Source organism: Adiantum capillus-veneris, chromosome 16 (genome assembly GCF_014529385.1).
Source record: "Adiantum capillus-veneris isolate H3 chromosome 16, ASM1452938v2, whole genome shotgun sequence".
Lineage (NCBI taxonomy): Eukaryota > Viridiplantae > Streptophyta > Polypodiopsida > Polypodiales > Pteridaceae > Adiantum > Adiantum capillus-veneris.
In genome coordinates, this window is record NC_140946.1 from 146,167,048 (window position 1) to 146,311,226 (window position 144,179).

Here is a 144,179-nt window from a genome sequence, read left to right on the forward strand (position 1 = left end):
CCACCTGCTGACTCTACTTCGCATTCAGAAAGCTCACATAGTGATGAGAGAATTCATACACCACCCAGTGAAGAAGAAGAAGAAGACGAAGAAGAAGAAAGAACAGATGGTCACCCAAACACTGGAACCATATCACAAAGTGATAAAGGCAAGCAAAAGGTAGTGGAACAGACAAAAGATAAAGCTTCCTCCTCTCAAGAAATTGAGCTGGAAGCTACTATAGATGAAGATTTGCAGTCAATGGAGACAATACTAAACCGAACAAGACTGCACAGTCAATGGCTAGCTGATCAGAACAGGTCCAACAAAATGAGGCTACAAAAAACCCATGGAGAAGTTCAAAGAATGCAGGAGCAAAGGGAGGAAACTCTAAAGCTGATCAGCATCAGAGATGCTGGGATAGATGAAGAAAAGAGAGAGGAGAGAAGTGGAGGTGATAGGACTTTTCATACTAGGTTAGTGTTAGTAAATTAGTAGAGTTAGTATTTTTATTGATTTACAAATGGAATTGGATATTTACAATGGGAGTATCCATGTAGGATACAAATAAGGAAGAAAAAACCCTTAATAGGTAAGAAAACATGGATTTCTTACAATGTTGATGCTCCAAGTGTCTTGAGTAGGGTCAATTTTGACGCTTGTTGACGGTCCATTAGCTTTGATGGTACGTTTTTTCTCCACTCTTGACCTTCCTTGAGAGCCAAGGTAATTGAATATGAGTAATCAATCAACATGGTGCTGTCTTTCATGAGAGTAGGCTGAATTTTGTGGTTTTTTTTATAGATATGAGTAATATAGAAGAGGAAAAATGAGACTAGGTGGTCAATTTTGGAATGGAAGTGTGTGTAGGAGACATGAGTTCACCATGGTTTCTCTTATTCTTCAAGGTTGAGAAGAAGGTGAGTAGGGTGCAGAGAGGAGTGGTGAGAGAGGTGGGGATGATGAGTGGAGAAGTGTGTGAAAGAGGGAAATGATAAAGTGGAAGAGGGAGTGTGGCAGCATGGCATGGGCAAACTGGGGTCCACCAATAAAATCATAGCTCACAGCTCGTAGCTCCAAAAAATATGAAAAAATTTGAGGCAAAATTTCAGCCCACCAGCTACAACTTTTGTTTGTATTACCTTTTCAAATTTGGAGAGCAAGTGACCTTTAAAAATTCAGCAAAACCGACTGTCTTTTCCCACTGCACAAAGTCCTTGTGGGGTCCTTCTTTGGATAATTCTTTTGAATGCCTCCAAGAGTGAGCCCTCCATGGTGCATGCATGCATGCCACATAACCTTGACCTTATTTGGTAGGTCTATAATTGAAGATATTGTTGAGATCATGATATAAATGAATAGTACAACTAAGGAAATCAAATATTGAGGGGTCTAAAAAAATATGTACATGTCAAACATGAATAATATAGGTGGAAAAAATATAAAGGGGTCAAAATAAATCTCTCTCATTATAAGTCTACCATAAAAAGATGAATATTTTTGGTGTTCTAATTTATGAGAGTAATAGAGAATAGATGTAGGAAGGAAAAAAATCACAATAGTGAAAAAATATACACATAAATAAAACTAGTTTTTTTTGGGTTTTTGTTGGGATGGAGTTACACCAAAAATAAGAGAAGCTTGCATGAAATTATTTCTTTATGGAATATAGAGTATGGTAATAAAAATTGTGGTAATGGTGAGTCAATGTACATAGCATAAATAACACACACCTAAGTATAAATATTTAAATAAATACCAAAATACTTATGAAAAATCCTTATATTTAGGCCCTATATACAATGAAATATTTACACACAAAGAGGCCATAATATACATTTATTTAATTTTTTTTGGCTCAACTAGCCCAGTGACTAGCTAATTGAGGGTTTTTAAGAAAATATGGAGAAAGTCCCCTAACTCACACACGCCTATGTACAGTGAAATGGTAGGGATAACCAAAATGTTTGATTTATTTGATAGGGTGAGGTAGCTTACTATGGCAATTATGGAAAGCCAAAAAACGGCTATCAATAGCATGGACTGACACTCAAATCACTCATTACATGGTAAATTCAAAGCATGGATTGGTTGCAGGATAATCTTAGCAAGTTTAAATAGAACATTCAGCTATACTGAAAAAATCCTTCAAGATAGCATGGACTGACACTCAAATCACTCATTACATGGTAAATTCAAAGCACCTTAGATAGTCTTAGTACTAAGCTTGTGGTTAAATTTCTAAATGAATTTCTTGTTTTGTAGCACATTATTTTTAATCATTTTCCATACTTCATCCAAAAGTATGGGAATCTAGGTATATAGAACACCCAGGGCTTGGAGAAGTCTCATTACATGGCTAGGAATGCCTACTTCACTCACACACAGCAAGGAGGCTCTCAAAATAAGGCAAACAGTCTGAAGAAGTTATTTCATTGGTTTTATCGCAGAATTATTCATCGCATGCAACAAAAGCAAGTATTGGCCTCTTCTGCAACCGTACAAGCAATCAGACATTTGCAACTTCAGAAAAGAAGGTGAGCAGATGCATTCAACAACTCAAGTGCTCTTGAAAGTCAAATGAGGTGGAGGGAGACAATGCAATATGCCAATCATCGGTGGAACAAAAGAATTAGAGTTGAAATGATCGGATGTACCACAAAATGCCTTTTGAATCAAATTCAATATGTACCACAACTATTTCCAACTTTTGATGATTTGCAAATATCATTTGGAACCTCGCCCTTGTATCTGATCATTAAATGTTTGCCATACTCTAAGAGTTCAGTAGGGTTTTCTTTCCCTAAAGATAATGACATTGCTGTGCATGCGTAGTAATATGCTGCACGGGCCCCAATATATCTTGGTGAGTAACCAAAACATTCTCTCCCAAAAACCTTGTCGACGAGGATAACTTTGTCTACATTTTGTGGTAGCATTGGACCACCTAAGAAGCGAGATAATGTCTTGAAATCATAGGTTGCAATATTCCCCTCTTGTGACTTTCTATTGTGGAAGATTAGGATGGGTGCCTCACATAGACTAGGAAGATATTGTCTTAGAGCTGCATCCCTCCCACGGAATTGTCTTCTTCGACGACGAAGAAAGTTGTCCTTTTCAGCAATCCATGACTGTAAACAAAACAATGTGTGTGTGTGTGTGAGAGAGAGAGACAAAGATTGGGGGGGGGGGGGGGGGGGGCGGGGGCGGGGAATGTTATACCATGAAACTATCATCTTGCAAAAAAATCTCATTCTTCCATAGGTTGACTGATGTGGTTTACTCCTGTGCTGGTCGCTTAACCAATCCTCCATATCTTGATTACTATTTGATGTCTTGCGATTATTTCGAATAGTTTGAAATGTGGCTTCATAAGGAAGGCTTTCTTTATACTTTTTTGCCTTTTCAAAGTAGAGTTTAAGGCAGTCCAGTGGGTTATTGGAGATCTCCATTTCCAAGTCAGCACTACTGTCATTTGAAACAAATCCATTCCTCTCCTCCTGATACTTAGAGATAGTGGCCAGTGCAAAGTCCTCCCGCAAACAAGAAATACTTTGTATATCATGAAGGAAAATGTATGACCTATCTCTAATTTTAAACGCTGGCACTCCCGATAGCATTAAGGTGGCTTGTCGCTCATTGAAACCTGACACATCTAGAGGTAGCTTGATATATGAGGTTTTCACTAAGAGAAGATTGCTTCGTTTCACCTCTTTTGCTTCTTCTTCAAAATCAATGGACTCCTCTATCTTCGTCACTTCAATATATTCCTCATCCATTTCCTCTTTTTCATATGCTGGTAAATCATGTTCCTCCATGACCTCCTTAGGATCTTTCATAAGACTTGTAAATGATCCAATTTAAAAATATTAGAAATCCAAAGGATTCTTAAACTAGCTTGCACTCCCATTCATGTAAGCTGCACTAATGGGGTCTGTACATAAGAGGCAGCTGATTGTACTTCTTGTAAGACTGTCTTTTAGGATCACAGTCTTTTAATTGAACTACCACCATTTCACCAACATTAACCCTGCCCTCTTGAGTGTGAAGCTCAATGTCAGACGGGTGTCAAACCTCACTCCTATCTTATTGCAGATTTAGCAAGAACCACGATTAAATTGTCAATCCATGGGACGAAGCTGACTCGAGTAGTGCATAAAGGCTACAAGAGGTTTTCAATATCTTGAAAAACAACACACAACTCGCATCTAACTCAGGCTACACTCAAGTGATTGAAATCACCAAAAGCCAATCGCTCATCGGCAAACAAATCACATCCGTTACAACATCAAATGACATCCAAACATAACAAAACTTCTAGGAAATGTTTATAAGATGTAAGCACACATGCTTATGGTCTCAAATCCTCCTTTAGGTCAAGTGCCAAAATATTTGACCTAGTTGTTTTCGACCCAGAATGCACCTAAATGCTTAGCAATGATGCCCCAATATCCCACCTATGCTTAACTTTTGATTTTGAAGTGTAAATTCCTACTTATGATGAAATTAGGCCACGGGTTAGCGATGCCAAAAGCTACAATATACTGTGATGTATTTATGTCAATGCGTAGATCTCTTACCTGCGGTTGCAATGCAACAAACACGACTATAATGTGACAATCGGAGAGGGAGTATGAGGCGTGAGAAGGAGAGAAGTGAGCATCGTTAGCTCACACTTTGTATTTCATTATCCAAAACCTCCTAATAACGTACAAAAATTGGCTTTTATATCTTAGCCAATGTTTTTGGTGGTCAAAACTAATAATCTAGGAGCTCTAACTAAAGATAGATACTAACAAGTTGATAGAATTTGGAAGCTTGTAGCCCCGACTCATCTATTACAAAGATTTATCCGTAAAATAGGAGTTGCAATATTCCCAATTTATCGAAATAATAAGTGCTTTTACAATGAGAGCTTTGAAAAATGGTATCTGAGTTAGCTTGCTGCTTACATTTCCCCCCTCTTTGCCTGTGTTGTCCCTTGACATAGCTTTATGGGCTGAAATAGTCCTTCGGGTTGACGGTTGGCGAGGTGGTCTTTAAGCGCATTTAGGTCCTTTTCATATCTAATATTTATCTCTTTATCTGGCACGTGCAAAAACTGCATACTCTATTTTAAAGCTCCACTATTGAGTAGCCTACAAATCTCGAAGTCAGGTTGCTAATCACTGGCCCAAATATCTTCGTTCGCCAACTGAAGAACCCTGTGTAGAATGCTTCCTCAAACGCCAACATATTATGTGATGGTAATAACATGCACCGGGCGTAGAAGCCATAGAGGACTTCCTTGGAAGGGTGACCATTGAGATCATAGCATAATCCTTTATCACCCTCGAGGAATGACATCCACGGGGCGCCTGCTTGCTCTGGCTCATGGAAAACTTTGACATAGGTGAGCAACATTCGGCAGATTTTATATAGCCTTGCACATGATAGATCTGGTAGACGTTTCACCATGTATTCTTCTGTTGGCGGTCCCTTTTCTGGAGCAGGCAATCTTGGGTAGTTCAACCAGGCTGGCTGCTTCTTTGTTATTGCCACATGTGCTTGCCAGGTCCTTACTCTTGGTACATGACAGAAAGTAGGATCCTTCTGAAGTGCTGCAGATGCTCTTATGAACAGAATTAAATACCTTGGATTCTTGTTTAACCAGCTCAGTCTCCACTTTGGGTGGTCTTGATCTGCACCTTTTGCATGCATGTCTTTGTAAAGACTCTCTTTGACTTGGGGCAACTCCACCTTTATCAAAGGATATGGCAGGGATTGTTGATGCCATTGAGCATTGATTTGATTGGGAGTGAGTTGTGTAACGTTGACGGAGTGAAGGACTCTCAACTCCCAATTTATTGCTGCTTTCCACCATTGCTCATCCACTCTAGTGTAATCTTTTCTTTTAGTGCATCTTCCTCAGCTTTTGAAAGCTGGACCATTGGCATTGTATCAGTTTCTGTTATTTGTACCTGGAATTCATCCTTGCCACCTAGACCTTCTATTGGCTGTGTCTCCATCTCAACGAAAGAAACTGAGGGGATATCTATCTGTGGTTGTTCCAAAGTTCCTACTTCTTCTTGAGTTTCTGGCAGGACATCTCTCAGTAGTTGGTTGACTCTTTTAAGCTCAGCTATTTCTTTTAGCAGCTCTTCTTCTCGTTGCACCCGCATTAAATCCAGGTCTGTGCATTGAGACAACTCTCGTTTAAGCTTTAGCTTGAGGTCCTTGTTCTTTTTCTCTAATGCTTTGTAGACCTCGTCTATTCCTATGATCGAGGCTACTGCGGGATTTTCTCATATTTGCTGCAAGAAAGTTGCCTGATTATTTATTCTCTGCTTTGAGTATTGCAAGGAGGCGTTCACTATGTCTAACTGTACCTGAATCTTTTGAATTGACAAGGTTGTAGTTAGAATTTTGTTGATAACTTCTGTTAGCTGTTCATCTTTTGCTTTGCAAGCATCTGACAACTTCGTAAGTAGGTCATCGAGCTCCTCCATTTCTTTTGCTGTTTATCCCTTGCTAGCTGATGTTGTTCAGCTTCAGTTTTCAATTCTTTCTCTTGCCTTTGTAGATCAATGATGATGACATTTAATCTGTCTTTTAACTCTGCTTGGAGAGAGTCAATCACCATATCTAGTTCTTTAGCCTTTGCGCTGCGGCTAAGTGCTGCTGATCGGAGTCTTTTCATCATGTCCTGCATTTGCTTTGCATATTAATTGACTTGCAGGATTACCTCATCATTTGATTGCCAATCTTCATTTCTTGCTAGCTGCCTAGATGTCTCGGCAGTCTCTTGTGTCTCTCTCGACTGTGTCATGGTGGCTGGTTGTCCTTCCCTTGAAGATGTGGCTAATCTTCTTCCGCTTTGTTATCCTGAGACTTTGTGGATGCCTTGGCCTTTTCTTGCTGTGTAGAGGTAGAAGGTGTTTCCTCGGAATCTTGTTGTCTTATTTGTTCAAACTTTGTTGTGTCCTCCTCTGGTGCAGGACTTGCTGCCCTTTCCGGCTCTGGCTCTTGCTCTTGCTCTTTGTGTTGCTCTTGTGTTAGCTGCTTGTTGTGCAGATTCAACTGCTTCTCTTTGTTCATGCTCCGTCTCCTTTGTGGGCTCAGTTTTTGTGGCTTTATCTGTTGGTGATGGTGGTGGATTGGCATGGGGTGATCATGCTGTTTTGAAGTAGGTGAAGAAGGTCGGGGAGACATGTCACCTCATTCATGCTATGATTCTCCTTATCAGCCGCTTCCTCTGCTTTCTTTTGCTGCTCCATCGCCTCTTTAGCTTTTCGGTCCGCTTCTTGGGCTTCTTTCAGCTTCAAAGCTTTTGATTCGTGATACATTTTTTCCAGTAACTTGGTGGAATCTTTTTCCTTTTTCCTGGCATGGTGCTTTGTTCTTGGTCCTTTCAATTTAATGGGTACCCACTTTGCCGGGTCCTTGCCTTGTGCTTCGCAGCTGCATTTGTAGGAGTGCTTTTCTCTTTCAAACCTGGCTTGTTTTTGTTGCAGCTCCTCCTGATGTGTTTCCACGGCTTTTCTTTTCATCTCTTTCCTTCGTGCTCTTTTTTCCTCATTATTGGAGCTTTCACTACTATGCCGTTCAAGCAAGCTCTCAACAGACTCTTCATCAGACTTTTATGTTCTCTTGGTAGATCTTGTGGCTCGAGGGGAAGGTTGTGCTGACACTATCCAAGTGTTATGATCTGGGGTAGGCGGCAATTTGTCGGCCATGCTGATAGCATGGTAGGCAATTCTGGTTAGAACCTCTGGTGTTCCCAGATATGTTATTTTTGCCTCTTTCTTTGTCCCTTTCAATATGGACAACACATACTATGCATGGTCAATTGGTTGCCTGGTTGTTGATTTGAGAACTTGTGTAAAGGTTGTGGCAACCGCATGATTGGGTGTTGTATACCTTGGCGGTCTCTTGGCAAGGAAGTGAAAGTGTTGATGATACAATATTGCAGGTTCCTCCACCTATTTCTCAATGAGATTGGCAAATGTGGCAGCGGCGGTTTCCTTGGTGAAAGTTCATGTCGTCTTTCTATCTCTTGCCCTCATTGTCATTCCTTCTTTTGGCAGTTTTAGAGCTTCTACCACTATCTCTTTTGTTATCACCACTTCGACTTTGTTCCCTTGCTGGTCAGAGATTTGAGGCGTTCCATCTTCTTTGATCGTGGAAAAGAGCTCATAAGCCTTTTGGAAATCCAATCCACAGGGCTCTTGTTCGTAAAAATCTCTCAGCCCCAGCGTTCTGTTGGCTTCCTTAATCTCAGGCTTTGCTGCGACATCATATACTTCTTTTGCCGTAGAAGTTGCACTTCTACCTGATGTCCATCTTCGCTTTTAGATCTACATGTGAACACTGTGGTGTTATTCTCTTCCAACTATTCTCTTGATAGATAGGTAGCTTTGGCAGTTTTAATTGAACTGGGGTCCAGTTGATATGGTGGTAGCTCTTGCAGCTTCTCCTTTTGCGAGCGCTTCTTTTCGACTTTCTTTGCAACTTGCATGGCTCCTGTTAAGTGAATAGAGTGTCAAAGTTAGCAAATTTGGTAGATTTTTCTCTGAAATGTCCTTCAGTCTGAAATGCTGACAAATTGAGTCCAATTTTCTTTAAATAAATTTTTGAACATGCATAGTTGCATAAAAACATGTAAAGATCAAAATTATGAAGTCAAAACAAAAATTTGCAACAAAAGTAAATAATTGCAATTATTTACAACAACTGAGTAATTTTTTCAACTTTTTGCAATTTTGACATTATAGGCTTGAAGTATATATTAAATACATACTCTGAGTAAAATATAGGCTCATTTGAGTGCATAGGATGAAAATGGTGCCAGATTTAGGCTTTGGGTCTCTGAAACAGCAGATGTAAAGGAATTTTGAGATTTTGAGCTCCAAATTTGTTCAAACTTGGCTTGTGGGCTTATGACATCAGGTATAGACATTGTGTTTATGATATGAGGTGATTTGGATCAAAAACTGTAGCTCATAACTCAGAAATTGGCTTGCAAGGACTTCTTTGCGTTTTTGGACACTTTCCCAAGTTATAGTTGATCATTTTGGCTCATACTTGAAATTTGGCATGTAATAGGTGTGCACAAGTGATAGGTGAGGTGATGATTCAATTTTCAAGCCAAAATATTACAAAAGTAAATAATCGCTATTATTTACAACAGTCAACATTTTCTTGCAAAACTTGAAAATTTTGACCTAAACACATTCTATACACCTAAAACAAGTCCTAAATTGAATTTGATAAAGATTGGTCTTGCCAGCATCACTTTGTGCTTTGTCGACTCTCTGAAATCACTGATTTTTGTGACTACATGGCCTATAGGGTTGGTTAGTCACTATTGAGGCTATGAACTTGTCCGCAACATAATCGAGAAGCAACTCATCCACTTTTGGTCCATTTGGAGTCAGTTTGACCTCGTATGTTGATTTTGATGCTTTGTAGCCTTCGAACTGTTTTTTGCTTTTCGAGGGCTTTGCTTGATTGATTTTATGAAACCAATCATACACATTGTGTATAGACCTTGTATGCAAGTTTCCTGTGGAGTCAGAATGCAATTCTGGCATCTGTCAAAAACCTAGCTTTTCTACTTGGGACCCCCTCGGCCCTTGCCGAATGGCCAACTGGTGATATAGAAGTGTTCTATTATGTTGGGACATGCTACAGTTCAAATCTCATCCAATTTGGTTGAGCTGACAGGCCGCTATGGTCAATTTTTGGTCGTAGGTCTTCGTGCACTGCTCGGATTCTAGGGTTTTTCCCACGGGTTTAGACTAGCTACCGGCCGTACAAAATGGATCATTGATAAGTATAGAACTTACCCCTTATGTCTCGTGTGAGACGGCGCTGAAAACATGTGACTGTGGACTCCGGAAAATACGCGCGAAGACGGTTGAAAGCTCTCTCTCCAAAGGCAACAAGTGGAAATGAGGTGATTTTAGTTTACTTTGGATATCTATACCCAGACTTCCCGAACCATTTTTACCCAGATTCCCTGGTTAGTCCTACTAGACCATGAAATCTATGTTATACTCAGAAATTTCCCCAATCAGATTCTTGTCGCTCATTTTGCAAAAGTAGGTCTGACCACCTAATTTAGGCTTCCCGCTTTCATCTGCCGATTTGATTGAAATTTTTTGTGCTTGTCCGCCTTGTCTTTTTTTATCACCATTGTGTCTTCAGTATTTCCATCTAAGCTCCTTTGCTATTTTTTAATTAATTTTTGATATGTTTATTGAAAAAATCAAAGAAAATAATAAAATGCACTAAAAAAGCAAAGTGAAAATCCAATAATTAAGGCAATCCATTAAAAATACAGCTTTATTGTTTTTTGTTGGACTTCTCCATTTTTAAGTCTCAATATCAAGAAAAATGATGAAAAATAACCAAAAGACCTATTTTTTGACGATTTTATGATAGTATATACACTATTCACACTCGTTGGGGAGATATCATCAGTTAAATTTCCCTTGTTGATGAATTATAAGGGAATTATTAGGTAATTTTGTAAAAAATCACACATTAGCATCAAACTTTTTCCAAACATTGCCCTTAATTACTTAGTACTCTTCCACTCCTCCTAGATGGCGTACTCTGGGACGACTGTGTGCATGGGTTGAACAATCGTGTCTATGCATAGCCTTGGTTGGCTCTACCATGCTTTGAAGATCAATGCAGTTCAAACCATTATGATGTGCAAGAGTTGGGTCTTGAGTAATTAACTCAAGGGTTTTTGATGTCGGGGATTTCAGATGCTGTCTTTCAAAGAGCAAATTTTGTAGCTTGTGTGCTCTTTGCTTGATTGTGCCATCAGGATGCTTTAGCATGCTGATTTCCTGAGATTTTGGTATCAACAATGACTATTGTTGAGCTTTTACCCACCATTGATATCTTGGTTTGTCTTGGTCAGAATGGTGTGGTTGAAGTTTCTAAGACTTAACTCTCCATTGCTTGATTGGTTTTCCAGATTACGGAGAAGATAAGTGCTCTTTTTTATTCCAAATCCATTTCGTATTAGGTTCCTTTCTCGGAGATTCTCGTCTCTCTGTCTTGACCTTTGGAACCGTCTTTGGTATTGTCGATGATGTTTTGGGCACCCAGATTTGAATCGGCTTGTCCTTAAGCTATGCTTTCGATACCCAAATTTGCCTGACTCCTTGCATGCTACTTGTAGAATTTTTTTGTTTGTCGATAGGATGGAGAGGATTGATTACTTTGTGGTTTGTTCTATTGATTTCTTTTCCACTCCTCCTTGCTGGTCGCAATTGGAACAATGAGTTGTCCCCCTTTAGGTGATAGATTGAGATGATTTGTATCCCAATCTAGTACTGCTTTGTACGTCCGCATCCATGGAATTCCATGAATCATTGTCTCATTCATGTGTTCATCTGGTAAGCATACAAATTGATGAGGACATGAACATACATGTACTATCACATTCAAGTTGACTACTCTCAATGTTGGTGTTGGGTTCTTTTTGCATCCTTTGATAGTGCTATTCCTACTGTCAAAGAATGACTTGTTGCTTTCTTGTACATGGAATAACTGACTGCATTTACTCGAGCTCTTGTGTCGACCAATGCATTTGTGCTATGATAATTGAGATGTACTTTGATGCGAAGGTCCATTCCATCTAACCATTGTTACGGCAGAAGCCACACATTGCGGTCCTGTGGTCTTGCGGATGTCTAGACATTGCGGACTAGGAGTCATGCGGCTTTGGGACAGTTCTTCATGGGATATCATGAGACAGGACAGGGTTTTGCACCGTTCTCGATCTGCGCTGGAGTAGAGGTTGTATATGGGGGGCATACCAGTATTTGAGGATATCTCTATCTCATGTCATCAATATATTTCTCTCTTGTAATTCTGTGTTCTGTTACATATCAATGAAGAAGATGGTGTTCTGTTTTTGTGACTTGTCTTCTATTCTGCCTTCATGTGTTTTAATGTTCATATAATGTAAGGCAGTGTGAGAGTATTTATTCCCGTAATGCTTATTGCTCCTCTACGGGAAATAGACATTAATCCTAGTGACCACGATGCGTGATGGGTGACCTGCTGTGAACATGCATGCGCACTAGGTCGCAGGGTCCTCCTGACCCTATGGTGCCAATTGTGGGGAGACGACGAAGGAGAGGTGGTTTGGATGGATTCATTTTTTCTACACCGCAGGCTAAGGAACATGTGTCTCCGTCGCCAAGTCCGATGCGTGGTAGGCGTATTCGGCATGCGCGGCGTACTCCACATAGTCAGTCATGTCCTTGTGCCATGCGTTCACCCTCACCCACTCATGTTGCTCCACCACCATCTCCGGTAAGCATGCTGTCCTGGATTTTCACCGCCATTGTCCCCACCTCCTAGTGTTCGAGAACTTTTTCTAGGAGGGGGTACAGTTGGGCAAGGGACTATGGCACAACCAGTGGCCGGTGGTTAGATTAAGTATAGCCACTTTCGAGGTCTTTCAAAGGAAGACCCTGATGCACATTTGCACAATTTAATAAAGTGTATGGATTGAATCATCTTGGAGTGGTGATTCCTCTTCATCAACAATCAGTGTTTGAATCTACACTTTCAGGGAAAGCTTCCAAATGGCTGCCAAAATACCATGATGATCACTTTCAGACGTATGTCAAAGGGTCCAGAGCGTTCTTGCAACAATTTAGAATGAAAAAGACGGTCCCTCAACATTTGTAAAAGCTTCGGACGCTACGCCAAAAGTCATTGCCAGTGGAGGATTATGCTGCGAAATTCCGGATGCTTTTGTAGTGGGTACCTCAGGCACAACAACTAGCATCTGAGGTTGTGAATGATTATTTTCTACGAGGACTCAATAAGGATCTCATAACTGCTATGGAAATAGTGGATAAGGTAACTACTCCACTGGATAATGTAATTGCAAGGGCTGTTGTAGCAGGAGAAGCTTTAGAGGATACGGAATCCCCAAAGAAGTCAAAGAAAAAAGATCAAAAGAAAAAAGAAGTCAAAGAAAAAAGATCAAAAGAAATCTCATCGTAAGTCTCAGGGAAGTGGTAGTGATAGTTTGGAGTCGGAGACTGCAAACTCAGATTCCTCAGACTCAGGCAGCAACGATTCGGGGAAAGAATCGGAGGAGGCAGGCTGGAGAAAATCCCAGCATCAAGGGAAAGGTGTTCCATCCGGATCATTAGAATCTTCTGTGGTGGTTAAAAGTCTGAAGGACCGTGGTGTACAGTGCCGAAATACTGGGACATGCCGCTCAAGAGTGTGCAATGAATCAGAAATGGTGTGCGATTTGCACGGCCAACACTCATAATACAGTGGAATGTTATTTCAATGGTCGGGGTCGTAGGAGTCGGGATTCTTCTACATGGCACTCACCACAATCAGGGCAGGGACAAGAGCCTGCAGTGTTGATGGTTCACGCTCATACAACAGAGGTGCCCTTTCAAGGACAAGCAGGTGGACGGAGTCAAGGAGGGGGTTACGGTCGAGGAAGAGGTGACCGAGATCCTAATCAACCCAAGACCTGCCTTTTATGTTTAGGGGATGGGCACTGGCGGTCCGAGTGTTGAGAGGCTATGGAATATGATCGAAAGAAATGGGGACGTGCTGTTGGAAAGCAGCCGAGTGTGGCTATGGTTTAGATTGAAGGGTTGGAGGAATCAGACCTGGTGGTTTTGCTCATTATGCGTTCTGGTAAAAATGTGGTTCCAACAGCCGATGTTAAGCTTCCAATTGGGTGACTCAAGAAGATGTATGAAACAAGACTGTGGTTACATCAAGCCAGGGTAAAGCATAATTGGGAGGCAAATATGCTTACAATTAAAAAGGGGTTGCAAGAAAGTTCGGGTGATGTTGGGAACATGCAGGCAACCAGTTCAGGCAACATGGCATGTGATAGCTGAGACAATAAATATGGTGGAAGTATTAGAAGAGGATGAAGAGGAGCAATTCCTGAAGGCTAACCCGGATTTAGTTTCTTTGTATTTTGAAAACATTTCTATGATTTCTAAGGGGAAATCTTTAGGGGTTTCAGGAATTTCACCAGAATAGGAGGAACAACAACCGGAACCTATGACACGGAGGGGCTAGAGCTGTGGGTTCGCGCAATCCACCGTGCATGCCAGGTGTTACGACATAAGCCGTACATTGCAATCCTGCGGTCTTGTAGATGTCTGGACATTGAGGAGTAGGAGTCATGCGGCTTTGGGACAGTTCTTCATGGGATATCATGAGACAGGACGGGGTTTTGCACCATTCTTGATCTGTGCTGGAGCAGCGGTTGTATATGGGGGGCATATCAATCTTTGGGGATATCTCTATCTCATGTCATCAATTTATTTCTCTCTTGTGAGTCTGTGTTCTGTTACATAGCAATGAAGAAGACGGTGTTCTGTTTTTGTGACGTCTTCTATTTTGCCTTCATGTGTTTTAATGTTCATATAATGTAAGGCAGTGTGAGGGTATTCATTCCGGTAATGCTTATTGCTCCTCTATGGGCAATAGACATTACAACCATTTATCATCTCTTGACACTGCATCTTTCTGCAATTCCCATTGTCGGTCATCTATTTCCAGGGTGTTGATGGGAATTAGGTATTTGTTGATTCTTGAGAGCAGCTTTTCTTTTGAGTACCCAAAGCCGAATATTTGGTTAGTGGAAAATTGTACTTCTTTAAACAACATCCATTGATCCAATTAGCCATTGGTTCACCATCTAGGGTGGACAACTTAACTGTTCCACTTGGAGATACATCTTCAATGATAAACGGTCCATTTTCTTTTTTTCTTAAACTTGGTTATGTGTTGCTTAAGGGAATAGACTAGAACTAAGTCCCCTTTTTTGAAGATTTTTGTAATTAAATGGGAATCAAAAAATTGTTTTTGTTGCCGCTTTGTGCATATATGTGAGCGACAGCTGTTAGCCTTTGCTCATCCAGCTTCTCTAAATCTTCATGTCTTTCTGACAATTCATGTCAAGTCCACTCAAGATCCTTTGCTACCCTTAGTGTCGGAAATAGAAATTCTATTGGTAGTATGGCATCAAGACCATAAACAAGGTTAAAGGGTGTGACATTTTAAGCTATTTTGAATGAAACTCGATAAACCCATAGAGCAGCATGGAGATTCCTTTCCTAGTTTGTCCTTCCTGAACTAACCACTTTAGTCAATACCGAGCTAAGAATTTTATTCGTATGCTCAGCTTGTCCATTTGCTTGTGGATGATAGGGAGCTGATTTCTTATGGATGACCATAAATTTATTAAGCACATACTCAATTACCTCATTGAGGAAACGAGTTCCCCTATCTTTGACAATTTCCATCGGTAGTCCATATCTTGTGAATACATACTCATATAAGAATGCGGCAGTGGTTCTGGCATCGTTCTTTTGAGTTGTTTTATCCTTGGCCCACTTAGTCAAATAGTCCATAGCTACAATGATATATTGATCTTGGGTTCTATAAGCAGGTGGCTGTATTGGCCCAACAAAGTCTATACCCCATTTTGCGAAAGCTCTAGCTCCCATCATTGGTCTTAAGGGCATGCTATCTACACGTGTTGGCATTTTTTCTCATTGACAAGCATCACACCTTCAAACATATTCTTTGTCATTTGCAAAAAGTGTTGGCCACCATATGCCTGCCATTAAGATTGCTTTTGTGGTGGTCTCACTAGAAAAGTGACCTCCAGCTAATCCAACATATGCTTGTTCTATAATTGGAATATAATCATCTTCATTTGCACAGAGACACAAATGTTGATCCTTACCTCTCCGATACAATTGGTTTCCAATAAGAGCATAGTATCTTGATTCAGTTTCAATTTCTCTTTGACGGTGTTTACTCACATCCTTAGGAAATGTTCGGCTCGATAAGTAAGTAACGAGATAGTTACTCCAGTTAGGAACAGGTGACATTTGGAACAATGTTACATGAGGTATGTGTGCTTGTTTTTGACATTGAGGACAATCCTTTACAAGAGAGAAAACATCACTCCTCATAGTTGGCCGAAATAATCCAAGTCTCAAGATCCTTTGCATAGTTTGGTCTTCCGCAAAGTGAAGTCCTACTATGGTAATATGTGCTTGACTTAGGTATTCAATTTTTTCTTCAGGATTAATGAATAAGAGCAATATTCCATCTCGATTTCTTTTGTATAGCTTGCCAACTAGTAATTGATACATAGCCGATTGCTCAATTAATCCGATTATAATAGGAAGTGGTAATTTGCGAACCCACTTGAGCTATGGTCATCAATGATACCATATTTTTTGACCATCGAGGTTCATTTCCACGGAGAACAAATAGGCTTTTGGTACATCATCGTCTACTCCTTTAAGTGATTCTCCTGAAAGAATCCTTGACAAATGATCTGCTCTTTGATGAGTAGTGCCCTTTTTTACAACCACAATGAAACCAAATTCTAGAAGAATGATGACCTATCTCACTATTCTTCCTGTGCTGCATGGCTTGTTGACCACCATGAATGTGCACTTTTCAGGATTTAAGCAAATCCTATAAAGTCTACATTTTTTGAATACCTTTTTGAGATGTTCAAAATTATCAGCCCGGATTGATGAATGTACGCATAGATCATCCATATATACTTCCAAGATATTATTTGAAAGCATGGCTCATCAATCTTTGAAAGGTGGCATGAGCATTAGTTAACCCAAAAGACATAACAGGATAGGCAAAAATATCCCATTCCGTTGCAAAAGCAGTTTTATGATGATCTTTTGGGTCAACCAAAAGTTGATTGTATCCCGAAAAGCCATCTAAGAAGCTGTAGGCTTCTTTTCTTGCAACTCATTCTAACACATGCTCACTGATTGGAAGAGAAAAGTTGTCTCTAATGGTAGCTGCATTTACTTTCTTGAGATTGACACACACTCGTAGTTTTCCATTCTTCTTGGGTACTACCACAATTGGAGACACCCAATCTGTGTGTTCAATTTTATAAATGAATTCGGCTTCCTTTAGTTTTTCAATCTCTTCTTTAATCTTCTGAGAAAATGTTTCATTGTATGTGTATGGCCTTTGTCTACTTGGTTTTGCATCATCTCTTATGGGTATAGTATGTTGATAGATTTCTGGATCAACACCCTTGAGATCCTTGTAAGACCAAGCAAAGATATATCGGTATTCTTTTAGTAAGCTTATCAAAATCTCTTCTTCTTCTTTTGTTGGGTCATTTGCAATGTAGGCAGGCCTATGCTCTTCTCCTCGTTCAACCAAATCTATCTTTTTTGTGTTTTCATGCCCTTCGTAGGACTTGCCCTGTTTTTGTAGTTCTTTAACAGTTTGTTCGACTATGATTTTTTGATCTTGGAGAGTATATATTTCTTGTAATGGGATGGAACACTCATTACATCTTTACTATCCTCTTTTGTGGTTTCCTCTTCGGTCGTATATATCTTCTTTAGATCTTTTTTCAACTCTTGATACTTCTTTTTCCGCTCAACCATGTCATGGTTGACTCCTTTTCCTGTTTTTTGGTTTTGCTTGAGTATCCTTCCTCAATTCTCTCGATGTTTTCCACATTTTTGGATTCCCAAAGTCTACTATGTCAAAAGTGTGTTGATATTCAATCCCACAGGAATTAACTATCACTTTTTCAAGCAATCCTAATGGTCTTTCAATGTGTCCATTAGTCAATTGCAATTTCATTCGAGTTAGTCTTATGGCTGACTGTCCCCAGGATTCCCATATTGCTTGCATGGCTATGGCTATGCCTACCCCACTATCCAGTATTGCCATGGTTTCAATGTCATTATATTTCACTCGAAGGGTTGTGTTTCCTTCTTCCCCTTCGTAATTGTTAACCCTCACGGCTCACGGACACCCATCATCTACGATGGACGCGTCTTATGTATTTGGTAGAGTCAGGTACCGGGCTTGTCGGACCAATAGGGAAAGGTAGAGTGATCGCCGATGAGAGGCGCACTTTAACTTGGACATTCAAGGGATTAGTTGGCTAAGCATGAGCGCCCAAGTGTGAATGGGGTGAGCTCCTATAAAAGCCAACTAAACCTAATTTTTACTCATTCTCTCATTTGTGCAATTGAAGAGTGCTCTTGCTCCATCTCCATCTTCTTCTTCTTCACCTCCTTGTGTGTGTGTGTGAGAGAGAGAGAGAGAGGGAGAGTGTGTGTGCGATCGAGCATTACGAAGGCACGGCGGCGGCGAGGCGGTTGAGCGCGGCACGACTGCAGCTTCTTCTTCATCGTGGCGAGGAATCGACCACGAAGGCGAGCGTAGAGCGGTGAGTGACACACCCTTTGTTTCCTTGAGCTTGCTAGTTTAGGCTTGTTGTGTGCTTGGAGCCGTTTGTGGCTCGCACACGGTGTATTGGCAAGTCCCTTGCTTCGACAGTGCGGCAAGGAGCGCACATTTTTGGCGCCGCTGCCGGGGATATGCCCTACACTAAGCTCGGTTAGCACTTTACGCTTCCTTGTGGTGCAATTTCTATCATAGGAAAGGCAGGGAAGGAGTGTGTGGAGATTTCTGTTTTTTGCGTTTTCTGCATTTGCTGTCAAGTTTCAATTTCTGTTATTGTCTGCGTTTTTTCAATTTCTGCAATTTTTGCATTTTCAAGTTCGGCGTTTTCAATTTCTGCAATTTTCTGCATTTCTGCGTTTTTTTAGTTTTCTGCAATTTCTGCAATTTCTGCATTTCTGCAATTTTCTGCAATTTCTGCATTTTTCTGCAATTTCTGCAATTTCTGCATTTTTCAATTTTCTGCATATCTGCGTTTTCAATTTCTGTATTTCCTGCACCGAAAAGGGGAAAAAAATTAATTCTGGAAAAAAAAAATATCTTCAAAAAAAAAGAAAAAATCGGAAATTAAAAACACGAGTGAGCGGGCGGGCGAAATTTTTCGAAAATAAAAAACGTGACTCTTAAAACGGACGGGTTGGTTTGTATAAAAGATAGATCGGAATCATTTTCCCAAGCCCAGGCCCAGGCCCAGGCCCAGGCCCAGGCCCAGGCCCAGGCCTCAGTCCTCAGTCTTATGATATATACTAGACTCACTCTTATATATATACCCTACTCCTCAAGAGAGAATGAGAGCATGTGGGACAAGTCCTCCACTCTCCTCCTTTCTCTTCCCACTTGCACCCTTAGACTTTCTAGTTTGGGCCTACTTCCCTACTGGAAATTGACAGTTTTAGGGATTCCGAGGGCATAGAGTGACCAAACGGAGGGCTGTAAAGCACGGCACGACCCTCTGACCGATACGCTCGTTTTGAGCTATCACACGGCCCATTCCACGACACGCTCTAAAAAATCTAGCAAAAAAACAAACAAAAAACACGCTAAAAACTAGTCACAAGGCCTCCTAGAGCAGCTTTTTGACACCTTAGGGTATCAAAAGCACATGCACTTACGCTTTGGGCGAGTGTTAGAACACGAGCATATTGAGGGTGCCTCTGTTCATACGGACACCCATTACCCATCCACGATAAGCTCTAGACCCTCAGTGGGGACACAAGGTAGCACCACCCAAGACCCTAAAATAGCCGCTAGTGATTCCTCCTCCGACTCAAAAATCATGGAAGCATACCCTACCCAAAACACTGAGAGAGAAGGCCATGCACCTCCCGAAGCTCCACAGCCTAGTACTAGTATGTTTAGCCGTTTCATGGAAACATTAGGTAGAGCTACTCGCTCGGAACCTGATGCAAATGAAGCACACGAAGGGGGTGGGAAGTGGACTCTCCTTTCACATCGCACGTGGACCCCACACCCCCAAAGAGTGTCCATGTGGATATCCTGCCAACTTCTTACCAAGAAGGCCCTGTTGAGCTGCCTCCTTCAGAAGTTCCCTCTAGAGTACCGTTGGTGACAAGTAAAACCACGGGGAGCAACATTGCTTCTACCTCACAAGAAACCATTAACACGTCGACTCTAGAAGGATTGTTCATTAATGATCATTGGACATACGACCTCCACACTGAGGTGTTGACGGATCTACACTCTGGCCACGCCTACCATGTAGGATGGATAGAGATTGTACAATCCACCTCTAGTGCCACGAGCATCGAAGATCAACAGAAAATGATGTGTAATGTTATCCATGGCATTATTCAATTAGAAAGGCAAAACCGAGGGGTAAATATACTCTCAACTGGCCCCATGAGATTTCTGGATACGAGCAAGGCTCAACAGCCTACTCTATCACAAATGGAGACTCCTCTAATGAGCCCCATGGACCCATCTTACGTCATTTCACCTGGGGTCTCTATGCAATCTGAGCCTCCGAGCGAAAACTTTAGCTTCCCTAACTTGGCTCAACCCTCTATTAAGGAAAACACAGTGCTCACTCCAGGGATAAGCCTAACAGAGAATGTACCGATGACATCTACGGTTAGCGCAGTGCCACTACCTAGTGTTGTAGTACCTAATATGGGGCCTCGACCCTATGTGCCTCTAGCCCCTTATGCACACATGGCCCCCACACCTCCAATTGTACCACTTGCTTATGCTCCTCGAGTGCCGCTCCCTAGCTCTTATCCGAGTGGACCTATGCCCGGTTATGTTCCATATCCTGCATCATCTACACATATGCCAAGACCGGTACCCGTTCCTCTCCCACATATGATTCCAAGAGTACCTCCACCGGCCCTACCTCCTCACATAGGTGACTTGGCAGCGTTTGCTCAAACCATAGGTCGATCTATCGCGGAAAATATGCATCACGCATCTGATAGAGAGCCTAGAAGTAAGGCAGTACAAATTGCCAAACTCACGCAAAAATTCAATGGGGACGAAGATGCTAGAAAACACATTGAAGTGTTTGAACAAGTATGTGATTCCTTAGGGGAACGCAACGAACTACATAAGTGCAATGCCTTAAGCTTGACATTAAGTGGAAAGGCTGGAGATTGGTATAGGACCCTAAGGGTGGATGAGAAAACAATCTACCCTACCCTTCGAAGGTTGTTTCTAAAGGAGTACATACGAGAAGGTGTGCTTTGGGGTGTAGCATCTCAGCTACAGAAGGCCGAACGTAAGGAAGGAGAGTCAGTAAGGGACTTCATTAGTCGTCTAAAGCACTTCAACTCTCGTTGCCCTGTAAATGAGCGCTTCAACAATAACCAACTGCTTGATCGATTCATTCGAGGGTTGAGGAATGAAGGAATCTATAATGGACTAGTGATTAGAGGTATCACAACCTGGGAAGATGTCACTGCCAATGCAATCCAATTAGAGGACAACTTGATGATAGCAGGCATGAGGGTGTCTACCGACACGAGATCCACCAGCTCACAAGCCATTGAGTATGAACCCATGACTGCAAAGCCCATTGCCAATGAGCCAAAGGTATTTGAGACATTCTTGACAGACCTCACCAAGGCAATCCAAGAGTCTCTTAAGGATAATCGACCCCCTCAAAATAGTCACATGTATCCAAGAAGGGAGCAACAATGGTGTTCCATTTGCTTAGGTCCACATAGCACTAGTGAGTGCCCTACGTTTAGAGTAAAATTTAATGGAACTTGCAACGCATGTGGTAGGTATGGTCACCAAGCTAAGGATTGTTTAATGATCAAACGTATGATGGCAAATAGACCACCTGTAGCCTGGACGGATGCACCTCGAGCTCCTGTATTGATGCCTACTCCACCTGTTGAGCAACTACCGCAACACATGGTCCCTAGATCTCAAAATGTTGTACAAGCTACACCGCTACCACCTCCTGTGCTAGGACCGCAGCCCCCGCATCCAAGAGTCGCCCCTATGAACCAAGTGGGTTGCGAGCCATCAAATGCTTATGCAGATGGCTGTGAGGAGGAAATAGACACTAGTATTGCCTACGGACTTGATACATTGGAAGAGTGTCCTATATACTACATGGAAGATTGTTGGGGGCATGTCAAGCCGGTTTATCAAGCTGCTGCTCTCGCATCCAGAGGTCAAAATATCAACACCCAGGCTAGGAGGCCACCTCTTCAATGCTACGAGTGTGGTGGACCACATCGAGTAGCGGAGTGCCCTATTAGGCTGCAAAAGAATGCTGCACAGATGCAAGTGAATCAAGGGAGCACGTCTGCAATGCCAATACTCACATGTAATCGTTGTGGCATAGATCACTTGATTGCCCAATGCCCCTATAACCCAAATGCGCCTAAAATCACACCCCTAAATTTGGTCAAAATTGCTAGTGTGACATCGCCAATACCACCCGTCGCACCCGCTTATGCGATTACACGGTCCATGCTTCAAGGGCCAGGACATATCCTCGAAGAGAGAGATACCGCGTCAGTTATCCAAGCAAAGAAAAAGAAGACACGAAGGAAGAAGTCGCAGAATACGGAAAATTCAAAGCCAAGTTCCAAAACAAACATAGGAACAGGAGATGACCCCGTGTATATGAATGACCTCGAGGATGATTCAGATTCAGTCGAGACAATGGAGACTAGAACCAATACCACAAAGGGAAAGACCGACAAGGAAAACCGTAACATGGGACCAAATGAAAACCGAATGAGAGAAAACCATAAAGAGCCTCTGAAAACACCACAAGTGTTTCCAAATCCAATCCAAGACCCCCAAGAAAAACCGCAGGGGCAAAAAGGGAAGAATCGTAAAAAGAATATTGGGACGTACCCAAACCCTGTAGACGAGATTGAGCAGGTGAAACATCTAAGAGGTTTAGTGGAGGAGACTCAAAGGAAACTAGAACCAGAACCCATGCAGGTCAAAATTCATGACACAGTGTTTCCCACGCAAGTTCATCCACCCCACATGAACCATAGACCGTTAGCCATATCTAGTATCATCCAAGAAGGGAGTGAGGACAGGACATCAGAAAGTGAGCATACACCCTTCTTGTTGGAAAGGATGTTTAACAAAGGAATACCTGATCCCATTGAGGAATATGAGATTCCATCCTCACCAGTTCCTAGTCAAGGACCTACACCCTGCAAAACACCAATGAATGTTGCCAAACTAGTGGACTTCATGTCTTCTGAGGTCCGAACCACGATCATAGCAAAGCTGTATGGAGATCCTGAGTTATTCCTTGCACTTCGAGCATTCCTTAATGGAGAGCTACGAACGGGATTACCGCAGTTTGCGCAACCAAATAGGCCTGAATCGATTATGATTGATGAGGAAAATCATGTGCAATCACTTGACTTAGATGGACACGAGTCTGTGATCGAGGTACCCATTAACGAATTAGGGCAATATTTTGAAGGCGACGAGTCTAATGCGACCCTACCCATCACTACCAAGGGATTAACTATAAAGGGAATTCTTGATGGTGGTGCGGGAGTTAGCATCGTTACAAAGGATTGTTGGGAATCCATGGGAAAACCCCTCCTCAGTGTTACTAACATTGTGGTAAAGATGGCAAATGGTACCATAGCCAAACCTATGGGGATGCTCAAGGATCTTAAGATAAAAGTTCTAGGACACAAGGTACGACATACGTTCATTGTAATGGATTTCTCTAAACACCTTATGTCATATGAAATGATTTTAGGACGACCATTCATGAGGGAAGCACAAATGGTTCACGATTGGTCTAAAAATCATGTCTATTTGCAATTCCAAGACTCTGTCCTTAGAGTGGATTTGGTGACTGGTAAGGTACACCCCTTAGGGAGTAAAACCATTATTGATCATCGCTCTGACACCACAGTTCACTCGACCCCACTACAATATTGTTACACTTGTAAGAAGGATACAAACATTGGCCAAGATTCTCCTTACATGGATGTGTTACCGGGTATGACGGAATCAGACAATGTGGATTGGGTCCACCTAGCATCAACCATAGACACTTGGGGAAATGAGGGGACGACCTGGGTAACACCTGAGGGGGATGAAATGCCTATACCCTTAAATATACTACAAGCAATGCATATCGCTTCCGACAAGACTCATCCTAATGTAACGAAGAAAACATACAAGTGGGTCCCTAAAACTTCTTTAGTGACCATAGCTAGTGCTAAAAAACAGAAGCCTTGTAAGAAACGTACCACTCGCTCCAAGAAAAATAAGAAAATGTTGCGATGGATCCCTAAACAACTATTGGAAGCCCAAGGCTACTATCAAGGAAATGATCAAATCTGGGTGCCAAAACGTAGATTGTACTCTTACCTATCACCTGACCCAAGTGAGCCCAATCCCGTAGCTCCAAAACGAATCAATGATCGTGGAAAGGAAAAAATCACAGAATGCTACACACCCGCTCCCGAGCTAGTTTGGGTACCAAAGAAAGAACGATTTGTTCCACCTAGCTCAGGAAGGGGGGAGTCCCATGAAGATTCTAGCTCCTCATGTAATACATCCATAGAGGTAAAAGCTTCTACACAGCCTCCATCTATAGTAGTGGACCTCCATGAAGCTACAAAAGAATCCACACCTCCCAGTGTTCAAGAATCACCTAATGAACCACTTCAAGTTCGATCCTGGGAGAGTACCTTACCACCGTTGCAACTTGACAAGGCACCTAGGGTAGTAGAAAACTACTGGCAAAAATCCTCACCTATTACCAACTGGAACAATTGGTTTCAAAGGGTGACAAGCTCATTTCAAACGGTATGATGTACCCAAGGAAGGGGGGAGTGTTTGTGGACATCCATCATTCACTTGCTTCCCTCTCAACCTTTTTCCCTGACCTCTTAATCTCCGATCTTAGGGAATGTATATATATAGCCTTATACTCACAAAAAAACAAAAATAGTAAAGAGCAAGAGCGCCTAGCAATGAGAGAGCACCCTATCAGATCTTACATATAAGTCCAAATTCACCGTGTCAATTCAAGCAACACACAAAAACAACTCTTATGTTTTAAAGGCCTAACCAAATCTATCTGTCTTGTCAGAAATGGCTACTTCACCAGAGGCATGCACTTCTATTTTTGATGAAAGGTACCCCTTGTCTTTTCAACAAGTGTTCTACGTATGCTACCCTATACTTTCTTGCGAATGGGATTTGATAGAGAGCCTTGCATGTGAGAGAAATTTTGAGGAGTTAGAATGGCGTCTATGGCTAACTAGTGATCCCTACCCAGTAGCGAATGTGTCTCCAATGGCACATGCTTATTCTTTTGCACAAGATGAGTATCCACGCATCACGAGGTTCTTGATTAGCATGCTTGCACAAGAGGATGATGAAGAGGAACTAATAGAGACCGAGGAAGACTATGGCCTCACGGACAACGATTTTATTTATCTAGATGATGAGGATAGAGGCCTAGCCTTAGGGTGGCCACCCGCTTTATATAATATCCTCTTTCCTTGATTCTAAAAGGGGTGACAGATAGGTAGGTTAGGGGTCTAGATTGTGTTTTGAGTTTGTTTTTTAGGAGTTTTAATTTTTCCCACTGATGTGCCTCCTGGAGGTATTCCTTTTGTTTCCTAGTGTGTACAGGAGCGTGTTGCTATTGATAGGATTTGGACCTTCATGGAATCTTTATCTCGACTCACTCTTCAAATCAAGCGCGACCATCAACACAAACAGGTGTTTCTTGTCCATTAGCATTGCCCTTATCTTTTTTGCATCTATGTTTGTCTGCTTTGATTGTGATTGGTAGCATAATATTCAGCGCATTGGCTTAGTATCAAACATTTAATTCAATGTAATGTTTTGTCATAATCACTTGTTTAGGTGTAAAAATCAAGCAGTCCGACTAAGCTAGTTTTACCAAGCTAGGTATTAGAAATCTTCTCTTAATACCATGGGAAATGCCTTCCTAATAAGCAATGGTTACTTAGGTTCTTAATCCGATTTAGGCAGCATTGTATGAAATGTACTAGGGCTTTCTAGTGGGCTTAACCCTATCGACCTTTAGCTTAAGTATTATAAAGGGAGTTTACTAATGTGATGAGCCTGGGGAGGATAACAGTGTTATATGACCCCCCAAAGTTACAAAATTTAAATGCTGAAAATGAACAAGCAAAAAATCAAAGTGCCACAATGTAAAATTTTAAGCTGGAAGAGAAATCTCGGCTTGATTTGGTACTTCACTCACATGTATCGCCTATGGTACTAGAGCCCTAGAGGTTCCCAGTGTGGGCGCTTTTCCTTGAAAAGCAGAAAACCCAAGGCATACAAAATAAGCACACACAACAAAACTGAATCAATGTGAAAAGACTTTGGGGGGTCAAAGAAAAAGTAATCAGTCAGGTGATGATTTCATGAGAAATTCCTTTTATGGTAGCTTAACTACAAGGTTTTCTAGATATAGCCTCTAGTCAGCCCTTGAACATGAATACTTGGCTCTCGCGATTAAACAACTTAATTGACCATAGAAAGTTAAGAAGCTTACCCATGGTATTAATATTCGATCTCTAGTGCTTTTCGACCGTCAAATTAGCGACCCCAGACTTGTTTAATTTTTTGCCTTTACATCTGTTTATGCATTTGATTACATTGCAATTTAATGTTCATTGCTACCAAATTGTTTGAAATTCTTTTACCAATCAATTTGTCTACCTAAAACTGCATATGCTTTTTAAGAGAATGCAATTACTGTGGCAATGTTGTTTGATTTTGCAGTGACTGAAGAAGGCTAAGGACATTCATCTCAAATGCTCTTCCACCTCGACGCACCAGCTTCAACTCAATAGCTTCCGAGGACGGAATCTACATCAGGAAGGGGGGCATGTTAACCCTCACGGCTCACGGACACCCATCACCTACGATGGACGCTTCTTATGTATTTGGTAGAGTCAGGTACCGGGCTTGTCGGACCAATAGGGAAAGGTAGAGTGATCGCCGATGAGAGGCGCACTTTAACTTGGACATTCAAGGGATTAGTTGGCTAAGCATGGGCGCCCAAGTGTGAATGGGGTGAGCTCCTATAAAAGCCAACTAAACCTAATTTTTACTCATTCTCTCATTTGTGCAATTGAAGAGTGCTCTTGCTCCATCTCCATCTTCTTCTTCTTCACCTCCTTGTGTGTGTGTGTGTGAGAGAGAGAGAGAGAGAGAGGGAGAGTGTGTGTGCGATCGAGCATTACGAAGGCACGGCGGCGGCGAGGCGGTTGAGCGCGGCACGACTGCAGCTTCTTCTTCATCGCGGCGAGGAATCCACCACGAAGGCGAGCGTAGAGCGGTGAGTGACACACCCTTTGTTTCCTTGAGCTTGCTAGTTTAGGCTTGTTGTGTGCTTGGAGCCGTTTGTGGCTCGCACACGGTGTATTGGCAAGTCCCTTGCTTTGACAGTGCGGCAAGGAGCGCACAATAATATTCTTCGAACTTGTTCATTGAATCAGATTGAATCTCTTTGTTATCCATTTTTGTTTCAATTTTCCCAAATTTTGTACGATAAGCCCTATTATCCCCACCTTCTCTAGGGTTTTATGTAGATAATTCCATAAATATGGTCCGAGTTTAAACAATTCTCCCAAAGTAAGAGTGCCTTAGATGGGTGTAGACATGATTGAATGAATGTTGTCTACTTCTAGGTTCTGTTCCTCTCTTTTGATCTGAGTGGTCTTACACACTATGGATTCATCTTCCTTATCTCCCAAATAAGAGGGTAATCTTCTCAAGGTCAATGATTTAGACATTCCTTAAGCTTCAGATCCGCAATCCCCATACAAGGATGGTACATCCATGTTTATATCAGGAGGTAGGTTGCGTGACCAAACTTCCTCTATAGGAAATAATTTTAGAGTTACGCTCCCATCATTGATCTCTCTAACTTTTTTCCATCAGTGTCCTGGCCAATTTTCCTCTACTAATGGAATTTCATCTAAGGCATCTTTGTTGTCCGGCACTATAAGTTTTGGCTCTTTTGGTTCAATGTGGGGTTCTACCACCACTTTGGGTTTTTCTTAATTGTCTCTTACCACAAGCTCTTCAGGTTTTGCCATACTTTCGAGCTTGGTTTTTATTTTTCCAGCATTTCTTGCGTGATTCTTACCAAATTTTGATAAGCTTCAAGCTTAGCTGCTTCCATGTCTGGAGAAGGATATTTTTTCCATTTGTTTTCCATGTTTTGTCTTGCTTTAAGTTGCACTTGGTAAGCTTCTAAAGCTGCATTAATAGGCTCAAAAATTTTATCAACCAAAATTGATCCTCTAGATTTCACGGTTGTTTCTTTGACTTTTCTTCCAGTTTCTTTCACATTTTCCTGAAATAGCTTCTTTGCTTTCTCCTTGATTTCAGCCTTTTGTTTCTGCCTTCTCATCTCATACCTCTTACTTCTGCTTCTTTTGGTCTTTTGAGAGGCAAGTTTTGTATTCTCCAAATCATCAGAGGAGTTATGTTTCTTTTTTTCGGCCTGGTCTCTGGTGATTACCTTGATTGGAACAATCGGTTCACTCTCAGATAAGCTTCTATGTATCACTTGGACTACGTTTACTATTGTTTTACCCTTGTTTAAAGGATCTTTTGGAAAATCTTCCGAGAAGTGTCCCCCCTTTTTGCAACATTGTATGCAATAAGATTCAACTAGCTTGAGGTTCTTGTCACACTCTGGGCATACATTTTTCCAATGATCATCTGCACCATAGTTATGACAGTTTTTCGTTCTTGGCTTAATCATGGGTCTTACCATAGGAGGTCTAACACCTTGATTAGCCACATAATACATTGGTTCAAGCTCTGGTGGAGCATAAGTCACAGGTTCTTCCATTGGTGGTGGATGTGAATTATACCAATCTCCTTCTACCATTACTATAGATGGACTACGATCAGCATAGGGTATAACACGTACTAGTGCTTGTTCATCTATGACTCCTTCTGAATGCATGTACTTTATAGGCACTGCATTATATCTTGGATATGGAGGTTGTTGAACCAGCACGGGTTGAGATCTTTCCATACCCATCGATGGTCTTTGAGCTGGAGCCATGTTAGGCTGATATTTGTACATGGGTTGTCCTTGTGGCCTCATGGGTACAAATTGAACATTCCCATCATACTTTGGTCGATAGTAGCACTCATTGGTCTCCTGGTTGATCCATTTACCCTCAATTGCACACCATTTCTACGGTCTAATTGGTTGTCCTTATTGAGGTATCCCTTGCCCTGGTCCCCCCATAGGTGTTTTTTTCATGTTATTCATCATGTCATTCATCCTTTTGAGCATGTCTTCTATGGCTGAAAGTGGTGCTGCAGCAACCATTCCCACTTGTGCTGGTTTAGTGGATGCCGTTTTCTCACTTTGGTTATCCTTAGGGACATCTTCTTTGTTGAAAATATCGCAATTGTCTCCTAAGTCAATAGCATCTGACACACTCTCTTCTAGGGTTGTATGCTTCTTGCTATAGAGTATAACATGAAGTTCTTTGTTTAGCAGTCCCTCTAGAAATAATGATACTAGTCGTTCTTCTGCAGGTATCTCTAGCCCTATGCATCTGGCAATGTATTGTGTCATTTGAGTTGCACAATCCCTAACAGACTCACTATGTTTCTGTTTAAAGCTGTAGATTTGAGCTATCGTATTGTGTTTGATCCCCGTTTTGGAACAAGCAGCTACAAATCCTTGAGCTAATGTGTTCAAGTTCATGATTGACCTTGGTGGAATGTTTTGGAACCATGTAATTGCTTTCCCTTCTAATGTCAGTCCAAACCAAATTGAATTGAGTATGAAAATCAAATATGCGTTCTACTCTTAGCACTTGCTTAAAGCTGCTAAGTGGTCATATGGATCCCCTGATCCAGTGTATTTTCTGACACATTTTTGAAAATCAACTGGTCTCACACGTCTATTTGGTTCAACTCCCGGTCTCCTGGCAGTTGGTCTTCTTCCAAGTCCTTCAAACCAGTCTGTTGAAAATAGTGACTCATGTAGCCTTGGACTGGCTTTAGTGTCACCCGGTTTTCTTCGTGGTGATGAGGTTTCTTAACATTACTCTCAGAAGATCTCTCATGGTGATCCCTACTGTGGCCGGTCTGCTAGCTTAACCAATATTTTAGCTTTTTCTCCCCTGGCACTTCCCCATATTAAATGATTAGTTTAACATGAGAAAATCATTTAGGAGAATTAGATATTGATTATTATGACATTACCTCTCTCTTGAAATCATAGTCGTCCTCGACTATGGTGTAGAGAAGATAAAGCATATTCATGAGTCCTTTTCTTAGCGGGTAGAGGATCCCTATGTTACCCTACAACATCATTCCACAATGGATGACTGGTCCATTTGGCGCTTGAGAGCCTGACGCTGCCGCAAGCATGTCTGCACATTAGTCCTATCAATCTTCCTTAGTAGAGTGACAATCTCTACTTGGTGTTTGGAAGACGTCGTCTCCACAAACTTGATTTAATCGTGCATACTACTTTATTTTTGTGCACAATAAAGAAAAAGAGAGTCTTATAAGACAAACTTTGTTCATTTTTAACATTTTGTACATTTGCTTACTCTTTGGAAGCATTGACAAGGTTTTGGTTATCCTTTAATTGTATGCCTTGCATCCATCTAACATCTTCAAAAGGATAATCTTACACTTAATAAGATATCGTCGGATAGTCTTACCGCCTCTTAGTACCTTGTCTTCATGTCAGAGAATGGACTCGGGCTGCAGTACCTCTTCTTGGTCCTCGACCTTCGGTGGGTCTTCAGTAGTTGGTTCTTGAGGTGGGTCTCCTTTGTAAGGCTTTAATAGGCTCACATGGAAAGCATTGTGTATGAGCCAATGATTGGGCAACTTGAGTTGATAGGCCATCTCATTGATTGGTCTAAGAATCTGGAAGGGACCATAGTACCTTTTTGCTAGTTACTTTTGGTGTCCCGTAGGATTCTTGCCCGTGGTGTGCCTTAATCGAGCCTTGGGAAATTTTAATAAGACCCAATCATTTTCTTTAAAGGCTTGGCCTCTTTTGTGCTTGTCAGTAGCAGCCTTTTTCCTTTGTTGTGAGATAGAGATAGCGTCCTTAATCTTTTGAAAAGATTCTTGTAGGTCTCGGCTATACTCATCTGTAGCGAAGATCTTCCCATGTACCTTAAGTAGCAAGGTACTTTTTGATCTTCCCTCAATTACCTCGAAAGGTGCTTTTCCCATGGAAGTATGTACAGTGTTATTGTAAGCATACTCCACTAAGGTTAAGTACTTCTCCCATTGGGATCTTTGATCTACTTCCGTTACATAGGCTTTTAGAAGATCGAGAATTGTTAGGTTAGCTATTTCACTTTGGCCATCTGTTTGTGGATGATAGGCCAAAGAGAAGTTTAGCCTTGTCCCTAAATTCTCAAAGAGACCCTTCCAAAAATTACTGGTCATTCTAGGATCTCTATCCGACACTATGGACATTGGCAAGCCATGGTACTTGAAAATTTGTGAAATGAAGAGGGTTTCCATTTGATGGGATTTGATAGTATTTTTGACAGGTATAAAATGAGCTTGTTTACTGAACCTATCTACTATCGTCCATATTCCTGTATTCCCATGGATAGACTTAGAAAATCCAAAGATAAAATCCATGTATATGCTCTCCCATGGTGAATTAGGGATTGGCAAGGGTTGAAGCAATCCAGGTTGCTTCCCTCTATCAAATTTTGTCTTTTCGCATACCACACATTTAGAAACATACTCTTGTATGTTCACTTGTAGGCGAATAGAAATATGTTTCAATTCCCTTTAGGGTAGACTGAATCCCTCTATGCCCCGCGTAAGGAGGAGAATGAGATTCATACATCACTTTCTCATGTAGTGAGTTAGTAACGCATAGTCTATTGCCATAGAGAAGATAACCATCTTGTAAAGTATATGATTCTTCTTTGTTCCCTAATGCAAGGGATAAAATCACATCTCTAAAATCGGGATCAATAGCATACTCATCTATCATTGAAGATAGATCATTGTGAGTTGCTATGGAAACCTCATTCACTCTCGACTGCCTTGAGAGTGCATCTGCTACTTGATTATGCTTGCGAGCAATGTGAGCAATATGAAAATGAAATTGCAAAAGGAAATTTTCCCACCTCATTTGTTTGTCGGAGAGCTTGGTCTGCGTCATGAAGTACTTAAGACTTTGGTGATCTGTTCGCAGAATGAAAGGAGTCCCCAATAATAGTGCTTCCATGAGTCTAAGGCATGTAGAACTGCAAGGATTTCCTTTTCATATATGCCTAGAACTTGCTCAAACAGGGTCGAGCCTTCGACTTTCATAACCTATGGTGTGCCCTTCTTGAAGCAAAACAGCTCCAAGGAAATCACCACAAGCATCACATTGGACCTCAAATGGTTTTGAGAGATTCGGTAGTGTAAGCACACGTTGAGAGATAAGATTTTCTTTAAGCTTTTCAAAAGCATTGTTCTCCTTAGCAGACCATGTATACCTAACGCTTTTCTTTGTTAGGGCATGTAATGGTCCCGCAATTTGTGAGAACTTTTCTATGAAGCGTCTATAGTATGCACACATACCTATAAAGCTTCTTAGTTCATGAAGATTCTGTGGTTTAGGCCATCCTTTTATTACCTCCAACTTTGGTGGATCCATTTGGATGCCATCCTGAGAGATATTGTGACCTAAATACTGAATCTCTTGCAAGAAAAATTCACTTTTCTTTCGATTAACATAAAGTTTATTCTCTCTTATAACTTGAAATATTACCTCGAGGTGTTGCTTGTGTTCGTCTAATGAATTAGAGTAGATGATAATATCATCAAAGAACACTCCAGTGAAGGTTCGATGAGGCTTGAACAGCTTCTCCATCAAGCGGTTGAATGTGGCTGGTGCATTGGTCAAGCCAAAAGGCATGACAATGTATTCCTAAAGACCAAATGTGGTGCGAAATGTGGTCTTTACAATGTCTTGATCAACTATCCTTATTTGATGATAGCCACTTTTTAGGTCAATCCTACTGAAGTAGGTGGATCCTTGTAGCTTATCAAATAGGTCTCTACCCGTGGAACGGGAAACCTATTCTTGATAGTGATCCTAATTAGTGCTCTATAGTCGACACACATACGATATGTGCCGTCTTTCTTTTGCACTAATAGCACATGTGAGCAAAATGGAGATGAGCTAGGCCTAACCATGCCCTTCTCGACTAACTCATGCACTTTTGCTGCATAATCTCCTCTTGTTGAGCTTGAGAAACTCTATAAGGAGGTTTGTTAGGCGGTGAACTTCCTGGAAGAAGTTCAATTGCATGGCCATCATTACCTCGTTTAGGAGGTAGCTCACAAGGGATGTCGTCAATAAAAACATCTTGAAACCCCTTGAGAAAATTGGATAACTCTAATTCCTTTTGGTTGCTTTTATTTTCTTTTGCTAAAGCATTAGGTTCATTTTGAAAATCTTTAACAAAAATCATGTACATGGAAATAGAGCTCTTTATTGACTTGTTGAAAGCTGGTGTATGTACGATGGGGATAGTGTTACCCATTTCCTTAGCATCTATATACATGTATTTTTCCTTGAACTTAAAGGAGATTCTCCTTTCAGGGAATTTAACATTGGCAGCCAGGCGATCAAACCATGGTGCCCCTAGGATTACACCCTCATGCTTGATAGGAGAGATAAATAAGTCCTCTTTGTCCACATAGCTTTGGACATGGAGCCTCAATTTCCGGATTAAGGGAGTGACTGAAGCTTCTTGTCCCTTGAAAGCATTGTCTGCGGGTAGAACATCTCCCATCTCTTAGGCTTGTATGCCTAGCTTGGTGGCCAACTCTATAGATATAAAATTGTGAGTAGAACCAGGGTCAAAGAGAATAAAAGCATCATGTTCTCTTACCTTTCCCCAAGCATGGCATAGAGGAGATCCTTTGTGGTGAGTTTGGTGATTTCTCCTCCTCTTGGATTTCAACCAAGGTAGCTTTAGGAGGATCATGGCGGATGTTCTTTTGGGGACAAGCGCGGTACGCATGCCCTTGTTCGCCACATTTGAAACACCGGTTATCCTTGTGATAATGCTCAAGCTCTTCAAGAGCGAGTTTGTTTTTACCTTTGTAAACTCCCTTCTCTTTAGCTTTGTGGGAGTTGCCCTTAGGAGAATTTTGGACATTGTCCTTCCCCTTAGGCTCATTGGAAACCTTGTTTTCCATGGGCTTATTATTTCTTTAGCCCCCATTTGGAAATTGATTCGAGAGGCCACCATAGTATGGTGTATTACCGCCGATATGGTACGTGGCCTTTGGGAGTTGACATACTCCGCCATTTCTTCGGTTAAGCTTGCACAAAATTGTTGCTTTTGCTCTCAAAAATCCAACTTTTTGAAGATAGTGTCTTTGAGTTGTAGGTCCCAAAACTTGTCTACATATTTGTGGATGGATTCATAGGGAGAGAGCTTTAAGCTTCGCCATTCGGTGAGTACTTTGTCTTTGGCATCGGTGGCCAAAAACTACTTCATAATGGAAGCTCTTAAAGCTTTCTAGGTTCATGGAGCTTCACCGTTGGCTCGTAGGCTAGACCACCATTGCTTGACGGAGTTTTGAAAGTGCATAGCTACATGGCATAGCTTAGAGGACTCTGTGAAGCCCTCATCTCCGAACGCCGCATCAAATTGTTGGATAAAGACCAAGACTTTGTCCGTAGCACCAAAGGTGCCATCATAGGTAAGGAAAGATATTCTCTTCCCTCCCTCTTTGAACTTCTTCAGCTTGGACGACCTCTTCCATGCGGCATAGGATTTCATATGGCCTCTTCTTTTTGATGGTTCAAAGGTTGCACCATCACTTTCTTCAGAAGGTGAAGAATTTGAGGAAGGTGGAGAAGAGGGTGACCTCTTTCTCGCCTTTTTCTTGTCTTGATCTTCATCGTCTTCACCATCACTTTCATAAGAGGAAGAGGATGAAGAATATGGAGAAGACGGTGTCCTCTTTCTCGCCTTTTTCTTCTCTTGCTTCTTGTCATCCCTCTTTGAATTATGGTGTGGAGAAGGGTGCGATGGCCTTCTCCGTTTTGGAGGTGATGGAGAGTGTTTAGCTTGCCGTCTTCGCGGAGTCATCTCCACCGAGGTGGCGGGAGAATCACTTCTTTCTCGTTCCTTCGGTGGAGGCTCTTGAGTTCTCCTTTGGGAAGGAGATGCATCATCAAGAAGTAAATTCTTGAGCCCTTCGTATGGATTCTCTTCTTCTTCCCGAATCGGAGAGAGACCTCTTTTGGCAGTCTCACAAGGAGGCTTCCTAGGTGTTCTCTCGTCATGGTGGTGAGCTTGGAGAATCCCATGAGCACAGAGATGCCATTGCACTTCACTTTGGAGAGATGGATTTCCCATGGCTTGTTGAATCCTAGAAACAAGATAGTTAACAAGCATCAGGGCATCATTAGTAGCTTGCTCATCAGCAAAATCAAAGTTATCAACATTAATTTCACTCTCTTTACTATTGTTAGCCATTCTAACAACTTTTAGGTGTACACCTTTTTAGGTGTACTTTGGCACTTCAAGCCCTAGTTGCTACTCCTCTTTACCCCTTTGGGTGAAAGCATGTTAACCTGTCGCGCTTTTTGTGCTAGTTAGCAGTTTCAAGTTAGCACATCTTCAAAAAGTTGGGCGTCCGGTAAATTGTTTACAAATAATATCAAAATTTGTCGGAGGTTGTACATTTGGATTCCTTGTTTCAAGTGCTTTCTATTGATATATCATATGTCATAGATCTTGGAGATGTAGCTCAAGTTATTGTACTAGTTAGAATATGTCAAAATTGTGCTAGTTAGCATTTTCCGGGACATGAAAAAGCATGATAGGTTAACATGCTTTCACCCCTTTAGAAAAAGCACTCAAGCTACAGTACCCGTGACTCGAATACCATTAATTGCAAGGAATAGAAGAGAGGGTCATTCAACACCAAAACAACACCAGCTCCTGTCAAGCTTCTAATAGCTCAATAGTGGTTAAGCCGTAGGCAAGCCCCGTAGGACTCCACTATTAAGACCATAGCTCTCGATGGTGATGCCCCGTTAGCTGCACGAAGGTAGGCGCACTGCAAGGCTGAAAAATCCCTATTCTACTTACTCACAGGCAATTAATAATACCAACCATTTATAGCTGGCTTGAGGACCTCCCTTCTTGAGCAAGAAAAGAGAAACCTTGTGCTCTGATACCAATGTAACATTTAAGGGCCTAAAAACTTGTGTGTAGCGGAAATTAGCATGAACATAGTGGGCATTTCATTATAATAGATTCCTAATGAGAATTACAAGAGTGCTTGGGTGGAGAGAGCAACAAAAAGCATAACACCTAGTTAGATAGCATGAATAATACTTTCAAAAGAGAGAGAAATGAAGCTATTGACAATAGTTGAGGACCGGATTTACATGGAGCCGGTCCCCCCTCCAAAAGGCTTTGTATTATGGTTTCTCCCATCAAGAGAGACATTGTACAATACAATTCTTTGTGTTCCTTCAAGACTAGCTAGTGAAATGAAGATGAAAGCTTCATGCACTAAGCAAAACACTTATCAAACACACATCAATTCTCTCCGGTCTCAGACCCAAGACCTCACACACCTTCAAAGATGGCGAGAGCTAGCGGGGTATGAGAGTAGATTGAGAGGAAGAAGGAGTAGTCTTACGAGAAAGATGTACATCTCCTCACATAATCACTCATGTTAGCATAGCTTAGCTTAGTAATTAGCATGGTAGAGGAGATGAGCAGGCATTGAAGCTTGGCTCTTGGTTGGATTTGCATCACAAAGCCAAGAGTTGTTGGTGTAGGCCTCCCTTCTCACAAGCTTGGAGTAGGTGGTAAGCTTTCCATTAAAGCTTGAGAAGGAGAGAGAGTTTTATTTACTTCACACATGAGATTGTGTGAGTGTGTGTGTGATAATGCCTTGCAAAAATAAGCCCCCTCTCTCTCTCTCTCTTGGTCGACCCCTCTTGCTATTTGCTCATGCTCCACTCTCATCGAACCTCCCTAGGGCTAACCAATGATAATTAAGCAGTATATGTGATAGCCTTCTGACATGTGTCCCCCTTTCCCCTTTTGTGAGAGCTTTATGTAATCAATAAATGCAACTAAACTCTTATTGGACCCCTTTTCCTTATGGCCAAAAGGAATCAGGCAAGCCAGTGGGCTGCTGAATGCTCATCGGACCCCTTGGGAATGTGTCCAATAGTCTTCTAGAGAGCTTAATTCTCATTGGTTCTTTTATTAAGTATTTTTAAATTAAATTAAACTAGATTTACTCTAGCCTAATTCTCATTGGTCCACCTCCAAGGCCATCCAATAGGAATTGGGTACACCTTGTGGGCATCTGCGCTAGGGAGCTGACATGTGTCCCTCATTCCCTTTGTGTAAAGGGAGCTTGTGTGTGTGTGTGAGTTAGTTTCTCTCTCATCCCCTAATCCCAAGGCTCGCCCCCTCCTATATAGGGATTGATAAAGACTTTTGGGACACACACAAAGCATCCAATTCCCCCCATGCTTGACCTTTGGACACAACCTTTGCATTTTGGAACCTTAGAATTTTGGAAGTCTTAATGGACTGAACCTTAGGGTCTTTTAAGCCCATTTTTGCACATGGCTCTTTTGCAGATGGCCCCCCCTTTGGATCCCTACTGTGGCCGGTCTGCTAGCTTAACCAATATTCTAGCTTTTTCTCCCCTGGCACTTCCCCATATTAAATGCTCAGTTTAACATCATAAAATCATTTAGGAGAATTAGTTATTGATTATTATGACGTTTCCTCTTTTTCAACCCACTTTTAGGTGTTGATTTTTGTGAGTATAGTGGTACAAATAGGTCTATAGTCACATGCCCTAGGAGTTAGTCATGTTACAATGTAATATTGTGAAGAAGCCCAAATATTCTGATTTTTGGTACTACAAACATTGGTAGAACAACTCTTTCTCTCATCAACTCCTTATGGCCGTTAGTATAGCCCATGGGAATGGATTTTTATGAGCACGCCTTGAACTAGAAGAGAGCGAGAGGAGGCACTCACAATATACAAGAGCTTGATACTTGATTGCAACACTTAATCTTGATTACAAGACTTAATACTTGATTACAAAACTTGGATAACAAATCTTGACTTACAAGATAAGAATTGATCACAAGAACAAGACTCAATATAAAGATAAGAACTAGAAGAGGACTTTACAACTAGTGTTGGCAAGACTAAGGGGCTTGTATCCGAATACCTCTATTTATACTCAAGATTAAGGAGGTTAAGAACCTTCTAGGTGCTTCCTCAAGATTAAGGAGGCTAAGAACCTTCTAGGTGCTTCCTCAAGCTTAAGGACTTTAGGAAGCTTCCAAGTTGTTCCTCAATCTTAAGAGGCTAAGAACCTTCTAGGTGCTTGCTCAAGCTTAAGGAGGTTAAGAACCTTATAGGTTCTTCCTCAAGCCTCTAGAACTTCCTAGGACCTTCTATTTCTTCAAGATTCTATAACTTTCTAGGATTATCTAGATTCTTCTAGAACTTTCTAGGACTTTTTGAGAGCTCACTTCCATGACAATTCCCCCTGCTCTAGCGACAAGTTCCACAAGGAGCAATTGTTCTTCTTGATGTACGGGCAAGATTCGATGGATATTGTTGATGAAACTCACGAACTTTGGTTGTTGCATGATGGAGGTTATAAGCAAGTTCCGATATTTGTTCTCTTGCATCATAGCCTTTCCAATGTACAAGGTACTGAAGTCTTCCACGAGAGATTCTAGAGTCAAGGATTTTCTCGGCCTCAGATTCTTCATGACCATCAATATCTAAGGGCAATGGTGGTTGTGAGAATCTACTAGGAATCTGGCATTGATGAAAAGGCTCCAATACTGAAACATGGAAGACTGGATGAATATTCATGGAATGTGGGAAGTGGAGACAATATGTGATTGAATTATCTTGGCCAATTATCTTAAATGGACCAAGCCTTTGATAGTCCAATTTTTGCGAAGGGCGAGATGAATGTAGATCATGGCGGAGAAGCCACACTTGATCCCCAATCTCATATGGTGGATGTTGCATTCGTTGTTTGTCCACGTTGGCTTTGTACCTCTATTGAGCTCTTCTAATATTCATTGTCAATTCTTTGTGAATGCTTTGTAGATGTGTGGCTAAATCTGTGGCCCTCAGATTCTTCACTCGATGATTTATGTGGAGATCCATTCTTGGGTGCCCACAATTGGCAAACAATGGGGTATGTCAAGTGAAAGCATGAATAGTGTTGTTGTAGGTAAACTCAACATGGCTAGCAATTCTACCCAGTTGTCTTGATGGTAGTTGATTGTGCATTGGAGATCCACTAAGAAATATGTAAGATAGCATGCACAAACAAAATAAGGGATTTATAATTAGGTACATTTACAAAAAAATGTACTTATGCAAAGGGTTTTTTAATTGAGAAGGTGAAAGTTTCCATATACAAGGGCTAGTTGTTTTTACAAAAAATGCATACATAAGGAATACATATAATACTTGAAAATATACAAGTAAGGGATTATTTAAATACCTCTTGTTTGCACATGTTATATGCAATTTTTACATAGTGGACTCCCCGGGGAGTTTCCCACTGAGGAGAATAGACTTAACCTTGTTTGGATCCATTAAAATTCCATTCTCAGAGATGAGATAGCATGAAAAATCCACCTCCGATTGGTGGAAAAAGAATTTCTCTAATTTTTCATATAGGCTTGCCTCTCGTAATTTTTGAAGAATAGTGCAAACATGATTCTCGTGCGTCTTGATTTTTGAAAATATCAAGATATCATCTAGAAATTTTACCATAAATTCATCTAGATAAGTACAAAAAATAGCATTCATCAAGTGATGAGAAAGACTATTGAAGCATTTGTAAGTCCAAATGACATGACAATATACTTGAAGCGGTCATACCTCAAAGGATGCACTATATAATCATGTTAATGTACCACATGAGTTCAACACGAGGCGTTTTAAAATGCAAAAAAGGCAATTTAACGGAGATACATTAAAATAAGGGGTTTTTATATTAAATTTTGGGGAAAAAACCTAAAATAAGGGGTCATTTTATTCATTCAAATATGTTAAAATAGGGGTTTTTAATTACCACACGAATGTATGTTATATGCCCCACATACTTGGTTTGGAAGGCTGTCTTCCATTTGTCTCCTTCCTTTATTCATACAAGGTTATAAGCACCGCAAAGATCAATCTTGGCAAATACCTTAGCTTTTCCAATTGTTCTTTTCAAATACATCCGTGTAATCATGATACTAAGGTGGAAACACTTCCACGTTCCTTTCTATGTGGGAGTCAGCTGGTATTGCATAAATCAAGAATGATGGGTTTCTTTTGGTTGCACGCATGAAGACCCTAGCTCCAACATACAGTGGTTTGACATACTTAGTTTTGTCATGTTGTGACCATATTTTCTCAACCCTTGGTTTTGTCATGCTGTGGCCATCTTTTTTGAACCCTTTAAGACTTCTAATCAACATCTGGATTGTGTAACTCGAGCTAGGATTGGCCAATAAGGATTGGATTTGATGGGCATCATATGACATTAAAAGATATCTTAGACATCTTCTCATTTATTGTCACCTCCAATGGTTGGGTTTCATACCCGACGTTTCTTGAAGCAAGTGGGCGGCCATTAATCACCTCCAATGGTTGGGTTTCATACTTGATGTCTCTTGAATCAAGTGGGTGGCCATCAATCACCTCTACAGATACTGCAATTGTTTTTTTCACAAGTATTTTTGTTTAGAAAATTATTCATTGATGAAGCAAGGGGTGACGCCACTATCCAATAGAGCTTTTACCTCCATTTTTTCTTCTATTATGCAAATCCTTATTGTCTGTTGATATGGTGAAACTGAATGTTGCATCAATAGGTATGAAGAGACCTTGTTGAGGCTCGGTGTGCACATGGTCCAACTGCACGGATGTAATTTTTTAGCGAGCATTTTCCTATGAGCGCATTTTTGGAATCTGACGAGTAGATTCCAAAACTATTCTCTCTCTCTCTCTCTCTCTCTCTCTCTCTCTCTCTCTCTCTCTTAGGTGTGTGTGTGCTATGTCGGTGGGTGTATGTGAGCTAAAAGAAAGAGAAAAATGGTATAACTGTTGGGAGAAAGGGGAGACCGGTTGCTTGGAAAATTCAACAATTCATCACAGACTTCACCAAAAACATGTCACCTTCTCTCCCAAATCCAGTACACACACAAGACGTAGACTAGAAAACACACACACACACACACACACACACACACACACACACACACACACACACACACTTTGTTACTTGTTTTTATGTTTTCAACACATTAATAAGCTATACTACCCCCTAATGATGTCATCCCAGCTATGTATCTCCACTATAGCCTTACATCTTTCCTAGCTACACTAAGTTGATATCCACCGTGGGATGGAACCCCTATAGGGTTATGATGGTTGTAAGACCTTAGCTGGAAACTAATAACATGGTTTCTTACTGGGCCTCACCTACTCTGCCTTGAGGCACAATGGTGGCTCTGCTCTACTGTGCTAGACCACATGAGAGGTGGCTACACGTTTTGGATTCCCCAGATGGAATAGCATGCTCTACTCGGTGCTTGGAATGTTAACGATTCTGCGTGCTACACGCCATGAGTGATGGTGGTCTACCTTCTTCTATTTAAAGAGGTGAGGACGCATTCTGCCCCTCACTTAGCCTTGTGTGTGTTTTACTTGCATAAAGAGTTAGGACTGTGTGTGTTTGTTTACTCTCTGATGTACCAAACATGGAGCTTGCAACTCAACGGATACAGGTTGGACATTGATTACCGAGCTTGATATTATGGTTTTCTTTCCTTTTTGCTTGTCTTAGGATAATGTAAACAACAGGGCGATGGTATCTTGATCACTGTTGCTTAAGCCTGGTAAGGCCCACTGTATGGGCTGGCTATACTTGACAGTATGTGACAAAAGGTTGAATGGTTTAACACTTGTTAGCAAGCTATGGCCCTGAAACTAGGTTTTGGTTCTGAGTAGCTCTACGTAATACGGTTCATTGGTTTGATTAAAGGTGCTCCTTAAATATTGGGGTGTGGCATAATGGTTGTTGCCGCTTGACTTGATAAAAATCTGATTTTTGATTGCTCTACATAAACTGCTCATTGGTTTAAACTAAAACTATTGGCTTATGTTATAGTGATTGCTGCCACTTGGCTTGACAATACAATACTCTGTTGATGGTCACCTCTGACGTAATAATGGTGCATACTGTTCAAAAAAAAATCTTTTGGGATGGGGGGGTATACCCTGGGTGTTTACTGGTTTTGGACTTGTTACTGGTAGTAGTTACAGGTCTCACAAAATACTGGCTAATTGAATATTGGGGTTTGGCCTGGTTGCGTACTAATGTTGGATTTTTTTTAATATAGTTGTTGGGTTTTTTTTTTGGGGTATACCCCGGCTGCATACTGATGTTGGACTTGTTTGTTATTGGTTGTTTTGATGAGATGATACAATACATTTTTTTGCATTCACATGGTTGGGTATAGTTGGAAAAAAAACCCATAATGGCATCTACTCTTTTTACTTCATGGTTTGACATTTGGTCCGGCTGGATACCGCAAGGGTTCTCTGCCACTTGGTTTGCTAAGAGATGTATAATTAATGTATGCGACATATAAACTTGGGAAGGATTGGATTCCATGAACTCTAATGGGCATAAACTATATCTGTCCTAAATAAACAAAAACAAGTTTTTTATTCTTGAACTATTAATGGAATTTTGTTTTGGCTTCATGTGATGGAGTTAGCAAAGAAAAAAAAACTGATAAAGAGTTGATAGGGGGATAAGACACTTGGATTAGAAGGGGTTATGGCCTTCTAATCAGAATAATATTTATGCTAAAATATAAACTTTGGGGTAATAAAACAATTTTTAATATATATGGAACACATAAATACTTTGGACTAAGCTTGTAAGTTAAAAAATTTGTAAGATGGACATGGATAACAAATGGTAGAGTCCATTGATACTTGTAAAACAAATTCAAGGCTAACGTATCTATTGTCTTGTTTGGATGGATGCACACAAGGACTCTATCTTTTTTTTAATAGCAAAACTCACAATTGTGAGTGAATTATATTGAACAGCCCAAAAAAATACAAGGTCTTGTCATGCTCTTGTTGAGCCATGACATCATCCAAGGACTATAATTACATCGGCTATCAGGGCAGCCACCCCCACCACCCCGACGCCTACTCCTCGATACACAACGTCAAAAAACTTGTCCTTATGAAATCTTTTATTTACCGATGGCCAATATTTTCCCCTGTCCTAGGCATTCCATCTGCTGGCTGACAGCAAGGCACAAGTAGTCCTAGACCAATCCTCCGAGTGTTTCTTGCTCCCGAGCGTCCATATTAGCACTTTGATTTCTTGAATAATTTCTGCGAAGCTTGCCACCTCCAAACCTCTTTCAAACACACGGCGGTTCCTTGTCTGCCATACATTATGTAAGGAGAAGTATATGATTTGAATGCTGACGAGGAGGGTAGGAATTCCTGTATTCTTGCCTCCAAGGAACAGGTCAGTCTTAAAGAAACTAATTTTCCATGTTCTTTTGACCCACTTGCATATTTTCCCTGCGAGGCCTTTGATAGTTGGGAAGTCCATGAATAGGTGGGCCAGATCTTCACTAGCCATCCTGCACCAAGCATCGATATGATCCAATCCCTCTCTCCAGAATATTCACTCTCGTCGGTAGAGCACCCCAAATTACCTTCCGGAGAAAGACCTTCATGTGCTATGGAACCTTTGGCTTCCATATGTTCTCCATTATTTTCTCCCACCTTTCCTCTGGCCATTGCTTTTTCCACAGCTTGTTAAGGGCGCTAGACCAATTCTTCTCATGCATCATCGCCTCATATATGCTTTTAGGATGGGGTCTCCATAAGAGACTGCTTCCGGGACATTTTAGGCATTCCAATCAAACTCCGAATCACAGATTGGCATCACTAAATTGTCAAGCTCCTTCATCACTTTGTGGACAAGAAAGACCTCCAAACTATTGAGATGGTACTGGGTAACCAAAAGGTCGATGGTTTTCCAACTCTTGTTGCCACTGTCCTAGAAGTGCCCAAGTCGCTTCAGACCCTTGTTATTCATTTTCTTGGCTGTCTCAATCCAATAGGGAGTTTGTGGCAGATCTACAACTTTGGACAACCAGGGGGACCAATGCAAAATGGAGTTCTTGAAGTATTTGACTTCTTCCCCCCACTTTAGGACTCTATCTTATCTTGGAAGTTTTTTTGGCTTAAAGCATTGTCTACACATGATTACACTTACAACTACTGCGAGGGAAGTACTTCTAATATCTGTATAGAGAAATGAGGCTTCATTCTTATAAACATTGTACAAAGATAATTCTAAGACTAAGTTGTTTTTGTACTTATCATTTTCCTTTCTCTAGTTCCAGTTGTCTTTTGAATATTAAAGTTCAATTATGCCTTATTATATATGTTAAAACAGCCACACACACACACACACACACACACACACACACACACACACACACACACACACACACACACACACACACACACACACAAGAGAATAGATTGACAAGGACAAAGTGTAAGAGATGTAGACATGATTAGAGAGTACACAAAATAACAGAGCATAGCATATGAGAGAGGGAAGGGAAAATTGAGCGCATCTACACAAGAAAGGCTTGAAATCATAGCCCCAAACTCCACAACACCCCCTCTTGTGGATTTTGGTATTTAATTTATTATTTGATTTTTTTGGGTACCAAAATTGGAGGGCCCTCTTTTACAACTAGTCTACTTTAGTGCTTGACTAGAGCACATCACTTATTGCATGTCTCCTAAGGGTGAGTTCTCACTAGAGCTATTTACAACATCCATAGTGGCTTATTAAATGAAAGTCTAAAATATTGTGCAGAGGTAAAATAAACGAGAGGGTTATTATTTGCCGGGCCTCCTTCTTTCATCATCAACTCACTATTAGTAAAATACATAGACAACACATAATTAACCATTAAGCCAACTATCCCAATTGCAATTAACCACATACAATAGGAGGGCGCCCATAATCATAACAATAACCTCTCTATCAATGTGGTAGATGTGAGGATCGGAGATCCCGTGTGGTGAGTGCAAGAGAGGGTAGGAGAAGGGGGAAGGGGATAAGGCACAATACACAACAGGGAGTTTGGGTTAGTGGGGAGGAAAGTGGGAGAGTGACTCAACTGTCTCACTTTATCTCCCTATATTCATTTAGGTAGAAAAAGTTAATATGGGCAGTTTCCCATGGCCACCTGGCCTACACCCAACAACCTTCCACTTGAAGTTCATGGTGGCCAATAGTGGCATTAGTATAGTTAGTCTATACAAAGTTGATGAAGCATCACCGAGGCTTCATCCTACACCCATAAGTTCTATACAATGTGCAACTTGCTCCGAGGCTAGGCTCTTCGTGAGAGCATCTGCGGGGTTGTTGTCAGTGTGAACCTTGACAAGCTCGATGCACTTGACAACCAATGCATCTCGTATGACATGGTATTTGACCTCTATGTGTTTTGACTTTGAGTGAAACACTAGATTCTTTGCCAAAGCAATGGCACTCTGAATATCACCATGCAGTAGTGGAACCTTGTGAATGCTCAAAGAAATGGAATTTTGACTATCACCATGCAGTAGTGGAATGCCCAATTCTCCCACTAGATGAGCCAACCATACCGGCGTCAAACACAACAACATATTCTGTCTCATTGGTAGATGAAGACGTGAAGTCTTGGAGACACGATCTCCAAGAGATAGCTGCTCCATCAAACATGAACACATAGCCAGATGTGGATCTTCTACAATCCATGCAACCCGTATAATCCACATCCGTGTAACCTACAATAGATGCATCACTCTTTTCGAAGCGTAAAACTTGCTAGTTGTACCTTTCAAATATATGAGGATTTTCTTCACTACTTCCCAATGCTTTTTTCTAGGGTTTGCCATGTACCTACTAACCACTCCCACTGCATCTGCAATGTTTGGTCTTGTGGCTACCATAGCGTACATCGAACTGCCAACTGCTGAAGAATTTGGCACTTTTGCCATTTCCTCTTTCTCAACCCCACTGTCTTGGGAGAACCTTCCTTGCTAAGTTTGGAGTATGCTTGCATTGGGGTACTCACTGACTTCCCCCCCTGCATACTAAAATGTTGCAAGACTTTGTGGATGTACTTTTCTTGAGATAATTCAAGAGTTCCACGTTGCATGTTTCTCTTGATGTGCATACCAAGAAAGTGATTGGCATCTCCCAAATCCTTCATGGAAAACTGAGTGCTTAGCATCTTTTTCAAATGATTGATCTCATCAATTGATTTGCCTGCAATAAGCATATCATCTGCATACAAGATCAAGATGATTAAAGAACCATCATTCAATATCTTTGTGTATAAGCAGTGATCCTCTTGACTTCTTATGTAACCCTGAGACTGCATGAATTTGTCGAATTTTTGATACCACTTCCTTGAACCTTGCTTGAGGCCATAGAGTGACTTTTTAATTCTACAAACCAATTCTGCCCTCGTTGGCTTTTGGGTTTCACATACGAAGCCCTCTAGTTGTTTCATGTAGGCATCTTCATCGAGATCCCTGTGAAGAAATGATGTGTTCACGTCCATTTGGACAAGTTCCATGTTCTGGATAGCAACCAAGCCAAGCAAAGTGGGAAGTGTAGTTATCTTGACTACTGTAGAGAAATTCTCATCAAAATCCACACCTTTTTGCTGCTTGAAAACCCTGGCAACTAGAAGAACCTTGTATACCCACTTGCAAGGTAAAGCATTTTTGCCTTTTGGTAATTCAACCAAATCCCATGTCTCATTAGCTACAATCGAATTGTATTCTGATTGCATAGCCTACTCCGGCTTAACGTTATCGTCCATTTGTATAGCTCCTTTGTAGTAGGTTGGCTCTCCACTACCAGTGATCAAAATAAGGTGTATACCCGGCTCAAACCGCTCGGGAACACTTGATACTCTTACAGAGTGTCTCAGTGCCTCACTATTAGACTCTGCTCTCTCCGGAGCAATAGTAGTATCTTGCACTTGAGGATTAGGTGTACCACTACTAAATTGAGTTGGTTCAAGGGCTACATCCTAAGAACGAACGCGGCTATACTCAACTTCTTTAATGGGCTTCTTGTGCATTTTTTATTCATTGAAAATCACATGTGAGCTACAAATGACTGTTGGATTCTTGGTGCCAGAGATGATAGCCCGTCTCTCCATTTGCACCATAGCCGATAAAAATGTATTTGTGTGATCTAGGATCTAACTTTCGATGAAGTTATTTGGGCACATGTGCATATGCCTCACATCCAAATACACGTAAATGCTCATAGCTTGGTGTTTTTCCAATCCATATTTCCTCTGGAATTTTGAAATACAAAGGAGAACTAGGTGACCTGTTATGATGTGCACTGCTGTCAGAATAGCTTCCCCCCAAAACTCTGGAGTAAGCTTTGCCATAGACATCATAGAGACAACTCGCTCTTGAATCGTGTGATTCATTCGTTCAACTATCCCATTTTGTGTAGGTGTGTATGGAGCAGTAAACTGCCGCTGAATGCCTCTTCTATTGCAAAATTCCTTTAACTTCGTGGAGACGTATTCTCCACCATTGTCCGTGCGAAAAGCTGTGAGCTTTTTTCCTGAGTGGTTCTCTACCATGGCGAGGAATTTTTGGAATGTCGAAAAGACCTCTTCCTTACGTTTAAGGAGATACACCCACACCTTTATGGTAGAATCATCTATGAATGTGAGAAAGTAGTTTGCCCTCTCTAGAGTTTTATGTGGCATTGGACCACACAAATCACTGTGAACCAAGTCTAGGGGTTTGCCTAGTTTCTTGTTCAATGGCGAAGATGTCAACCTAGTTTGTTTGTCGTATAGACAATGATCACACAATGGAAAGTCCGTGTAATCTAACACAGGTAAGTAGCCAAAAAGCTGAAGTGTTTTCATTCCCTTTTGGCTAATATGCCTTAGCCGGCTATGCCACAACTCAGCAGACAGCAACTCGACAACATAGATAGAGTGTTCATCGACACTTGAAAAAGACAAAGAGTACAAGGATCCATTTTTAATACCTTTCATTATGATAAGATTGTTCTTGTGGATCATCCAAGAACAATTACCAAAAACTGTAGTGTAGCCAAGATCATTCAATTGCCCTATAGAAAGCAACCTCTTTGTAAGCTTGGATACATGTCTGACATTTTGCAACACAAAAGTAGTGCCATTATGCATTTGAAGTTTCACATCACCAATGCCAATAATGTCAAGCTCATAGGAATCACCAAGCTTGACTATGCCATGCATGGATGCATAAGGGAAAAACCACTCTCTATGCGGTGTGACATGAAAACTTGCACCAGAATCAAGAATCCAATTCTGTGCATAACTCTCATCCTATGAAACCAAAGCATCTAGAGTGAGATCTGAAGTGAAAATGAAAACATATGAGGGATCTACTATCACCTCGGCATGAATCTCTATGGGCATAATGATCATCATTGGAGGAGGAGCATCCTCTCCTGCAGTGGTAGGTATGGGAGACTTAACAACATTGAGCTCCTCAATATTTATCGTACTTTTGCCTTGCCAGAATTATCCTTTTGCATGTTTTTATGATCTCTTAGGAAACTTTGACAATCCTTTGTGTAATGGCCCTTCTTGTGGCAATAGTAACACTCGACATTTCTGGCACTGCGGTCTCTACTTTGGTTCCTGTGTGTGCTAGGACTACGAGGATTTTTCTCTCTACTTTTGCTTTTGTATTTGTTCTTGTCACGACCTCTTGCCTTCGTTGAACTGCTAGCCATATATGCATCTCCATGACTAGCACCATCGAGAGATTTACGTCGAATCTCTTTGGTGAGCAACACATATGTGGACAGAACTGAACTCTAACTTGCTATTTGGACCCGAATTGCTAATGGTTGTGCAAAAGATATCCCATGAACGTGATAGAGAGCATAGCAAGAATATAGACTTGAGTTCTTCATCAAACTCCTTAAAGCCCTGAGATGTCAGCTGACTGAAGAAGGAGTTGAACTCATTTAAGTGACCAAAAACTGTGCTACCTTCATTTATGTTGAGCTTCATAAGCTTTTACATTAGAAAAACTTTGTTCGATGCACTTTTGCTCTCCCATGCTGAACATAAGCTATCCCAAAGTTCCTTGGTTGTTGTCTTTCCTATGATAGTGAAGAACACAGACTCGGTTAGATGTAGACGTATTGTAGCCATGGATTTCACATCCAAAACCTCCCATTGAGCTAGCGTATAGTCATCCTCCTCTGCGCGCTCTTTCAACGGTTCTGAGAGGCCTTTGTTTATCAAAACATCTTTCATACACTCTTTTCACATGGTGAAGTTACTGCCATTGAACTTGCGAATGAAATACTCCTCCTTTTTTGAAGAAGAAGCCATCACTGACAAGAGGGTTTGAGAGGTGCCAAACTATGGTGAGAAGCTGCAAAAAGTTGGGCAGAGTAACCTTTGTATCGAGAGTAAAATCTCAACCGGAATAGGCTCAAAAGTGTCAACAATTAAAGTCACGACTCGCGGGAAGGAAATCCGACAGAGCCTCCTTTGTATGAGAAGTCAAAACTCAACTCAAAATACGCATAAATGTGCCAACTGCACTAACTGGGCATCTATTGCATGAAACCACTGTTGTGTGACCGCCAACTCAACGTCAAAAGCATAAATAACCGTCCAGATACATATCCTATGGCAAGGGTACTGTAAAGGGGAACTCCAGCTACCTGTATCACCAAAAGTGTCTCAACATTGGAGCATACCCCAGCTCAAAGAAAACCTCACGCTATCGACCCTCCAAAGGATAATGCAAACACAAATGGACTAGCCACAGTCTCAGAAAGGGTTGCAACTCAACGTACATGAGTAAAACACGCTCAAATAGGCACCAAGAACTGCTGCATGTAGTAAAAGCGATCCCTACGGGGATATCTCCTCTTAAAAGAGCTCAGTAGCACTAGGTGTGCTCACAAGAAAATGCATCTGTCAACGCATCTGTTCGCAAAGAATCTGCTATCAAAATGACTGCCAAATTGCATGTGAAAGCACTGTGTCTGGTAATCTAGAGAATCTGTGTGTGAAAAGGCTGATAAAACTTGTAACCTGCATGTCTGTGCTGCTATGTGCCAATTTTTACCGCCGGGCAGAGATGCGCTAGTCGAATAGCCACCAAAGGTGTCATAGTCAAAAATCGTGTTGTACAGTGCGATCGGTGCACTCGGTGCCGATGCCGGGTGTCACTCCTCTATGGTAGAGGTACCTCACCCGCGCATTTGGTAAGTACACCTGTCGATCGCGAGAAAAAAATCATCCGCGTGAAACCAATGTCGGGTCGGATATCGAGAAATCCATTACAATGTGTAAGTAATGCCGAGCCGGTGAAAAACACCGAGAAGAAATGCTAAAGCCGAGCCGCTGAAAGTCGTGGAGAAGAAATGTGAGATAAATCGTCGAATCAGTGCCGAAAACAGATGCCGATGCGGAGCAGCAAATCGATGATGTCGGTGTTGTCTCCCGCCACGGGATGGGAGTGGCTAACCGAGTAACCGCAGATGCCTATGCTTGAAGCGGAGAAGGATGCCGATATCAGGCCGATGACGAATAATGCTAGGCTTACTCGCCCGCCCCTGTAGCCAGTGTATCCTTACAGAGTTCACTTTCTCTCTCTCTCTCTCTCTCTCTCTCTCTCACAGCTACAATTTCTCGAAAGGTTGTCTCTCTTTACTCGAGCTCGAGGTATTGCCTGAGAGTGTGCGTGTGTGTGTGTTGCTCTGCACGGTATGCTCGCTAGGCAATTCACGGCTTTTCTCTCCCTGCGCACTCACGGCTCCATCTCATGCAACTGACTGCAAATCAACAATTGATTTCCCTCTTGAATTGCTTGCCAAGCAACTTTGTTGCTTGCCTGAATTCGAATGCTTTTGAGCTTCTCCTGCAAGCTCATCGAAATACACACTCTATTTGTGTGTGTGTGTGTGGCCTTCTTGCTTTGTTCTGCTCGACTGCTCGAGTGCTTCATGACTTCAAATTAAAAGCTTTTTCATTCGATTTCCTGTTGCAAGACTTCAATTTGCTCAGTTGCTACCCATGCTGCCCTGCCTTTGAATGTGCTGCCCGAATGCCTTGCTGCCCCGATTTTGATTCACCTGCAGAACTCCAAACCACCCAAGTGTGCTCGAATCCAAGTGGTTTTTGCCACTGCAGGACGAAGTGCCACACAAGCTTAGCTTCTATTGATAGGCTAAGTGCCCGATTTTCTCTGAGCTCTGATACCAGTTGTGCTCTGAGCTCTGATACCAGTTGTGAAGATCGGAGATCCCGTGCCGTGAGTGCAAGAGAAGGTAGGAGAAGGGGGAAGGAGATGAAGTACAGTACACAACAGGGAGTTTGGGTTAGTGGAGACGCAAGTGAGAGAGTGGGTCAAGTCTCTCACTTTCTCTCCCTATATTCATTTAGGTAGAAAAAGTTAATATGGGCGGTTTCCCACGGCCACCTGGCCTACACCCAACAGTAGATTGGTTATGCCATTTCCCTTTTGAATAACCGGTCTAGAGTTCAATTCTCCTCATCGGATAGATCTTTTACGTCTCTTGTGATAGTTTCCTACGAAATTAAAATTCTCCTCTCTTTTCTTCTTCTTCTTCTTCCTCTCTCTCTCTCTCTCACAGACACACACACACACACACACACACACACACACACACACACACACACACACACGCGCGCGCACGCACGCACGCACGCACGCACACACACACACACACACACACACACACACACACACACACACACACACACACACACACACACTGAATTTATCTTTTGGCGAACACACCTTGATCAAACATCCATCATTTACACATCTCTCTCTTTTTTCTTCCTTTCTTGTGTGCACTCATACAAGCAGATAAATAGACCTGGATCATCTCTCTCTCTCTCTCTCTCTCTCAACATCATAATCTATGTCGATAAAACAAATAACCACCAACTGGAAAATGCTACAACCGAGGCTAGTCACTGTGGTACTCATGTACACTCATATACAAACACAAAAATACACCCAAATCATTGCACACGTAATCTTCTCAAACATCATGATATACATCAAGCAACAAGCTTAACCACCAACTGGACAACGTGGCCTACATCCAATTCATTCAAAACAATCCAATTTTAAGGGTTTACAATCCAAAATAATGCATACAAATTGTTGAGAATGTCATTAGCATGCACATTGTTGACGGGATCAACACAAGGGGGGAGGGACCATGTTGAGAACCATGCTTGCGTTGTGCAGGTGTCCCACACTGATTTCATTGGCTGTGGTTTCCCGTCGGCATGGTAAATATGTGAATGAGACTCGAGAGAAGACTAAAAGAGAAGCTTTTGAGAAAAAAACATAGAGAAACTTGCAAATGAATGAATGAATGAAACTAGTGATTTTTTGGCTATTTATAAAGAACCTTGAGTGACTTTACTTCCAAGATCATTCAAACTATGTCCTCCGTAAGATTTTCAAATAAAATAAAACATTTAAAAACATCTCACTAAAAGATTAAACACCTTTGATTAACTTGCCTTCAAAAATTAAAACATATTCACAAAAAATTAAAACATAGTGACAAGCACATAGTATATGATACTCATCAAAAATTAAAACATAATACGAACAACCAGTTCCAAGTTTTGATGTGCCATTACATAGAGAATAAGTTCATATGAAGTAATCAATACAAATTGGGATTTAGGTCCCTAGTGGACACAATTCTTATTCCAGACATGGAACTAGTAAGCCCCTTTTTTTTGTCTAGATTGGTGATCACCTCAGTTCTTTGGATTGTATTTCTCAAATGAAATCTCTCTCTCTCTCTCTCTCTCTCTCTCTCTCTCTCGCTCTCTCTCTCTCTCTCTCTCTCTCTCTCATAAGAGTGGGTGCACTGAGAAGGGTTTTGTTCCATGGTGTGTTACTTCTAGCTACTATAATCTCTTCAGCTAGAGGGATCATTCTATCATAAAAGCTATAGGTGAAATCTTTCTTTGTGGTGTCTATCTTGGACTTGTCATTGTTGACTGGTGCAATATCAACACTATGTCTAATTTGTATGCCAAAAATAGGTTTCAATTGGATGGCTTTTTGTCAATAGTTTTCATCACAAAAATCCATTCTTGTTTCATGATTTTGTCCTTGGGGAACCAATCCAACAGAGAGGCTTCATTCTTAGTAGATTGTCTATTTGTGTTAATTGCTTTGTTTGCGATCTAAATCAACTCTTTTGGTTCAAAGAACTAGAATTTATCCTCACATTGTAGTTTCCATCCAAGTCTCCTTGCTCCTTTGAGCTAGTGGTGGATTTGAACTTGGCAATTGTTACTCTTTCCGAATCTCTATAATCATGTATTGCAAACTTTAGTATTTCCATGCAACGTGGTTGCCAATTTTGGACTTCCAATATATGTCTCATGAAGCATTATTGTAGGATCCCCTTATAATGAATGTCCTTGCCAAAATCCACAATGGAAATAGTGTGCTCATCCTAGAGGTTGCTCTAGATTACCATTATCAAGCTATAATATTTTTTGTGTTCTAATCAAATTATGCTTTCCCCATATTTTTTGAATGGCATTGGTCACAATGTTCATTCCTTTTCTCGTGTCTACCATAGCTATTACACCATCAGCCCCATTTTCCACAAAAGCATGATGTTTTTCTTGTTATACTCAGTGAACATCAACAATGGTGATTTTTGTTTTGCTATGATTAACAAAAAAATCATGGGAAATGCATTATGCAACCAAAAAGGAAAACACTATTTTTGTGTATGGCAGTGAGGTTGCACCATCCTCATCTAGTTTTTTTTTATGGGAATGTTCCCTACCCCTGTATACCCTTTTCTTCTCTAATGATGAAGGTCATGATATACTTCACTAGTGTTGGAGCGTCATGCTTATTCATTCTCCTTCAATAATTGAGGGTCACTTTTTTTTGGGATCCGCAATGCACAAGGATGAATTCATTATGCTCAAGTTTAAAGTGGCATCAAGATGATCCTATCACACAATGGTAATCATGTAGAGATAATGCATCTTGGGTAGCAAGGGTTGGGGATGTAGGCTTGCTTAATTTGGAAGTACCAAATAAATCCTCATTGTAAGTCACTTACGAGTCAATTATTACATTCTCATAAACTTGGACCCCTAAAATCATTATTCCCATAGTATATTTTTCTCACTCCGTCCCCAATACTTGCCCCTTGCACAATGGTTACTAATATAAGATCTTGCTATCAAGGCATATACACCACCATTTGACCTTAAAACATTACTCTAGCAAAGATTCCATATAAAGCATCATTTGGTGGTTGACGTGACATGTCATACCATAGCCCCTAGCTATCTTTGGTGGTGAAAGCCATCCATGGAGCATGAGTCTGTTTTGCTTGGTGGAATGTCTGCAAACATGAGAGGATAATATTGAAAATCTTTATGAGCATGATGCAAGCAGTATCGAGAATCCTTTTGAGGATGTCAATAGCTTCTATCAAAGTATTGAGCATATCATATTCATGGGGATAGAAAGCAAGGGAAATTTTGGAGAGAGCTTTTGAGGAAGCTCTCTCTAAGATTTTCCCTACAATATCAATATAGCAGGTATATTGATAGCATTAAAATTACATATCAAGAGCAGGAGATGTCAGGAAGACAACTCAATTCCACTTCCTTTTTATGCCGTATGATGGGAGATGAACACACGGAGTAGATCCTCATTTGTTAGCTTGCTTTGATGAATAAACATATTGTGGCTTAAATCCAAGCCAAAGTAACGAAGAAAGATGAAGTAAATATTCTTGTAGGCCATGCAGGGTTTTCTTTGTGCCACTCATTTTGCAAAGTCCCCACATCTACACATCGGGCTACTTGCAATATGAACATCATACCTCTCACCCCGCATTTGTGAAGAGGATGTTTCCACCATGAATTTCTCATGCATGTGCACAATCAAGACTTCAATGATTACTGCCAAGTTAGATAGAGTGGTGTACCTATGAGCTCATCCTCAATCTCTCTAGCAATAATAGTTAGTCATGGTGCTTGGCCCTGTTGTGATACGAGCAAAGTTTTTTTGCAGAAGGTCCAACCCCATGATATCTACCCTCCACAAAAGCAAGCATCTTTGCAATTTGAAGCAAGGCATTTGACAAATCAGACACGCATGTATTGTACAAGTTCAACAATTCTTTGTTTCCCTTGAAAGCAAGCTAGCTTGTGTGCTTTGTTTCAGTAAGGTTTGGAGTAGGAATGTTGACATATCATCCACTTCCTGCAACACAATTTCAGTTTTCAATAACATTTGAACACCAAAAAACAATACATCCTCAAATATTTCATGCAAATTTTTACCCCAACAAAGTGTTTTCTCCATCGAGGGTACCGCACATGCCACCAACTTAGCCAATTGTCCATTTGCAACAAGTTAGTGTCAGAATCTTTTCTTGAATCCCACCAAGGTTGTATAGTCATGTATACAAGCCGGTCACCTCTTCCTTGCTCCTTGCATAGCGTCATAGTTCACACATATGTTTGTGCTCACCTTGGAAATTTTTATGAACGTATTGCATAGAGTGAATGTGAAAGCTCTACTCCCAATGAAACAAGTAGGAGTGCTCTCTTACATTGTCAGGTCCACCATTGAATATCATTTGAATAGCTTTCCAATTTTCTCTAGCCTCATCTAGCATGGATCAGTTGTATGGTGTCCGTTGTCTGGCAATAGTGCATTCATCATTTTCAAGAACATGACTTGTGCATGTGTGTCTTTTTCTTTATCTCACAGATGGAAATTGTTTTCATTTCTTGAATTTTGCAAAGACAAAAGATTAATCAATGTAACAAAGTAACAAAGAGTAGGGTACATGATTACTTGGTAGGCCTTATGAAGGATCGTAGACATGTGCTACCATTGTTTTCCTCCCTGCTACTCGACACATGTGGTTGAATCATACCCAACTTCTTTGCAGGTCCCCATTCCCATCTTGTTGCATTCTATTTACCAATTTGATACCAGATCTAGGTCCATTAATTGATGTTGATGGCCAAACGCAAAAGGAGATTTCCCAACTTTTTGTATCATTATGTTTGAAGCGGAATGACATTTTTGTAATATTTGAGTGCCCAATATTCTTTGTGGGAAAAAGCCTCTAAGGAGGAATTGTATATAAGCCAAATATTTTAAACCTAAGATAACTTTTGAATTAATCAAATCCGAATTTTATTGTGCACTATGTCTGAGTCTGAGAGAGAGAGAGAGAGAGAGAGAGAGAGAGAGAGAGAGAGAGAGAGAGAGAGAGAGAGAGAGAGAGAGAGAGAGAGAGAGAGAGAGAGAGAGAGAGAGAGAGAGAGAGAGAGAGAGAGAGAGAGAGAGATTTCTTCTCTTCCCTACGCACTCTAAGAAACCTCCATTGCAAAAGCGACAGTGCCAACATGTTAGCAAGAGCTAAGGCTTCAATCCAAGGCTAAGTTTGCACGATTTTGGTGTCATCACGAAGCAAGCTCCTACGAGCTTCAGGATGAGTTTTCTTGCAAATCGTGTGTCCGTTTGATGATTTCTTTACACCTGTGGGTTGACGGTGAGTAGAGATATGGTTTAGGATCTTATAAATCGAGAAGTGGAGACCTGTATTTTGTTGCCTGTCTCTATACGCGATTATCTCACGAGGTGGTTTGTTGTAGGATATCAAGTCATAGTCCATAGCTTATTGATCTCTTGATGAGGAGAGCGTGTCATGTGAGTTTTGTGACATTTCAAATCCATTTGGTCTAGTTTTGGATAGCATGAGCATCATAGGTTGAGTTGCTTTCACTTGTGCATAGAAAATTAGATTTGATTACCTCAAATAGAGATTGTCTTAGAAGGTCGAGAAGGTGCTTGACATCCATTCCTTGTTTCCATGCGCCTACGGGGTTAAGCTTCGTCCTTGGCCGCGACATAGAGTTGTTGGTTTTGTTCTCTCTATGCTAGCGTCTGCTCATGGCATATCCACCAACATTGGCACCACTGTCGGGGATCAAGGCCCTAGGTAGGTGACCTTAGACCAATACTATGAGGTGAGAGTCCCTCTGGTTTGCTAGAGTATTCTTTTTCTCTTAGTTTTGCTAGGATCCATAGAGAGGTGCTAGGGAGTAAGTGTCTTGCCTTGGTCACCCATGTAGATGGTTTTTAGTTTAGATTTGTATATTTTTTGGTGTTTGACTGGTTGACGAGGTGATAAAAGCATTAGCTGGTCAGTGTGTGATAGCTAAGTGTTATCTACTCACAATTGCAAAATCCCATTTTTCATGTTTAGGAGTAGCTCTATGGCAATGAGTTGATCTTGATCTAGAGCTATCCATCAATGAAGATTTTCTTGATATGTTTATTTGCATTGAAATCTTGAAAATAATTTGATTCTTATTTGAAACAGTTCAAAAACAAAGTTCACAAAAAGGTTCTGCATGGTTGAGGGTTACTAGGAACTTAAGAAGACATTTGGGAGGGTTCTGCACATAAAAATCTCAAATCTGCAAAATTAGAAATTATACGCGTATAATGTCTCAAGGGCTAAAAGGAGACCAAAATTGTGAAAACTGATTGTACTAGTGTGCTCAAAAGCGTCACTATATCCTAGTGACACCTTTAGTGGGGAATTTTGGCATAGATTTGGGGATCAAAAGCCAAAAGATGAAGTGGTTGTGACTGAAAACAGCAAACACTTATGTTTGTGAACACTTTTGAGCTTTAAATTTTTTTGTAAATACATGTACAGGTTGCTGGTAATAAGGGGAACTTAGAATAGAATTCTGAGATGATAGACGTTGAGGTCCGGGGCGGGCAACAAGAAGAGTGGCCTCTAAGAACTTTTCTAGGCTCCCGTGCTGCTCAATTGGGTTGGGGTTGGAAAAAACAACAAACACACACACAAACCCGCAACCTAACCCTACACAAATTTGGGGCACCACCTAGCTTTGGATACGAACTAGGACGCGTAGAAAGAGAGAGAGAGAGAGAGAGAGAGAGAGAGAGAGAGAGAGAGAGAGAGAGAGAGAGAGAGAGAGAGAGAGAGAGAGAGTGCTCGGGCTGCTTTGAAATGTTCAATAGTGATAAAGCAAACACAATTATATATGTAAGAAAAAGTGGGAAGGGGGAGGGGGTGATTGTTGCACTAATACCTTCTTACAAATCTGTCATGACCAATGAAAGTGAGATTAGTATTTGTTCAACATAGCTTGAGTAAACTACACCACAAAACATCACAAGAAAAGCCACCCCAATCACTGTCCGAAATCCAGGGGAGTCCTCTCCACCCTGTCGCCCTCTTACAGTATGTGGGATTTATGGCTAAATTGATGACAACACCCAGAGACAAGCTATCAAGAACTTAAAAAAAAAACACCAAGACACTTACACATCATTATTGTCCATTACTTTACGTTGGAAGAGAGACAAAGTATCCAAGCTTACTCCAAATCCACCCTCCATGATTCAACAAATGTTGGGCTTATACTAGTAGGAGAAATGATAGATTTCCTACTCTCAATTGAATGATCACTCTCTCTTACAATGGCATAGAGTTCCCTTGCTAATCACCCCTAATACAACACATGCGTATGCATAAGACAATGAGCTTCCGCTGAAGAGATCCTTCTAGAGAGGTTGAGCTTGGATTCTCAAGCTATAGCATAGTGATCTTGCTTATAGCTCCCCCTTTTTGTGCTAGCTACACCCTCCTTTTATAGCAATTTTGAGGGCTAAGGTTACTCCTCTAACCATGGTTGGGTTAGATTTTCAGCACTTATCTAATTTATTTTGCTTGGAATTATCAATAAGTTGGTGTGGATAGATGAAGAAGAGAGAGAGGAGAGAAGTGGAGGTGATAGGACTTTTCATAGTAGGTTAGTGTTAGTAAATTAGTAGAGTTAGTATTTTTATTGATTTACAAATTGAATTGGATATTTACAATGGGAGTATCCATGTAGGATACAAATAAGGAATAAAAAACTCTTAAGGTAAGAAAATATGGATTTCTTACAATGTTGAATCAGTTCCCAGTGTCTTGAGTAGGGTCAATTTTGACACTTGTTGACGGTCCACTAGCTTTGACGGTACGTTTTTTCTCCACTCTTGACCTTCCTTGGGAGCCCAGGTAAGTGAACATGAGTAATCAATCACCATGATGCTATCTTTCAAGAGAAGAGACTGAATGTTGTGGTTTTTTGATAGATATGGGTAATATGGATGAAGAAAAATGAGACTAGGTGGTCAATTTTGGAATGGAAGTGTGTGTAGGAGACATGAGTTTACCATGGTTTCTCTTATTCTTCAAGGTTGAGAAGAAGGTGAGTAGGGTGCAGAGAGGAGTGGTGAGAGAGGTAGGGATGATGAGTGGAGAAGTGTGTGTGAAAGAGGAAAATGATAAAGTGGAAGAGGGAGTGTGGCTGCATAGCATGGGCAAACTGGGGTACATCAATAAAATCATAGCTCACAGCTCGTAGCTCAAAAAAATATGAAAAAAACTGAGGTAAACATTCAGCCCACGAGCTTCAACTTTTGTTTGTATCACCTTTTCAAATTCGGGGAGCATGTGATCTTTAAAAATTCAGCAAAACTGACTGTTTTTTCCATTGCACAAAGTCCTTGTGAGGTCCTTCTTTGGATGATTCTTTTGAATACCTCCAAGAGTGAGCCCCCCATGGTGTATGCATGCATTCCACATACCCTTGACCTTATTTGGTAGGTCTATAATTGAAGATATTGTTGAGATTATGATATAAGTGTTACCATATACATGTGGTAGTGATGTGTGTGAACACACTAGGACCGCCGGGGCATTTTTTCCCTCTTTAGGAGGTTTTTTCCCCCGTGCATTGTATATACGCCCATCACTCTAGGGCTATCTATCTTTCCATTGCACACTAAGTAACACACTCTCTATTGTGTGCCTTGAGCTCCCTTCATCTTCTCCAAGCTGTGTGTGTTTCTCTGCAACCCTAATTCCAACAATCGGTATCAGAGCAGGTCACGTCTTCCCGGGCTTAGTCGCCAGCTGCTCCAGCACACGCCTGCTCACTTTCTCCGATTTCAGTGAGCTTTGGCGAGCGTTCGCAGGTCGACAAATATTTTGGGCGAGCTCAAAGAGCTCGGTCTGCTCAGAATTTTGATTTGGGCTCATTTCGGCCTCCGTTTCCACTACGGGCAGTACTGCACAGGCTATTTCGTCATTTTGTGCAGATTTTCTGTCAGTGCCGTTTTCTGCATAACAGGTGCCTTATAGTCTTCTACGGTTTGTGCTATATAGCACAAGTTGTTCCCGCTCCATTTCTCCTATTTTCGGGCAGTTTTCACATCAGGTGCAACATTTACCATGGCTGACAACAACAACACAGATGTGCTCAAGATGTTTGCTGCTGAGGACAGGTTGGATGGGGACAACTACCCTATGTGGGCTTATATGATGCAGCATGTTCTTGTGTCAAAAGGTGTCTGGAACATTGTGCAGGGCATTGATGTACGTCCTGGTTCTGAAGATGTAGGCGATATTGAGGATGTTGCAGGTCTTGCTGCAAGGATTGCAGCTGTTAGAGTTGTTTTGCCTACGGCAGAACAAGCTCGTTGGGATGTTAAGGATGCGCAGGCTCATGCATTGATTGCGTTGTCTGTGAAGCGCACCATTATTCCTCACATCCGTTCAGCAAAATCTGCAAAACAGGCTTGGGATATTCTAGCAGGTCTTTATGCAAGCCGCAATGAGGCTAAAATTGCTTTGCTGCGTAAAGAGCTAGAGTCGAAGATTATGCATGAGGAAGATGATATGGACACTTTCCTTGCTAGTGTCAAGGATATCAATGAGCAACTCATTTCTGCAGGTGAAGTCATTTCTGACAGTTCCCTTGTGCAGAATGTTCTTGATGCCTTACTAGATTCCTACCAGACTTTTGCTAGTACTTGGAGACTGATGACCCAAGGAAATCCTGAAGTTGTCAAGTTTGATGCATTATGCACATTGCTGTTGCAAGAGTCACTTTCTAGAAAAAACAGGACTAGGCAGCGTGCAGTTGAACAGGCTTTTATTGCTTCTCAAAGAAAGGGTGGTAACAGTAATGCAGCCACTTCTTATGGTTCTGCTGCGAGTGGCAAAAATTCTGTTCCTAATGCTTCTACTGGAAGCACTTCGTCTGGCAATTCTGGTGATAAGGGCAAAAAGAAGATGCGTTGCCATTATTGTAAAGCCAATGATCACTTGATCAAGTCGTGTCCTAAGTTGAAGGCCAAAGAGGCTAAGAAGAAAGAGGGTGGTTCCACTGCAAATGCTGGGTCCACTACAAATGCAGCCATTGTTGAGTCTTCTGTGAAAGGAGATTGTGATGCTGATGTTGATGCAGAATGGGCTTTTAGCGCAGAGTGCACTTACAATCCTGTTGTCCATGATGCATGCTTGTCAGTTGCTGTAGATTCACATGTGTGGTATTTCGACAGTGGTGCTACAAAGCACATTACCTCACATCGTGAATTTTTTACCTCTCTCGAGTCTGTCCCTCATGGGAATTCAGTCACTTGTGCCAACAACGCCTCTTATCCAGTTCAGGGAGTTGGCAAGATTGTGCTCACTGCTGCTAATGGCAGTTCCTTCACACTTGTTGATGCACTTTATGTACCTGGGATCAAGAAGAATCTCTTGTCTGTATCCGCACTTGCTAGACTTGGACTTGTAGTCAAATTTGTGGATGACAGATGTACAGTTCATGATCTCAGTTTTGGTGATGAAATTGTTGCATCTGGGCTTTTGTGCCGTGGGCTGTATAAGCTCACTTTGTATGACAAGTGTGGACAAAATTTTGCAAATGCTGTTGCAGATTCAAGGGCTATTTCAGATGCAAAACTTTGGCATGCACGTTTTGGTCATCTGAATTTTGCCAGTTTGCTTCGTTTGCAGAAATCTGATATGGTTGCTTCTTTGCCGCCTCTTGAAGCACCTATCAAACATGTTTGTGAAGGCTGTATTCTGGGTAAAATGCAGCGTTCTAAGTTTCCAAAGGATGGTTCAGTTAGGGCCACATGCAGGTTGCAGCTTGTGCATAGTGATGTTTGTGGGCCCATGCAAACTCCGTCCTTGGGCAATCACCTGTACTTCGTGACTTTCATTGATGATTACTCCAGGCATGCGTGGGTATTTCCGCTTAAAGCGAAGTCCGAAGTTTTTATGTGCTTCAAACAATTTTTGGCTATGGCTGAAAATGTCTGAAAATGTACTATGGGCACCCTCCGTTCCGATCGAGGGGGGGAGTATATGTCTCATGAATTTAATGCATTTCTGGCTAGTCGTGGGATAAAACACCAATGTACAGTGCCTTATACCCCTCATCAAAATGGTGTTGCTGAGAGGAAAAACAGGTCACTAACGGAAATGGCACGATGTATGGTCAAAAGTCAAGCTTTGCCGCATTCTTTTTGGCTTGAGGCCATCATGTGTGCCACTTATGTACTTAACAGGTGTCCTACGAAAGCTTTGCAGTCTATTACTCCATATGAAGCATGGCATGATAGAAAACCTTCTATTGAGCACATGCGTGTTTTTGGATGTTTGGCATATGCTTTGGTGCCACAAGTGCAGCGCAGAAAATTGGATGATAAGGCTGTCAAATGTATTTTTGTTGGTTATAGTGCTGAAAGCAAAGGTTATAGGTTGTATCATCCGCAAACAAAACGTATTCTGGTTTCACGGGATGTAGTGTTTGTGGAAGATTCTGTTCAACCCTTGCTGTCATGTACTAGAGACAGTAATGTAAGCTCACAGGACATTTATGACACTTTGTTGCCTCTTTTCAGTGGTGGAAATACGAATGTAAGTTCCAATGAGGCAAATGTACAGCCTATGGGGGTTTCTGAAAATGTTTTAGAACAGCCTATTACTGATGCAGATGTACATGATGTACTTGATGAGGAAAGGGCTGAAAATGAGCAGGCTAGAGGTATGCCAAAATGGCTGGTGCACACTTTGCGTGACAGTAAATTGGATGCACCTTTATCTAGTCGTACTCGTTCAGGCTCTCGCCATGCATCTTATGCATCAGATTGTTATGCTTTGGCTGTGTCTAGTTTACATGATGTTGAGGAGCCTCTGTCTTTTGATGAAGCACAGAATTCAGAAAATTGGATTGTTGCCATGAAATCAGAATATGATGCACTTATAGAGAATGACACATGGACTATATGTGATTTGCCTCCTGGCAAAAAGGCCATTGGTACGAAGTGGGTTTACAAGTTGAAACGCAAGCCGGATGGTGAGATCGATCGCCATAAGGCTCGACTTGTTGCAAAGGGTTATGCACAACAAAAAGGCATAGATTATGAAGAGACTTTTGCTCCCACTTGTCGTATGACTACTGTGCATTTTCTATGTGCATTGGCAGCTCATTTTGGTTGGGATGTACATCAATCAGACATTGTTACTGCTTTCTTGAATGGTGACATATTTGAGGAAGTTTATGTAAGGCAGCCTCGCGGTTTTGTCATAAAAGGACAAGAGGACAAAGTGTGCAAATGTAAGAAGGCTTTGTATAGGTTGAAGCAATCTCCTCGTGCTTGGTATGAGAAAGCTGACACTCATTTGGTTAAACGAGGCTTCGTAACAGTCCAACAGAAAGCACATTGTATGTAAAGCATGAGGATGATGTATTTCTCATTGTGGTTCTTTATGTTGATGATTTGCTGATCACTGGACCAAATGAGAGACATATTGCTGAATTTAAGGCTGATTTGAATGCTACTTTCAAGATGAAAGATTTGGGGCTGTTGCATCATTACTTGGGTATACAGTTTAAGTAGTGTGATGGTGGTATTGCCTCGTGTCAGAAAAGTTACATAGAGACATTGCTATGTAAGTTTGGACTTGAGGATTGCAAACCTATTGCCACTCCCATGGAAACAGGTTTGAAGTTGAGTCTACATGATGTTGGCGATCCTGCTGATGTCACTCTTTACCAAACTGCTGTTGGCTGCCTCATTTATGTATGCAACACGAGGCCAGATATTCAGTTTGCAGTCTCGCAGGTCAGCAGATTTATGCATAGCCCAGGGTCTAAGCATTGGCAGGCTGTCAAGAGGATTTTCCGCTACCTTAGTGGCACTTTACATCTTGGCTTGTTTTATCCCAAGGGGGATCATTGCCGCCAGACTTACATGCTTTTTCGGACTCAGATTGGGCTGGTTGTTTTGACACGCGAGTGTCCACAAGTGGTTTTTGTTTCATGCTTGGCAGTTCATGTATATCATGGTTGAGCAAGAAGCAACCTACTGTGGCCACTTCGAGTTGTGAGGCTGAGTACAGGGCAGTCTTCACAGCTACGGTTGAGTGTGTATGGCTCAGATGCCTTATGGCTGACTTGGGTGTTGGACAGGACACTGCCAACACTATCTACACTAACAGTCAGAGCGCATTGGCAGTTGCAAGGAACCCAGTTTTTCATGCTCGCACAAAGCACATTGAGGTGCATTACCACTATGTCAGGGAGAGGCTCTCAGCAGGAGAGATCAGCTTGGCTTATGTGCCAACACAGGACAACCTTGCAGATCTTTTCACAAAGGCATTGTCTCGTGAGAAGCTTGAAGCTTTTCGCAAAGCTTTGGGCTTACTCCCCTTTGTGGACTGATCCTGTCCTCAGGGCATGGCACTTCCCTTTACTCATGTGCCAGCTCTCGTTCACCGCATCACTCCAGGGGGGATTTGTTACCATATACATGTGGTAGTGATGTGTGTGAACACACTAGGACCGCCGGGGCATTTTTTCCCTCTTTAGGAGGTTTTTTCCCCCGTGCATTGTATATACGCCCATCACTCTAGGGCTATCTATCTTTCCATTGCACACTAAGTAACACACTCTCTATTGTGTGCCTTGAGCTCCCTTCATCTTCTCCAAGCTGTGTGTGTTTCTCTGCAACCCTAATTCCAACAATAAGTGAATAGTACAACTAAGATAATCAAATATTGAGGGGTCTAAAAAAATATGTACATGTCAAATATAAATAATATAGGTGGAAAAAATATAAAGGGGTCAAAATAAATCTCTCTCATTATAAGTCTATCATAAAATGATGAATATTTTTGGTGGTCTAATTTATGAGAGTAATAGAGAATAGATGTAGGAAGGAAAAAATCAGAATAGTGAAAAAATATACACATAAATAGAACTAGTTTTTTTGGATTTTTGTTGGGATGGAGTTACACCAAAAATAAGAGAAGCTTGCATGAAATTATTTTTATATGGAATAAAGAGTACGCAAAATGGTAAGAAAAAATATGGTAATGTTGAGTCAATGTACATAGCATAAATAACACACCATTGGTAGAAATATTTAAATAAATACCAAAATAATTATGAAAAATCCTTTTATTTAGGCCGTATATACAATGAAATATTTACACACAAATGGGCCATAATATACTTATATTTTTTATTTTTATTTTTTTGGCTCAACTAGCCCAGTGACTAGCTAATTGAGGGTTTTTAAGAAGATATGGAAAAAGTCCCCTAGCTCACACACACCTATATACAGTGAAATGGTAGGGATAGCCACAGTGTTTGGATGATTTTGGTAGGGTGGGTTAACTCGCTATGGCAATTACAGAGAGCCGAAAAACGGCTATCATTAGCCCTCCCCCAGGATGATGGTATATTCATGTACCATCATAGAGCATCTTTTCCAAAGAGAGTGCTTCAGAGTCCTTGAGGAGATCTTCATTGTTTGGCCCCTCAGAATTTTGGCTGGAGTTACACTTATGCTTCATGTAACAATACTTACATGAGACAGCTACCCTTTGACAGATCTTTGGTAGATCCTTTGGTAGAAGGAGACTCAAATAGGGCTTCAAGCGATAACCATTTACCTTCCTAGAGTGCTCTTTCCCATTCAAGTCCATAAGTTGATAGTAACTTGAATTGAAAGCCTTCTTAACTATGTATGGCCCCTGCCATCTAGTTTCGAATTTGGCATCAAAATGATTATCGAGTCGATTGTCATATCTTAGCACAAGATGTCCTTCATTGATGCCTTTGTCCTTTAGTTTCTTGCCGAGCTTCTCCTTCGCCTGCGTAGCTTTCCTCTTATAGCACTTGTATGCTGCTTATCTTTTCCACTCAAGCTTAGCTAAGGTAAGAAGTCGATCCATCCATGCTTCTTGATCATCTTGTGCTGCTTTGCCATGAAGTCGCATTGTTGGAATGTTGAGATCAATTGGTTGTAAAGCCTCTTGACCATAGACCAAGTGAAATGGTGTGAACTCCGTGGCTTCCCTATATGTGGTTCGATACGTCCACAAGGTACCATCCAAGAAGTCATACCACAACTTTGTCTTGTTTTTCACCATCTTTCTAATGATGCCTGTAATGACACCATTAGCTTTTTCTACCAAACCATTTGATTGGGGATAGTAGGGTGTACTATGACGATGTAGAAGGTGAAGTTCTTCACAGACTTCTGTGAGTAAGCCCTTTCTAAACCCTGGACCATTATCAGAAACAATCTCCAAAGGTGTGCCAAATCTACAAAAATGTGAGTGTAGACAAATTTGCTCACTGTCCTCTCATTTACCTTTGCCACACTTTGTGCTTCCACCCACCTAGTCATATAGTCTACAGCCACTAGAATGTAGAGTTTACCATTTTTTGTCCTAGGCAGAGGACCCATAGCATCAATGCCCCACTTTTCAAAGGGTCCATTTGCAAGCATGATTTGCCTTGGACCATAAACCAATCTTCTATTTCCATTTACCTGACAATTGTGACAACTTTTACACCAATGTTGGACATCCACATGCAGACTTGGCCAAACATACCCCGGAAGAAAAATCTTCTTCACAGTTAACTCTTGGGCAAAATGACCACCACATGCCTCTTCATGCAAACCTTTTAGAATGGCTGGAATCTCCTTGATAGTTGGTACTCTTCTACACACTTGATCCTTCCCTCTTTGATAGAGGGATCCTTCTAGGAAGAGATACGTGCTTGCCTTCTTCATGAGTCTCCTCTTCTGAGCCTTCATGAAGTCTTGTGGAAACTCACCCTCCAAAATGTAGCTAATAATGGGAGTCAATGACTCCAATCCGTGGTATCTCGGTTGCTTGACAGTTGCTGCCACCATGATTACATGTACTTATTTCTCAACACATGTAACTACTTGCTGTGCAAGTAAATCGGCATCTTCATTCTGTTACCATGATTACCTGCACTTCTTTCTCAACCCATGTAACTACTTGCTTTGCAAGTAAATCGGCATCTTTAGTCTATTTCCTAGGAATATGATATAGTTGCACTTCTTCAAATTGATTAAACAATCTACGAATGGCATGAACTTTTGTCCTTAGGCTTTCATTCTTGCATGCCCAAATGCCTAAAATTTGCTTCACAATGAGAAGTGCATCCCCTTTTACCATGAGACGTTGTATACCTTGGCCACTGCATATCTTTAAACCATGAAGTAGTGTGTCGTATTATGCTTCATTGTTGCTAGTTGAACCTGGTAGATTGACCTTCTCTTTCATGACCACCTCCCCACTTGGGTTGAGCAACACGAGCTCTCCCCCTGATTTTCCTGTGACTCGTCAAAAAGCTCCATCAAAGAACAAGGTAAAAGCATTAGGAATACTTTTAGGTGGTGGCAATTGTAAGGTCTTTACTTCAGGCACCTTAATCTCCTTCTCATGTATCCTATAAGTAAGGATCCCTGCCAATTGTTCATGCACACTATCTTCTACTTTGAAAGAGTATTGGAACTCTTGTAATTCCATAATCCACTTTGAGATCCTAGTGCTAAGATTCATTTGAGATGACACCCAAGGGAATAAATTTTCTGCAGTGATAATTACAAAAGGTTTTGGTAGCAATTAGGATCTAAACTTTCTCACTGCAAACATGAGAGAAAGTATCATGAGTTCTACCTCCGTGTAGCCTCTCTCCAAAGCATTCATGACCCTACTAGCAAAGTAGATGGGTCGCATCCTGATACTGTGGGGATCTTGTTGTAATAAAACTGCACCAATTGTTTCCTTCCCAACACTAGAGCTAACAAAGAATGTGTACTCCCAACAAGGAGGCATGAGTATTGGTAGCTCTGACAAAATGACTTTAATGTTACAAAAGTACTCTTCAAGCTCATAAGACCATGCAAATTCTACTTGTCGTGTCAACTTTTGCAAAGGATGAAGCAACTCAGAAGCTAAGTGAATAAAGCGTGACATATACTTCACCTTTTGAATGAATGAGATGACCTCTTTGAGATTCTTGGGTGATGGGAGCTTAATAAGAGCCTTTGCCTTTGAAGGATCCACCTCAATGCCTTTATAGGAAACCTTGTGACCAAGCAAGATCACTTCATCCTCACCTATGTGACACTCGTCGGGGTTGAGTCCTCCCATGTCGTAGAGCTTCTTTAAACCTTCTTCTACCCTTTGTAGATGCAACGATTTTGAGCTATAAATGCAAAAATCATCAATAAAAACCCTAATGGACTTTCCAAAGAATGCTTGAAACACCATGTTCATGAAGCGTTGGAAAGTTGCAGGAGCATTTGTCAGTCCAAATGGCATGAATCTAAAAGCATAACAACCCCAAGGAATGATGAAGGTTTTTTTCAACTGATCTTCCAATGCGATACCTATTTGAAAGTAACCTGAGTAGCCATCACACACAGTGTACTTCTCATGACCAGCTACCTCATTTAGTATCTCATCTTGAAATGGGAGGGTAAAGTGATCTCTTTTTGTTGCCTCATTGAGTGGACGGTAATCCACACACACTCTCCACTTGCCATTTTTCTTAGGAGTGACAACAACGGGAGAGACTCACTCTGAATTCTCCACTGGATAAATGAAACCTACTGCTAGAAGCTTTCTTACCTCCTTGAGTAAAGCCTGCTCCTTGATGACTCCTAGCCTTCGTAGCTTCTGAGCCTTAGGTGTGGCCTCTGGCTTCAACTCAATTTTGTGTTGAACAGCATCTACTCCACGCACATCGGTGTAGTCTTTAGCAAAAATCCTAGGAAATTTCCTTAACACACCTTTGAGCTCCTCTCTTTCATCCTTTGTAAGTGTTGTAGATAACATACCTTCTAGCATTCTTTCAATTTCCACTTTTTGGTTTCTTCGGAACCTACCTCTTCCAAACCTAGGAAAGAGGTCTCTTGGTTGTTTGGATTAAACCTTACCCCCATGACTTCAATCGAAGACTCCTCTTCAGTAATGCTGCCGCTACTTTCTCCTTCTGAAGTGCTATCGGTCCAGCCTTCCTCCGTTTCACTTTGAGATGATTCTTCATGGAGCTCCTCTTGGCGTTGCTCCTTCATGTCAAAGACAACATTCTTATGATTGTCATTTTTGCAAATTAGCTTTCCACTCTCCCAATCCTACAAAGCTCGCATTTTCATTAGCCATGGTCTCCCTAGGATAAATGGGTAACCATTTCCTTTGGTAGACATAACATAAAAATCCACTGCCTTCTTAATGCCAAAGGCCTCTACAAAAACATTTTTACAAATGCCTACACACCTAGCTTTTCTATTGTTTGCCATCTTGACTTTAATTTCAGGTGTCTCATGGATGTGCATGCCTGGTTTTTGCATGAGTCCCTCTGTCATGAGGCAAATTTGTGCATCCCCATCCACTAGACCTTTCCTAACCAATCTTCCTTTGATGTAACAATCTAGCACATGTATAATATCCTCATTCATTTCAGCATGTGCAATTTTTTACAACAGGCACACTCTCTTTTACCTTTCTCCTAGTGCTAATTGCCTTTGTTAAATCCCTCCTAACTTGTGGCATAATGCAAGAAACTGAGGCCATGAGATATCAGGACCCTTACCTCTCATGTCTTCCAATAGGTTGTATGGATCCATACCATGTCCAAGAGGGAAGTCTTGGAGATTGATACAATGTCGAGTCCTCTTAGCTTCCTTGGTCTCCTTTGCCTTCTTGCCTCGTCCATGGTCACTCTGTGATGTGACACCTTCTTTCTCTTTACCTTTTCCTCGGCCATGCTTAATGCCATTTGCTTCCATGTCAACCTCTTTTGAGTTTGTCACCTCTACCACATGCACATTTGGATCTGGCAAAGGTGGAACTCCTTCTACCCCTTGTGGAGATGGTATTGCTCCATTTGGCCTTTGTAGAAGCCGTGGTTGCTGACTAGTTCCTTCACTTGCATTCATCATTGGGTAATTCAAGTTAGGTCTCCCTGGCTCCCCACGGGGCCAAGGACAATTATACATCCCAGGTCCAGACTCTCTGCAATTCCAACATTGCAAGACTCTCCTAGGTCGTGGATCTCACTCTTCAGACTTATTTGCTTGTCCCTTTGGACCTACAGCTTGTGCAAGGTGAATTGACAAGCTGCTTAAAGATTCATTTAACTTATCAATCACTTCCGCCGTTACCTCAGGAAGCTCCCTAGATGTTGATGCTTGTGGCTTACCTTTGGGTCTAAGACCTTCTATTGGAACCTCTCTCCTTAGGCACTTGAGTTTTCTATATTTCTCAGCAGCCCTAGTTTCAGCTGCATCAAAGGTAGCAGGTGCACCCGCCCCAACTTTTACCTTAAGGTCAGGATAGAGTCCAACTATGAACCTCTCCTTCTTTAGAAATTTTTCACCATCACCAGGGTTAGCAACATTTTGTATCCATAGAGCCCAAAGACCTAGAAACTCTTGCTTGTACAAGTAGTAGTCATCTAAGTCTTTTTGCTTATGAGAAACAATGTCTTCCCATAGTTTTTGAGTGTTTTGGGGATCAAAGAAGTATTTCTTGAAATGATTCACAACTTCTGTGTAATTCCCTTTAACTTCCTTAGGCAACGAGTCAAACCAAGTGCTAGCATCTTTCCTAAGGACCACTTCAAACATCTCTACGTGTTCTTGATCAGTTACTATCCTCTTGATACGACAAGACATCTTGAAATTTGCTAAATATAATTATGCATCCTCTCCAGGCTCTCCAAAGAAAAGAGGATATCCAGACATTTGGCGTTGGGCCTCCATTGAATCAGTTTTAAGGTGACAACACGTTTTTGTTTTTGTTTTTTGTTTTTTTAAAAAAGATTTACACAGTAATAATTTCTAAATTGCAATCTATTCTACAACAAAATAAAAATATTCACATCAAATGACCTATGATAATCAATAAGAGGCAGGATGACAGGGTTTGGTGATGCCAGAATTTCTCCTACTCTTTGGGCACCAAACATGAACACCATACGTTGTTGAAAGTGGATCTTCCTACTAATTGCAACGTTTATTCTAATGTGTGGAGTGAAATGGAAGGGGAAAACCTCTATTCCTGGGCTATTATCCATGGTCTATGCATGACCTAATGCTGAAAACAAAACAAAAATATAGACGTCCAAACTAAGGTCGTACCTAATGAGAGGCAAAATAAAGGGATTTACTGATGTGTTTATCTCTGCCAACCTAAGGGGACCTAAAATTCTACGAATTACATGTTGAAATTGCAACTTAGTACTAACAATTATGTGTACTTTTTGCCTTGCAATTGGAATGAAAGGATCATACAAATTCTCGTGATTCATGCAAACTACTTGACTATTGTAAAGATTGATCCTACAGAAAAACATACACAGGTTGGTTCCTCAGTGGGGGCACCAATTTGAGGCGGTCCAGGGCAGGCAACAAGAAGAGTGGCCTCTAAGAACTTTTCTAGGTTCCCGTGCTGCTCAATTGGGTTGGGGTTGGAAAAAACAGCAAACACACACACAAACTCGCAACCTAACCCTACACAAATTTGGGGCACCACCTAGTTTTGGATGCGAACTAGGACGCGTAGAGAGAGAGAGAGAGAGAGAGAGAGAGAGAGAGAGAGAGAGAGAGAGAGAGAGAGAGAGAGAGAGAGAGAGAGAGAGAGAGAGAGAGAGAGAGAGAGAGAGAGTGCTCAGGCTGCTTTGAAATGTTCAATAGTGATAAAGCAAACACAATTATATATGTAAGAAAAAGTGGGAAGGGGGAGGGGGTGATTGTTGCACTAATACCTTCTTACATATCTGTCATGACCAATGAAAGTGAGATTAGTATTTTTTCAACATAGCTTGAGTAAATTACACCACAAAACATCACAAGAAAAGCCACCCCAATCACTGTCCGAAATCCAGGGGAGTCCTCTCCACCCTGTCGCCCTCTTACAGTATGTGGGATTTATGGCTAAATTGATGACAACACCCAGAGAGAAGCTATCAAGAACTTAAAAAAAAAACACCAAGACACTTACACATCATTATTGTCCATTACTTTACGTTGGAAGAGAGACAAAGTATCCAAGCTTACTCCAAATCCACCCTCCATGATTCAACAAATGTTGGGCTTATACTAGTAGGAGAAATGATAGATTTCCTACTCTCAATTGAATGATCACTCTCTCTTACAATGGCATAGAGTTCCCTTGCTAATCACCCCTAATATAACACATGCGTATGCATAAGACAATGAGCTTCCGCTAAAGAGATCCTTCTAGAGAGGTTGAGCTTGGATTCTCAAGCTATAGCATAGTGATCTTGCTTATAGCTCCCCCTTTTTGTGCTAGCTACACCCTCCTTTTATAGCAATTTTGAGGGCTAGGGTTACTCCTCTAACCATGGTTGGGTTAGATTTTCAGCACTTATCTAATTTATTTTGCTTGGAATTATCAATAAGTTGGTGTGGATAGATGAAGAAGAGAGAGAGGAGAGAAGTGGAGGTGATAGGACTTTTCATAGTAGGTTAGTGTTAGTAAATTAGTAGAGTTAGTATTTTTATTGATTTACAAATTGAATTGGATATTTACAATGGGAGTATCCATGTAGGATACAAATAAGGAATAAAAAACTCTTAAGGTAAGAAAATATGGATTTCTTACAATGTTGAATAAGTTCCTAGTGTCTTGAGTAGGGTCAATTTTGACGCTTGTTGACGGTCCACTAGCTTTGACGGTACGTTTTTTCTCCACTCTTGACCTTCCTTGGGAGCCCAGGTAAGTGAACATGAGTAATCAATCACCATGATGCTGTCTTTCAAGAGAAGAGACTGAATGTTGTGGTTTTTTGATAGATATGGGTAATATGGATGAAGAAAAATGAGACTAGGTGGTCAATTTTGGAATGGAAGTGTGTGTAGGAGACATGAGTTTACCATGGTTTCTCTTATTCTTCAAGGTTGAGAAGAAGGTGAGTATGGTGCAGAGAGGTGTGGTGAGAGAGGTAGGGATGATGAGTGGAGAAGTGTGTGTGAAAGAGGAAAATGATAAAGTGGAAGAGGGAGTGTGGCTGCATAGCATGGGCAGCCACACTCCCTCTTCCAAGAGAAGAGACTCAATCACCATGATGCTGTCTTTCAAGAGAAGAGATTGAATGTTGTGGTTTTTTGATAGATATGGGTAATATGGATGAAGAAAAATGAGACTAGGTGGTCAATTTTGGAATGGAAGTGTGTGTAGGAGACATGAGTTTACCATGGTTTCTCTTATTCTTCAAGGTTGAGAAGAAGGTGAGTAGGGTGCAGAGAGGAGTGGTGAGAGAGGTAGGGATGATGAGTGGAGAAGTGTGTGTGAAAGAGGAAAATGATAAAGTGGAAGAGGGAGTGTGGCTGCTTCAATTTTGGAATGGAAGTGTGTGTAGGAGACATGAGTTTACCATGGTTTCTCTTATTCTTCAAGGTTGAGAAGAAGGTGAGTAGGGTGCAGAGAGGAGTGGTGAGAGAGGTAGGGATGATGAGTGGAGAAGTGTGTGTGAAAGAGGAAAATGATAAAGTGGAAGAGGGAGTGTGGCTGCATAGCATGGGGTCCATCAATAAAATCATAGCTCACAGCTCGTAGCTCAAAAAAATATGAAAAGAACTGAGGTAAACATTCAGCCCACGAGCTTCAACTTTTGTTTGTATCACCTTTTCAAATTCGGGGAGCATGTGATCTTTAAAAATTCAGCAAAACCGACTGTTTTTTCCATTGCACAAAGTCCTTGTGAGTTCCTTCTTTGGATGATTCTTTTGAATACCTCCAAGAGTGAGCCCCCCATGGTGTATGCATGCATTCCACATACCCTTGACCTTATTTGGTAGGTCTATAATTGAAGATATTGTTGAGATTATGATATAAGTGAATAGTACAACTAAGATAATCAAATATTGAGGGGTCTAAAAAAATATGTACATGTCAAATATAAATAATATAGGTGGAAAAAATATAAAGGGGTCAAAATAAATCTCTCTCATTATAAGTCTATCATAAAATGATGAATATTTTTGGTGGTCTAATTTATGAGAGTAATAGAGAATAGATGTAGGAAGGAAAAAATCAGAATAGTGAAAAAATATACACATAAATAGAACTAGTTTTTTTGGATTTTTGTTGGGATGGAGTTACACCAAAAATAAGAGAAACTTGCATGAAATTATTTTTATATGGAATAAAGAGTACGCAAAATGGTAAGAAAAAATATGGTAATGTTGAGTTAATGTACATAGCATATATAACACACCATAGGTAGAAATATTTAAATAAATACCAAAATAATTATGAAAAATCCTTTTATTTAGGCCGTATATACATTGAAATATTTACACACAAATGGGCCATAATATACTTATATTTTTTATTTTTATTTTTTTGGCTCAACTAGCCCAGTGACTAGCTAATTGAGGGTTTTTAAGAAGATATGGAAAAAGTCCCCTAACTCACACACACCTATATACAGTGAAATGGTAGGGATAGCCACAGTGTTTGGATGATTTTGGTAGGGTGGGTTAACTCACTATGGCAATTACGGAGAGCCGAAAAACGGATATCAACGTCATACACGTATGATGTCTCTAGTTTAGATTTGGGTGTTAACCTGCATATATGGCATCACTAACGCATTTGGAAGGTAGTTTTAAGCTTGATTGACTTCACATCATTTCGACAACCGAACTAGCATTTAAAGAGAATTTTGCAGATTCTAGCCAATAACAATGAAATTTGGAGAATTGGTGTAAAATTGAAATCAAAACCTGATTTTGAGCACATATACTTGGTATACTCATAGAGGAGAACCTTGGGCAGAAACAGAAGTCCAATTGAGGGAAAAAACATCATACGTGTATGATGTCAAATAGTACAAGTAAGTGTTCCCTAGTGTCCTAAAGAATTTAAGGAGTCCATACCCTAAATTTCATTGCGTTTGGACCTAATTCTGAGCTTGAAAAGACCTAGAAACAATCCAGACATTTTGCACACCCAATTTGGCTGTAACTTGCACAAAACTAGCTCAAATTCAAGGTAGAAAGTAGCTGTGAGATCCTTAAGTGTTGAACTACCTCTGGGGCAAGATTCATCTCATTTGGAGCAAAAAGACATCATACGCGTATGATGTGTTTTTTATGATTTTTTGAACTTATGAGTCCTGACTATACAAGGTGTATGAGCACACCACTCTAAGTACAAATCTAAGGGACCTTAGAAGCCAATAGCCAATATTTCAAAGGAATTTGGAGCATATTTGGGCCAGTAAGTGCCAACGGACAAAAATTGGGCTAGAGTCAGCTTGATCTAATTATAACTTTCACAAAATTGGTTCAAATTCAATTTTGAAAGCTTTTGAGAGTTACTTGCATGGTATAGAATATGTGGAGAAGAAATCTTCTCAAATTTTCCAGATAGACATTATACGCGTATAATGTCTAAGGGCCAGAATTAGAGCTTATTTGATTGGATTGAGCCTGCCAAAGTGTTCCACTTAACTCTAACAACCCATTTTACCAGTCAAATCAATGTGAAGAACATACATAGGGAACCAAACCTCCCCAAAACAAACTTTGGACGAAAAGTACCCGCATGGTCTTACTAATCAACACTGAATATTGCTAAAGTGAGAATCAGTGTTTGACAAAGATTTGCAAAGTCTAAAGTTTTGTATAGATAGCCATCAACAAGGTCCAACAAGTCAAGACCAATAAGAAGTACAATCAATCAACCAATTGGAGAGCTAAAAGAATAGCTAGAGTAAGGAACGACGAAGCAAACTTTTGAGGTAAAAGGTTTGGATTGATAGTTGTGTGTTAAGGAATTGATGTATTTAAGATCAGGAAGAAATCTCCAAACAGACCAGAGATCATAAGGAGATCAGATCAGCTTAGTGTCTACAGAAGAGAGTGTGAACCAAGCGAGAATAGATCCACTAGCACTAATTATAAAAGACGGAAGAGGGATCGACACCTCTTCAAAACAATCTATTACCTCATGGCTGACCAAAACACAACTGTTAACCGACCAAGACAAGTAGGATGAGGTAGCACCTCTAAGAACCCCACTCGGATGATGAGGTTTACAACCCTTTACTTATAAGGACCAAATGCCCATGGGGCTCTAGTATATGCTGTTGAAAGGGGACGTAAAAGCATATGTATTGAAGAAAAACCAGCTGAAGGAGTGGACGCCCTTCTAGTTTACGACGATGGGATAGATTGCGTGATGATGAGGGAATACATTACCTCATTGTTAAGCACCCAAATAACTATAACAAAACGGGGACAATGTTGTAAAAGGGAAGATGGATTTCAAAATCACAAAAATACCTCCTCGGATAGATCTTCCTAATGCCACCCTGGTGTTTGACAAGAAGGTGACTAAAGTGATGACTAACCAAGGAATGGTAGGAATCTATGAGTACCTGAATGGGACAGTCAAAAAGTATTTCCAATGTCTAGCACCTTACACCTTTGAGTTAAGCACAAAAAATATTTTATACTTTTTCTCATACGAATCAAGAGAAGAAAGCAAAGGTAGCGAGGTTGATAGTTACTGGAGTAATTCCAACAGATCCATTTGCAACTCAAGGACTAAACCCTACCCCTAGCAAGTCCATAAATCCCTTTGAAAAAATAAAGCATACAACCAGATTTCCAACTAGACAAGCTAGAGTGGTTGAAACACCAATTTTTCCTTCATATCTCAACCCAAATCCTAAAACGTGCAATCTTGGTTGTGACCCACAATAACGAGGGAACATGAGCTCTATGGAGGAGACGTCTCTATTACAAACAGATCATACGTGACCCATATAGTCTCACCAATGCCTACTTATTCTTACTCTTATCCCAAGGAGAGAAAGGGACCAACAATGGTACTGACCACATTAGGATTCCCCTATATGGAGTGAATCAAGACGAAAAGAAGATTTGCAGCAAAATCGCCTGTTGAAAGGTCATTTAGAGGATACGAGATGGAAGAACCATCTAACGAGACAGATTCAGACATGAACGAGAACCTGTAAGGGGAGAGGTACGAGGAGATTCCAGAGTTAGGTTGGTAGATCATAGACGTCTTAGACTTTAGCAAGTCCAAAAATGGGTTAACAAGAAATATTCAGGGGAAAGAGGCCCTAGAGACCACGTGGCAACATTCTTGAGAGTGATTTGAGCGAAAGAGGTCAGGGACTTCGATACACAGTTTGCTGGATTTGGAATCACCTTGGAGGAAGACATCGCCAAGTGGTTTGATTCTGCTAAAAGACAGGATTTTAAGACCATCCAAGATGTATTTGACAAATTTGTGGAGGACTTCTCTCAAAGAGGGGTAACCCACAATTTAGTATGTCAAATCCATAAGTTCAAGAAAAAGAGGGAGAATATGTTAGGAAGGCAGCCTTGTGATTGAAATGATACGTAAAATTCTTCCCAATAAAATAATTACCTAATCAATCCAGACTCATGTTGATATTTATCCAGGGACTAATAAATGCAGACCTTCAAAAGGATTTGCACATGAAGAAAAGCCCCACTCTGAATGAGTTAACCAAAGAGGCTTTATTCCTTGTAGATAATTGTGCGATCTACAAGGAAGGAGATCACAAAGACCAAGATGATGACTCGTCATCTCAACAAAGTGAAACTAAGTCCATGAAATCAGCACAACGAAACGAACTGGTGGTAAATCAAGAGCGACTCATAGAGGAGGTGGTGAAGAGGATTGGCCCATTTGCTAAGCCGTAGGCTAAGAAACTAAAGTGGTGCACCATCAAACAAAAATGGACGATCACATGACTGAAGAGTGCTACTATAGTAAGGGTTATGTGCGAGAACGACAGCATGTTCCCCATGCACAAGTAGCACCACCTCAAATACCACTAATGCCTAGATATACGGCAGGGAACTTGCTAGGACCAATTGGGGTTGAGAGACCACAACCAGTTTTGGGGCAACAACCACCACTCCCAGGAGCAGGACTGATAAGTGTGAGGTATTCACCCGCTGTGGAAGAACCGAAGGAACAAGCCTTAGTGACTATACCTGTGTATTACAAAGAGCCAAGTGGAACTATGGCTTGTCGTTCATACTACCCACCAGAAGAGCTAAGAGCACTAGAACCATGGAGCATGATCGGCAATGTTGGATGGTAGATATAGTTTGGACAAGAGAACATTGTTGTTCATAGCCAATGGGGGCTTCAATGGACCAAGACCTGCTTACCAATAGAAGGGATTTCAAGGAGCTCCGCAACAAACGTTGGGACCATGCTATAAGTGTGGGGGAAACCACCACATTAAAGACTGCCCTCATATGGAAATTGTCTGAGTCAATGCATATTGTCCAAACTGCGGCATCAATCATTTGATCGCCGATTGTCCAAAAAATCCAAGCAAAGTGGTTAAAACAACTTTAAACATCTTCGAGGCGATCCCTTCAAGCAGTGGTTCAGAAAACAAAACAGTAATACCTACAGATTATCACACGAGCTCAAGCTCAAAAAGAGAAAGGGAAACCCGTAATCAAAGAACCATGACTGAAAGCACCTAGCATCGAATGAAAAATCCAACAAAACACATGGAAGGCTAGGAAAGAACGGGTGGAAGCTAGGAAAGAAAGAGAACAAACTGCCCTAGTGGAAGAATTAAAAAAAACCAAAGACAGATTAGAAAAACTTAAAATACAAACTGTCCAAAAACCAAAAAACCCAAAGAAATAGAGCCGGAGAAGAAAAGGGAATTCAAAAGTGCGGGATCAAGAGGATATATGCTAGTCAACAAACATCTAGATGCACTCTTGAAGGCATATGAATTAAGGCTTAAAATCAACCAAATGAAAGAACAAAGATGGATGACATAATATCCCTATGCAGAGCTAGAAAAACAAAGAATGAAATCTGTCAAAAGATGATCCAAACAACCTAAACCCTACTAGAGCCAACTGAAAGGAAACCAGAGGAGTGGGTAGAACTTCCAGTATCAATACCGAGAACCCCTCCAATACACAAATTTGAAAGGACATCTGTTAGTCTGGAAAATTAATTGGAACAAAATCAATTGAAAAATATGGGATAGTGATGAACACAACAGATCAGAGGTCTAAAGGTTTTCAACCTATCATACCAGAAATGTATAAGGGGGACAAAGACTTGAATGATCTTTGGAGATAGATAAGGGAAACCAATGAAGATAATGAATTAAGCCAAAGGGTTAACAAAACCAGTATGGGAGAATTAAGCCAAAGGCTTAACAAAACCAATATGGGAGGAGATGTCTTTCTTCCTCCTATTGAAGAATTTGAGGCAGGACCTCAAGCAGATCTAGAGATACACTCATATTGGGGAGACAAGGGATCCATGAGATCTTGGGATAGCCAACCTATGTCTTTGAGAACTTTGTCCTCTTATATGGGAGAATATGAAGCAAAGCCGGATGTGAAAATTGTGCCAACCCCAGAAACTCTCTACAAAGAAGGGGATGGACTCCCAGGGGTTGATAACCATCTAACCTACTCCAGTGACTTGTATCATTACTCTTGCCGAGATTCTTAGAATAAGACCTCATATGCGGAATACAATTAAAAATGTCTCAAAAAGTTTGGGGTAAGGGATCCGAATTCATGAATGCAAGAAGGAATCAAATAATTGGAGAGACCTCAATTAAACATGCAACCAATACCTTTAAACAAGGTAGGAGAATATTGTGAAGGGAAAGATGGCAATACCATGCTCGCGGTTGAATTATAAGGTGTCACCACCATGGTAATTTTTGACAGTGGAGCGGGTGTAGCCATCACTACCAAGGATGTATGGAAAAAATGGGGAAACCAGCTTTGAAGACTATCAGGATGAAGTTGCAACTTGTTGACAGTTACATGGAGAAACCCATGGGGAAGCTAGAAAAGGTAGTTGTTACATCTTGCGGAATTGAGTATGAGCATACCTTTGCAATGATATACTTTGGCAAGAAGAATAACTACGACATAATACTTGGACGACCATTCTCATGGGACAACTAAAGATGCTCCAAGATTGGGGCTATAATCATAAATACCGCTGACACATGGAAATTACAATGAGAATAAACCTTAAAGAACATAGCTACAAAGATGTGGACCAAACTCTGGTAGAGTAATTTGATTCTGCTATTTTCATAGGGTCTAAACTTCTAGCCTGGCTAGGTATACCAAAGGAGTTATGGATGTGTGGGGCATCCAATTGTGGAAGCCTAAAACGAGAAGAATGTATATTTAGAAAGATCTATTGAGGATACAAGATAAATTTCAGAACCTTTCCCAGAAGAGTCCTTTGAGCAGAATGGACACATATCCTAGCAACTTTAGATGTGTGTGCTATTGCGGAGGAACCAAAGACTAAGTTTTGTGACCACGATGGTTATGATGTGGTTTCACACTACATGGTTGATTTAATAGAGGATGATGAGGATAACTAAATCTCATGACAACCAAGAAAAACGAAAACAAGAAGGAAGTGGATGGGGAGCTGTTCCACGATTTTCCAGATCATCTTGAACGAGATGATGATGCAGATAATGAATGCTCTAACAACCTCAACGAGATAGAGGAAATGATACCAGATGTAAGGTTTTACAATTTTCCAAATCAAAAACCTAGACGTCAAGCACACTAGAGGAAAAAGAAGGCATCACACAAAGCAAGAGGTAACCTAATGCCAAAAGTGAGAAACAAAACAGAATTTTTATCTTTGCTTAAAGCTGATGACTGCATTAAAAACAAGCTGGTGACTCCATTAAAAACCAATATCATGCCAATTCTCTCAAGATCGAGTCTCTAGGACAAAAGATAGTCCTAGGGATGTGAAAAACAAACTCAAAAGTTGAACTCAAAAACTAGGGATGTGAAAAAACAAACTCAAAAACTAAATTTAAAAAATTGGAAACAAGATTAAACCAAATAGGAGAACCGCAATGGACAAAAGTTGAACGTAAAAATAAGTATTAAGAGCTCAAGAAAACTCTGAGGGAAGTATAGACAACTGAAACAAAAATGGAGAAGATGAAAAAGACAAGAGCGACAACCATATGAGTGTACCTTCCCATTACAAGAAGTTCACTAAATAAGATCGGAAGATAGTCTTGACACCGCCCAGACAAGAACGATTGGAGAAGGAGTCATATGGCGGACCGGAGGATGAAAGGAAGATAGACCTAGCAAGACCTAGGGAGGCACCACAACCTGTCTATAGCAGCTGATCTGAGTCAAGAAGAGAAACAAGAGCTTGTCAACCTTCTTCAAGAATATAAGGATGTGTTTTCATAGTCTTATAAGGACTTAAAGGGAGTAGATCCTACAATATGTCAGCATACTATCCATTTAAAACCTAATGCAAAGCCTAACAGACAAAGACCATACACATGCAAAGACACCTTTGCTAAAAGTATCAAGGAAGAAATCGATAAGCTAAAGGAAGCAGAGTTTATCTATGAGATAGAACACACTGATTGGGTATCTCCAATCATTGTTGTACCCAAAAAGAATAGTAAACTCTGCGTGTGTGTCAACCTCAAAAAAGTCAATGTAGCCACGATAAGGGATAAATATCCCTTACCAATCACGGATCACGTCCTTGAACGAGTGGTAGGAAAGCGTGCATATTTCATCTTGGATGGGTTTTCTAGCTACAACCAACTTGTAATTGCACCTAAGGACCAATAAAAATGGAATTTTCCACTAAATGGGGCATATTTGCATATTGAGTCATGCCATTTGGGTTGACAAATGCACTGCAACATTTCAAAGATTGATGGCACATGCTTTCAGAGAATACTTGAGGATCTTCCTGGATATCTATATGGATAACCTATGTGTATACTCTCTCCTAAGAGAGGAACATACAGAACACCTCAAAAACGTATTCGAGAAATGCAAAAAAAATAGAATTTGTTTTAATCCAAAAAAGTGCATTTTTATGGTAAGACAAGAAAGAATCTTGGGACATATTGTCTCAAAAGATGGTGTATCCCCACATATTTGGATAAGATTAAAGTGATTGTTGAAATTCCTAAACCAATCAATGCAAAGCAAGTACAGTGTTTTATGAGACATTGTGGTTATTATAGGAGGTTCATACACATGTATGCAATCGCCGCCCAATCTCTATATATACTTATAGTGATCTTTGAATGGACAGATGAGTGGGAGGAATCATTTAAGAAATTAAAAGATATCCTTGTATCCACTGCAGTGCTAAAGGCACCTGATTGGGGAAAAATATTTCATGTTCATATTGATGCATCTGCATTGCTATATGATGTATTTTGGCTCAACCAGGAGAAGGAACCATGTATTTCCCAGTCTGCTATTCCAGCCAACAACTAAACAGTGCTGCAAAGAACTACACAACAACCAAAAGAGAGGATCTTGGAATGATTTATACTGTTAAGAAATTTATGCATTATAAGCTTGTGTTTTTCACAGACCATCAAGCACTTTTATTCCTTGTCAACAAATCATGCACTTATGGCAAATTGTAAGATGGTTCATCATCTTGCTTGAGTTTAAATTTATGGCAGTGGTTAAAAAGGGGAAGACACATCTCAGAGCAGATCACTTTCTCAATTTCCAAATGGAGAAACTCCAGGGACTGTGGATGAAGAAATCCCAGATGCATATCTCTCCAATATAGGAATGATACCTAAGTGGTCCCAAGAGATCTTAAGCCTACTATCACACGGAGGAGAATTTGACAAAACTAACCAAGACAGTAAATGAAGAACAATTCAGCAAGCTAAGAACTTTTAGTTCATTGAAGGACATTTATATAATCTAGGCTCCAACGGTATCCTATGAGTGTGCATAAACCCAGAGCAATACAAAGTCTATTTGCTAGAAGCGCATAATCAGGATTTGACATTTCATTGTTCATCCACAAAAACTTTCGAACTCTTGCGACAATTGGGAGTGTATTGGCCAACTATGCATGTTGATGTTCATGGTTATGTCGCTAGTTGTGCCAAATGCAGATCAAGCCCACCAACAGAACATGCAACACTATTTCAAATAACAATTACATTAGAATGGAGTCGCTACATTGTTGGCTTCTTGGAGAAGCAAACATTTCCTGAAAATACCACCAAAGTGTTGCAAACGGATGCGCAATGGCCCTGCTAAATAATCAAAATAGCACAATACATATCCTAAAATGATAAATCGGCCTACCTGAATTGTCGCACATGCACATAATTGAGCTCAACAAGAACAGAGAGATAGAGAGCGAGGGAGAACGTGAAGGCTCACCTCCTAGAGCGGAGTGCTACACTGTCACGGTGAGAGAGAAGAGAGGAGGGGAGAGAAGAAAATTGAAAGTGGGTCTACCACAATTTGCACAGATGGATGGAGCTAGGGAGATGCCAATAGAGGAGGAACACTTAGATCCACAAACCAAAATAGATGAGAACCCTATTGTAGAAATACTTGTTAACAAGTTGGGACAATACTTTGAGGGCGATGAATCCAATGCAACCATACCAATCACTACCAAGGGATTAACTGTGAAGGGGATCCTTGATGGTGGTGTTGGGGTTAGCATTGTGACTAAAAATTGTTGGGAAACTATGGGAAGACCTCACCTTGGAACCACAACCATAGTAGTAAAGATGGCCAATGGGTCTATTGTTAAACCTATTGGGATGCTAGAAGATCTCAAGATCAAGGTTTTGGACACAAAATAAGAAATACCTTCATTGTATGGATTTGTCCAATCACACTATGAAATCTGAGATGATCTTAGGATGTCCTTTCATGAGGGAGGTAAAAATGGTGCATGAATGGTCTAAAAACCATGTCTACTTGTAGTTCCAAGATTCTGTCATTTGAGTGGATCTTGTAACTGGTTGAGCACATCCTGTGGGAAAGAAATTTGTAATTGATCATAGATCTGACACCACAGTTCACTCGGCCCCATTGCAGTATTGTTACATGTGTAAAGTGGACATTGATGTTGGGGAAGATTCTCCTTATATGGATGCTCTACCTGGGATGACTGAGTCTGACAATGTGGATTGGGTCCACCAGCAGCAATCATAGACACTTGGGTATATAGGGGGAAAAATTGGGTAGCACCTGAGGGGGATGAAATGCCACAACTCGTGCCTTTAAATATGATAGAAGCAATGCATATAGCTTGTTGACCTACAAGATGACATTGGAACCAGTAGCATCTCACAAGACTGTAGCCCACATGATTCGGGGTCGAAATAATCAATTGAAATCAACTTTGAGGACGAAGAATCTAAGTTAAATCTTGGTGTAAATGTGGGGACAAACCATTCGGGGCCCAGTGGTACCCTAGATGAAAATCTATCCAAGGGAGCAGAAGACACAAGTAGCGATTCATCTAGTGACTCTTCACTAGAGATCGGCCGTAATTGAAAATTAGACAAGAAAAGTAAGGATATAAGAGGCTACATTATCAAGAAAATGTGCGTGCTAGAATAAATGAAAAGAAATCTACTGTAGAACGGATTAACTTTATATGTGCATGTGATGCTCATTGGAAGTTGGTAGATAACTGGGGTGAATACCTTCAAAGTGTTATGTGGTTTAGTCCACAATCCATTGACATCGCACAACTAGAGGCTATAGAGAAGCCAAAGTTGAGACGTATCGTAAGGAGATGACAAAATCGAGAGTTAGCTCAATAAAAAAAGGAAGCAGAAGTGAAAACAGTCCATAGAACAACAAGACCCCACAGACTTACACCCTTTACCTGATCATTTCAAATCCTACACCACGGAGGAGCATAAGGTTGTGTATACAAAGGCTCAAAAAAAACCTATCGATGGAAGCAATGGAGTCTATGATGGTTCAACAATAGTTAAGGAAATAGAGCTAGCAGACCCAGGTGAGGAGTCCAAACCTGTCTTCATTGCCCAAGATCTAATAGAGACTGAGGAGTATGTACTTAAAGAACTTCTCAAGGAATTCAGGGATATGTTTGCTTGGACACATCATGATATGAAAGGTGTTCCACCTTCCATGGTGCAACACACAATCCCCATGAATAGCATGGCTAAACCAGTTCAACAACGACCCTACCCAATGAATACTAAGTATGCAAAGATTGTCCAAGAAGAGATTGAAAAGCTTGTGAAATGAGGATTCATATACCCTATCGAACACTCAGAATGGGTGTCTCCAATAGTTATTGTGACAAAAATGCATGGGAAACTCAAAGTGTGCGTGGATCTCAAGAAGGCCAATGCTGCCACTAGGAGGGACCATTACCCCTTGCCATATTCAGAACACGTGCTTGAAAGAATTGCAAGGAAGTGGTGGCGAGGCGGTAGAGCGCGGCATTGGCGGTGGCTCCTTCTTCTTCCCAGCACAGGATCCTTCACGGCGGAAGCATTGAGAGGTGAGTGACACACCATTGTTCTTTGAGCTTGCTAGGACTCTCTAGCTGTGTGTTTGCAGCCTTTTCAGGCTCGCACACAGTGCATAGGCAAGTTCCCAACCTTCGACATGTACGGGCAAGAGTACAACATGGCTAAATGTTTGTGAAAGTTCCCTGAGTATGAGTATTTGTGCACACAAGTGGCATCCATTCAAGGAGAGGTATCGCTTAGGCTATGTCTTGTTGATGAGATTCATGCAGGTTTTTTGCAAGTTGGTGATTGCAAGTTGGCTAGCAAAGGAGAGAGATCCACGTCATGGCATGGTAGCCTTTGAAAGGCAAACCTATGTTCTACACTTTTCTTGCCACTCAAGCACCAAGACTTTCTCTTCAACCTGAGGCCAGGTTGAAGGGATCACATCAACAAAAAATTCAAAGGTGCGTATGTCCATTGTGTCAATCTCCCATTAGACCAAAAGATGATGGAACCACACAAAATCCGACAATCGTCCCCCCCCCACCCCCACCCCTCCCCCCCCCCCAAAAAAAAAGAAAAGGCTCATGCTCGTTGTTCAACTTGAAACGTGGAGGGTGGAGTGCTGTACTCAGGCAATTCACTATTCGACATGGCATGTTATCACTCGACTAGCACTGGGTGGTTGTTGATCCTTTTAAGAATGGACGTAAAGGTGCTACCTCTATCTCTTTTGAATGAAAAGCCTAGTCACTAAGTGACACGGTGTCGTGCCGCTCCGCTTCCATGACAAGAAAATGAGCAAAGGGATGCCAATCAGGTCTATTTGAATCCTACAGAATTATTCACGAGTAATAAGGGCGTGTTAACAAGACGATTTTAAGTTAACAAGCTAAATGTCCGATATGAAAACATTTTGCCTTGACGGACAGTTATACTTGCATATTGAAAGCTATGGTGGCATTCAATGCACTAGAGTGGGCAACACATTCAAGGTGATATTGCTAGTCGGGAATGTTGGAAAATGAAGTCGTGCGAGGCTTTGCTTTGGTCGATATGTATGCCAAATGTGGTGCCCTTAAAGAAGCCAAGGGCCGCCCACTAAACTGTGGCCAGCCAAGGGCCATGGGCGAAATGTGAGCCAAATGTGATGCCCATCAAACATTGGCAAAGGACCACAACCTAGGACACCCAAAATGGGCTAGGCCGCCCAATATCAAAAGGGGCAGGGCTGTCCAAGGGCCACCCACAAGACCCTATTATATCAAATGGGTGCGAAGCCATAAATAAAAAAGCATGGCATGAAGAAAAAGATGGCACAGACTTCGTGGAGGAAGGATGAAGGAGTCGCGCAGGCCAAACGGGTGCTCAGACGAGATCGGCGAAGAAACAAAAGTTGAAGATCTCGTCAAGGTGCCCAACTTCGGTGCTGGTCTTGCAGGATTTTGTGCAAGTTGAAAATTGTCCTACCACGTCACCAGGGAGCCATTCCCATTAGCGACATCGCTAATCGGTTGGCTAATTTTAGAAAGGAGGCCCATGCAACCTATAAAAGGAAGGAGGCGGCTCTCTTTTAAACTCTCTCTCATTTTTTATTATCCTCTCCTCTTCTCATTGAGGTCTCTCTCCGGGGAAGATAGCCAGAGACCTTAAACCAAGCCAAAGCTCTTAATATCTTTAAGCCAAGCCAAGCCAAAGCTCTTGATCTCATTAAGCTCTGATGAGCCAATCGTGCGCTGAATTTTCATAAGCTCTTAAGCCAAGCCTAAGATCGGTTTTCTTAATCTCCTTAAGCCGAGCCTAATCTCAAACTCCTTAAGCCAAACCTAATCTCAAACTCCTTAAGTTGAGCCTAATCTCAAACTCTTAAGCCAAGCCTAATCCTAATATCCTTAAGCGAAGCCACTCAACCATCAAAAGCCTTGATGATCATGATCTGTAAGCCAAAGCACCAGTCTTATTAAAACGTCATTATCATAAGCTCTCTAATCCAAAGCCTAAGCTATCTAAACCACCTAAACCCATTCAAATCCGGAATTAAGCCGGTAACCTTAAACCGAATCGGACCACCTAAGGCCATTGGAAGTCAAAGATCATAAAGCCATAGCGAGAAGAAGCAGAAGGAAAACGAAGCAGTTCAAAGCAGTTCAATAGTGATTGTCTTGATTAGCACCTGGATTAAGATAGGTTAAACCTTGTAAAGAGCATAAACACCTCCATTAACATTTGATTAAGCAGGGATATTGTTGATTATTTGGTTTAAGTTAAACCTTCTATTTTAAGCTCTATTCCCATTAATTTTGTCTACTGCATCTCTTTTCCTCGCACCTCTCATAGCTAGGGACCCTGTGCCTTCCTGGCTCACCTTTCGAATACAAATCCCCTGACATTCTTGGTGAACCCGACGCAAAACTAGCCAGGGTGGGAGGTAAAGATGGAGATTCCAGTAGAGTTGATGCAGTTTATTGAAGATTACAATTTCAATAGATTTGATAAAAATCTAGCAGCTGTAGATCTGCCAAAAATGTTGGGCTTAGTTCAGGAATGTTTGCAAGAAGTAAAAGCTATTAAGATAAAAAGCATATGGATGATGCAGTGGAGATGGCACTTGATGTTGTACATGAACAATGTGGAATTTTTCAAGGACATGATCCAGATGGACTCCCTGCATGCTATGAAGTGGAGATGAAGAGCCGAGGAATTCCAAAAGATCGGATGATTTTGACCTTTGAAGAAGTTGTAACCTCTGAGTTTAAAGATAAGGTTCGAGAACTGGCCGAAACATATCCCACGCAGCGGGACTATTTTGCAGATGGGTTTGTTCACGAAAGCTCATAGATTATCGAGTTGGCAATAAAGGAGATTAATGAAAAAAGCCAGATTGTTTTCTATAAAGAAGAAAGAGATCAGATGCAGATGCAGATCCTTAATTATGATCAATTTTGGGATCATATTTCTGCAAGAAGTAAAGCCAAGGCAAATACACCTTTGGAAATAGCAGATTCAACTTCAGAGGACCATATTTTGAGCAACCTATCAAAGGTAAATAATGAATTTAATGCTAAAACATACATATATGATTTTTTTTCAAAGATAGCTTGCATGGAAGTTACCTCGAATAATGGTTCTAGTGAAGAGCTAGACTGTACAACAAATATTTTACAAGCTACTGACCTTGGCATGGGATGCTGTCAAAAAGTCTATCAAGAAGATGAGCCATTAACAGGTTTCTAATGGATCTATCGGCACTATAGTTGAGCAGGGCAACATATTTACTATAGATGATTGCATAAATAAAGCTATTATATATACGGCTATAAGCATGTTAACTTGTCATGATTTTTGGTGTCCCGGACAATGCTTACTAGCACAATTTTGACATATGCTAACTAGTACAATAACATGAGCTACATCTCCAAGATCTATGACATATGATATATCAATAGAAAGCTCCTGAAACAAGGAATCCAAATGTACAACCTCCGACAAAGTTTGATACGAATTGTAAAAATTTTACCGGACGCCCAACTTTTTTAAAACGTGCTAACTTGAAACTGCTAACGAGCACAACAAGCGCGACACATTAACATGCTTTCACCCATACAATAGCTGATGAAGTGGCCGAGATTGTGGACCGAACACAGGATGAACCTGATGATGCCAATGAACCTATGGTTGCTCCTATCAATATGCTTGCAGATTCTATTATCACAGAAGCAGATTCCATAATTGATGGTTTTTTGGCCCAATCTGAAGAAGAAGGTTATAGCAGTATAGAAGAGCTTTGTGATGTATGTACCCCTTCAGAAGGGGTTTCTGATGAACCTTTTCAAAGTTATAATGACTTGCTAAGTAGCATGGATGCAGATGAGGAAGCAGAGGACGATATTGATGAGTTTGAAGATTGCCTAGATCATGCTAATTGTGAATAGGTTATCGACAAGGAATTTACATCTATGATTATATACGGGCTGCAAAAGGAGCCAGCTCCTATAGCTTTGATGAACATTGAGACTTCCAAGGGTGATTTTCCCAAGGATACTATGCATGAAGATCTTCAGGATAAAGCTATTATCCATTATCAAACTCAAAAACCAGGTAAAAATATCTCTGATGATACATGTCCAGGAAGTCCTAAGGTTTTTTGTAATGGCTATGAAGCTAGAGGGGGTGATGATGCTAAACCATCCTTGATACTGCATAAAGTGCACAGGGTTTTTCATTTCTTTGGACATTGTGCCAAATGTGGCTAGATTTGGATACTATTCCTAGTAATTCTTATGTCAATGATGTCTTGGCTACAAATAAAAGGGAGTCATAATTCTTTCATTCTTGTTGGTAATGACCTTAAGTTACCAAGAGTTTATGAGATGTGGGTGCTTCACTATGCTTCAGGTGAAGCTCTAATATATTGCGGAGTCCATCAATGCTATGTGATCTTAATGGTATTTGATCCAAGTGATTCGAAAGATCTTCAAAAGCAGGGTCATTATGAATGGGTATTTTTGGGTCTACATTGTGGTTCTTTCTACTAGATCCAGGAATAGCATATTTGGAGAAGACATGCTTGAAGTTGATCGATTCAGGATATGTATACTCATGTGGATATTATGTTGCACCACTATTGGGGAATTTTCTTATTATCCCATTTCGTCCTAGGAGCTATTGAAGAGCAACTTGCAGATTCAAGGATATCATTTATTTTCTTGTAGAGCAGGTTACTTGGCAGTAGATTTGTTTTTGTATGTAAGCTAAGACAGAAGTGTTTTTGGTTATATAATCAATAAGCTTACATTGATTGCTTCCACTTGACATCTTTGGACAATTGTTATGGTATGTTCATAGCTTTTGATATGGTTCTGCTACCAGAACTTGAAGTAAAGGACTTGACGACCATTCCGTGTGCAGACAGAGTAAGGTATACTTGATCTTGACAGGGTTCCCTAAAGCGATCTGATGGTCAAGCCGTGGGCATAATTAACTGGAGCACTTGAGTTTGGCGGGGTTCACTAAACAAATTTTTCATAATTGAATGCTTTGGAGATACGACCACTACGGTTCAAAGATTTGTGATGGGACAGCTACCAGATAATTGAGCTAGACTATTGATGATATGATTTAAGCCTTATTTTGTTTTACATGTCCTTACCCATTACGTGAGCTTGATGACAAGTAACTTAAGGTATTTATAGAAGACGCAACTTGAAGACCAGTTGGCACAGACCAGAGGTTGTGCAGGTTCAGAGGGGGTGGATGTCATGCCGCTCCGCTTCCATGACAAGAAAACGAGCAAAGGGATGCCAAACAGGTCTATTTAAATCCTATAGGATTATTCAACAGTAATAAGGGCTTGTTAACAAGCCAATTTTAAGTTAACAAGCCAAATGTGGCCGATATGAAAACATTTTGCCTTGACGGACACTTATACTTGCATATTGAAAGCTATGGTGGCATTCAATGCCCTAGAGTGGGCAACACATTCAAGGTGATATTGCTAGTCGGGAATGTTGGAAAATGAAGTCGTGCAAGGCTTTGCTTTGGTCGATATGTATGCCAAATGTGGTGCCCTTAAAGAAGCCAAGGGCCGCCCACTAAACTATGGCCAGCCAAGGGCCATGGGCGAAATGTGAGCCAAATGTGATGCCCATCAAACATTGGCAAAGGGCCACAACCTAGGTCACCCAAAATGGGCTAGGCCGCCCAATATCAAAAGGGGCAGAGCCATCCAAGGGCCGCCCACAAGACCCTATTATATCCAATGGGTGTGAAGCCATATATAAAAAAGCATGGCATGAAGAAAAAGATGGCGCAGACAGCGTGGAGGAAGGATGAAGGAGTTACGTAGGCCAAACGGGTGCTCAAACGAGCTCGATGAAGAAACAAAAGTTGGAGATATCATCAAGGCACCCAACTTCGGTGCTGGTCCTGCAGGATTTTGTGCAAGTCAAAAATCGTCCTGCCACATCACCAGGGAGCCATTCCCATCAGCGACATCGCTAATGGGTTGGCTAATTTTAGAAAGGAGGCCATGCATCCTATAAAAGGAAGGAGGAGGCTCTCTTTTAAACTCTCTCTCATTTTTTATTATCCTCTCCTCCTCTCATTGCTCTCTCTCTCCGCGGAAGATAGCCAGAGACCTTAAGCCAAGCCAAAGCTCTTAATATCTTTAAGCCAAGCCAAGCCAAAGCTCTTGATCTCATTAAGCTCTCATTAGCCAAGCCTGAGCTCAATTTTCTTAAGCTCTTACTAAGATTGGTTTTCTTAATCTCCTTAAGATGAGCCTAATCTCAAACTCCTTAAGCCGAGCCTAATCTCAAACTCTTAAGCCGCGCCTAATCCTAATATCCTTAAGCCAAGCCGCTCAAACAGCAAAAGCCTTGATGATCACGAGCTCTAAGCCAAAGCACCAATCTTATTAAACCATCATTATCATAAGCTCTCTAATTTGAAGCCTAAGTTACCTAAACCGTCTAAACCCGTTCAAATCAGGAATTAAGCCGGTAAGCTTAAACCGAATCGGACCACCTAAGGCCCTTGGAAGTCAAAGATCATAAAGCCATAGCGGGACAAAGCAGAAGGAAAACGAAGTAGTTCAAAGCAGCTCAATAATGATTGTCTCGATTAGCACATGGATTAAGACAGGTTAAACCTTGTAAAGAGCATAAACACCTCCATTAGCATTTGATTAAGCAGGGATACTATTGATTATTTGGTTTAAGTTAAATTGTCCATTTTAAGCTCTGCTCCCATTAATTGTGTCTGCTGCAACTCTTTTCCTCGCACCTCTCATAGCCAGAGGCCCTGTGCCTTCCCGGCTCACCTTTCAAATACAAATCCCCCGACAACGGGGTATTGATGAAGTGGGAGAGATGGGATCGACAAAACTGGGAGCCAAGTGGGGGAATCTCAAGGCGAGTGGACAGCCAAAAGAAATTCATGGTCAACGCACGTCATCCGAATCGAACCCACAACCTGTCCATTGAGAGACGGGTGCTCTAACCACGTGGGCACAAAGATTTTGACGGCATCCAAGGCAAAACAAACCCTTATGTGGTAGACACAAATGCAAAAAGGTAAACTCCGACAAAAAAAATAAACTGGGACTAGATGTGACGGTGCACGATGTCTTTGAATTTTGAGCCTGCTTGCGCATCATTAATCCCACTGCTTAGTCTTCATTAAATACCCCGCTTTCGTGTTGAGAGTCAAAAACAAAGGAGGCTCATTAAAAGATAATTATTTTCCATGGGGCTCCTCTAAACCTAGCCTAAGTCTGTGAACGTTCACAAGTCCAATTGAAAGGCTACAAGGGCGTGGTAGAGAGTGCGTTTTGAAAAAGTGTGCAACTCAATAAAGACATATGTGCACCATAAGATGTAGTGCGCACATGGAAGAGGTCCGCATCCGATCAAATTATGAAGTTTGAACGATCATCATCCACTACCTATTCACGTACATGATGCCCGTTCGTCCACCAAGTGAGGGAGCTGATGTCTACGTGATGATGTTGGTGCAGGTTTTTGGAGGTTTAGGTTCATCCACATCAACTACATACATCTTTTGCAAAGTTGATGGTGATGGGGACTTTCCTCGTTACGCTACCGGAGGCTATGGGAGTCCTATAGACATCTACAAGAGTTTTCCAACATAAGGAGCTCAGTAGAGACAAGGGTGGAAAAATCAATGTAGCATTAACACTTGGTTTTGAATTTGTGACCATTTGTTGGCCAAGCTGGTATAGGGTAACTGCAAAATTGCCATAGTAGTGGCATATAAACTTCCCTGAATGGGGAGTCATCACTTTAGTGGGCCCCTTTCTCTAAGTGGATAATTTCTCTTTGTGTATTGGAAAATTTGGTTTTCTTTCAATAAAAATTTGACATTTGTTTTGCTGTTTGACCTTTGATATTTTGTGTTTTGGAAAATTCTCTTGTCCTTTTGGAATGCCCTGAAAACTAATAGTGAACTAGAGTTACAGACCAATTGGCCTATCCTACATTCTTTTGGCCGCTTCGTAGAAAATTTTTGGCAATTTTTCAATTATCCTACACTAGCTTGGGCCAACAAATGGTCACAAGTTCAAAAGCAAGTTCCCAATGCTACAAATGTTCAAAAGCAAGTTCCCAATGCTACATTGATTTTTTCACCCTTGGCTCCACTAAGCTCCTTATGTCGCACAACTCTTGTAGATTTCTATGGGACTCCCATCCCCTCTAGCACACACATATGCGCTACCATAATCTCTCTCTCTCTCTAACACACACACACACACGACCTTTATTTTTTATGCATTCCCCATGGTCTCCTAGACGGTCATGGGATATTCTTCAAGAGATTGATTTGATGAGACACAATTATAACCTAAATATAATCATGCTTTCATGAATACACCAAGTTGGTGTATATGTGAACAAAAAAATGCACAACACTATGAATTTTTCAAAGAGCCCTAGACTATGAGTTTGTTTGCCCATTCTGAGCATTATGTGTGGGCGCGCATGCACGCAATGGAAATCCATGCCAATATTCTCAATCACAACCCATATCCATGGAGTATTTTCAAGAAGGAGGAAGCCAAGTGCAATTTTCAACACCACTACATGTACCAAGTAGTAATGCCTGATCGCTACTCCTAGTTATTGGAGCACCTCATGAGCCTACTCAATAATATAAATGCAGCTCCATAGGCTCATGCCTCTATTTCTTATTTGCATTGTAGCCCTTTAGGCAGGTTGACAACACTTGCTACAAGCTAAGAAAATTTATCAGTGATGTATACTTGGGGATGATTTAGAAGGCTAGATACTTGCCTGGTATTAGTATCTAGCCTTCCACCTCCATGGACACACTAAATGTTATCATCACACTTTGTAGTCAATGGGATGCTTCGGCGGGCTCCTATAGGATAGTGAGAATTTGGAGTGTCAACCTACTTGCTTTCATGTATAGATTTTGATCCTTCCTCTTGGATTTGTGGATCAACTACCATATACTCTACTTCATGTGGTTGATGGCTCATGTTGGTCTGTGAAAATGCACATGAGGTAGAATTGTTGGCTACGATCTCTCTTGTTCATGCTACACCTTACATATAGATGAGACTATTAGCCACTATATTTGGGTTTTGTCATATGCACTATGGTTTGGCATGTAGTTTGTGACCTGCTATATCAAGTAGACATTTTCACATGTTATGTCTATTGGGTTTCTGTTTGTTGGCTATTACAATTCCCAAGTTCTCACCTTACTTTGATGGGAAAGGAGAGGATCTTGTTATCCTCTTGATGGACATGGCTATTGATCATGAAGATTGGAGAGTAGAAAGAATCAACTCAATGTACTAAAGACTAATGGAGCACAAGACCTCGACTATCAATCAAGCACATTGGAGAGTAGGAAAAATCATCTTGATGTACTAAAATCAAATGGAGCACAAACAAAAAACCACATCACTCTCCCAAGTTCACAACATTGAAAAAGAATAGACACCACTTTGTCCTAGATTGATTTTCTCTATTGTCTTTGCTATCACCTTCTCGATGATTTTCAAGGCTAGATTCTTGCATGTTATTGGTGGTTTGTCTTCCACTTCCATGGACACACTTAGTGGTATCTAGATGGAATTAGTTCACACTTTTCATACTTGGTGGCATACTTCAACCAAGTCCTTTGTCTGTGTGTGTGTGTGTGTGTGTGTGTGTGTACTTACTTGCAAGCCCACATTCCATTGAAACCCTCGACTGTGATAGCAAAATGGGGATTATCTATTGAATTTTCCCTCAACATATGTGCGTGTGTGTGTGTGCACCTCTTAAGAATTTTCATATCAACACGTTGAGGGAAACTGCAATAGAGCATCCCCATTTGGCTATCACAGCTGAGGGATTCAGTGAAAGGTGGGCTTGCAAGTAGGTACACAAAGAGAGAGAGAGAGAGAGAGAGAGAGAGAGAGAGAGAGAGAGAGAGAGAGAGAGAGAGAGAGAGAGAGAGAGAGAGAGAGAGAGAGAGAGAGAGAGAGAGAGATTTTGAGCATATTTTTGCATGAAAATTGGTAGAAGTGCTTGAAAATTAATGCTAGAGGCTTGGGGATGCTTGTGAATGAATTCTATCCAAAAATTCATCAGTAGACATCATACGTGTATGATGTCTCAAAGGTGATTCTGGCAAAAATTTTGAAGTTTTGACATTATACTCATCTTCCGCATGATGTGTTGAGCACACCAACCAAATTTCATATCATTTGGGCTTATAGACTGAGAGTTAAGAATATTTTACTCTTTTAGAGGATTTCCTTGTGAAAAGTGATGATGTTGTGCATTTTTGACATCCAAAATTTGCTGTGAGCACATATTCTTGATCTACACACTAAGGGGCAGCTCTTGTAGAAACAGAGCTAAAATCTGAGCAAGAGACTTTATACGCGTATAAAGTCTTTGAGGCCAGATTTGAGGTCAAAAGTTACAATTGAGTGCACCCTAGTGATCTACAGCATTTAGGAAGCATTTAGTCCAAATTTCATCAAATTTGAAGCATTTTTGGGCTTGCAAATACCAAAAGACGCATCTAGGCAAGTGAATGCTTGTTTTGGCCAAAACTTGCTCAAAAAGTGTTGAAATTCAAATTTGAAACTTACTGTGAGTTGCCAGTATAGAGAGGAACCTGTGGAGTGAAACTCACTTCATTCTGACAAGTTAGACTTTATACGCGTATGAAGTATAAAAGGCACTTTTAGAGACCATAATTTAAATCTGAGCATACCAGGGTGTTAAGCACAACAACACAAGCTTACTCACCAAATTTAGACTAATTCTGAGCACAAAGACTTTATACGCGTGTAAAGTCTCAAGGCCAGATCTGAAAGTCAAATTTCACTTTTGACCACATAGGGGGTTGGGAAATGACATGCTAGGCTTGCTTGCAAAATTGCAACTCATTTGGATACATAATTTTGCATTTAAAGAGAATTTTGCAGATACAAGCACGTAAAGGTGAAGAACTGGAGATTTTGAGTAATTTTGACATCCAAAATTTGTTGTAATCACATATTTTTGTTGTGTGAATCAAAGAGTACCTTGAGTAGAAATCTAGAGAGAGAGGGAGAGAGAGTCTAGAGCCTAAGAGAGAAAAATACATTGCACTACTCATAATGAGTAGTCAAAGTGTGCATATCATTGCAAAAATGAAGAGCTTTGAACATTGCAAGCAAGCAAGGATAGAGTCTTAGAGAAGAGTGAGGTCCCAACGAGAGAGAGAGAGAGAGAGAGAGAGAGAGAGAGAGAGAGAGAGAGAGAGAGAGAGAGAGAGAGATTTTATTATTGTCCTTGGAGGTCAAATATGACCTATGGGACCAAAGTTACATGTGATGTAGTATGTGTATGACTGATGGACTGCTGACTCTCGATGAGTGATGACTGATGAGTGACTCTCAATGTGTATGATTGATGAGTGACTCTTGATGCTCCAAAATTGTGGTGATGAAAGCTGCAATGGAGAGCCCACACTGTGGCTAGGAGAGGAAGGTGTGTAGGTCTAAGTCATGGCTGAAAATGTGAGAGAAGCAAGTTTGGATGTGACCAAAAACTGAGCACTCTAATAGTTTGTGGTACTCAGACTGTCAAACTTGAACATAATGTGCACATTTGGTAGACTCTTCTCCATTGCCCCAACACCCATTCTCACATCAAAGGAAATGGGAGCTAAGCCGAATGGCTGCAATAATGCGGATTGCCACCAACAAGGGGATAGTCTCAAGCATGGAAGTGTGAGTACGATTTCCTCTTTCAACGAAGAACATGGATTTGTAGTTGGGGGCAATATGTGTGGTGTAATGTGAGAAGCGTGACCCACCAGATTTCTTCCAAGCCGTAATACATTGGCATTGTAGAAAAGATTCATTCACTTGGGAGTCGATTGAAGCATCATGTAGGGTAATGCATCCCATCTCCCAAACCACTTCTTTAAGTCTTGCATCCATCCCGTGCTCAAGATCTTGATTTTATGAGTCTTTTGAACTTTTTTTCTTGCTTCCCATGCAATTGTAGGAAGTCGATGTGAGGGGTTTTGGTGCATCTTTATCATGTACTCCAAAACCCTTTCCATGCCCATAACCTCAATTGGAAGAGATCCCGACTCAAGAAGTAGGAGCATATGTGGTGTTTGTGTCTTAACTTGGAGAAAGTTTGCAAGAATACGCTTTTGAACATTCTCAAACTCTTTCCAAGTAGACTTTGAGATGCTCCCGCCCCATACTTTAACTCCATAAAGAAGAGCCGGTGTCACCAATGCATCAAAAAGGTACTTCTTGAGAACCATCACTTGATGTTTCCCATATTACACATGTTCTCAAATGCATAATATGATCTATTTTCTGCTTCCAAATGACGCATAACACGTTCATGCCACTTGTGATTGGATGGAACCTCAAGGCCAAGGTACTTAAAGATCTCAACAATTTCAAGTGTTTCATTGTTGTACACAATGCATGGCTTCTCCTTATGGTTAGTTTTCAGAGGCATAATCTTTGTATTGGATTCATTCATAATCATCCCACTATGCAAGCAAAAGTTCTCAAGGACAACCATAAGCTTTTATGCATCTTCTAAAGTGTGTGCTAGAAGCACTACACCATCCGCATACAACAAAAGCATGATTACGGCATTGCAAATAGTGACTTCTTTAAAGCCTTCTTCTTGCATAAAGTCAAGTACCATTTTTTCTAATTGATTGATGCATAGACCACAGAGCGTTGGTGACAACATACATCCTTGTTTAACCCCTATAGTGCTTACAATTTCTTTTGAAATTCCTCTTCTTATGGACAACTGACACATGGCATTCTCGTAGATTCGAGAAACAGCAAGCACAAACCCACTTGGCACTTGGGGTTTTCCATCCTTCTCCACACATTGTTACATGGAATCATATCAAAGGCTTTCTTAAATTCCACAAAACAACCGACTTTCAACCGACTTTCCTCCATGAGAATACGAAGAGTGCCAAGATGATCAATGATGCTATGGAATCGACAAAAACCCGCTTTTCCTTTTGCATGTTTGTCATTCTTCAGTCCAATCACTCAATTTCATCTCCATTATGCACCCAAACAAATTTTCCATAAGAGACACAATCATTATAGTCCGAAAATTGTTTACATTTTTTACATCCCCTCCTTTATGCAAAGGTGTAACCCAATTAGTACTCCAACCATAAGGCATACCATGTTCAAGTGCAAGGTTGAACATATCACACATCCACTCATGAGTAAAATCTATCGTCCATTTTATTATCTCTTGCTTGATACCTTGAAGATCTCCTGCTTTGCAAGTGGCCAACTTTTCAAGCCCACCGCATACATCCTCAATAGGAAAAAAAGAGGGCATACGTGGGAGTGAACCATAGAATGGTATTTTTTTAGAATTTGGTTGCTCATATAATTACCTAAAATGTGTGTACATATCCACAAGACTCAAGGTACCCAAATTCTCAAGCCGCTTGCCCCTCAAGTTTCTCCAAAATCTTCCACATGCACGTGCCTTTTTTTAGGCTTGAAAAAGTTGTTGCTTTACTTCCCATGTTCTTCTCTTCTTTTGAATCAATGCGTTGTATATATGCAAATGACTTTGATAGTTGTCTTTGTCTATAGTTGCATTAAGCTTTATCAAGGACTTTCGAGCATGTTGACATTATTTATCAAACCACCTTTTGCGTGATTTATCTTTGTTGACACCATGTATATTATTTATGGAAATGAATTCTTTGGTACAAGAACAAATAAATTTATTTCATTGTATGTATGCAAATGACTATGATAGTTGTCTTTGTCTATAGTTGCATTAAGCTTTATCAAGGAATTTCGAGCATGTTGACATTCTTTATCAAACCACCTTTTGCGTGATTTATCTTTGTTGACACCATGTATATTCTTTATGGCAATGAATTCTTTGGTACAAGAACAAATAAATTTCTTGAAATATTCCCATTTAGTTTCCAATGTTGTGTCATATTGAGGCTTTGTCATCCATAACTTTTGCTCAACCATTTTAATGTACATTGGTGCCCGTTTAAAATCCATACATAGTGATAACTTCTCTTCCCTTTGGCTAAGATTATCATGATTAGTTGCTTCTCCACATGCAAGGTCAATACATAAGGTCCGATGGTTTGATTCTGAGGTCCATTGGCCAAACATAAAACTCTTTATGCGATACATGATGGCTTCGGAGAGTATCATATAGTCAATCACACTATCCCCATTATGTTTTCTACATGTAAATCCATTGGTTCTACTCCACAAAGATAAAGCATTGGTAATGAGAATACCTAAGCTATTACACATGTATAAAAGTAACTTTCAATAGTGATCCGGCTCTTTCTCATCCATTGAAGTACGATCATAATGTTACCATATACATGTGGTAGTGATGTGTGTGAACACACTAGGACCGTCGGGGCATTTTTTCCCTCTTTAGGAGGTTTTTTCCCCTGCGCATTGTATATACGCCCATCACTCTAGGGCTATCTATCTTTCCATGGCACACTAAGTAACACACTCTCTATTGTGTGCCTTGAGCTTCCTTCGTCTTCTCCAAGGTGTGTGTGTTTCTCTGCAACCCTAATTCCAACACATACAAGTGAACTTCCTCCAACTTCCTTGAAATGTATGGCATATCAAATTGTTGAGTATCATATTACAATGTTTTTGTGTGAGCATTCATATCCCCAAATACAATAACATCACCTTCGCCTTTGAAATAAGCAATGTCCTCTTCTAAATCAAAAAATGGCTATTCTTTACCCATGCAAGTATAAAAGGAGGAATCATGATGAGAAATGTAGCAACCGGCTACAAAAATGGGTGCTCTTTTTGGTGTCATAACTTTCAACCATACGTAATGTTTGTACTTGTCATCTTTCAAAATTGATACAAAATTTTCCAATCCTTTTCTAGCCATACATGCCCTCTTCATTGCTTGAGATTCTTTGACCACATCAATGAATGTACATTGTGATCCTCGTGACAGACTTGTACGTCTTTGTGGATACTTCCATTGTACGATTTTGTGGAGCCATCTTTTGGATGGTACGGTAGTCACCCCATTTCTGAGACTTGGTCCGAAAGGTAGCCATTTCTGAGACTTGGCTATACGTATTACTGCATAACCTACATTTTTGAGGGTTGATAGCATGAGGTTTTCATTGAGCTGGGTATTCTCAAATATGGATATACCTTCGGTGATACAAGTAGCCGGAGCATCCCTTACGAGGCCTCGCCATAGGACATGTATAGAGTGGTATAGGTGCTTTTCACGTGGAGTTGGTGGTCTATGGTTAGTTTGAAAGTTTATGCATCTCAATTGATCTCTATACATTGTGTTAAGCGTGAGTTTACAACTCCTTATACCCCTGCACAAAATGGTATTGAAAAATGAATGAATAGGACTATCCAAAAGCGGATTATGTATATGCTATCACGTGCTAATTTACCGTAAGCGTTTTGGGGGCCGAAGCATTATACACAGCCGTGTACTTGATCAATAGATCACCACATGCTTCATTACAATTTTGTGTACCTTTGGAGTTATGGTTAGGAATAAATTGTCTTATGAAAAACTCCGCACATTTGGCTGTGAAGCTTATGCACATGTACCCAAGGAGTTGCGTGCTAAGCTAGATCCTAAGTCCGGGAAATGCATCTTCATTGGCTATGCTATAGATGGTCAATTTGACTATCGCTTATGGGATCCGAAAACTCGATCAGTAATCCGTAGCAGTGATGTTGTCTTTAATGAGACTAAGATGCATAGACAACCAGTGAAAGAGGTTGAATTCTGAAAAGTCACGTTTTTCGATGTATCACCTCGTGTCCAAACAGCTCTCGAGCCACTTACTACACAGGCTAGTATGAGTTCTGATCAGCCGCCGCCACAGAGATCTCAAAGAGTCTCACATCCGTCAAAACATTTTCTTCCAGGCGTGGATTTTGTTTTGCTGATAGATAGTGGTGAGCCTTCTTGTTACAAGGAGGCTATGCTAGCCAATGATAAGGTTCAGTGTGAACATGCTATGAAGAGGGAGATGTCCAGTCTTGCAAAGAACAAAACATGGGAACTTGTTCCATTGCCAAAAGGTAGGAAAGCATTGCCTTGTAAATGGATTTACAAGAAGAAGATTGACAATTACAAAGCTCGTTTAGTGGCCAAAGGTTTCAAGTAGGAATATGGTGTCAATTTCCAAGAAATCTTCTCTCTAGTGGTCAAGATGACCACACTAAGAATGTTGCTTGCTTTGGTTGCCACTAAAGATATGGAGCTTGATCAAATGGGTGTCATTACAGATTTCTTACATGGTGACCTCAAGGAAGAGATTTGTATGCAGCAACCTGAAGGGTTTGTGCTAAAGGGCAAGGAACACCCATTATTGGGCACTGATGATGTCAGCGGCGGGGACGTTTTTGTAGTATTTAGTCAATACTAAGCATGATGGAGTTGATGGTTATATTGTCTTATGACTGACTACCATGAATCAATAACTGCACTTTCCTTCATAGGTGAAATTGGGCCCTTCCTAGAGTCATCTAGGTATATGTATCCAATCCTAACACTAATGAGTCAATCATGAAATGGGCTAAGCAATGTACCACATGTGGATGATAGAAAGAGATACTTTGCATCTTATACATAATAATATCATATGGGTGACTACCATGAATCAATAGATGGATTTTCTCCATAGGTGAATTTGGCCCCTTCTTGGATTCATCTAGGTATGTGTATCCAATGAGTCTTGATCATAACACCTATGGCTTAGTTAGGAAATGGGCTAAGCAATGTATCACACATGGATGATAGGATTACTTAGAGATACTCGGGAGCTTATACATAAAGAGCCACAAATTGTCCAATGCATGGAAAATTGGCTTGCATAGTTTCCATACTTGGCAGCCGATAAAGGAACTCAAAACATTGGTTATTAAATTGGAGCTAGTCTTTTTTGGTGCAATATTCCTATATAGAGTTAGATGAATAAATAGATTGAAAGCCCCTAGGGACAATCGCTTTTCCTATTTATATCATATCCATGTGGATTAATTAGAGAGGATTATGTGTACTCCAAATATGTGTACTTTATGTACACAAGAGAGGGGGTTGGGGGATTTTAAAAGGCACCCATAGGGTAGATATAGCAAGCATATGTGCATATTTTTTAGTAGTTTCTTCAATGCATGTGATATAAGGAACTTTTGATGATTGAGTGCCAGCCCTGAGAGGGGATGCTTTGCTTTTATCTTTGCATAGCTCACTAGGATAGAAAAATTATAATATTATTAGTATCTCTGTCTAGCAAAAACCTTGCATTCTCATTGACGTCATTAACTACCATGCAGACACCGTTCTACCAAAACTTAGCCACTAGACAAATGTGATGAGAACGAGGTTAAGAAGAAAAAGTGTGACATTTGGAGGTATTATTGGAGCCTCTGAGATATGACAAACTCGTGCAATTAGCATCATGAATATGCACCATGAAGTAGGATCAAGTAGAGGCTTGGATGTGAAGCATAAGAAATATAGACCAGATTCACATGCATATGTTGTGTAACAAGGTTTGTGGATTATGCTAGCTTCTAGCATCATCTTTTTTGCAAGTTTTAGTCATCTGTGACTTCCAAGATCTTAAAGGATTCCGAAGAATACCGCAAGTTTCTAGAAAATCCAACATTCCACAGGTCTCCAACGAATACCATGATTGCCAAAATGGCTATCAACCAAACATGAGATGGTGCTATGAAAACACTTTACAATCACAATTAGAGCTAATGATGAAAGAATGGCACATTACATGCAAAGTGAAAAAACCTAAATTATAATTTGAGAAAGCATAACACCCAAAAAGAAGAGGATAGTATTTCGAGTTTTTGTTTTGGCAGTTATGTAACAAGCACGTTGAGTGGAATGCATAGAAGATTTCTTGGTCATCAGTTTTTGGAAAGGGTTTAGCGAAGATCTAGAAAGTGTTATGTCTAGCAAAGGAGTCTTTATTTTGGTTAAGAGCATCCTAGAGAAGAAACGATAATTAATATTGAAAATTCAATGATATGTATAAAGTAACAAGATTATCATCCATAAAGTGATCTACTTGATCACCACTATCTTTGAAGTGGTAGAATTTTTTTGATAACTATAAAATACAATACAAAAGAGAATTTTCAAGGGACAAGTGATGGCAGAGTTTCCCTTTTAGAGAAGATCGGCCTTTAAATAGGCACCCCGGGTTGTACTTAGCAAAGCACACAAGGCCCCCTTCTCCCATAGAGACCACTCATTGCATCTAAATTACAATTAACACATTGTACTTTCATTTATAGCTCTTGGGTAAAAGAGGACCCCAGAAGCAAGCACTTCATTCATAGACCTTGGGTTAAAAGAGAATTCCAAAAGCATTCACATAACCTATCACATAAAAAATCTTGGCTATACGGCTCAAAAAGTCTACCACAAATTGCATTGCAAGTTGTGTTGATTGATGGGATAGCTCTAATGTGTCATCATCAGATTTTTACAACTATCTATAACTACATCATTGATTTGCTACATAATCATCTTTAAAAGAGGATTAATCTCCCGTGATTACATCTATCAAAACAAAATTCAAGAAAATATATGAACCGATATTGCTTCATGCAATGGGTATGGGATACTTGCCATTCTTCTTTGGAGGCATGGGGGATCTTGGAGATGCACTATTCAATACCCCCCATATAACGTGCATTTGCAGGGTAATTAAAAGGCTCTTTTTTAAACATGTTTGAATGAATAAAATGACACCTTATTTTGTGAAATTTTTCAAAATGGAATATAAAATCTCTTTTTTTTTAAATGTGTCTCCATTAAATTGGTTAAAATTTTGGAATTTAAAAACCCCTCTTGCTGAACTCACATGGTACATTAACATGATTGCATAGTCACCCCCCCCCCCCCCCCCCCCCCAAGCGAGGGAGTCACCACCACTGTGGGAAACCACTCTCAGTTGTCCACTGGGCGGATGAAACCTGAAGATTGTAGCTTTGTCTTTTACAACACCCAGCCCCATACCTTTTGAGCTAGGTAGAATTTCTCACTTTAGCTCCTGGATTTGGCTTAATATGATATTGAATAGCATTGAATCCTCTCACATAAATGTAGTGTTTAGAAAATAAGCTAGGGAATCTATAGCATTTTCTTATACTCTATCACATCATCCTACATGAGGGTCTTGGATAGCCTACCCTCTATTATCTCCTCATTGTGTCCTTGTGGTGGCTCTTGTGATTGCTCCTCTTCCACTTAGAACAAACTAAGAGATTTGAGTCTAATATCCATCATTCTATGGAAGAATTTTCTTCATTAGTGAGGTCATTGTCCTTTTCCTTTGAGATTGTGGCTATCGATTTCCCCTTTTACGTCTTCTTGGTGTTTCTTCTTCATGTTGTAAAAACTCATTGGATGGTCTTCATTTTTGCATATGAGTCTCCCTATCTTCCAATCCTGCAAGGTTTGTATTTGTATTAACTGTAGATAGAAGTTCGTTACCCATTCCCCTTGGTGCTCATCATGAATAAATCAACATGCTTTTCAATCCCAAGGACCTCCAAACCACTTACTTAACAAGCCCCAATGAATGTGACTTGCTATTATTTTCCATTTTCACCTTAATCCATTTGGTTCTTGGATCCTCAACCCTAGTTTGTTCATAGAATTCTCCACCATTATATAGATTTGAGTGCCTACATCTACAAGCCCCTTCATGAAAAGTCTACACTTCCTGTAACAATTGAGTGATGGAGTGATGTACTCTTCAGGCTCTATGTGTGCATTATTCACCACATACACCCCTCCCTTGACTATCACCCTTGTGGACTTGAAGCATGGAATGGTTGAATACTATCTAGAGTATATAGTCTAAGTTTATAACAAGGTGAAGTGTTCAAATTTTAAATCATGCACACACTTATACTCTATATAGCTTCACAAAGTTGAGGGGGTAGCCCATTGAAATAAAGTAAAATAAGAGTGGAAATTTTAAGGGGTGATATGTTCATTACAGTCACTTTTTTTTAAAAAGCACTCGTTGCATGCTTCTATCCTCTCTCAATATTTTCCCATTGTTGACCCGTGGGTCAACAACACGACTTAACTCAACAAAGCTTATTTTTTGAGAGCTATGAAATTCTACGGATTATGGTTAAACATCATTTGTAATGAATAGTTAGTCTAGTTACAGAAGCTGAGGTGCAATGGCCCTTCTAGATTGTACATACAAATCCATTCTACCCCTAGAATTGTATTTTAGGTTTAACCTATGGTAGCCTTAGTATATAAGGTACCTAAGTCATTTTGTAAAGGAGAAATTTTATCATAATCTAAGTTTAAGGCTACCATTGACTATGTGTGTGTGTGTGTGTGTGTGTGTGTGTGAGAGAGAGAGAGAGAGAGAGAGAGAGAGAGAGAGAGAGAGAGAGAGAGAGAGAGAGAGAGAGAGAGAGAGAGAGAGAGAGAGAGAGAGAGAGAGAGATTCATCTTGGCACTACTCTCCACTCATTCATCACATTGGAGATCCGATTGCACCATTGTGCTAGGCTCGGTGAGAGCTACGCATCAACAACAAGAACTCCTCACAAAAGGGTGCACACGCGCTCATGCATCTATGATCTATTTGCGATCGTAAGTATATCAAAAGATGGTTGTTTTAGCATGCAAGTAGTCATTAGAATTGTAGTGACATAAGCTACGCATAGGTACTCATGGATTTCAATTTCCGGCACTTTCAAAATCCAGCTCTGTCTTTATGTGCATTTTTTGCAGATGGGTTTAGAGCTAGGATTTTGAATGTGGAGACTTTGGGACACGTGTATCCTAGTGAGGGGATGGTGCTCCATAAATTTTGTACGATTATGGCATGTTCAGGTGAGTTCCCTTCGTTTGTGTGTATGTGGATTGGATGGTGTAGTTGAGAGCAGTGAGATTCTAGATTGTGGTTTAATTAGCCTTCTAGAGTGTTTGTATGCGTGGGATGGTCTCAGCCTGACAAGCTAAAGAGATTTCCTTCCTACGCCTATCATGTCATGTGTGTCCTTGATTGATATTATACTGATCTAGGTAGTGTTGCATGCACTTCATGGGTGTTGTGATTCGCTCCCACAACATTAGCACCGTTGTCGGGGGACACAAGGACTTGAGTAGACAATCCTACTAACACTTGTGTGATGGTTGCTTGCTTTAGTTTAGGCTAAAGAAAGTATTTTTCTTAAGTAGATCCGAAAGAGATTATTTTGAGATCAAGTGGATAGCGAAGAAGTGTGTATCTTACCGAGGGTCTGCGACTAGATATATTTAGTTAGGATTTGTAGTATTAGTGGTAGATTAGAGTAGTTGTTGGTGTTTGAGTGATTTGGGAGGTGATAAAAGCATTTGCCACTCTACGTGTTGCATTGAAACATTTTTCTACTCATAGATGCAAAACCCAATGATATGTAGGAGTCAATTTAGGTAAGTGATCTAATTTTGATCTAGAGCTATTCATCACTGATTTATTTGCTGAGGTGCTTGTTTGCATTTAAAATCACAGAAAAGTCTGCTTATAAGGAAAGAAAATTGAAATAAACACATTTCTATTGACATTTTTGCATGACTGATTCATACTGAGCATATAAGAGGGCATGTGCAAGAGTTTCGTTTACAAAAAACGTAATTCTGTAAACTTGGACATCATACTTGTATGATGTCTCAAGGGGTAGCAAGAGACCAAATTTGAGAAATTTGACTGCACCAGAGTGTTCAGAAGGGGGGCTTTACCTTAAGTACACCTTGAGACTAATGTTTTTACTCACCCATGATACCCAAAAGACAAAAGACGAAGTGTCAAAAACGAAAACAAGAGAAACTTGTGATCCTGAGCATGTTTTTGCATTAAAATTGGTAGAGGTGCTTGAAAACTAGTGCTAGAGACTTGGGGATGCTTTTGAATGAATTCGGTCAAAAAATTCATCAACAGACATCATACGCGTATGATATGTGAAGGGTGATTCTGGCAGCAAATTTGAACTTATGATGTTATACCCATCTTGTGCATGTTGTGTTGAGCACATACACCAAATTTCATATCATTCTGACCACTTGGATATCATACGCATATGATGTCTTAGAGGCCAAATTTGAGGTCAAAAGTTAACTGAGTGCACCCTTGTGTTCTACAACATTTAGGAAGCATATAAGACAAATGTCATCAAATTTGAAGCATTTGTGCGCTGGTACGCATCTAGGAAAAGTGAATGCTTGAATTGATCATAACTTGAACAAAAAGTGCTGGATGTAAATTTTGAAACTTGTTGTGAGTTGCCAATGTAGTGGGGAACCTCTGGAGTAAAATTTACTTCAACTTGACCAGTTGGACATATGATGTCTAAAGGGAACTTTTAGGGACCAAAATTGACATTTGAGCATACCAGGGTGTTTAGCACAACAAAACAAGCCTTTAGAACAAATTTGGGCTAATTTTGAGCACATAGACATCATACGCGTATGATGCCTCAAGGCAAGGTGTGAAGATCCAATTCTACTTTTGACCACACACGGGGTTGGGAAATGATTTTGTAAGCTTTCTCGGAAGATTTCAACTCATTTGGACACATACTTTTGCATTTAAAGAGATTTTTGCAGATACAAGAAGGTGAAGGTGAAAAAGTGGTGATATTGAGCAATTTTGGCATCCAAAATTTGATGTGATCACATATTCTTGTTGTATGCATCAAGGAGTACCTTGGGTAGAAATATAAGTGAATTTTGAGCCAAAAGACATCATATGTGTATGATGTCTTAGAGGCATATCTGGGTCAAATCAAACATCTGAGTATGTCCTAGAGCATAAAAGAACCCCCTATCCAAAATTTCATTGCATTTGGAGCACATTTAGGCTAAAAAGTTCGAAAAGACAAAAATTGGGCAATGTTCATGTTTGTACTGACCATAACTTGCACAAAAAGTATTCAAATTGAATTCTGGAAGTTCTTGAGAGTTTCTTGAGTGATAGAGAGTAAGTGGGACAAAAGTCACTTCATTCTGTCACAAAATACATCATAAGTGTATGATGTATCAAGTGCCAAATTTGAAGTCAAAACTTGCATATGAGATCACAAAAGTGTTTGCCAGCATAAAATAATCCTAGTGACCAAGTTTCATTCAATTTGGATCACTTTCGGCTTAGTAAACCTTCCTGGGAAGTTAAAAGCAACCAAACAGAAAAAGAGTGATAGACCTGTCTAAAAGCGGCAGCATCACAAATTGAGACTTGGAGTGGTTAGAGTACATTAAGGAGAGTCTACATCTAAAGTTTGGTGAAATTATGAGCCAGTAGACATCATACACATATGAAGTCTCCATGCACAGATTGATTGTTTTGGCCATAACTTGAGCTACCAATATTGGATTCAAAAACTTTGTTTTATCAAAACAAAGCTCCAGAGTAGATCTATAAGATTCAGTGTCGGCCCTGAACACCAATCAAAGACCCTATGGGTCATTCATTGTTGGTCAACGCCCGAAGAAACATCATTTAAGGCTTCAAAATTCATCCGAAAGTTAGGGGTGTCTAAAACCAACAATTTGAGATCGCGGTTTTGAACATAGTTTCAACTTTTCCCTAACCAAAGCACTTGAATAATTTGGAATAAGACTTCTTACATCAAGATAGAGATGTTAAGCCCAGAGATCATGTTCTCTTTAGAGTGAAACCCGGTTTATACAACCTTCGAAATCCAAGCGATCCCTAGCATGGATCTTCCAAACTTGCAATTGATAAAGACCAAGCTTATTGAAAGAGTTTGGATATTCGATCATAAGAGTGAAGGATTGTATATATATATATTGACGACAATGAGGTCAACCTTTATAGGTGCCCATAGCCACACCAAGAAGAGCTGACAGATTGAAAGTTCTTGTATGTCTATACATACGGAGTCGACTATCAATGGAAGTGTATATTTGTTGACAAGTATGGACAAGAATACAGAGCTGTAGAAAGCACAAATCCATGGAATGCATTAGCCATAGGTGGATATTTGGTCAATGAAGGACCACAACTACCTCCATCAAACATGAGAATTCCAAAAGGGGAGCCACTTGGATTCCTTTCTAGAGCAATAATGAGAGATGGTGATCACAACGATGACATGCATGCATTCTCAAGGACCAATCTCCAACAAAACAACTAATACCTTTGAAGAAGAACCTAGGCATAGTGGAAGACCTGAAGCGAGAAAAGGATTGGGAGAGGGTAGACTTGTAGACAATCGGTGAATTAGGCCATCCTAGATCCAAAAATGGGTAAACAAGAAATATGCCGGAGATGAATATTTGAGAGATCATGTACAGGCTTTCAAGAGAGTAATTAGAGCAGAGGAAGTTTTGGATTTTGCAACAGAGTTTTTGGAAGACGACGCGGCTACATGGTTTGACTCAGTGGAAAGGTGTGATTTTGAGACTGAACAACTAGTAGCTCATTTTTGTATATGCCCAACATGAGCGTTCATCATAATTGTGTCTTTGACTCTTGTATGCTATGTCATGCCCTTCTTGAAGTAAGATTGCTCCAAGGCAATCTGCACAAGTATCACATTTGACCTCAAATGGAACTTTTGAGATATCCAATAGTGTAAGCACAGGTTGAGAGGTAAGCTTCTAATTGAGCTTCTCATAAGCATTTTACTCTTTTATAGTCCATGTATACTTAACATTGTTGTTGTTGAGTCATGTAATGGTCCTGCTATTTGCTAGAATGTTTCTATGAAGCATCTATGTATGGATGCATACCAATAAAGATTCATAGCTTATGTAGATTCCTTGGATTACACCATCCTTTTATTACCTCTAGCTTGGTTGGATCCATACAGATGCAATTTCAAGAGATAATATGGACTAGGCATTGTGTCTCTGGCAAGAAAAGTTCACGTTTCTTTTGATTAATGAAAAGTTTATTCTCTCTCAAAACTTGAAGATTACTTGGAGGTGTTGCTTATGCTCCTTGAGAGAACTGGAGTAGATGATGATATTATCAAAGAATACTCCAATGAACTTGCGGTAGGGCATAAAACTTTTATCCATTAAACGATTGAAAGTGGTTGGAGAATTTGTCAAGACAAAAGGCATGACAAGATATTCATAAAGACCAAATTTAGTGTAAAAAAGTTCTTTACAATATCTTCATTGACTATCCTTATTTGAAGATATCCACACTTAAGGTCAATCTTACCGAAGTAGGTAGATCCTTGTAGCTTATCAAACAAACCTTCTACCCAAATACAGGAAATCTATTTTTGATAGTGATCCTATTTAGTGCCGTATAGTCAACACACATACATTATGTGCCATCTTTATTTTTCACTAGAGGAATTGGTGAACGAAAGGAGAGGAGCTAGTCCTCACCATCCCTTCTTCATCAAGTTCATGTACTTGCCTCATGATCTCCTCTTGTTGAGCTTGTGAAATGTGATAGGGACGCTTATTGGGCAGTGATATCCTAGGTATAAGCTCTATTGTATTATCATCATCCCCTCATTTTGGAGGTAACTCTCCAGGGATGTCATCAACAAAAACATCTTGAAATCCATTTAGGAAATTGGACAGATCAAATTACTCTTGATTCCTACCACTTTGATTTGATAAAAGGTTAGGATCATTTTTGGACTCTTTACAAAAATCATGTACACAAAAATTGAGCTTTTCATTGACTTATTAAAAGCAAGCATATTTATAAGGGGTATAGTAACAAAACAACTCATTAGCATCTATGTACATGTTCTTTTCCTTGAAGTTGAAATAAATTCTTCTTTCAGGGAACTTCATATTGGTAGCCGTGTAGTTGAACCATGGTGCCCCCACGGTAACATCCTCATGTTGGAGAGGGGAGATGAAAAATTCCTCTTTGTTGACATGAAGCCTCAATTTCCCAAACAAGGGAGTAACGAAGGTGTTTCCCTTAAAATCCCACTAGCAGTCACAATGTCTCCCATCTCAAAAGCTTATATGCCTAGCTTAGTGGCCAAATCCGTTGATATGAATTTGTGAGTAGAGCCAGGGTCAATAACGATAAAGACAGCATGTTCCCTTACCATTCTCCAAGCATAGGCAAGGGATGATCCTTTGCAATGAGTATCCTCTTTTGGAGCTTTAACCATAGAAGTCCTAGGTGGCTCATTGCATGCATTTATTTTAGGTTAGGTACGATAGCACACTTGACACATTTGTTGTCTTTGTGAAAACGCTCTAACTCTTGAGGGAAGAGTTTATTCTTACCTTTGTAGACTCCTTTCCCCTTGGTTTTGTTGTTGTTGTTGCTAGCCTTGCCTTGGGAAGAGTTTTTTATCATTTTTCTTCCCTCTAGGATCATTTGGATCTCTAGTTTCCATGGCTTAGAATTCCTCCTAGCCCCTTGTTGGAAACTAAGTCGTGAAGCAACCATAGTATGGTGAATGACTTCAATGATGGTTCTAGGCCATTGAGAGTTGACATACTTGGCTATGTTGTGAGGTAGCCCAACACAAAACTGTTATTTTTTCTCTCCAAATTATATCTTTTGGTAGACCATAGCTTTGAGATGTAAATCCAAAAACTGGTCCAGATACTTGTGTATATACTCACTGGGAGATAACTTCAAGCTTCACCATTTGGTAAGAACTTTGTCTTTGGCATCGCTTGCAAGAAACTACTTCATTCAGAAACTCTTAGAGTTTTCCATGTTTTTGGAGCTTTACCATAACCTCGTAGACTAGCCCACTATTGTCTGACAGATTTTTGGATATGCATAGCTACATGGCATAGATTAGAGGACTCCATGAAGCCCTCATCACTAAGGCCGCATCGAATTGTAGGATAAATGCCAAGTCTTTTTCATGGCACCAAAAGTGCCATCATAGGTGAGAAAAGAGATGCTCTTTCCTCCCTCTTTGAACGTCTTGAGCTTGTAGGACCTTTTCCAAGAAGCATAGGATTTCCAATGTCATCTCCTGTTGGACTCATTAGAAGATAAGCCACTCCTTTCATCGATAGAAGAGGAAGATGATGAATATGGAGAAGAGCGTGACCTCCTTCTCTCCCTTTTCTTCTTTTGATTCTTCTCTGCCCTCCCATAATGATTAGGGGAAGGACTATATGATGACCTTTTCCTCTTGGGAGTAATTGGAGATTGTTAGGACTATCCTCTTCATGGAGCCACATCTTTCAAAGGGTTTGGAGATTCATATCTTTCTCTTTCTTATGATTCCTCCTCTTCTCTCACCGGTGAGAGTCTTCTTTTGGGAGTCTCAACAAGAGGGCTCCTAAGATCTCGCTCTTCTTGGGGAATTTGGAGAATCCCATGGGTGCGAAGTTATTGGGAAACTTGAGCTTGTAAAGCGGGGTTTCCCATGGCTTGTTGCAACCTAGTGACAACATAATTCACAAACACAGGGCATTATTAGTAGCACCTTTCTTATGATTCCTTCACTTATCTCACCAGTGAGAGTCTTCTTTTGGGAGACTCAACAAGAGGGCTCCTAAGATCTCTCTCTTCTTGGGGAATTTGGAGAATACCATGGGTGCGAAGTTACTAGGAAACTTTGGCTTGTAAAGCGGGGTTGCGCATGGCTTGTTGCAACCTAGTGACAAGATAATTTACAAACACGGGGCATTATTAATAGCACCTTCATGTGAAAAATCAAAGTCATCAATATCCATTCTACTATCTATTATTGTCAGCCATGCTAACTAAATTTATATATATGCTACTTTGTTCTTTGGCAACCTCAAAACTTCAGTTGCTACTCTTCTTAACTTTTGACAATTAGCTCTCAAGCAGCCACACCCATGGTTTAGAGACTGTAAATTGCAAAGAGTAGGGAAGAGGGTCTAATAGTTCTTGGTTGACTATGGTCCTTGTTGAGATTTCTAGTAGCTCAATAATGGTTAAGACAAAGGAAATCCCCAAAAGACTCCATTATTAAGTATATAGTTCCCAATGGTGTACCTCGGACTTAGTTCATTCCAACCGGGATAATAAATCGTTGTACGACTTCCCCGTCTGCAATGAAAAACTCTAACCTTTCATGGAAAAATTAAGGACATCTCTTCTTAAGAAAGAAAAGAGAAACCAATAGCTCTGATACCAATGTAATGGTATATGACCAATAACATTGACTGTAGCAGAATTAGAGTGACATTAGTGAGCATTTTAGTAAGAAAAAATTTAATGAACCTAGACAGAGTAGTTGATTGAAGGTAGCAAAATAAACATTATACCTAGTTAGCTTGACATGAACAATACTTGCAAAAGAGAGAGAGAATTAGAGAAATTGACAACAATTGAGGACCGATTTTACTTGGAGCCGTGGTCGCCCCTCCAAAAGGCTTTTGTATTATAGATTCTCCCATGAAGAGAGACTTGGTACAATACTTTCTTTGTGTTCCTTGATACCTTGTTGATGCTATGAATATGGAAATCTTCATGCACCAATATTATGCCCGTAGTGAACTTGTCCCCGACCTCAATCTCAAAACCTCAAACACCTTCAAGGAGTGATGGAAGGGAAGAACAAGATGTATTGTTACGAGAAATAAGTAGTCTCCTCACATATATTTACTCTTAGAGCATAGCATAGCATAGTAATAGAGATGAAGATAATGATTAGAAGTGCTTTGAAGGTTGAATCTTGGTTGGATTTGTATTCCATAGCCAAGAGGTGTTGGTGTAGGCTCTCAAATTCTCAAGCTTGGAGAAGGAGATGGAGCTCTTTCTCAACACATGAGAGAATGTGTGAGTGTGTGTGTGCAAATGCAAAAATGAGAGCTCTTCCTTGCCTTGGTCGACCCCTCTCTCTCTCCTTACTCTTGCTTGCACCTCATTGGTTCATGACAGGGCATGTCCAAGCACAAGATTTGGTCATATCAAGCAATAGAGGTAGAATTTTGTCAAGTGTCCTCCTTTCCCCTTTTTAGAGAGATATTTTGACTAATTATTTAATTAATCTAAATTCTCATTGGACCTCCCTAAAGGCCATCCAATAGGATTTAGGCACACCATGAGGGCAACCTAGCTAAGGGCTTGACATATGGGCCTTTATGCCTCTTGTGGAAAGGGTGACTCTTGAGTGTGTAGGAGTTTATTCTCTCTCATCCCCTAGTCTTAGGGCTCCTCCCCTCCTTTATAGCCACCTTGTTGAATTTCAAGCACCTCAAGCACCTTAGTCATTAAGCACCTAAAGAACCTCAAGCACCTGAAGAACCTCAAGCACCTTAGTCATCTCAAGCACCTCAAGCACATGAAGAACCTGAATTACCTTAGTCAGCTGAAGCACCTTAGTCATCTCAAGCACCTTAGTTAGATGAAGCACATCAAGCAGATGCCTAGCTTGTCTAAGGTATAAAGTACCTAAAGATCCTTGGTTTAAGGAGTTTTAGCACTAACCTTTGGAGGTATTTAATGAAGATAATCCTAAGGTATTTTAAGCTCCATTGTGTGCTCATTGATATTTGGTATACCATAGCCTTTTTGGACCCTCAATGAGACGGCCTTTTGATCCCATGCTGAGATAGATCTAAAATCACATATCTATATTCTAACTCTTGTTTCCATTAATTTTTCCATATCAAAGGATCATTTTAATATGAGAAAATTATTTGGGATAAGTAGCTAATAGATTTTATGATAATCTCTCCTCTTTTTGGGCTGTTTTCACATCAGCTGCAGGTATTCGCCATGGCTCACAACAACACAGATGTGTTCAAGATGTTTGTTGTTGAGGAAATATTGGATCGGGAAATTATCCTATGTGGGCTTACATGATGCAACATGTCCTTGTGTCAAAGGTCATTTGGAGCATTGTGCAAGGCATTGATGTACATCATGGTTCTGTGGATATAGGCAATGGCAAGGATGTTGCAGGTTTTACTGCAAGGATTGGTGCTGTTAGACTTATGACCCAAGGAAATCTTAAACTTGTCAAGTTTGAATCATTATGCAAATTGCTATTGCAAGAGTCACTTTCTAGAAAAACAAGGCTAAACAATGTGCAGTTGAACATGATTTTATTGCAATGTAACCACTTCTCATGGTTGTTTTGTGAGTGGAAAATCTTTTGTTCCTAATGCTTCTACTGGAAAAACTTTTTCTAGGAATTATGGTGATAAGGGAAAAAAGAATATGCGATGCCACTTTTGTAAATCTAATGATCAGTTGATCAAGCAGTGTCCAAAATTGAAGGAAAAAGAGGCTAAGCATAAAGAGGCATCAACTATGGGGTCCAATACAAGTGCATCTATTGTAGAGTCTTTTATGAAAGGAGATTGTGATGCTGATGTAGATGCGGAGTGGGATTTTGGTACGGAGTGGGATTTCACAAGCATAACCTTTGTTCTTGGTTCATTCACAATCAGCTCACTATGAAAGCAAAAGTTCTCAAGGACAACCATAAGCTTTTGTGTAGCTTCTAAAGTGTGTGCTAGAAGCACTACATCATCCGCATACAACAAAAGCATGATTACCACATTGCAAGTAGTGACATCTTCAATGCCTTCTTCTTGCATAAAGTCAAGTAACATTTGTTCCAATTGATCGATGCATAGACCAAAGAGAGTTGGTCACAACGGACATCCTTGTTTAACCCCAATAGTGCTTACAAAAATTTCTGAAATTTATCTCACCTACGCAATCGACAAATCACCATCTCATAGGTTTGAGAAACCACATGCAGAAAATCACTTGGCAGTTGGAGTTCTTCCATCCTTCTCCACATACTATTACGTGGAATCATATCAAAGGCTTTCTTAAAGTCTACAAAACAACAATACAATCGCTTGCCTTTCAACCGACCTTCCTCCATGAAAACATGAAGAGTGACAAGATGATCATTGGTGCTATGGCATCGACAGAAACCCGCTTGTCCTTTTACACGCTTGTCATTCTCTTCAACCCAATCACTCAATTTCATCTCCATTATTGTGGGACGGGCATCTAACCTCACTCCTTCCTATCTTATTGTAGACGTAGCCAGAACCACGAATATAATTGTCAATCCATGGAACGAAGCTGACTCGACTAGTGCATAGAGGCTATGAGAGGTTGTCAATCTCTTGGAAAACAACAAACAACTTGCATCTAACTCAAGCTACACTCAAATGATAGAAATCACCAAAAGCTAATTGCTCATCACAAACAAATCACATCTGTTATAGCATCAAACAACATCCAAACGTTACAAAACTTATAGGACATCTTTATAAGACCTAAGCACACATGTCTATGGTCTCAAATCTCACTTTAGGTCAAGTGAAAAAATCATGATTATTAATAGCAGTGAGATTTTGACCTAGCCATTTCTGACCAGAATGCATCTAAATGCTTAGCAATGATGCCCCAATACCCCGTCTATACTTATTTTATGATTTTGAAGCTTAAATTCCTACTTATGATGAAATTAGGCCACGGGTCGGAGACGCCAAAGCTACGATTACCATGAAATGCTTACGTCAATGCGTAGAGCTCTTACCTGCGGTTGCAACGCAACAAACGGCACTGCAATATGATAACCGGGAAGGGAGTAACAAGCACAAGAAGGAGAGAAGTGAGCGGCGTTAGCTCACATTGTGTTTCTATTATCCAAAAATTACAAAAATTGGCTTTTATACCTTAGTCAAGGTTTTTGGTGGTCAAAACTAATAATTTGGGAGCTCTAATTAAAGATAGGTTGATACAAGCTAGAAGCTTGTAGACCCGGCTCATCAATTACAATTTTTATCTAGAAAGTAGGAGTTACAATATTCTCGATTCATCAAAATAATAAATTCTTTTACAATGAAAACTCTGAAAAATGATATCTGAGTTAGCTTGCTGCTAGCGTTCCCTCCCTCCTCGTCTGTGTCGTCCCTTGACGTAGCTTCATGGGTAGAAGTACTCTTTGGGTTGACGGCGGCTGACGAGGCGATCTTTAAGTGCATGGAGTGCTTTCTCATATCTCGATCTTCTCTCTTTGTCAGGAACCTACAAGAACTGCATGGTGACTCTGTTTTTAAGCTTAATGGCTGAATAAACAACAAATCTAAATGATAGTTTGCTTATCACTGGCCCAAATATCTTCATTTTCCAAGTGAAGAAACCTGTATAAAATGCTTCCTCAAATGCCAACATATTGCTAGATGGCAAAAACATGCATCGAACGTAGAAGCCATAGAGGACTTCTTCGCAAGGCTGGCCACTTAAGTCGTAGCAGAGACCCTTATTACCTTCGAGGAATGACATCCATGGTGCCCCTGCTTGCTCTAGCTCGTGAAAAGCTTCAATACATGTGAGAAACATTTGACAGATCTTGTATAGCATGGCACAAGAGAGGTTAAGAAGGCTCTTCAAGAAAGTCATGGCGCTCGTTAGGGTTCTCACCATGTATTTCTCTGTTGCTGGTCCCTACTCTGGAGCTGGCAATCATGGGTAGTTCAGCCATGTAGGCCGCTTTGTATTCAGTGCTTCATGTGCTTGCCATGTCCTTGCCCGTGGTACATGACAAAAGGTTGGGTCTTTTTCTGAAGGGATGCAGGTGCTCTTGTGAACAGAATTAGATATCTTGGATTCTTGTTCAACCAGATCTTTCTCCACTTGGGGTGGACATCCTTTGTGCCTTCTACCTTCATATCTGTATATAGTATTTCTTTTACCTGTAACAACTCTACCTTGATCAGAGGGTATGGAAATGATTGTTGATGCCATTGTGCATTCATTTGGTTGGGAGTGAGTTGAGTAACATTGATTGAGTGAAGAACTCTCAACTCCCAATCCATCGTTGCTTTCCATTATGCATATATCTCTTGAGCAACATGTTCCTTTAGTGCATCTTCTTCAACTTTAGACAGCTAGACCATGGACACTTGCTCGGGATCTGTGAGTGGTACCTGAAAATGTTCGTCTTCTAGCCCTTCTATCGACTGTGTTTCCATCTCAACAAAAGAGACTGAGGGAATGTCAACATTTGGTTGCTGAGAGGCAGCAACTTATTGACTCTTTTTAGCTTGGCTATCTCCTTGAGCAGTTGTTCTTCTCGTTGTACCCGTATTAGTGAAAGGTCTCTTCTCTGTGATTGCTCTGGCTTTAACTCTAGCTCGAGATCCTTATTCCTCTTTTCCAAAGCCTTATAGACTTCATACGTGCCTTTGATTGAGGCGACAGTAGGATTTTCTTAGATCTGTCTCAAAAAAGCTTCTTGATCATTAATTCTTTGCTCTGAGTATTGCAGAGAAGCATTCGCTACATCAAGCTGCACTTGGATTTTATGTACTGAAAGAGTTGTGGTTAGGAGTTCATTTGTTACCTCTGTCAGCTGTTGGTCTTTGGTCTTGCATGCATCGGATAACTTGATTAAAAGTTCTCCTGGCTCTTCCATTTCTTTTTTCTTCTTTTCTTTGTCTTGCTAGTGTTGCTTGGCTTCAGCTTTCAGCTCTTGGACTTATCTTTGTAGATATGAGATGACATTCATCCTGTCATCTAACTCTTTTTGTAGAGCATCGATGACCATCTCCAGCTCTATAGCCTTAGCACTACGGATAAGTGCTGTTGTTGCATTTTTCGGTCATCTGTTGCATCTACTTGGCATATTCATTAACCTGTATGATGATTTCATCAGTTGTCTGCCAATCTTTAGGCTCTGTAGGCTGTCTAGATGTTTCATCTGTTCTAGTTTTTGGCTCCTTGGTTGGTTCCGTGGTGGCTCCTTGTGGTTGTTGAGGATGTGTGATTGCCTTGACTACTTTTTCTTATTGAGACTTCATGGATGCCTTGGATTTCTTGTGGGGTGGTTGTAGAAGGTGTGGCATCTCTTTGTTCAGTTGGCCTTGGTTGCTCAAAACTGGCTGCTGCTTGTTCCTAGTGCTCAGGTTCTTTTTCTTTGGCTTCGTTGCCCTCATTGGGTCTAATGGTTGGTGAAGGGCAAGGGCTTGGCATTGGTTGGTCTTCTTGCTTTGTAGCAGGTGAGACTAGCTTCGGACACATCTCCTCCTTGTAGTGATGTGTCTCGCCTTGTTCCGTAGCCTTTGCCTGTCTTTGTTGCTCTGCTGCATCTTCTCTGGCTTTCCTCTCAGCTTCTTGAGCTTCTTTTAATTTTAGAGCTTTTGCTTCTGCATGCACACGCGTTCAAGAAAGTCTGTGGGGTGCTCTGCTTCTTTCCTTGCAGGATTCTTAGTTCTGGGTCCCGTTATCTCTCTTGGAACCCACTTTTCTGGGTCCTCACCTGCAACTTGGTGGCTTCTTTCGTAAGTTTGTTTTTCTCTTTCAAACCTCACCTTCTTTTGCTGAGGTTTCTATTGGTGTGCAACTACAACTTTCTTCTTCATCTCTTCTATTCTGGACCTTCTCTCTTTTATCCGAGCTCTCACTGCTATGAAGTTCATGAGAGCTTTCTGCCGATTCTTCATCTAACTTATAAACTATCTTTGATGAACGCGTAGTCCTTGGAGAAGGCTGTGCAGGCACAATCCATGTGTTCTAATCTGCGGCTGGTGACAAATTGTCGGCCATGCAATAGCATGATATGCTATTCTTGTCAATACTTTAGGTGCACCGAGATAGGTGATTTTACCTTCTTTCTTGGCGCCCTTCAGTGTTGTCAGCACATACTACGCATGATCGATTGGTTGCTTTGGTTGTCGACTTCAAGACTTGGCATGATTTGGTGTGGTGTATCGTGGCGGTCTCTTTGCTAGAAAGTGAAAGTGCTGGTGGTACAGACGTGCTAGTTCTTCCAGTTTCCTGGATGAGGTCGGCAAAAGTTGCAACAACAAACTCCTTGGTAAAGGTGCCTGATGTCTTTCGGTCTCGGGCCCGCATTGTCATCCCCTCAGTCTCGACAACTTCAGTGCCTCCACCACAATTTTCTTTGTGATTACCGCTTCGACTTTCTACCCTTGTTGGTCAGTAATTTGGGTTGTTCCATCTTCTTTAATTGTAGACAATAGCTCATAGGCTTTTTGGAAATCTATGCTGCACGGTTCATGGTCGTAGAAGTCTCTGAGGCCCAGCCTTCTGTTAGCTTCCTTTGTGTCTGGCTTGGTAGCTACATCAGAGATCTCTTTTGGTAGCATTTGCAGTTCTACTTGGTGTCCCTCTTCACTCTTGAACCTGCCTGTGAAAATTGTTGTATTGTTTTCCTCAAGCTATTATCTTGACAAGTATTTTTCCTTGGCCGTCTTCACTCAACTTGCATCCAGTGGTAGGGTGGAAGCTCTTGCAACTTTTCTTTTTGGGATACCCTTTTCTTGGCTTTCTTCGCAGCTTGCATTGCTCCTGTTAGGGGAAGTCAGTGCCAAAGTTAGAAAATTTTGCAGATTATGCTCTGAAATTTCCTTGAATTTGAATTGCTAACAAATTGAGTCCAATTTTCTTCAAATCAATTTTGGAACATGCATAGATGCATAAAAACATGTAAAGATCAAAATCATAAAGTTCAACCAAAAATTTGCAATAAAAGTAAATAATCACGATTATTTATAGCTGAGGAATTTTTCCAACTTTTTGCACTTTTGACATGATAGGCTTGAAATGTATAGCAATTAGATACTCTAAGTGAAGTGTGGGTTCATTTGAGTGCACAAGGTGGAAATGGTGTCAAATTTAGGCTTTCAGTCTCTGAAACAATACATATTAAGGAATTTTGAGATCCAAAATTTGCACAAACTTGGTCAGTGGCCTTGAGACATCATGTGCTTTGGTCTCATAAGGTCAAAGTTGCAATTTTCCCTCATTTTGGCAGGAAAGTAAATAATAGCGATTATTAACTTTTTCATCAAAATGAACTTTTTTTGTGAAACTTGGTTCTAGGCATGATGTATACTCTGTGTATGAGATATGGGGTGATTTGGATAAAAAAATGTGACAGATAACTTAGAAATTGGTTTGGAAAGACTTCTTTGCATTTTTTTTACAATTTTCCAAGTTTTCCTTGATCATTTTGGCTCATACTTGAAATGTGGCATGTAATAGGTGTGTACAAATAATAGCTGAAGTGAAGGTACCATTTTCAAGCAAAAAAAGTGCAAAAGTAAATAATCACGATTATTTACAGCAGTCAACTTTTTTTGCTAAACTTGACAATTTTTGAGCTAAACATATTCAATACACCTAAAACAAGTCCTAAATTGAATTTGGTAAAGTTTTATCTTGTCGGCATCACTTCATGCTTTGTCGACTCTGATATCATCGATTTTTGTGACTAGATGGCCTGTGGAGTTGGTTAGTCACTTTTGAAGCTATGGACTTGTCTTCTACATAGTCCTGAAGCTATACATCCAATTTGGCCCATTGGAGTCAGTTTGACTTCGTATGTCAAAGTTGATGCTTTGTAGTCTTCAAGCAATTTTTTGCTTTTCAAGAGCTTTCCTTGATTGTTTTTATGAAACCATGCATGTACATTGTATATAGACCTAGCCTATAAGCTGTTTGTGGAGTCATAATCCAATTCTCGCATCTGGCAAAAATTTACCTTTTCTACTTGGGACCCCCCTGCACCCCGGCCAAATGGTCATCTGGTGATATAGAAGTGTTCTATTATATAGGGACATGCTATAGTTCAAGTCTCTTGCGATATGGTTGAGCTGACAGGCCGCTATGGTCAATTTTTGGTCGTAGGACTTTGTGCACTGCTCGATTTCTAGGGTTTTTTTACTTGAGCTTAGACTGGCTACTGGCCATCCAGAAGTGATCATTGATAAGCATAGAACTTACTCCTCATGTCTTGTGTGAAACGATGTTGTAAACAGGCGACTGTGGACTTCGAAAATCGTGCGCGAAGAAGGTCGAGAGCTCTCTTCTCCAAGGGCCACTAATGGAAATGAGGTGATTTTGGGCTACTTTGGATACCTATACTTGGACTTCCCCAACTATTTATCCCCAAATTTCTGTGCTACTCCTATTAGGCTGTGAAATCTATGTTAGACTCAAAAATTTCTTCAATCGGATTCCTGTAGCTTATTCTGCAAGAATTTGGGAAAGTAGGCCTTGGCCGCCTAATTTAGGCTTCCCGCTTTCATCTGCCAATTTGAATGATTTTTTTTTGTTCTTGTGTGCCTTTTCCTTCTAATCATCAATGTATCTTTGTTTTTTTCATCTTAGCTCATTTGCTATTTATTATTAATTTTTGACCTATTTATTGAAAAAATCAAAGAAAATAACAAATCCGCTAAAAAAGCAAAGTAAAAATCAAATAATTAAGAAAATCCATTGAAAAACACAGCTTTATTCTTTTTTGTTGGGTTTCTCCATTTTTAAGTTCCAATATCAAGAAAAATGAAAAAAAATAACAAGAAAGATCATTGTTTGATGATTTTCTGATAGTATATACACTATTTACACTCATCAGAGAGATGTTATCAGATAAATTTTCTCTGTTGATGATTTGTGAGAGAATTATTAGGTAATTTTGCAAAAATCACATATTAACATCAAACTTTTTCCTCCCTCTTCAAACATTACCCTTAATTACTTAGTTCCCTACCACCCCTCCTAGATGGCGTACTCCGGGATGACTGTGTGCATGGGTTGAACAATCGTGTCTATGCATAGCCTTTTTTGGTTCTACCATGCTTTGAAGATCAATGCAGTTCAAATCATTATGTTGTGCAAGAGTTATGTCTTGAGTAATTAAGTCAAGGGTTTCTGATGTCAAGGTTTTCTTTTGCTATCTTCCAAAGAGCAAACCTTGTAGCTTGTGTGCTCTATGCTTGATTGTACCATCAGGATGCTTTGGTACGCTTATTTCCTAAGCTGTAGGTATCAATAATGGTGGTTGTCAAGATTTTACTTGCCACTGGTATATTGGTTTGTCTTGGTCAGAATGTTATGATTGAGTCTTTTGAGACTTAACTCTCCATTACTTCATCGGTTTTACAATTTACGGAGAAGTTAAGTGCTCCTTTTTCTTCCAAATCCATTTTGTGCTAGGTTCCCTACTTGAAGATGCTCCTCTTTGTGTTTTGAACCTTGGAACCATCTTTGGTACAGTAGATGATGTTTTGGGCACCCAAATTTCTATTGGCAGTCCATATCTTGTGAACACATACTCATATAAGAATGCGGCTATGGTTTTGACATCATTCCTTTGAGTTGATTTAGCCTCTGTCCACTTGGTCAAATAGTATGTAGCTACAATGATATATTAAGCTTGGGTTCAATAAGCAGGTGGTGCCCAACAAAGTCTACATCCCATTTTGCAAAATCTCTAGTCCCCCATCATTGGTCTTAAGGGCATGCTATCTACACGGGTTGGCTTTTTTGCTCGTTAATATGCATCACACCTTTGAACATATTCTTTGGCATCTGCAAAAAGTGTTGGCCACCGTATGCTTGCCATTAAGATTGCTTTTATGGTTGTCTCACTAGAAAAGTGACCTCCAACTAATCCAGCATCTGCTTGTTCTATAATGGAAATATATTCGTCTTCATTTGCACAAAGACGCAAATGTTGATCCTTACCTCTCTGATACAATTGGTTTCCAATAAGAGCATAGTCTCTTGCTTGTGTTTCACTTTCTCTTTGGCAGCGTTTACTCATATCCTCAGGAAATGTTCGGTTTGATAAGCAAGTAACTAGATAGTTACTCCACTTAGGAACATGCGACTTTTGGAACAATGTCACATGAGGTATGGGTGCTTGTTTTTGACATCGGGGAAAATTTTTCACAATGAATGAACACCCCACCTCATAGTTGTCCAAAATACTTCAAGTCTTAAGATCCGTTTCATAGTTTGGTCTTCCGCAAAGTGAAGTCCTAATATGGTAATATGTGTTTGAATTAGGTATTCGGTTTTCTCCTCAAGATTGATGCATAAAAGAAATATTCCATCTTGATTTCCTTTGTAAAACCTTCCAACTAGTAATTGATACATAGCCAATTGCTCAATTAATCCAATTGTAATCGAAAGTGGTATTTGCAAATCCACTTGAGCTATGGTCATCAATGATACCATGTTTTCGACCACCAAGGTACCATTTTCACAAAGAACAGATATGCATCTGGTAGATCATCATCTACTCCCTTAGGTGGTTCTCCTCAAACAATCCTTGACAAATGATTTGCTCTTTAATGAGTGGTGTCTCAAAAGAATGATGAACCATCTCACTATTCTTCCTGTGTTGCATGGCTTGTTGACCAAGTACAATAAGGCTTGGTGGTCCACAAAGAACACAAATTTGTTACTAATAGGTAATGTCTATACTTTTTGATGGCATAGATCACTCCTAATTCTTCCCTTTGGGTGGTTGTGTAGTTTTTCTTTGCCATATTCAATTGTCTGCTAGCATAAGAAATAGAAAAAACAATTTTCCCGTCTATTGGTTGAGCTAAGATACACTCAATGGAAAAATTGGAAGCATCTACATGTATGTGAAATATATTATTCCAATCTAGTGCTTTCAATATTGGAGCTGAAGTGAGAGTTTGCTTAAGCTTCGTGAAGGATTCTTCACACTCATGAGTCCATTCAAAGTGTGTAATCAAGCTATACATGGGTTTTGCAATTATAGCGTACATGTAAATTAATCGTCTGTAATATCCACAATGTACCATGAAGTCTTGAACCCGCTTGATTGTTGTCAATCTAGGCAAATCAGCAATAACATGAATTTTATCCACATCAGTAGCTATGCCATTTTTAGACACTATATGTCCAAGAATTTTTCCTTGTCTACCCATGAATGTGCACTTTTCAAGATTTTAGTGAATCTTATAAAGTCTACATTTTTCAATACCTTTTCGAGGTGTTCAAAACGATAAGCCTGAATTGATGAATGTACACATAAATCATCCATATATACTTCCAAAAAATTCCAAAGATATTCTTTAAAAGCGTGGCTCCAATATTTGAAAGGTGGTAGGAGCATTAGTTAACCCAAAAGGCATAACCCGATAGGCAAAAATACCCCATTCAGTTTTGCAAAGGTAGTTTTATGCTCATCTATGGGGAAAACCAAAAGTTGATTGTGTCCTGAAAAGCCATCTAAAAAGATGTAAGCTTCTTTTTCTGCAACTCATTCTAAACCATGCTCAGTGATTGGAAGAGGAAAGTTGTCTCTAATGGTAGCTGCATTTACTTTCTTGAGATTGACACACACGTAATTTTCCATTTTTCTTGGGTACTACCACAATTGGAGACACCCAATATGTGTGTTCAATTTTATAAATGATTTCGGGTTGCTTTAGCTTTTCAATATCTTCTTTGATTGTCCTGCAAAATGTTTCATTATAAGTATATGGCCTTTGTCTGCTTGGTTTTGCATCATCTCTCATCGGTATGGTATGTTGACATATTTTTGGATCAACACCCTTGAGATCCTTATAAGACCAAGAAAAGATATCTCAGTATTGTTTCAGTAAGCTTAAAAAAAGCTCTTCTTGTTCTTCTATCAGGGCATTTGCAATGTAGGCGGGTCTAGGCTCTTCTCCTAGTTCGGTCAACTCGATCTTTTTTGCGTTTTCAGGTCCTTCATAGGACTGACCCTGTTTTTGTAGTTCCCTCTGATAGGTTTTTTGACTATGATTTTTCAGTCTTGGAGAGTATATTTCTTGTAGTGGGATGGAACACTCACTACATCTTTACCATCATCCTCAGTGGTTTCCATTTCAATTGTATATATCTCCTTTAGAGCTTTTTTTAACTCTTGATATTTCTTTCTCCGTTCAACTCATGTCATTGTTGAATCCTTGTCTTGGTATTTAGATTTTTCTTGAGTTTCCTTTCTCATTTTTCTTGATGTTTTTGATATTTTTTGCTTTTTGTTTAACACTAGGTTGGTAATGGGACACTTTTATGTCCTGTGAAGTGACCATTTTCCTTGAATTATGTCAAGAGTTTCAAAATGGATTTGGAGGTGCTATCTGTCTAGAAAGTTGTCTCATGAGCTGAAAAAAACTTGAAATTTTTTTGGAATATCAATTTCATCTTTAACCTTGTCCTTGCACAACATTTCACAACCTAAACTGTGTGAAAAAACGGATCCTGTTTTTGTCTTTTTTTTAACTTTTTGCAACTATACCACTCTAGAATTCATGTTTGTGAGGTCTATAATGCTAGAGAACTATCTTTAGTAGTCCTCAACATGTCCTGATGCTTCTAGGGAGAAATAAATGTTAAAGTTGTAAGTTATGACCAAATTACAAAAATTGTCAAATCCTGTTTTTTAGCCAATTTTAGCTCTTCTATGATTTTTTTGGTGGCTTTCATGATATCCAAATGCAGTTTTGATTCTCTATGTCGCATATTGTAACATAAAGCTAATATTCCTTGAGTTTTGGGGCACCTAATACCCTATTTTGCATAGTAGACAACGATGGTTGATTTTTTCAATTATAGAAGAAAACGAAACATTCTAGTATATCAAGTATAGCTTTTTCAATATTGTTAGTTTCTTGTGACAACTACATGCATTTTGTAGGTAGTAACCATATCTAGTCATAAGGATCAAATTTGGCTAGATATTGAATAGTTTATATGGGATTCTACAACTCATAATGTTGAACCGAGTTTTTTCATGTTTGCTGTATTTAGCACTTCATCTTTGTCCCCAAGATTCCCCTTGGTAAGAGATGTATTATTCTTTTGACATACTCCATGGCTCCTTATGAACCTAAAGGACAATAGGGAACTAAGAAAACATGCATATATTATTTTTATTGAGCGTGGCTATAGAAACTTTGATGATAGGTTTGCAGAATGAAAAAAAATCAACTTTTTTGTACCTATTTCTTTTGGCAAAACAAAAAATAGTGAGTGAGAATAAATCATATGTTCTGATCACCAACCCATTGAAGTTAACTAGGGAATTTATCTCAAGTCCTACAAAAATCCCTAATCTTATTTGTATGCAACAAAACGTAAGAAATGACTGTTTTGATGAAAATGTACTGGTCCATCAACTTTGGAGGCTTGGTGTGACCAAAAGATGAGAAATTTTACAAGTTTATTATTTTTCCATGTGTAGTAGGCCTTGAACTATAACCTCATGAAAGGATTTTACAAAATGAGTGGATCTACTATGGTTTTGGAGGTTTTTTTCAAAACCCTGAAAGGACACTTTTATGTCCTGTTAGGTTACCAACCTAGTGTTAAAGGATATCTACCAGTGATTTCGTCCTTGACACAATCATTTGCATCTATCTGCATCAGAAACTGTGTTCTACTGGACACTGATGGTATACGTCTAGCTTTCAAGTTTCTCGTGTCTCTTTTTCTTCTATACCATTTCTGTCTTCTCGGTTTTTGGTTTGGAAAGTCAAAAAACTTTTCCTCCCCTCCTTTCATGAGTAGTTTAGCTCTTACATGTTCTTTTTTTGACCCTGAATCATTTGAAGTAGCCGAATGTTCTTCTAAATCATATGTTGCATCATAATAGAGGTCCAAAAAGACTTGTTGAGCTTTCATCAAGTCCTTGGATTCTTGAAATTTGTCTTCAATGTGAAGGGTTGAGATCATTTGGATGGGAATTATGTCATAGCCGTCCTCATTGCGAAATTGAGTTGGCATAGACGTATTTACACATACATCCGTTGTTGCTAAAATTTGAGTCCACGCAAATGGCTCAAATAAATGGTTTCGAAAGGGTTCAGATACATAGGCTTCATTTGTGCAATCCCTTTCTAAGATACATTCTTCACGTTTTAAACTTACATTTTCTGAGGCTCCACACATCCATATAGGTGTTGTCTTTATTTAACCAAAATGGAAGCTTAGTTTCAGCCAAAGAGACTAAGTCAAATTCTTGTATGGGCGTTTTCATGACGTCTCTATAAGTGTGATCTTTTAGATTAAACCTTGTTATTGATTCCACTTGCTTCAAGTACAGATAATTGTTTCCCAAATCCTGAATAAGTTGTACTTATCGCATGAAAGGTGTTCCCAAGATGATTTCGTAATTATTTCTTTCCAAAGTCTACTATGGCGAAAGTGTGTTGATAATCAATCCCACAAGAACTAACTATCACTTTTTCAAGAAGTCCTAAGGGTCTTTCAATGTGTCCATCAGCCAATTGCAATTTCATTCAAGTTTGTCTAATGGCTCGTTGTCCCCATGATTCCCATACTGCTTTCATGGCTATGGCTATGCCTGCCTCACTATCCAGTCTTGCCATGGTTTCTATATCATTGTATCTCACTCGAAGGGTTGTGTTTCCTTTTTCCACTTCGTAGTATTCTCCGACTTTGTTCATTGGAACAAATCAAATCTCTTTGTTGTCCAATTCGTGTTTCAATTTTCCCAAATTATTTGCGATTAGCCCTGTTATCCCCACCTTCTCTAGAGTTTTTTGTAGATCATTTTATAAAAATGGTCTAGTTTTTAATAGTTCTCCTAAAGTGAGAGTGCATTGAATGGGTGTAGACATAATTGAATGGATGTTTTCTACCTCTAGGGTCTGTGTTCCGCTCTCTTTATCTAAGTGTTTTTACACACTATGGATTCATTTTCGTTATGTCCTAAGTAAAAGGGTAATGTTTTCAAAGTCAATGGTTTAGACATTCTTGAGGCTTCAAATCCGCAAGGATTGTACATCTATGTCCATATCAGAAAGTAGATTGTCTAACCAAACTTCCTATATAGGAGCTGACTTCAGAGTTAGGCTCCCATCATTAATCTCTCTAAATTTCTCCCATAAGTGTCCTGGCCTGTCTTCTTCTACGAATGAAGTTCCGTCTAAGGCATCTTCACTGTCAGGTACTATAAGTTCTGGTTCTTTAGTTTCAAGGTGAGGTTCTACTACCACTTTGGATTTCTCTTCACTCATTTCTACCACAAGCTCCTCAATTTTTTCCATACTCTTGAGCTTGGGTTTTTGTTTTTTCGAGTAGTTCTTACCAAATTCTGGTAATTTTCAAGCTTAGTTGTTTCCATGTCTGGAGAAAGATAATTTCTCCATTTGTTTTCCATGTTCTGGCCTGCTTTATGTCCCACTTGGTAAGCTTCCAAGGCTACATTAATTGGCTCAAAATTTTTGTCTCTACCAAAATTGATCCTCTAGATTCCACGGTGCTTTATTTGATTTCACTTCCAGTTTCTTTCACTTTTTCCTTGAATAGTTTCTTTGCTTTCTTCTTGATTTCAACCCTTTCTTTCTATTTTCTCATCATACCTTTTGCTTCTTCTTTTTTTGGTCTTTTGAGAGGAAATTTTAGTATTCTCTTACTCATCAAAGGAGTTATGTTCTTAGCCTGGGCTCTAGTGATTACCTTGATCGGAACAATCGGTTTAGAGCTACTAGGTATCAGTTGGACTACGTTCACTACTATTTTACCCTTGTTTACAAGATTTTTTGGACAATCTTCGGGGAAGTGTCCTCCCTTTTTTCAACACTGTATGCAATAAGCTTCAACTGGCTTAAGGTTCTTGTCAGGCTCTGGGCATTTATTTTTCCAATGATCATCTGCATCACAGTTGTAGCAGTTTCCAGTCCTTGGCTTAATCATGGGTCTTACCATAGGAGGTCTAGCACCTTGATTAGCTACATAGTACATTGGTGCAAGCTCTGGCGTAGTATGTCATAGGTTCTTCCATTGGTGGTGGGTGTGAATCATACCAATCTCCTTCTACCATTACTGTAGATGGACTACGCTCAACATAGGGTGTAATAGGCATTAGTGCTTGTTCATCTATGATTCCCTCTGGATGCATGTACTTTACACACACTGTGTTATGTCCAGGATATGGACGTTGTTGACCCAACACAGGTTGAGGTCTTTCCATACCCATCGGTGGTCTTTGAGCTGGGGCCATATTAGGCTGATATCTATACATGGGTTGTCCTTGTGGCCTTATAGGCATGTATTGAACATTCCCATCATACTTCGATCGGTAATAGCACTCATTGGTCTCATGGTTGGTCCATTTACCCTCAATTGCACACCATTTTTGCAGCCTAATTGGTTGTCCATGTCGAGGTATCCCTTGCCCTGGTCCCCTCATAGGTACTTTTTGCATGTTATTCATCATCTCATTCATCCTTTTGAGCATGTCTTCTATGGTTGTAAGTGGTGCTGCAGCAACCGTTCCCACTTGTGTTGGTTTGGTGGATGTTGTTTTCTCACTTTGGTTATCCTTAGGGACATCTTCTTCATTGAAAATATCACAATTGTCTCCTAAGTCAATAGCATCTGACACACACTCTTCTAGGGTCATATGCTTCTTGCTATAAAATATAGCATGAAGTTCTTTGTTTAGCAATCCCTCTAGAAACAATGATACTAGTCTTTCTTCTGCAGGTTTTTCTAGCTCTGGGCATCTTGCAATGTATTGCTTCATTCTAGTTGCCTAATCCCTCATAGACTCACCTTGTTTCTGTTTGAAGCTATAGATTTGAGCTACCGTATTGTGTTTGATCCCCGTTTTGAAACATACAACTACAAATCCTTGAGCTAATGTATTTAAGTCCATGATTGACCTTGTTGGAATGTTTTGGAAGCATGTTAGTGATTTTCCTTCTAATTTCATTGCAAACCCTTCAAATTGAGTATGGAAATCAAATATGTATTTTGCTCTTAACACTTGCTTAAAGCTCGCTAAGTGGTCATATGGATCCCTAGATCCACTGACCCATTTTTGAAAATCAGCTGGTCTGATACGTCTATTTGGTTCAACTCCCAATCTCTTGGCAGTTGGTCCTGTTCCAAGTTCTTCAAACCAGTTTGTTGGAAATAGTGACTCATGTAGTCCTGGACTGGCTTTAATGTCACCAAGTTTTCTTTGTGATAAGGTGGTTTTTGGTTTCTTAACATTACTCTCAAAATATCTCTCGTGGAGTTCATGTATTGAAATAGTTTCTGGTCATTGGCTCAGTATCCAATCCCTGATGGAGTACTCTTGATATTTGGCTTGTTGCACCTCCTCAGGAGTCATCATAACAAAGTTATTGCTATAACAATCCGTAAACAAATAGGTTGGTAAATCTACCAAATCCTTGTCTTTGATTTTGAAGATATAGATGATCTTCATGGGCGTTAACTGTCTTGATTTGGCATGCGAAATCCATAGAAGATCTTTGACGTTTCTATCCTCCCAACAAGCATTAGGTGAAATTTGGACTCACAAAGGGGCCCTTTAAGGAGTTTGACTTTAACTCTCTCTACCAAAATGGGCGCATGGATAAATTTTTGCAAATAAACTCCAAAGATGGCGGAGGTTTGACAGTTAGAATGTTCTCTTCAAGCTCTATGTATTGATATATAGCACGCCATGAGATTCCTCATATTTTAGAAGATTCTTTTTTTGATTCACCTATGATGTGACAACACTGTCGGAATCTAAGTGAATCAAAAAAAGAATCTCCTAAAATATGAGGAATCTCATGGCGTGCTATATATCAGTAGATAAAGCTTGAAGAGGACATTCTAACTGTCAAACCTCCGCCTACGTTGGAGTTTGTTTGCAAAAATTTATCCATGCACCCGTTTTGGTAGAGAGACGTAAAGTCAAACTCCTTAAAGGGCCCCTTTGTGAGTCCAAATGTCACCTAATGAGACTCCGATCCTATGATTATCTGTGCTAAGCACGTTTCAAAGGCTTCAAAACAATTTGAATGTATCCTTAGAATTCTAAAGTCGGTGGTCCTTCTTTTGCTGCCATATCTGGAATTATGATATTTACTTCTAACCCCCATTGTCTATCACGTCAGGGTTTTCAACTTGTAAATACTAAGTTCCGTTTTTACCCATGTACATTTTTCCTTGTTGGTTTGCCCCGATTTCCTCTTCAAACTCTATGTCATGGTCATCAATATGAATGGCATACTCTTCATTAAGATCCATGTAAACCTGAGCTCCATGGAGATTAGTATTATAAAATGAGAGCGTCATAATAACTAATATCCAATTATCCTAAATCATTTTCTCATGTTAAACTAATCATTTAATATGGGGAAGTGCCAGGGGAGAAAAAGCTAGAATATTGGTTAAGCTGGCAGACCGGCCACAGTAGGGATCCAAAGGGGGGGCCATCTGCAAAAGAGCTATGTGCAACAATGGGCTCCTCCAAAGACCTTATGGTTCAGCCCATTAAGACTTCCAAAATGCTAAGGTTCCAAGATTCAAAGGTTGTGTCCAATGGTCAAAAGCTTAGGAAATTGGATGCTTTTTGTGTGTCCCAAAAAGTCTTCCCAAGTCCTACAAAGTAGGGGGCGAGCCCAAGATGTAGGGGATGGGAGAGAAACTCACACACACACACACACACACACACACACACACACACACACACACACACACACACACACACACACACACACACACACACACACACACACACACACACACACACAAGCTCCCTTTACACAAAGGGAATGAGGGACACATGTAAGCTCCCTAGGCCAGATGCCCAGAAGGTGGAACCAAATCCTATTGAATGGCCATGGAGGTGGACCAATGAGAATTAGGCTAGAGCAAATATAGTTTAATTAATTTAAAAACACTTAATAAAAGAACCAATAGGAATTAAGCTCTCTAGAAGACTATTGGACAGGGGGTCCAATGAGCATTGAACAGCCCAATGGCTTGCCTGATTCCTATTGCCCAAGAGGCAAAAGGGTTCAATGAGAGTTTAATTGAGTTAATAATTTACCTAAAGCTCTCACAAAAGGGGAAAGGGGAACACATGTCAGAAGACTATCACTTTACTTACCTTTCATTGGCTAAGCTAGGAGAGGTCCAATGAGGTGCTAGCAAGAGCAAATAGCAAGAGGGGTCAATCGAGAGAGAGAGGGGGCTTATTTTTCAAAGGAAAGTATCCACACACACTCACACAAGCTCATGTGTAGAGTAAGAAGACTGTCTCTCTCTCTCTCTCTCAAGCTTTAATGAAAATCTTATCACCTATTCCAAGCTTGTGAGAAGGGAGGCCTACACCAACAACTCTTGGCTTTGTGTTCAATGCATGCTCATCTCCTCTACCATGCTAATTACTAAGCTAAGCTATTCTAATATGAGTGATTATGAGAGGGGATGTACATCTTTCACGTAAGACTACTCCTTCTTCCTCTCAATCTACTCTCATACCTCGCTAGCTCTCAACAGGTCTTGGGTCTGAGACCGTGAGGGAATTGATGTTGTGTTTGATAAGTGTTTTGCTTAGTGCTTGAAGTTTCCATATTCATTGCACTAGCTACTAATGAAGGAACACAAAGAGTTATATTGTAAAATGTCTCTCTTGATTAAATAAACCATAATACAAAGCCTTTTGGAGGGGGGATTGGCTCCATGCAAATCCGGTCCTCAATTGTTGTCAATTTCTTAATTTATCTCTCTTTTGAAGTATTGTTCATGCTATCTAACTAGGTGTTATGCTTTTGCTGCTCTCTCCACCCAAGCACTCTTGTTGTTCTCATCAGGAATCTTTTCTAATGAAATGCTCACTATGTTCATGCTATTTTCCGCTACACACAATTTACTAGGCCATTAAATGTTACATTGGTATCAGAGCACAAGGTTTCTCTTTGCTTGATCAAGAAGGGAGGTCCTCAAGCTAGCTTTAAATTGTTGGTATTATTAATTGCATGTGGGTAAGTAGAATAGGGATTTTTCAACCTTGCAGTGTGCGTGCCTTTGTGCAATTAATGTGGCATCATCGTCGAGAGCTATGGTCTTAATAGTGGAGTCTTATGGGGCTTGCCTATGGCTTAACCACTATTCAGCTATTAGAAGCTTGATAGGAGCCAGTGCTGTTTTGGTGTTGAACGACCCTCTCTTCTATTCCTTGCAAAAGTACACCTTAAAAGTTTACACCTAAAAGTTGTTAGAATGGCCAACAATAGTAAAGAGAGTTAAATTAATGTTGATCACTTTGATTTTGCTAATGAGCAGGCTACTAATGATGTCCCTATGCTTGTTAACTAGCTTGTTTCTAGGCTTCAACAAGCCATGGGTAATCCATCCCTCCAAAGTGAAGTGCAGTGATGACATCTTCGTGCTCATGGGATTCTCCAAGCTCCCCACCATTATGAGAGAGCACCTAGGAAGCCTCCTTGCGAGACTTTCAAAAGAGGCCTCTCTCCGATTCCAAAAGAAGAAGAGGATCCATATGAAGGGCTCAAGAAATTTGCTCCTTGATGACGCATCTGCTTCTCAAAGGAGAATTCAAGAGCCCCCATCGAAGGAACGAGAAAGAAGTGAGTCTCCTGCCACCTCGATAGAGATGGCTCCATGGAGACGGCGGGCTAAACTCTCTCCATTACCTCTAGAATGGAGAAGACCATCACATACTTCTCCACACTATATTTCAAAGAGGGATGACAAAAAGCAAGAGAAGAAAAAGGGGAGAAAGAGGACACCCTCTTCTCCATCTTCTTCATCCTCTCCCTCTTATGAAAGTGATGGAAAAAACAAAGAGGATCAAGGCAAAAAAAGGCGAGAAAGAGGTCACCCTCTTCTCCATCTTCCTCAAATTCTTCATCTTCTAAAGAAAGTGATGCTGAAACCTTTGAACCATAAAAAAGAAGAGGTCATAGGAAATCCTATGCCACCGCGTGGAAGAGGTCGTCCAAGCTCAAGAAGTTCAAAGAGGGAGAGAAGAGCATCTCTTTCCTTACCTGCGATGGCACCTTTGGTGCTACAGACAAAGTCTTGGCCTTTATCCAACAATTTGATGTGGCGTTTGGAGATGAGGGCTTCACATAGTCCTCTAAGGTACACGATGTAGCTATGCACTTTCAAAAGTCCTCCAGACAATGGTGGTCTATCCTACAGGCCAATGGTGAAGCTCCATGAACATGGAAAGATTTAAGAGCTTCCATTATGAAGCAATTTTTGGCCACCGATGCCGAAGACAAAGTACTCACCCAATGGAAAAGCTTGAAGCTCTCTCACTACGAATCCATTCACAAATATGTAGACAAGTTTTGGGAGTTACAACTCAAAGCCACTATCTTTAAGAAGTTGATTTTGGAGAGCAAAAGAAACAATATTGTGCGGGCTTAACTGAAGAAAAGGTGGAGTATGTAAACTCCCAAAGGCCACGCACCATATCGGCGGTTATACACCATACTATGGTGGCTTCTCGAATCGATTTCCAAACGGGGGCTAAAAGAAATTCTAAGACCACAAAAAACAAGGGTTCCAATGAGCCTAGGGAAGGACAATGTCCAAAAGTCTCCTAAGGGCAACTCCAACAAAGCTAAAGAGAAGGGAGTTTACAAAGGCAAAAAGAAAATCTCTCCTGAAGATCTTGAGCGTTATCACAAGGATAACCGTTGTTTCAAGTGCGGCGAGCAAGGGCATGTGTACCGTGCTTGTCCCCAAAAGAACACCCGCCATGAACCTCCTAGAGCTACCTTGGTCAAAATCCAAGAGGAGGAACTCACCACAAAGGATCTCCTCTATGCCATGCTTGGGGAAAGGTAAGAGAAGATGATGCTTTTATTCTCTTTGACCCTGGTTCTACTCAAAATTTCATATCCACAGAGTTGGACACCAAGCTAGGCATACGAGCTTACAAGATGGGAGATGTCCTACCCGCAGATGGTTCTTTCAAGGGGCAAGAAGCTTCAGTCACTCCGTTAATCGAGAAATTGAGGCTCCATGTCCAAAGCTATGTGGACAAAGAGGACTTCTTTATCTCTCCTCTCAAGCATGAGGATGTAATCCTAGGGGCACCATGGTTTGATCGCATGGCTGCCAATGTTAAATTCCCTGAAAGGAGAATCTCCTTTACGTTCAGGGAAAAATATATGTACATAGATGCCAAGCAAACGGGTAACACCATACCCATTGTACATACACAAGCTTTCAATAAGTCAATAAAGAGCACTATTTCCGTGTACATGATTTTTGTTAAAGATTCTCAAAATGAACATAATGTTTTAACAAAAGAAAAAAAACACACTCACAAGGAATTAGAGTTATCCAATTTTCTCAAGGGGTTTCAAGATGTCTTTGTTGACGACATCCCTTGTGAGCTACCTCCTAAATGAGGCAATGATGACCATGCAATTGAACTTCTTCCAGGAAGTTCACCGCCTAAAAGACCTCCTTATAGAGTCTCTCAAGCTCAACACGAGGAGATTATGCGGCAAGTGCATGAGCTAGTTGAGAAGGGCATGGCTAGGTCTAGCTCATATCCATTTTTTTCTCATGTGCTATTAGTGCAAAAGAAAGACGGCACATATCGTATGTGTGTCGACTATAGAGCACTAAATAGGATCACTATCAAGAATAGGTTTTCCGTTCCACAGGTAGAAGACCTATTTGATAAGCTACAAGGGTCCACCTACTTCAGTAGGATTGACCTAAAAAGTGGCTATCATCAAATAAGGATAGTTGATCAAGACATTGTAAAGACTGCATTTCGCACTACGTTTGGTCTTTACGAATACATTGTCATGCCTTTTGGCTTGACCAATGCACTAGCCACATTCAACCGCTTGATGGAGAAGCTATTTAGGCCTCACCGAACCTTTACTAGAGTGGTCTTTGATGATATCATCATCTACTCTAATTCATTAGACGAACACAAGAAACACCTCTAGGTAATATTTCAAGTTTTAAGAGAGAATAAAATTTATGTTAATCAAAAGAAAAGTGAGTTTTTCTTACAAGAGATTCAGTATTAAGGTCACATTATCTCTCAAGATGGCATCCAAATGGATCCATCAAAATTAGAGGTAATAAAAGGATGGCCTCAACCAAGGAATCTTCATGAATTAAGAAGCTTTATATGTATGTGTGCATACTATACATGCTTCATAGAAAAGTTCTCACTAATAGCAAGACCATTACATGACCTAAAAAGAAAAACGTTAGGTATACATGGTCTGCCAAGGAGAACAATGCTTTCAAAAAGCTTAAAGAAAATCTTATCTCTCAACATGTGCTTACACTGCAGGATCTCTCAAAGCCATTTGAAGTCCAATGTGATGCTTGTGGTGATCGCCTTGGAGCTATTTTTCTCCAAGAAGAGCACTCCATAGGCTATGAAAGTCGAAGGCTCGACCCTGTTGAGCAATCCTCGCAGTTCTACATGCCTTCGACTCGTGGAAGCACTATTTATGGGGACTCCTTTCATTCTGCGAACGGATCACCAAAGTCTTAAGTACTTCATGACGCAGACCAAGCGCTTCGACAAACAAATGAGGTGGGAAAACTTCATTTCGCAATTTCATTTTCATATTGATCACATTGCTCGCAAGCATAATCAAGTAGCTGATGCACTCTCAAGATGGCCGAGAGTGAATCAACTCACAATGATCTATCTTCTATGATAGATGCATATTCTATTGATCCCAATTTTAGAGATGTGATTTCAGCCCTTGCATTAGGGAAGAAAGAGGAACCATTTACTTTACAAGATGGTTATCTTCTCAATAGACTATGCGTTACTAGATCACTACGTGAGAAAGTAATATATGAATCTCATGCTCCTCCTTATGCAGGGCATAGAGGGATTTAGTCTATCCTAAAAGGAATTGAAACATATTTCTATTGGCGTACCATGAAAGCAAACATACAAGAGTATGTTTCTAAATGTGTGGTATGCCAAAAGACGAAGTTTGATATAGGGAAGAATCCTAGATTGCTTCAACCTTTTCCAATCCCTAATTCACCATGGGAGAGCATATCCATGGATTTTACCTTTGGATTGCCTAAGTCTATCCATGGGAATATGGATGATAGTGGACAGGTTTAGCAAACAAGCTCATTGTATACCTGTCAAAAAGACTATCAAATCCCATCAAATGGCAACCCTCTTCATATCACAAATCTTCAAGTACCATGGCTTGCCAACGTCCATAGTGTCAAATAGAGACCCTAGAATGACCAGTAATTATTGGAAGGGTCTCTTTGAGAATTTAGGGATATCACCCGCAAACGGATGGACAAAGTGAAATAGCTAACCTAACAATCCTGGATCTACTAAAAGCCTATGTAGCAAAATTAGATCAAAGATCCCAATGGGAGAATTACTCACCCTTAGTGGAGTATGCCTACAATAATACTCTACATACTTCCACGGGAAAAGCACCTTTTGAAGTAATTGAGGAAGATAAAAAAGTCCCCTACTACTTAAGGTACACGGGAGATCTTCGTTGTAGATGAGTATAGCCGAGACCTGCAAGAATCTTTGCAAAATATTAAGAATGTATCTCTATCTCACAGCAAAGGCAAGAGACTGCTGCTGACAGACACAAAAAAGCCCAAGACTTTAAAGAAAATGATTGGGTCTTACTCAAAATCCCAAGGCTCGATTAAGGCACACGACCGGAAAGAGTCCTACGGGACACCAAAAGTACTATGCTAAGTTAGCAAAAAGGTACTATGGTCCCTTCTAGATTCATAGGCCAATCAACGAGATGGCCTATCAACTCAAGTTTCCCAGCCATTGGCTCATACACAATGTGTTTTATGCGAGCCTATTAAAGCCTTACAAAGGAGAGCCACCTCAAGTATCTACTATTGAAGACCCACCAGAGGTTGAGGACCAAGAAGAGGTGCTGCAGCCCGAGTCCATCCTCCAACACGAAGACAAGGTACTGAGAGGCGGTAAGACTATCCAACGATATCTTATTAAGTTTAAGAATTATCCTTTTGAAGATGCTAGATGGATGCAAGGCATAAAATCAAAGGATAACCTAAACCTTGTCAATGCTTACAATGCTTCCCAAGAGTAAGAAAATGTACAAATGTTAAAAATGAACAAAGTTTTTTTTGTCTTGTAAGACTCTCTTTTTCTTTATTGTGCACAAAAATGAAGTAGTATGCATGCTTAGATCAATTTTGCAGAGACGACACCTCCCGAACACCAAGTAGAGCTTGTCACTCTACTATGGAAGATTGATAGGACTAATGTGCAGCCATGCTTGCGGCAGCTTAGGGTCTCAAGTGCCAAATGGACTAGTCATCCATTCTGGAATGATGTCATAGGGTAACATAGGGATCCTCTACCCGCTAGGAAAAGGACTAATGAATATGCTTTATCTTCTCTACCCCATAGTCGAGGACGACTATGATTCAAGAGAGAGGTAATGTCATAATAACTAATATCTAATTCTCCTAACTGATTTTCTCATGTTAAACTAATCATTTAATATGGAGAAGTGCGAGGGGAGAAAAAGCTAGAATATTGGTTAAGCTGGTAGACCGGGCACAGTAGGGATCCAAAGGAGGGAAAATAGGGATCCAAAGAGGGGTCCATCTGCAAAAGAGCTATGTGCAACAATGGGCTCCAAAGACCTTAGGGTTCAGCCCATTAAGACTTCCAAAATGCTAAGGTTCCAAAATTCAAAGGTTGTGTCCAATGGTTAAAAGTTTAGGAAATTGTGTCGGCGGATACGCTGCGACGACGTCAGCATAGCGAGAACTCACCTAACATATAATGTCAACTGAGGATGGAGCTTGACCCGCAAGCGCGTGGAAGCAAGCAAAGGGTGTCAACCTCTACTCGACCGACTAATGACTACTTCATACAGAGATATCAAATCTATATGCCATCGTTTTGTGAATGTGAGAGTCTCCTATGATGCTATCGCAAGACAAAATCCCATTAATCATTCTCGAAACGTTATGAAACTTGAGGGATATCCTATCAACACTAATAGGCCACTCTCCCTAAGGTCCGTGACCCAAAACCCTACCCAAAAACACCCGGTGCAGAATCACGTAGGATGTCTGATAGGTTTTTGCAGGTCGACGTTTCCGAAAACTAAGATTCCTAATGCGTAGCTCTACTCTCTTTGATCACGTGGATATGCTGAAATGCAAAAACGGACAACGTTTACTCACTGAAACTCCAAAAGTAGCTTGCGGGTGAATCTGCCAAAACACAGACGAACGCGCATGATGTAAGCATCAAAGTGTTTCTCTCCTCATGGGCAACATGTTGTTGCTCTCCAGTTGCAATTCCGACCACCGTAGCTCTTGTAGCACACACGCACACTCTCTCACTCTCTTGCAGTCTCCCAATCGGCACAGAAGATAAGATTATTAGAAGTCGCTTGACAACGCTTTAGGTTTTGGTTTATATACTAAGCCTTAGAAAACCTAATGTCCAGCCAAAATGACCTGATTTGTCCCTAGGTTTCTATAAAGCTTAATTACAACACCGTGAGCTGGCTTTGCTCATCCAACAAGCATCTGCGGCCAAAATACAATTGCCGACTTAAAATATGAAGTTCCTGTAAACATTACAAAAGTGGTCGTAATTGCTCAAAATGATAATTACAGGATATTCGATGATGTTCATGAGCTTATATCTTCACATTACAGCATCCGTCTTCTCTTCATCACTTTATCAGCATCTTCATATGGAATCTTTAGAGAATCTTTGAGGAATCTTCATGGAATCTTTGTGGAAGCGTTGTTGAAAGGTTGGACTTCAACACTCTCCCCCTCCGAATTCTTGTCGTCCCTGAGAAGACCTTATGTTTGCAATGGCCTTGACAAGTGCTTCATGTTTTGGTGTTGGTTGAAGCTTTTGTTGTTGCAGTTGCTTCTACTAGATGCTTTGTATGTTGTAGACTTACCTTTTTCTTGTACATGTAGTGTAGTTGAAGCCATAGCTCTCCCCCTCCGATTGGTTGTTGTATCATGAATAGGTTGACTGAGGTTTGTTGTTGCAGCAAGTCTTTATCTTGGCATCTCTGTATTGTTTGTCCTTTGGGTGTCATCCTCCATGTGTACCTGTAAACTTGAAGCCTTTTTGGATTTTTTCTAGGCCGCTCCCCTTGATTTTCTAGTTGATGAGCATGTAGTTATTTGGGGATGTCGTTGGTCTACTTTTCTATGTTTATATAAAAAATAAAATGTGGCGTATATTACAAAATGAAGTTCTTGGATAACTTGATAGGACTAAAGGGAAAAACCCAATGGGAAAAAAATGCCTTTAGTCACAATTAAATGTAAGGCTATATGTACTTATTTTTTGATGTAACCGAGTTTTGTTGATTTAAAGTACTTATGGCCGTATGGCTACTATTATTGACTGGATATACATTGGATAAGTGTTAGTATCTTGAAGTCAGAGTCGTTGCTGTTGATCAAATGCTTATGAAACCTGTTACCGCTTTGTCATCGTCATTTTGTTATGTAAGGGCATGGGTGGAACACAAATTGTGTCAAATGCAAATGTCCAATGATGGGACATTATATATGCTTGCACAGATAGATGCATGGGAAACAATATGTTGTGCGAGAAGAGTTTGAATGGGTGCTTCTAGGAGTGAATGTAGCTAGAGAAGAAAAAATATATTTGACTTCAAGAGCTGCCGTTACTCACAAGAAGGGTTGTTGATGCTCGAGGTTTTTTTCACTCTCCTCACTGTATACATGTGCGTGAGTGTTTTGTGGATTACTCCGCCTCTCCACCAAATAAAATTGTTAGACTTTGACTCTTCTGCTCACCTATCCAGCATGAGCGACTCAATTTTACAATATGTTCAACTCTTCCAGCTTGAGCTATAATCTAAATATCTAGACTCATAGACCACAAAAAATGTTAATACATGAAGCTTGGGTCTGACGCTAGCTCATTTAGTGGCTCAGCTACTCCACTCTTGACTCTTATGCCATGATTTTTATGGCTACTTGACTTACTCTCGGGAGATTTCAACCAAGAATAGGTTTTGAAATTCAAAACTCCCATCCTCGAAGAGAGGATTTGTAAAGGACCATACTGGCAATATTGGTTTCTTTTGCCATACCTGGGTTACCTTGGCTGTCAAATTTTCTTTTTGTTGTTGTTGGTCCCTTGGTTGAGAAGATTGGATCGCTCCATTCTCCGTAACACTTTCTCTATCCTGTCTTGACATTTCTTGAGAGCTAGAGATGACTTCAATCTTCTTCGGTATGTGTTGTTCTTCTGGCACCCATTTGTATCTGCATTGTGTGATTAGCGTGTCTTTGCAGATATCCGTTGCCTTAGCTGTGACATTGTTCTTGATTTTGCCTTCCGTGAAATTGCGATTATTTTCAAGCTGAAGTCATCTGATTGAAGAATGTTTACCTGGCATCTTTGGTAGCCAGATTCTCCGATTTCCTTGATAGTAACCTTGTGCTTGAAGAATTGTAGATGGAACTTCCCATGATGTTTTTGATGTCGTATTGAGATGTACAAGAGTGCCATTTTTGGGATTATTTACCGATGAAGTCCTATGTTGGTATGAAGGCCAGCTGGATTTGAAATTTCCTGTGTACCTTTGGCGATATAAATATGAGCTTTTTTGCTTTTGGGGACGCTTTTTGAAACCTTTATCCACCACATAAGCCGAAGTCTGTGGTTTTGGTAACCAAAGTTTCTTTTGACCCTCATAATAGCCTTGCTCTGCTAAGCTGTAGAGGGAGGCTATCCATCACATGTGTTTACCTTTCATCAATTGGCTAGGATCATTTACCCATATTGGGTCCTTGACCTTTATTTCTTTAGCTTTAATGTAGAACTTTGAAAACCTTTGGCGGCGGTGATCTCGCAGTGTAGGGTATTTCGGTTGAAAGATTTTCTTTGGAGTTTGCCTTTCATGTGGAAGCATGTGGTCAGTTGATGTAGAAGCTCTGTCTTGAACTTTTCTGGGTTGGATTGAAGACTCTGATTTAAGGGGCTGCTTCTGTTGGTAGGACATTTGTGGGCTCATTTTGGCTTTGCCTTTGTCAGCAGCCGATAATCTTGGAGCGGTAGTAGGCTGGCTTTCTTGAGAGCTAGTCGTGATGACCATCGTTGAAGATTCAGATTCTTCTTCAAGTGTTTTTTCCCATAGCTTGGACAAAATCAAATGTGTACTCATTTTGGAAGAATCCACTACTAGGAATTTGTCTTTAACTATCTTTGACTGTAGTTTAAGGGTAGCTTCTGCAATCCCCAAATGTGTAACCTTAACTCCATTTGATAGGGATACCTGTACCTAAATTTCATACAGTTCTGGCTTTATCTAGAAGTAACCACAGCCCATAAGACATGACATTAGTCGGTAGTGCAATCTATCTCTGCTGTAAAATTCAATTTCAGTTTCTCATGCACATCCAACGAGAATTTAATCTTCTTTTTGGCTGCCAAGTAACTGATGTCCTCTTTGCTTTTCGTACTTGTCTTGGACTTTTGTGACTTGGAAGCTTTGTCATCCTCTTGTATGTTGAACTTCTTTGTCATTTGAATGGTTGTACCATGTCCCAAGTGCTTACTATCTTCTGATCTATAGCTTTGGGGAAGGTCTATAGCGTGAGATGCTTGTTGGTCTTCATTTCTAGTTTTTGATTGTGATGCCTTGATTCTTGATTTCAGAAGCTCTTGGTCACTATTTACTTCTTCTAGCACTTGAAGGTCATTCAATGGTGACTTTTCTTCTTGGAAATCTTTTGAAGCTTGTGTAGCATGATGTTGAGGTTGACTCTCTTCTTTTGATGCAATGGTCACCGTGGCCTTTGGTTCCCATTGTTCCATGGGTTTTGTAGAGTCTCTTCTCGAAAATATTCATTCATATCCTGCAGTGCTTGTCCTTGGTAGTCAATTTTGGAGTCGGTCATTTCCCTTTCTTCTGTGGGTTCTAAAACTTTAGCCACATCTTCTTTTAGATTCTTTTGCTCTTTGATTTCTTCAATCATCCTTGTAGAGTCTACAGTAGAGGAATTCTCTTGTAGAATTTCAGCTTCATCCATTGATTCAACTTGCATGTCTTTGTCTCGTGAGGTGACACTAAGTTTT